General features: G+C 45.5%; 2 protein-coding genes across 7 annotated transcripts in view; both read right to left on the minus strand.

Annotated features, from left to right (window-relative positions):
• LOC141144050 (NACHT, LRR and PYD domains-containing protein 6-like) overlaps window positions 1-3045 on the minus strand; it is a 373857-nt gene extending 370812 nt beyond the window's left edge. For all 6 annotated transcript variants that reach the window (XR_012244340.1, XR_012244339.1, XR_012244338.1 and 3 more), the window contains exon 1: window positions 2916-3045. The gene's annotated coding sequence lies outside the window, so the exon portion shown is untranslated. The remainder of the gene's footprint in view (window positions 1-2915) is intronic.
• A 30362-nt stretch (window positions 3046-33407) lies between these two features.
• LOC141144051 (uncharacterized) lies at window positions 33408-116340 on the minus strand. Its single transcript, XM_073629404.1, has 6 exons — window positions 115677-116340; window positions 108252-108278; window positions 76115-76510; window positions 39808-40479; window positions 37464-37540; window positions 33408-35381 (listed from the first exon to the last, which is right to left on the minus strand). Exons 1-6 carry the CDS (start codon window positions 115738-115740, stop codon window positions 35295-35297), a joined length of 1323 nt encoding a protein of 440 aa, XP_073485505.1. The 5' UTR covers window positions 115741-116340; the 3' UTR covers window positions 33408-35294.
• Window positions 116341-133890: the final 17550 nt, after the last annotated feature.

Below are 133890 nucleotides of genomic sequence, written 5' to 3' on the forward strand. Positions count from 1 at the left end.
TATTTGCGTCATCGCTGGGGCTTCCTCCCCGGCCTCTGGGCCAGTAGGAGAGAGGAGCCTCTCGCATGCGCAGTAGGGTTCCCGGTGTGAAGCCGTAAGGCTGCTCTGTCGGGTTCCCTTACCTGCAATGGAGGTGGCAGCCACCCAACAGCTGATGGAAACATGAGCTGCGGTGCCGACATCGCTGGACTCCAGGACAAAGTAAGTGTCTGATTGCTAAAAGTCAGCAGCTGCAGTATGTGTATCTGTTGGCTTTTAATTCTTGCAGCGGTGGGCGGAGCTCCGCCTTAAATTTCATGTGTATGTAAAAGGCAGGCGTCTCAATACTTTTGGTAATAGAGTGTATACATCATGCTGATTTTGCCCACCAAACTCGACTAATGCCGCTCCCTGTGGTTGATATTGTAGTGTCCAAGAAACTGATTTGTGTTTGTAAATCATTTAACCATTTGATCTCCCAAAGGTTTTACCCCCTTCTTGACCAGAGAATTTTTTGCCAATTAGCACTGCTTTAACCACTTAAGGACCGAGCTTCTTTCTGAGATTTGTTGTTTACAAGTTAAAAACTGTTTTTTTTTTGCTAGAAAATTACTTAGAACCCCCCAAACATTATACATTTTTTTTTCTAACACCCTAGAGAATAAAATGGCGGTCGTTACAATACTTTCTGTCACACCGTATTTGTGCAGAGGTCTTACAAGCGCACTTTTTTTTTTGGAAAAAATACACTTATTTGAGATAAAAAATAAGACAACAATAAAGTTAGCCCAATTTTTTTTTTTTTATTGTGAAAGATGTTGTTACATCGAATAAATTGATACCCAACCTGTCACGCTTCAAAATTGAGCCCCCTCGTGGAATGGCGACAAACTTTTACCCTTAGAAATCTCCATGGGCGACAATTAAAAAATTCTACAGGTTGCATGTTTTGAGTTACAGAGGAGGTCTAGGGCTAGAATTATTGATCTCGCTCTACCGATCGCGGCGATACCTCACATGTGTGGTTTGAACACCGTTTTTAAATGCGGGCGCTTCTGCTCGGCGGGACGGGGGCGTTTAAAATTTTTTTTTTTTAATTCTTATTTATTTTACCTTTTTATTTTTACAGTGTTTTTTTAAAAAAAAATAATTGTGTCACTTTTATTCCTATTACAAGGAATGTAAAAATCCCTTGTAATAGAAAAAAAGAATGACAGGTCCTCTTATATATGAGATCTGGGGGTCAAAAAGACATCACATCTCATATTTACACTGAAATGCAATAAAAAAATAAAATAAAAAATTGTCATTTAAAAAAATAAAAATGGCCCTTTAAGAGCTTTGGGAGGAAGTGAAGTTTTGACGTCGCCTCCGCCCTGCAGTGATATGGAGACGGGTGGCGGCCATCTTCCCCTCAGTCGCCTCCATGCCCGGCCACGGCTCCGGTAAGCGGCGGAGGGCACCGGATCGCGGCGGGAGGAGGGGCACCTCTCCCGCCGCCGATAAAAGTCATCTTGCGGCGAATCCGCCACAGGGGCCACTTTTATCTTAAACCGGACCGCCCGCTGAGGAAGAGGATACCGGGGTTGTGGGAGCTGCTGCCATAACAACGATACTCTCCTTCAAAGTACCGCTGTATAACAACAGCGGGCGGTCCGACGCAGTGCCAAATCGCAAAAAAATAGCCTGTTCAGGAAGAGGGGGGGGGGTAAAATCTTCCGGGGCTGAAGTGGTTATCCGGTTCCCGACCGTGCGCACGCCTATGTACCTCGGCAGAATGGCACGGTTGGGCAAATGGACCTACAGGTACGTCCATTTGATTTCCCCGCTGTGCCATTGCGTGCGCGCCTCCGGACGGGAGCTCCGTGAGTCGGGTCGCGGGTCCCGCAGACTCGATCGCCACTGGGCATACCCGCGATCGCCTCACAGAGAGGACGAATGGGGAGATGCCGATGTAAACAGCATCTCCCCGTTCTGCCTAGTGACAGTGTCACTGATCTCTGCTCCCTGTCATCGGGAGCAGAGATCAGTGACGTGTCACACACAGCCCATCCCCCCTACAGTTAGAAGACGCCCCTAGTACTGACTTAACCCCTCCCCAACCCCTAGTGGTTAACCCCTTCCCTGCCAGTGTCATTTACACAGGAATCAGTGCATTTTTAATCGCACTGATCGCTGTATAAAATGCCAATGGTCCCAAAAATGTGTCAAAAGTGTCTGAGGTGTCCGCCATAATGTCGCAGTCACAATAAAAATCGCTGATCACCGCCATTATTAGTAAAAAAAAAAAATTATTAATAGAAATGCCATAAAACTGTAGGCGCTATAACTTTTGCGCAAACCAATCAATAAACGCTTATTGCAATTTTTTTTTAAACAAAAATATGTAGAAGAATACGGATCGGCCTAAACTGAGGAAATAAAATGTTGTTTTTTTTATATTTTTGGGGGAAATTTATTAAAGTAAAAAATAATGCGTTTTTTTTTTCAAAATTGTTGCTCTTATTTTGTTTATAGAGCAAAAAAATAAAAACTGCAGAGGTGATCAAATACCACCAAAAGAAAGTTTTATTACTGGGGAATAAAGGACGTCAATTTTGTTCGGGTGCAACGTCGCACGACCGCGCAATTGTCAGTTAAAGCGACGTAGTGCCGAATCACAAAAAATGGCCTGGTCAGGAAGGGGGGTAAAATCTTCCGGGACTGAAGCGGTTATAGAATATATGAACCCAGTGGTGGATGGAATAGAGACCCTGTCAGGTTTGTGTTGCTCTCTGTTCCCCTCCCCCTCTGTCTGTTTTATCATCGAAAGTGAAAGTAAATCGGGTAAAGTTCGGGTTGTCTCTCCACCAATCACAGTGAGGAGGAATGTCGGGTGGGGGATGTGCTGGACATATTAAAATGATCTCCCCCTCCCCTCCCCCCTCACTACTCACTCAGGAGGATCAAAGTCTTCCTTCAGGTCCGCCTGTCACGTCTCCGGGGTGAGGGACCAGAACGGGCGCTGTAAGGGGCGGAGTCTTCCCCGCTCAGAGGATTGGACAGTTCGGGGCGGAGGGCGGGACCGCCTTAGGCAGATCTGGGCGGGGCACTGTAAGCGCGGGCTAAATGTAAGGGGCGGAGATTCCTCTGTGACTTCCCTCAATGGAGCCAGAGGCGTGTCCACGGAGAAGATCCGCCCAGAAAGGCTTCTGTGAGGTGTGGGTGGGCGGGGTGTCAGGTGTGGGTGGGCGGAGACCTGCCGGGTGTTTCGTCAGATTAGGCGACCCGTTAGAATGTGTAACGAAAGTAACGTTCCGTCGCCGCCATCTTGCTACACCCCGCACCTCTCCATAATAAGGGTACACTGAGAAGGGGAAAGCGGACATATTGTTACACCCACCGGAGTTTTGGGTTTTACACTTATTTATTACAGTAAAGTGAGTTTATATAGTGAAATACAGAAACTTAGAACTCCATCTGACTGGTTAGATGTTGAATTTTATAAGCAGCGGTCTTCTGTCAGATTAGCAAACCTATCAGATCAGCAGGCTTGCCACTGCTTTTAAATTTCAACATCTAACCAGTCAGACAGAGTACTAAGTCCTGTATTTCACTATATAAACTTACTTTACTGTTTAAAATAAGTGTAAAATGCAAAACTCCGGTGGGTGTAACAAGATGTCCGCTTTCCCCTTCTCAGTGTATCCTTACTATGGAGGAGTTCGGGGTGTAGCAAGATGGCGACGACGGAACGTCACGGAATGAAACACCTGTTAGGTGAGCATATTGTGTCTGTGAAACTTGTCAGGACTAAAACTCCGCCTCTTTTTAGGCCCCGCCCCCAGACGTCGTGTAATATAAATGTGTTTCTGAGGTAAAGTTGAAGAGAAGTCGGTTTCTTCCTCACCTCAGTGATGTGTCCGGTAGTCACAGGGACGGGACGTGAGGTGAGTGGCTGGTGGGACACCGGTTAGTATCAGAACCAGATACACACAGGTTACGTACACATCGATCGTTAGAGCGAGAGCGATAATTCTATCACTAGATCTTCTCTGTAACTCTGAACATCTAACCTGTAAAAAATGTTAAAGTGTCTCCTATGGAGATTTATAAGTACTGAAGTTTGTCGCCATTCCACAAGTGTGCGCAATTTTGAAGTGTGACATGTTTGGTATCTATTTACTCGGCGTAACAACATCTTTCACATTATACAAAAAATCGGGCTAACTTTAGTGTTTTTTTATTATTTTTTTATTCATGGAACAATTTCCTTCCAAAAAAAATGCATTTGAAAAATTGCTGCGCAAATACCATGTGACATAAAAAGTTGCAACGACCGCCATTTTATTCTCTAGGGCGTCTGCTAAACCAATATATATCATGTTTGGGGGTTCTGATTAATTTTCTAGCCCAAAAAAATGATGATCTTTACATGTAGGAGAGAAGTGTCAGAATTGTCCTGGGTGGCGAGGGGTTAATTACCATAAATAATATAAAAATAATTATTATATTGTATAAACCACAAATATCGAGCCCTTCCCTCTATATCAAGTGCTTAGGGATAAGAGAATATCATATAATATCTTAGTGATTAATAATTAATATTCACCATTAGGGCTAAAGCAGCTACTGTACAAACCTACCAGAGGTAAGTATCTTTAACCTCTTCAGCCCCGGACCATTTGGCTGCCTAAAGAGCACTTTTTCCAATTTGGCACTGCGTCACTTTAAAGTGGTGTTCCGGCCGAAATGATACTTTTTAAAAAAAATCCCCCTATAATACACAAGCTTAATGTATTCTAGTAAAGTTAGTCTGTAAACGAAGGTCTGTTTTGTTAGTTTATAGCAGTAGTTTGTTATTTTATAAAATTACAGCAGGCCGTGGCCATCTTAAGTGTGGGCATCTGAAGCCAGACTGTATTTCTTCCTGGATCTCATCCTTGCAGATCTCGCACATGCTCAGTGCAGCACAAGCAGTGTAATAGGTTTCAGGTCAGGTTTCCATAGCAACGGCAGTTTCAGAGGAAGTTGCCGCCCCTTCCCAGAAGGCATTGCAAACAGGAAATGATGCGATGGGCCGCGGCTAGGGAGGAGGAAGTGAAGAATGAATACAGCAGATATACAGTAGGTGCTGAGAAAAAAAATAAAAAAATATTATTTGTTATAATACAATTTGTTTACAGGGCGCAGTTTAGTGAGGGATGCTGAAGAGTTGTAAAAGTGGGTGGAACTCCACTTTAACTGCTAATTGCGCAGTCATGCAATGCTGTACCCAAACAAAATTTGTGTCCTTTTCTTCCCACAAATAGAACTTTCTTTTGATGGTATTTAATCGCCTCTGCGATCTTATTTTTTTTTTTTTGCGATATAAATGGAAAAAGACCGAAAATTTTGAAAAAAAAATGATATTTTCTACTTTTTGTTATAAGAAAAATCCAATAAACTCAATTTTAGTCATACATTTAGGCCAAAATGTATTCGGCCACATGTCTTTGGTAAAAAAAATGTCAATAAGTGTATATTTATTGGTTTGCGCAAAAGTTATAGCGTCTACAAACTAGGGTACATTTTCTGGAATTTACACAGCTTTTAGTTTATGACTGCCTATGTCATTTCTTGAGGTGCTAAAATGGCAGGGCAGTACAAAACTCCCACAAATGACCCCATTTTGGAAAGTAGACACCCCAAGGAAATTGCTGAGAGGCATTTTGAGCCCATTGAATGTTTTATTTTTTTGGTCCCAAGTGATTAAAAAATGACAAAAAAAAAAAAAAAAATTGCACAAAGTTGTCACTAAATGATATATTGCTCACACAGGCCATGGGCATATGTGGAATTGCACCCCAAAATACATTCAGCTGCTTCTCCTGAGTACGGGGATACCACATGTGTGGCACTTTTTGGGAGCCTAGCCGCGTACGGGGCCCCGAAAACCAATCACCGCCTTCAGGATTTCTAAAGGCAAAAATTTTTGATTTCACTCTTCACTGCCTATCACAGTTTCGGAGGCCATGGAATGCCCAGGTGGCACAAACCCCCCCCCCCCCCAAATGACCCCATTTTGGAAAGTAGACACCCCAAGCTATTTGCTGAGAGGCATGGTGAGTATTTTGCAACTCTCATTTGTTTTTGAAAATGAAGAAAGAAAAGAAAAAAACGTATTTTCTTTTTTCAATTTTCAAAACTTTGTGACAAAAGGCGAGATCTGCAAAATACTCACTATACCTCTCATCAAATAGCTTGGGGTGTCTACTTTCCAAAATGGGGTCATTTGGGGGGGTTTTGTGCTAACTGGGGATTCCATGGCCTCAGAAACTGTGATAGGCAGTGAAGAGCGAAATCAAAAATTTACGCCCTTAGAAATCCTGAAGGCGGTGCTTGGTTTTCGGGGTCCCGTACGCGGCTAGGCTCCCAAAAAGTCCTACACATGTGGTATCCCCGTACTCAGGAGAAGCAACAGAATGTATTTTGGGGTGTAATTTCACATTCCCATGGCATGTTTGAGCAATATATCATTTAGTGACAACTTTGCGCAAAAAAAAATTGTCTTTTTCCCGCAGCTTGTGTCAAAATATAAAATATTCCATGGACTCGACATGCCTCTCAGCAAATAGCTTGGGGTGTCTACTTTCCAAAATGGGGTCATTTGGGGGGTTTTGAACTGTCCTGGCATTTTATGCACACCGGGGCGCTTTGCAGGCGCTACAGCGCTTAAAATAGCGCCTGCAAACCGACCTGAAAGTGCCGCTGCTTTGTCTCCAATGTGAAAGCCCCGAGGGCTTTCACACTGGAGCGGTGCGCTGGCAGGACGCTAAAAAAAGTCCTGCTAGCAGCATCTTTGGAGCGGTGTATACACTGCTCCTTCACCGCTCCTGGCCATTGAAATCAATGGGGCAGTGCGGCTATACTGCCAGCAAAGCGCTGCTGCAGCAGCGCTTTGTGGGCGGTTTAACCCTTTTTCGGCTGCTAGCGGGGGTTAAAACTGTCCCGCTAGCGGCCGAACAGCCCTGCTAAAACGACGGTAAAGCGCTGCTAAAAATAGCAGTGTTTTACCGCCGATGCCCCCACAGCCCCATTGTGAAAGGGGCCTAAAGCCGTGTACACACGGGCGGACTTTCTTGCAGAAAAAGTCTGATGGGAGCTTTTCATCGGACATTCCGACCGTGTGTATGCCCCATCGGACTTTTTCTGCCGGCATTTCCGATGAAATCAGATATAGAACATGTTCTAAATATTTCCGTTGGAAATGCCGACGGAGTTTAGCCCGTTCACAAGTCCGCTCGTGTGAATACGGCATTAGAAGCTTATGTCACACATCACCCACTCTTCTAACCACTTGAAGACAAAGCCCTTTCTGACACTTTTACATGAAAAAACATTTTTTTTTTTGCAAAAAAATTACTTTGAATCACCAAACATTATATATTTTTTTTAAAGCAAAGGCCCTACAGATTAAAATGGTGGGTGTTGCATTTTTTTTTTCACACAGTATTTGCACAGCGATTTTTTTTAAACGCATTTTTTTTGGAAAAAAACACACTTTTTTAATTTTGATGCACTAAAACGCACTATATTGCCCAAATGTTTGATGAAATAAAAAAGATGATCTTAGGCCGAGTACATGGATACCAAACACGACATGCTTTAAAATTGCGCACAAACGTGAAGCGGCGACAAACTATATACATTTTTAAAAGCCTTTACAGGTTACCACTTTAGATTTACAGAGGAGGTCTACTGCTAAAATTACTGCCCTCGATCTGATCTTCGCGGTGATAGCTCACATGCATAGTGCAATTGCTGTTTACATATGACGCCAGACCGACGCTTGCGTTCACCTTTGCGCAAGAGCAGGGGGGGGTGCTTTTTTAATTATTTATTCTGCTTTTTTACTTTATTTTTAAACTGTTCCTTTCATTTTTTTTTATCATTTTTATTGTTATCTCAGGGAGTGTAAATATCCCCTATGATAGCAATAGGTGGTGACAGGTACTCTTTTTTGAAAAAATTAGGGTCTATTAGACCCTAGATCTCTTCTCTGCCCTCAAAGCATCTGACCACACCAAGATCGGTGTGATAAAATGTTTTCCCAATGGCGCTGTTTACATCCGGCAAAATCTAAGTCATGAGATGCTCATAGCTTACGGTTTCTTATGCCATAGAGATTATTGGAGCCGTTCTGGTCTCCGATCAGCTCTATGGTCAGCTGGCGGAACCACCGGCTGCATTCTCAGGTTCCCTGTTGGGACAGGAGAGCCCGAGAAAACCATGGAAGACAGTGGGACGGGGGGGGGGGGGGGACGTTCCCTCCCACTGCTTGTAAAAGCAGTCTAGAGGCTAATTAGACGCTAGGATTGCTTTTACATGAAAGCCGGCCGCTGGCTGAAAAGAATGATATCAAGATGATACCTAAAAAGGAGAATATGGGACTTTAAATGAAGCACAGGGTAGTGCCTCCATCCCGGGTTCAGGAAATAAACGGGGAGGACATTGGGACTTTAAATGAGGCAGGGGTTGAGATAAAAAAAGTCAATTTTATTGCATAAGGCATCCAGAGGTACATCACATATAAAGGGTTGCACGCGCATACACGCAAAACAAAGCCTGCATAAATACGTGTATAAACAACAAACAGCATGACATCTGAGCAAAGAATCAAAATGACAAGTTTCATAAGGGGAATACATATACAAAACTGGGAGGTACATGCCAACATAATATAGAAGGTAAGTATAAATTCATAAAAACGTAAATCTGAGTAGAATACTATTGAAGCAAAGGTAGCTGCATCCATAATGCCCGACGCGTTTCTGTGAATACACTTCTTCAGGGTCAGATGCAATAGGATATCTGTAAATAACAAAGTATGAAAGCATCAAGCAATGAGCTAAGTGCAACCAGAAAGGACAATAAGTCGATTTCTGGATACTTACACTATGTACCTAGCTGTGGTGTAGGATAGGGTAGACACCGGGTGTCAGGTCTCTCACTTACCAGACCGGTGAGTCCGCTTGGGCAGAGGGTAGGCTCCCTTATGTATCCGACTCGCGGCCCCTGGTGGAGCAGACAGAAAGCACACGAGTACGGAGTGGTATGAGAGCCTGTGCAGGAGTCCGGATCCCGGAAGCAGGAAGTCTCCAAACAGCAGATGGTAATCAAAGGCACAGGCAATGGATGCTGAGCAGGAGCTATAGACTGGTCACACACAGGCAGGGTTCGGCAACAGGCAGGCAGCGGAGGTGCAGGAGGAGCAGGCAGAAGCGGGGTCAAACAAGCCGGGGTCAGATGCAGGCAGAAGTCAGGAGAGTCCAAAGTGCAAGCCGGGTCGTCAACAGATCAGAACACAGGAACAAATAACGGGAACTTAGGCACAGGAGCTTTCGATCAGGCAGCACCGAGCAGAGGGAGAGGGAAGCCTAAATAGGCTGATTGGCGCCAAACGTCGTGCACGTGTGCGCGCCGTTACGCACAGGCGCCCGCACGCGCCCGAGCGTGCCCCCAGACAGCGGTGCGCACACCAGCACCACCAGGCACACGCATAACAGCGCCCATAGGTGGACGCGTAAATGCGCCCGCGCGCCCGGGCACCACCGCGTACACCATGGCCAGCTGGAACGCCAACACCAGTGCCCATAGAGGCAGGCGCCCGAGCACCCACAGGAACGTGCGCACCAACGCGCCCCGGCGCACAACGACGCCCAACCAGGTAACCTCTCTGACAGTGCCTCCTCCTCAAGGGCAGACACCGGATGCCCAATTGGGCTAACTTGGAGGCATGCGAGTCTTTGAAAGCTTGCAAGAGTTCTTTGGCATGCAAATTGTTTTCTGGTTCCCATGAGTTGTCTTCAGGGCCATATCCTTTCCACTTTATGAGGTATTGGGTTTGATTACGCCTCCTTCTGCAGTCTAGGATTGCTTCCACTTCAAACTCCTCCTCTTTGTCCACAAGAATGGGTTTGGGTGGACCGACACTACGGCCAACAAAAGAATTGGGGGTAACCTGCTTCAAGAGAGACACGTGGAAGACCGGGTGCACCTTCAGAGAATTAGGCAGGTCAAGCTCGAAAGCGACATTGTTAATTTTCCTCCTTACCAGGAAGGGACCCAGGAACTTAGGGCCTAGTTTCCTAGACGGGCACGCCAACTTCAGATTGGCGGTAGATAACCATACTGGATTGCCGGTTCCAACACAAGTTCTCAACGCCTCTTTTTATCAAACATTTTCTCTTTTTTTTTTTATATTCTTTATTTATTCGAAAGGAGGCAGATAATTCAATATCATATCACTTTCCATATACACATTTGCTTTTAACTGCCATACATTTTGTACCAACTTAATAATCCATAATTATATAAGCATGTATATATACGTCTTCATTTACTTATACTTATATGTGTATATCCACTCAAAAGAAAAAAGGAATCCTCCCTTTCTTTTTATATTTTACCAAAAACAAAAACAAAAACCTACAAAAGTAAATAAATCAGTAAACCCACAAACCCAAAAAACAAATCAAAAACTAAAGAAGTAAAACAAGAAAAAAAAAAAGGGGGAAGGGGTCATCCTCCACTCCCCCGAGGAGACGGGTGTACAAAGTGAAAACACACCAACATAGGGCCCATCATTCCCCAGACGCACTCCCCATTAGTCTCCTCCCCTCTTCTGAGTATATGAATTGATCCCAGTCTGCCCATGTTCTAGTGTATTGCTTTTTTCTGTCTTGTGCGGACATTACAAGATCCTCCATAATCCCGATGTTCCTTACCCTATTTAGCCACTGAGCAATGGAAGGAGGTTTGGGATCCCTCCAGCTAAGAGTAATACAGGCTTTAGCTGCGTTGACCATGTGACATAACACAGATTTTTTATATGCCTGCCGGGGGATTTGTGAACAATGAAGCAGAAAAAATGCGGGGTCGTCTGATATTGGAAAAACTGTAAACTTTTGAGATATCCTCTGAACCTCCAGCCAGTATTGTCTAATCTTAGGACAGGACCAAAATATGTGAAATAGTGTCCCCCGATCCTCTCTACATCTCCAACAATGGTCTGAGGCCTCTGGAGAAAATTTACTTAGCCTTGCCGGGGTGTAGTACCATCGTGTCAGTAATTTATAAATAGATTCCTGAATCCGTGTGCATATTGATGAGTTCAACGAAAGATAATTAATATTCTGTCGTTGGGCTGGGCTAAAGGTCCTATCCAGATCTCTCTCCCATTTACCAAAGCCTGGCATCACAAAATCTTCTGAGGGCATGCTAAGCAAGGCATATAGCTTTGAAATCGTCCGCGGGAGGGGTTCGTTTCCATCGCAATATGACTCAAAGTTAATTGACGCTGATAATTTATCAGTGGTCCCAGAGACCTAAGGAAATGACGTAGCTGCAACGCCTGCCAAAGATTTATTTCGTACCGGCCCCCCTGGGTGCATCAATGTGGCCACCGTGGGCCAATTCTCGTGATCCAGAAAGTGCGATGCCTGAAAACAGACCCTGTCTATTAAATTCTTAAACGCCCCTAATTCCATACCTGGGGGGAAACTAGGGTTTCCCAGTATTGGGAACAAGGGTGATTGTGTCGTGCAAAATTTAGGGTTCCGACAGAGCCCAGATCCCATTCTCAGTGTAGGGCCTATAATAGGATGTGTTTTAAGAGGGACGGGTAGGACTGCATAGCACCACGGTGCTCTACCCAAAGGTATCGGGCTAGAATGTTGTTCTATGTCTATCCAAAGTTTGAATTCCCTATGTCTGCTCCAATCGATCATCCTGCCCAGATGGGCTGCTTGATAATATTTAAATGCGTCTGGGTCAGCTACACCGCCAAAGCACTTGGGTAGCATCATATTCTGGTTTCTCTTCAGATCGAATAAATCTTTCGCCTTTTATCAAACATTTTCTTGTAACCTTCTTGGGCCTTGGTCATGGTATCCTGTAATAGTCTGTTGTTTACTGAGAAGAAATTCAGGGTTTCAGCTACTGCAGGAACAGAACACTCAGGCATTGGCGGAACTACCGCCATAGCGACACACGCGGCCGCTATGGGGCCCGCAGCTGCTAGGGGCCCCGGACCCGGTGAGGACAGGCGGCTCCGCGGGTGAGAGCGGGCGGCTTTGCGGGCCCCGCGGGTGAGAGCGGGCGGCTTTGTGGGCCCCGCGGGTGAGAGCGGGCGGCTTTGTGGGCCCCGCGGGTGAGAGCGGGCGGCTCCGAGGGATGTCAGGCGGTGAGTCAGCTGGGCGGCTCGGCTCGTGTGTGAGCGGGCTGGCCAATCAGGGAGCTGGCAGCCGGGGGTACATAGAGATGACATCATCTCTCACCGCCCGGCGCCCTCCCTGCATCCCTGCAGTGCAGTTCCCCCCTCACTGTGCAGGCAGCCTCGGGAAGCAGAGAGATGACCTTATCTCTCTGCTGCCTGACTCTAGGACACAGTATTAAAGTGACACAGCAAGTGACAATCCGTAATGTGTGACAGGTGAAGTGGCAAGTGACAATCCGGGACGTGGCAGCAAGTGACGATCCGTAATGTGTGGCAAGTGACAATCCGGGACGTGGCAAGTGACAATCCGTAATGTGTGGCAGGTGAAGTGGCAAGTGACAATACGGGACGTGGCAGCAAGTGACGATCCGTAATGTGTGGCAAGCGACAATCCGGGACGTGGCAAGTGACAATCCGTAATGTGTGGCAGGTGACGTGGCAAGTGACTATCTGTAATGTGTGGCAGGTGACGTGGCAAGTGACTATCCGTAATGTGTGGCAGGTGACGTGGCAAGTGACAATCTGTAATGTATGGCAGGTGACGTGGCAAGTGACAATCCATAACATGTGGCAGGCGACGTGGCAAGTAACAATCCGTAATGTGTGGCAAGTGACAATCCAGAAAGTGGCAAGTGACAATCCGTAATGTGTGGCAAGTGACAATCTAATGTGTGGCAAGTGACAATCTGGGACGTGGCAAGTGGACAATCGGCAACATGCGGCAGGTGACATTCTGCAACGTGTGACAAGTGAAAATCTGCATCTGGTGGCAGGCGACGTGGCAAGTGGACAATCCGCAACGTGTGGCGGGTGATGTGGCAAGTGACATTCCGTGACAAGTTGCATCTGGTGGCAGGCGACGGTGGCAAGTGACACGCTCAGGGCTCCCACTGATTCTGCATTATGGTGAGTTGAACTATTTCATTTTATATAACAGAACAGAAATTGGTTAGAAGGCTGGAGGTCAGCAATGTGTGTCCTTTAGGGGCTGCATACAGTATACTGCATACTTTTGGTGTTCAAAATTAATATAAGCTGTTGCCTGGGTACTGTGCCACGTGGGTGTGATAATCTGTTGTTCAATGGCATTAGTTCTTTTTTTTGTGAAGGGGGCGGTTCGCAGGGGGGGGCGGTTTGCAGAGGGGGGGCCCATACAACATTTTGCTATGGGGCCCTGTGATTTCTAGTTACGCCCCTGCACTCAGGTATTGACCCAAGTAAACAGGACGGATGAAAGCCATAGTTGGCAGAGAATGGAGTCTGGTTGGTAGCTGAATGCAAGGAATTGTTGTAAGAAAACTCCACGATAGGGAGTAGGGAGGCCCAATCATCCTGGGAAAAGGCAGAAAAACAGCGGAGATATTTCTCCGGGGTTTGATTCGTCCTCTCAGTTTGCCCATTTGACCAGGGATAATAGGCTGAGGAGAACGCCAATTCAATTTCTAAGGAGCCACAGAGGGCCTTCCAGAATCTGGAGGTGAACTGGACACTACGGTCAGAAACTATATTCTTTGGAACTCCATGCAACCTGACAATTTCCTTAATGAAAATATTGGCTGTCCCTGTAGCCGATGGAGTATCCTTCATTGGAAGGAAATGGGCAATTTTAGACAATCTGTCTACCACGACAAAGATGGAGGAAAAGCCTTCTGATGGGGGGAGTTCAATGACAAAGTCCATTGAAATCATACTCCATGGTCTCTCTGGGACTGGGAGAGGTTTCAATAGTCCCCAGGCTCTAGCCCGGCTGTTCTTGCTTCTGGCGCAAGTATTGCAGGAATCAACAAACTTTTTACAATCCCTAATAAGGTAAGGCCACCAGAAGGTACGCTGTAGCAGATCACTTGTTTTTCGTGTGCCAAAATGTCCAGCCAGTCTATGATCATGACAAAGTTCCAATACCTGTACCCTTAGTTCTTCAGGGACCACAATCTTGTTTTCATGCCAAAACAGGCCATCCTTGGCACAGGCCCCAGCGGGTAGAGTCATCTCCATAGAAGCCTGTCTGATTTGAGAGACTAGATCTTCTTGTAGAAGCAAGAAATTCCCAGGGGGAAGGATGGTATCTGGAGGTAAGGTTTCTGCCGAGTCATGGAACATATGTGAAAGTGTGTCAGACTTAACATTTTTGCATCCGGATCTGAAGGTGATGTGGAACTGAAATCAAGAAAAAAAAAGTGCCCATCTGGCCTTCCGGGGTTTTAGCCTCTTAGCCGTTCTCAGGTATTCTAAGTTTTTATGGTCCGTGTAGACCAGGATGGGATAAGCAGCACCCTCCAGAAGGTAACGCCATTTCTCTAAAGCTGCTTTAATAGCCAGAAGTTCTCGATCTCCCACATCGTAATTTCTCTCAGAAGATGAAAGTTTACGTGAGAAAAACCCCACAGGGTACAAAAGAGCTTTGGTGCCTTGTCGTTGCGAGAGCACAGCTCCTACCGCAATTTCGGATGCGTCAACTTCTAACACGAACGGTAGAGCTGGGTTGGGATGCTTCAGAATGGTGGCTGAGGTAAACAGAGCTTTGAGTTCCTCGAAGGCCAACTGTGCGTTAGGAGTCCAGCAAAACCGGCTTCCTTGTCTGGTGAGTTCAGTAATGGGAGCGATTATCAAGGTGAATCCTTTTATGAATTTCCTATAGAAATTGTCAAAACCAATAAAGCGTTGTACCCCTTTCTTATCTACAGGTGCAGGCCAGTCCAGGATAGCTTTTGGGGATCCATCTTGATACCCTCAGGAGAGATGATCAGGCCCAGGAACTGAATACATTGAAGCTCAAACTCGCATTTTTCGAGTTTGGCATAGAGCCCATGTTGCCTAAGTCGGGTGAGAACATTTCGTTCATGCCTGCAGTGGTCGACCAAAGAAGCGGAAAAAATCAGGATATCGTCCAGATAGACTATGACATAGAGGTCCAGGAAGTCACGGAAGACGTCATTGACGAAGTGTTGGAAGGTTGCTGGCGCGTTACACAGGCCAAAGGGCATGACAAGGTACTCGAAGTGCCCAAATCGAGTACGAAAAGCCGTCTTCCACTCATCCCCTTCTCTTATGCAAATTAAGTTATACGCCCCGCGGAGATCCAACTTGGTGAAAACTTTTGCGGTTCCCAATCTTTGAAATAATTCAGGTACTAAGGGTAACGCGTATCTGTTCTTGATAGAGATTTTGTTTAATTCCCGGTAGTCGATACAGGGGCGTAGGGAGTGATCCTTCTTCTCCACGAAGAAGATGCCTGCACCCGCTGGAGATGTGGAGGGGCGAATGAACCCTTTCTTTAAGTTCTCATCAATATAATTTTTTAATGGGAAAATCCTCCCGAAGGGAACTTCGGTTCCAGGTAAGAGTTCTATTGGGCAATCATAAGGCCTGTGCACTGGAAGGGTCTCTGCCCCCTTCTTGCTGAAGACATCCTGGAAATCCCGGTAGGCCTCGGGAAGGGGTTGGCAAAGCTTGGTATCAGTATCCAAGCAAAGACACTGAGACGGTGTCACGGGTGTCCCATGTAAGCAGTGTTGCCTGCAGTAGTCAGATAGAAATTGGATCTTTCCCGTAGACCAGTCAATGCTGGGGTTGTGTGCCTGTAGCCAGGGCATTCCTAGGATGATTGGAAAGAGAGGAGAGGAGATGACATCAAAGCGCAAGAGTTCCTGGTGTTCCAGGCCAATGGTGGCCAGTAGTGGGACAGTCTCACAGGTGACTGGACCGGAACTGAGGGTAGAGCCATCTGCTAAGAATACTGCAAGTCCCTGGGCTTTAGGTTGAAGAGGGATGCCATGATTATTAACGAAGGTCTGGTCAATGAAACCGCTGCATGCTCCAGAGTCAATAATGACCGACACCGGGATGTTCTTTCCGGGAAGCTGTAACATAACAGAGAGTGTCAAATGGTTACCAGATTTGGGCAAAACAGGTGCACAAAAGGAAGAAGACATCAGACACTTACGTATCTTGTTGGCACAGGCCCTCACAAAATGTCCTTGTTCTCTGCAGTACAGGCATAAGTTGTGAGTACGTCTGCGCATCTTCTCTTCCGGGGTAAGGGATGGTCAGGGCAGACCAAGTTGCATGGGTTCGGGTGCTTCCATGACCGGAGTAGAGGAGACAGGAGGCAATTGGTTGGGGGAACTGGAAACCTTAGGGAGCATCCAAATGGGACGAGGATGACTAGAGGACCTCTCAGAACGTCTCTCTCTCTCAGACGACAGTCAATCTGAATGGACAGGTTGATGAGTTCATCCAGAGTCTGAGGTATCCCAACACGTGCCAGCTCATCTTTAAGGGGATCAGATAACCCCATCTGAAATTGATGACGCAGGGCCACGTCGTTCCACTCTGTATCAGGGCTCCAACGCCAGAACTCAACTGCGTAATCTTCAGCCGCTCTGCGACCTTGCTGCAGGGAGTGCAAGGCTGCCTCAGCAGTAGCAGTTAGTTGGGGGTCCTCGTATAACTGTGACATCGCTAGGAAAAAAGCATCCAGGGTATCCAAGGACCTAGATTTCTGCTCCAGTAGATGATGAGCCCAAGTCTGAGGCTCGCCGGACAGAAGTGCAATGACAAATCCCACCTTTGTGGCATCCAGAGAGAACATGCGAGGCTGTAAAGCAAAATAGAGCTCACAGGCATTACGGAAGGCCCGGTATTTTCAACGATCTCCAGTAAACTTTTCGGGTGTGGGTACCCTGGGCTCCGGAGGAAGCATTACTACGGAGGGTGCTGGGGATAGTCCGGCAGATGGTGCTCCCTGAGGGGGAGGAGCTGCTGAGAGGGCTTGGACCTGGCCCTCTAATCTGGTGTAGCCTTCTTGTATGCTTTTAACTGCTTGGGTAAGGCCCGCTAGGTGCCTACAAAGTTCATCCATGGGGGAGGCCCCCTGCCCGGACTCAGTCATGGCTGCCTGATACTGTCAGGTCTCTCATTTACCAGACCGGTGAGTCCGCTTGGGCAGAGGGTAGGCTCCCTTACGTATCCGACTCGTGGCCCCTGGTAGAGCAGACAGAAAGCACATGAGTACGGAGTGGTATGAGAGCCTGTGCAGGAGTCCGGATCCCGGAAGCAGGAAGTCTCCAAACAGCAGATGGTAATCAAAGGCACAGGCAACGGATGCTGAGCAGGAGCTATAGACTGGTCACACACAGGCAGGGTTCGGCAACAGGCGGGCAGCGGAGGTGCAGGAGGAGCAGGCAGAAGCGGGGTCAAACAAGCCGGGGTCAGATGCAGGCGGAAGTCAGGAGAGTCCAAAGAGCAAGCCGGGTCGTCAACAGATCAGAACACAGGAACAAGGAACAAGTAACGGGAACTTAGGCACAGGAGCTGTTGATCAGGCAGCACCGAGCAGAGGGAGAGGGAAGCCTAAATAGGCTGATTGACGCCAAACGCCGCGCACGTGTGCGCGGCATTACACACAGGCGCCCACACGCCCGAGCGCGCCCCCGGACAGCGGTGCGCACACCAGCACCACCAGGCACACGCATAACAGTGGCCATAGGCGGATGTGCGCCCGCGCGAACGCGTGCACGCGCCCGGGCACCACCGCGTACACCATAGCCAGCTGGAACGCCAACACCAGTGCCCATAGAGGCAGGCGCCCGAGCACCCACAGGAACACACGCGCCCCGGCGCACAACGATGCCCAACCAGGTAACCTCTCTGACACCGGGCTAAAAGGGTTGTTCTCTCCCGGAGCTGAGGTGGCAAAAGGTCCAACGCAGGACAGGCATACACGGGCATCATCCCCAGAGCACAGACCATCACTCCCGCAATATGGCAAAAACAGGTCAAAGTCATAGATGTGTATCTGAAATGGATAGAAAGTGCACTAAGATAGACCAATGTTGCTAACAATAGGAGTATAAAGAGTAGAGTACCTCAAAAGGGAACCACTAAGTGTTACCTTCATGTGCTTAGGACAGGAGCTTTCCAAAGCTGTGGCGTCTTGCACGTGTGCGGGAGCGAGGACTGCGTCCGAGGGAGAAAAACAGACGCCTTGATATGCGTGCCGCCTGCGTTGGCAATGACCACAAACGTCACGCAGAAGCCGACAGTGCGTGGGGCGGGGCCACAGCCTGGGCGGTGGAAACCCGCCCATGACTGACGTCACCACATCCAGCTGGGTCGGCTAGGTGGAAAGGGGGCGTACCTCCACCACAACTCCAGCTAGTGACGCCGATGCGTTGTGAGCCGCCGCCTGATCCCCCACGAGGGAGCGGGGGGCACGCAGAGCGCTTCGCAGCTTGGGGTCTCGAACAAAACATAGCCCAGGAGTGAACCCCCACACCCACCATGCCGGAATGTGTCCATTACCCCCAGAGTTCCAACAACAATATGTTGCAGAGAGCTATATGTTGCTGTCAACTGCCTCCATCCCTAATGTATAGCAATGAAGAAATTATTATGGGACTTTGAATGAGGCACAAGATAGTGCCTCCATCCCAGGTTAGGAAAGAAAAAAGGGAAAGGACATTGGGACTTTAAAAGAGGCAGTTGACAGAAAGGATACCTAAACCCACAGGCATCATTCTGGTATAACCACTCAAAGTCCAGCAACATACCAGTACGTTGCTGGTCCTTGTTGGGCATATATTGTAATCTTTTTTTCATGCAGCCTGTGGGCTGCATGAAAAAAAGAGATTGATCGATGGGTATGCCCACCATTAGAATACCTCCCTTCATCCACCCACTTCTAATGATGGGCATACATGCACCATTTTGTTTTTAACTGTGGTGGTGAAATCACCTCCTACAGTGCTGGAGTCATGGCTTTATGTATCGTGGGAGCAAACGCTGTTGCTGTCAAGATGAATAAATCCGCGCTGCAACTGAATGGCGTACCTGTTAAGCAAATGATGGTTAACAAGAAAACAAAGTAACATTACAGTAAGACATACAGTAGGTGACCGCAATATTGTGTCAATCTCGCCGCTGTTATCGGCGAGATTTGACACCTGCGAGCCCCATCGCGGGAGCCAGCGCCGAGCTGGCTCGCTCATAGGGGAAAGGAAAAATTTGTTTTTTTCTTTCCCGATGAGCGACAAGCAATACTGACAGGTGTTTGGTATGAATCATGAGTGGGAACTCCACGCCAAATTTTAAATAAAAAACCGGCATGGGTTCCCCTCCAAGGGCATACCAAGCTCTTAGGTCTGGTATGGATTTTAAGGGGAACCCCCTACGTCGAAAAAACAGCGTGGGGGTCCCCCAAAATCCATACCAGACCCTTATCCGAGCACGCAGCCCGGCCGGTCAGGAAAGGGGGTGGGGACGAGCGAGCGCCCCCCCCCCCACCTGAACCGTACCAGGCCGCATGCCCTCAACATGGGGGGTGGGTGCTTTGGGGAAGGGGGGCACCCTGCGGCCCCCCCACCCCAAAGCACCTTGTCCACATGTTGATGAGGACAAGGACCTCTTCCCGACAACCCTGGCTGTTGGTTGTCGGGGTCTGCGGGCAGGGGGCTTATCGGAATCTGGGAGCACCCTTTAATAAGGGAGCCCCAGATCCCGGCCCCCCACCCTATGTGAATGAGTATGGGGTACATCATACCCCTACCCACTCACCTGGGGAAAAAGTGTCAATAAAAAACACACTAGACCGGTTTTTGAAGTAATTTATTAGGCAGCTCCGGGGTTTTTCTTCCGACTTCAGGGGTCTCTTTCGACTTCTTCGCTCTCTCTGGCCTCTTCTCCCAGTGTCCAGTTCTTCTCTTGCTCTCCGGCCTCTTCTCCCGGTGTCCGGTTCTTCTCCCGCTCTCCGGCCTCTTCTCCAGGTCTCCGGTTCTTCTGCGAGGTGTGCGAGGTGCCCAATGACTTATATAGGCATGGGGCGTGGTCACCGGGTGATGTCACCTGGTGACCCCGCCCCTTATGACGTCACAGTCCCATCATGCCCTGGGACGGTGGCGTCATAAGGGGCGGCAGCACCCACCCCCCATGTTGAGGGCATGTGGCCTGGTACGGTTCAGGAGGGGGGACAGGGGGGGCGCTAGCTCGTCCCCACCCCCTTTCCTGACCTACCGGGATGCGTGCTTGGATAAGGGTCTGGTATTGATTTTGGGGGGGACCCCCACGCCATTTTTTCGGTGTTTTTCCTATTGCAGCCAGCGCGAGAATGTACAATACCCTGTCGCCGAGAACCGGTGCGATGGGATCGTGCTGGAAACACAATCTCGCGGGCAGGTACTGTACCATACCTGCAAAGCAAATACAAAAAAACATAGTAAAAAATAAAACATTTTTTAATGCAATCTGTGCCTAAAATATATATATATATATGCCGAACAAGCATGGGGGCATCCACCCCAAAAGTTAGGAGCAAATTGCTCCTCCACCCCTGCTGCCCCCACGCTTCGGCATATATGTTCTTTTTTTTTAACTGTGGTGGTGAAATCATCCCCAACAGCGCTGGAATCACAGCTTTATGTATCGTGGGAGCAAACGCTGTTGATGTCAAGATAAATAAATAAATCAGTGCTGTAGCTGAATGGCGTACCTGCTAAGCAAATGATGGTTAACAATAAAACAAACATTACAGTATAACATACCATACCTGCAAAGCAAATACAAAAAAACATAGTAAAAATAAAACAGAGAGAATGTACGAACATAAGAGAGAGAACAATAGAGAGAGAGAGAGAGAAGAAAAATACAACCACAACTATTTTTGGCTTTTTTATTTTTTTTGTGTTTTTGTGTGTGTTTTTTATTTTATTATTTTCACTTTTTTCAATTTTATAAAAACTGTAAAAAAACTATAAGCTGAACGTTGCAGATTAGGGTCTCTCAAAATGTGATGGCCATCACATTTTTGAGACCCTGTGTACGTGTGGTGCTGTACCCTACACTAATACTCAGCTAGTGTATGGTAGCGTTCGAAACACCAATGCAAAGACCAGGTTGGTCAGGACAGGAGGGACAATAAAAGCGGGTGTCACGCCTATATCCGCTCTTTCTACAGACACAAAATCTTCTTTGGGGGTTTCTTTGGGTAGGGGTACCAGAGAGAACTTGCGGAAAATGCCTCTCCCTCTGGCTTACTGCATTTGCGTTGGGAAGTTGGGTCAGAGCACCGTCTGGAAACAGAAGGGCTATGATGATCTCTTCCTGGAATTTAAGGAAGGATCCAGTCCGTCCTGAAGTTTTGTATAGCACAAAAGCAGTCAAAACCAATTGAAATAAATAAACAGACACTTTTTTGTACCAGAGTCTGGCCTTACAGGCAATTAGGTACGGCGCCAACAACTGGTCGTTGAGGTCTACCCCTCCCATATTAAGGTTATATTCGTGGACACAGAGGGGTTTCGCCACACCACCAGTCGCCGTAGGAATTTGGACCGTTGTGTCTGTGTGAAGGGAGGACAGAACGAAAACATTCTTTTTATCCCTCTACTTCACAGCGAGCAAATTATTACATCTTAAGCAGGCTCTCTCCCCCAGCCTAAGACGGGAATCTACAAGCGGCTGGGGGAATCCCCGGCGATTAGATCACACTGTGCCACATGCTCCAATTTGATGATCAAACAAGTGGCTAAAAAGTGGCACGCTCGTGTAATAATTGTCCACATACAAGTGGTACCCCTTTCCGAATAAGGGTGACACCAAGTCCCACACAATCTTACCAGCGCTCGCTATGTAGTCAGGGCAGTTCTCCTGCTCTACGTAACTATCTCTTCTCTCGTAAACCATAAAACTACATGTATAGCCTGTGGCCCTGTCACAGAGCTTATACATCTTGACCCCGTATCTGGGACGCTTGCTGGGAAGATACTGTTTGAAAGACAAGTGGCTAGAAAACTTAATCAGGGACTCATCAACACAGACAACTTGATGGGGAGTTAACAAGGCTGCAAAAACGTTGGTTGAAGTGGTTTACAAGGGGCCGAATTTTGTAGAGCCGATCAAATCTGAACGCTGCACTGGGTGACACAGTGACAGGTGGTGAAGGGGTTAACTGGGGGGTGAATTGTGTGCCTACATGACCTGGTGTCAGTGTAGTGTTGTGCAACTCACTCTGTGATGTCTTCTCTCCTCTCAGTCTGGAACGAAAAGACCGACACAAGGAGAGATGACATCACTACTCCTGTCAGTGTTTACACTTACACGACAGGGGAAGGATTTCATTCGTCAGGACCGATCACCAGGTCCAGGCCAGATTTCATTGGCCTGGGCCTGGGGATTGATCGGTTCCTGATCAAATCCGATCATCGCGGCCGGTGGGGGGCGCGGCCGCACGCCCGACGTAACATGACGGCGATTCGCCTGCCTGTGCCATTCTGCCGCAGTACAACTGCGGCGGATGGTCGGCAAGCGGTTAAGCTCAGAAAAAGTTGTCACCAGAACAGGAATAGAGAGGGCATCTTGTACCAGTGACAACTGTATGTGAGGGGGTTTCCTCTCAGTTCCTGTTGTGACTACAGGAGAAGGGGTTAAGGAAAATCTTCCCAATGGGGCGCATATGGCAAGAAAAATTATTCCCTGCTCTATCCAAAATAGAAAAAAAAATATTTTAGATATACTTTTACACATCGCCTCAAACTGAGAAAAATGTTGTCGTGAGATTTAATTTAAATATGTAAATTTTATGATTTTAGAGCAATAAGTGAAGACATAAAAAACATTCAAGAAATGAATACATGTAAATATTTCACATATTTATCATCTTTATTAAATCCAGTCTTCATTTACAATCAGGCATAAACGCGGTTTGCAATATATAATCTTATTGTATAAACATGTTTACTGGGATAAAAACAATACATATATAAAATCTCTGTAAATGTTCATGATTAACATAATGTACTAATAATATACAAATGTGTTTTATACAGTAAAAATAATAATCTTGTAGGAACATATTTTATTATTTACATTACCATTATAAAAAAGCTGCTCTGTCCCTAAGATAAATCTATACAATGAAGGGCTCCCTACAGAGAAGACATGGAATACCCCACTGATCTCTACAGAAACCTCCGGCTGAAGATCCTACAGAATCTGACACTTTCCTGGTCCCTGCTGTGTGATGTGGTTTCCTCCATCGGCCCCCACAGCACAACAGGATACAGTAATGATGGAGGGCCTGAGAGACTGAACCACTGAGAGCAATTGGGGGGGGGAAGGGGAGGGGCAGGAAACCAATGCACCCAGAAGTGTCAGAAAATCTATGGGATCTACAGTTGGCAGTTTCTCTTCACTACTGTAGAGATAGCAGTGCAGGCAGTGGGAAAGGTGAGTATTCTATTCCTTCTTTACTGGACAATTACAGTATTAACTAGAAAATGCATTTCCTGGAGAAAATGAGTGGGAATGCTGAATAGCTGAATTGCTAAAGCTAACTGGATGAATAACCTAAATCCGTAAGAAAAAGTTGAAGAAGTGAGAATAGTTGGAAAAGTAGGAATGGTTTTAAAATGAACATGAATTTCATGAAAAAAGTTTAACAAACAACCACTAATGTATGAAAGATGTGGAATATTTAAAGGTTTTTTGAAAAGCTTTCTCACCTAATAAGTGAGAGACAGTGTGAGAGAACTCTTCAAACAAGCCTTAATAAATCCACAACAGTACATGCTATGGAAACAGCGACTTCACCGTTAGAGACACACGGCCTTTGTGAACGTATCAGTATAAAATTTATGTTGATAAACTTAAAAATGTGAGTATGTCAGCGATTTAAAAAAAAGTTGGCCGTGCGTTTCGCTGGGAAATGTGAAGAATTTTATACAGGACAGTCAATGGAAGAAAGTGTAGCACTCTTGTCATTTGGAAGATCAACCAGCCAAAAGTAAAAGGCGTATTACAAAACTGAGCACATTGCCTGAAACTAGACAAAAATACCTATGTTTTGATGTATAAATTGTGTATGACAAGTAGATCTTGTGGGCGTGAGATCAGTTTATAGAGAAGGAAATAAGATCATTTTTTAAGGCTCTGTGCTCTAGCTATGACATCATCCACTCTCAGCAGCCCAATACACACTCTGTTTAATAGATAACATTTCCTGAAATGATCACTAAACTTAAACAGCTTTTTCACAAAAACTGTAAAAGATATCAAACTGAAAAGATATAGCCAGATAACTGAATATTTTGTGAACATTTTAAAGTTTGTTTGGTGTCTGTAGGTGAAAGTATGAAGGAGCTGAAACTTTTGGGAGCGGAAGAAGATTTTAAGGATTTGAAGCATGCTGAAGTGTTAAAAAGCTTAATATTTTAAAAAGTATAAATAGTAGAAAAAAAGTTGTCCCATCATTAGCTGAAAGAGCTGAACATTTTAAAAGTTGAATGGTTTTAATAGCTGAAAGTATGCAGAAGTTCCGCAGAGCCAAAAAACATACAGAATAATAAAAAACGGATAACAATAGTCGGACTGCTTCAGCAGTCCCACTAATTACACAGAGGTATAGACATATCACACAGATCTGTACATGACATATCAATGGGTGAAAAATATAAACAACAGATACAAGTCTAAAAACACAAAACAGGAATAAAAGAAGACCTTGTCTGAAGGAGCTTACAATCTAAGAGATTGGGTTGGTGAACTTTAGATACAACCACTAAGGGCTTGTATAGATGGCCAAAGGGGAATTCTTCCAATGGAGACACCTGTTCTGGTGACAACTGTCCAAGAGGAGAATTGCCCTCACTTTGCAGAGATTTCCTCTCACTTCCTATTGTATCTCCAGGACAGAAGATGAAGTAAAATCTCACCAATGGGACAGAAAACAATAAACTGTCAGGGGTTCTATTTACTCACTAAAACCTTTTGGCTATCCATACACAATAATAGCACAGTAGAGAAAAAGGAAGGAAGGTCTGGGGAGTACTGGTGGACGAGGTCAGAAATATAGAGGTATCATAAAAGAAAAAAAATTGTGCTGAACTAAATGTATAAGCAAGCAGCCAGCAAAGTTCGTTGATATCAAACAAAAAGTCACATAAAAAATATATATTGCGGCGCTAAAAACAGTCCAAAGAGGTCTGAAGAATGGGAAAAGTCAAATCACCAGATACAGTGTAGATGTAAAAACTCTCTGATGCGATTATTGGGAATTGTAGATTTGTGAAGGAAGTTACACGGAGGTTGCTGTCTGTGGTGACGAGGGGTTCCAGGGAGCTGGATTTGCTGGATGCTATTGAGAAATATCCGTACATGCTTAATTCGTATTACCTTCTGGTAAGCAGACTACATTATCACGTGGTGACGAGTGCCCTTTTTACGTCTACACTGTATCTGGTGATTTGACTTCTCCCATTCTTCAGACCGCTTTGGACTGTTTTTAGCGCCGCAATATATATTTTTTATGAGAAATATAGAGGTGGTGTGAGAACTGAAGTGGTTTTTAAGGCAAGGCATGGTGACTAAATTGCAAAAATTGAGACAAGGGGTTATAAGGGTATGGGGCTAGTTCTTCAGAGGTCTCTGGAGTTAGGAAAGAGTCTATGTTGTAAATCATAACAAAGTGGAGGCAGCAGGATTTTGAGATGTTCAAGATCAGGATGTTCAAGCCATAGGTCACACCAAGGCATCAAACTTGTGAGGCAGGCAGAATGACATTATTACCAATACACAAGTTTGTGTACACAGGCAAGTTTCGTCTGTAACATTTGGAGGATTTTTTTTTTATATACAGTGCATATATAAACACACACAGACCTCATTTGTATGTGAAAGTTCTCATTCATCCAGATCATGGTATATCTAGTAGTGGTTGGTCACATTCACCTGGACTTGTTCTGTAATGTTGAAGAGGATTCCTAACTTATTACAGCCACTTCTTAATTTCTATACTATACCATTTTCAATGTTACATTCAGCATTCCTTCAAATATCATTTGATATCCATAAAGGAAAGAGTTTATTGCTCATGTTAGGATAGCAGGTTGAATGTTGAGAAGTCTTTTTTCTTGCCATTGGGTCAATGGCACATTCACACATGGAGATAGCCTCTTTTTTTTAGAAACTCCTTATTATGCTTTGCACTGGTATATTGAGCGAAGTTTAGGTTCCTTTAGGTCCATCTCACCATAACCGGTCTGGTTGTTCCACAAGCAGTACTTCATAGAAGTCATGGTTTCCATGGACTGCACTGATGATGGCCAACAAACCTGAACCAGCTATATGCAGGTTGTAATAAATGGTTCTATAATCTTAAACTGTATCCCTGCTATAAGCCAGCTGATCTGGAGGCAGAGTTGTCTCATACTTTAAAATAAAATTATCTGTATGGTTCTGTCCACAATCCTAAAATTATATAAAATTCTGAAAATTTTCACAAATTCATTGTCCTTCTAAATCAGGGGTCCTCAAACTTTTTAAACAGGGGGTCAGACTGTTAGAGGGCCGGACTATAGTTCGGACGCGCTGTGATAAAAGTCCCGCCCTCCTCCTACCTAGACCAGCTTGTGGCTCATTCTATCTCAACACTCCAAATCAGTCCATCATATCTAAGGCACCCCAAAGTGGGATGGACAGGGGGAAAGTAGGATGGAGAGGGGGACTGTGGGATGGACAGGGGGACAGAGGGATGGACAGGGGGACTGTGGGATGGACAGGGGGACTGTGAGATGGACAGAGGGATGGACAGGGGGACTGTGAGATGGACAGGGGACTGTGAGATGGACAGGGGGACTGTTAGATGGACAGAGGGATGGACAGGGGGATTCTGGGATGAACAGGGGGATGGACAGGAGGACTCTGGGATGGACAGGGGGACTCTGGGATGGACAGGGGGGGCTGTGGGATGGACAGGGGGACAGAGGGATGGACAGGGGGATTGTGGGATGGACAGGGGGACTGAGGGATGGACAGGGGGACTGTGGGATGGACAGGGGGACAGATGGATGGAGAGAGGGATGGACAGGGAGACTGTGGGATGGACAGGGGGACAGAGGGATGGACAGGGGGACAGAGGGATGGACAGGGGGACAGAGGGGTGGACAGGGGGACAGTGGGATGGACAGAGGGGTGGACAGTGGGATGGACAGAGGGGTGGACAGGGGGACAAAGGGGTGGACAGGGGGACAGTGGGGTGGACAGGGGGACAGTGGGATGGACAGAGGGGTGGACAGGGGGACAGTGGGATGAACAGGGGGACAGTGGGATGGACAGAGGGGTGGACAGGGGGACAGAAGGGTGGACAGAGGGATAGATGGGGACAGAGGGGTGGACAGGGGGACGGAGGGGTGGACAGGGGGACGGAGGGATGGACAGGGGGACGGAGGGATGGACAGGGGGACGGAGGGATGGACAGGGGGACGGAGGGGTGGACAGGGGGACAGAGGGGTGGACAGAGGGGTGGACAGGGGGACAGAGGGGGGGACAGTGGGGTGGACAGGGGGACAGTGGGGTGGACAGGGGAACAGAGGGGGGGCATTGGGGTGGACAGGGGGACAGTGGGCTGGACAGGGGGACAGAGGGGTGGACAGGGGGGTGGACAGAGGGGGGGACAGTGGGATGGACAGGGGTCCTCACTTGTTAGTAGGCTGTTGCCTGAAGCCTCCGCTCTCTCTGTCACCCTCCGCGCCTCCTGTCTGCCAAGTGAGGAAGACGTGAATCCGCACGGGACTGTGCTGGAAACTACACTTCCCAGCATGCAGCGCGGCATACGGAGCCCTCCATCACTGACTGGGGTGGGGGAGGCGGCTTGAGCGGAGCGGATATGCTCCCTGCCGAAGCAGAGTGGACCTGCCCAAGCCTAGATCTATTGTGGACCAAAGCAATTTGTATGCTGGTCAATACATCGCCGCTAATCCCCAGTCCTCCCTTGCCAGAGATTGGAAACCAATTACGGTTTCCGAATTTAAGATCTTTCTGGGCCTATCCCTCCTCATGGGCATAACCAAAAAGAGTGAGTTGTAGTCATATTGGTCCACTGACCCAATTCACCATATGCCCGTGTTCTCTGCTTCCATGGCCAGGACACGATACGAGCAGATTTTGCGGTTCATGCACTTCAACAACAATGAACTCTCTCGTCCTCGTGGAGACCCTGGATACGATCGGCTCTACAAAGTTCGGCCCCTCGTAAACCACTTCAACCAATGTTTTGCAGACTTGTTTACTCCCTATCAAGTTGTCTGCATTGATGAGTCCCTGATTAAGTTTTCTGGCCACTTGTCATTCAAACAGTACCTTCCCAGCAAGCGTGCCAGACACGGGGTCAAGATGTATAAGCTCTGTGACAGGGCCACATGCTATACATGTAGTTTTATAGTTTACGAGGGAAAAGATAGCCACGTAGAGCCGACAAACTGCCCTGACCACATAGGAAGCACTGGCAAGATTGTGTGGGACTTGGTGTCACCCTTATTCGGAAAGCGGTACCACTTGTACGTGGACAATTATTACATGAGCGTGCCACTTTTTAGTCACTTGTTTGATCATCAGATTGGAGCATGTGGCACCGTGCAACGGTCCAAATTACTACGGCGACTGGTGTGGAGAAACCCCCCTGTGTCCACGAATATAACCAAAATATGGGAGGGATGGACCTCAACGACCAGTTGTTGGCGCCGTACCTAATTGCCCGTAAGGCCAGACGCTGGTACAAGAAAGTGTCTGTTTATTTCAATTGGCTTTGCTGAACGCTTATTTGCTATACAGAACTTCAGGACAGACTGGATCCTTCCTTAAATTCCAGGAAGAGATTGTCAGCGCCCTTCTGTTTCCAGCCGGTGCTCCACCTCACCCTTCCCAACCAAATGCAGTAAGCCGGCTGCACGAGAGGCATTTTCCTTATGTCCTCCCGAGTACCCCTACCCAACGAACCCCCAAAGAAAATTTTGTGTCTGTAGAAAGTGCGGATATAGGCGTGACACACGCTATTATTGTCCCTCGTGTCCTGACAATCCTGGTCTTTGCATTGGTGAATGTTTTTAGCGCTACCATTCACTAGTTGAGTTTTAGCGTAGGGTACAGCATTGCACAGACTAGGACACACTTTCACAGGGTCTCCCAAGATGCCATCGCATTTTGAGAAACCCGAACCTGGAACCGGTTACAAAAGTTACAGTTACAAAAAAAAAGTGTAAAAAAAAAAAATACAAAAAAAAAATATAAAATAAAAAAAAACAGAAATAGTTGTCGTTTTATTGTTCTCTCCCTCTCTATTCTCTCTATTGTTCTGCTCTTTTTTACTGTATTCTATTCTGCAATGTTTTATTGTTATTATGTTTTATCATGTTTGCTTTTCAGGTAATTTTTTTATACTTTACTGTTTACTGTGTTTTATTGTTAACCATTTTTTTTGTTTTCAGGTACGCCATTCAGTTGCAGCGCAGATTTATTTATCTTGACAGCAAAATCGATACATAAAGCCATGACTCCAGTGCTGTAGGAGGTGATTTCACCACCACAGTTAAAAAAAAAAGAGCATATATGCCGAAGCATGGGGGCAGCAGGGGTGGAGGAGCGATTTGCTTCTAAATTTTGGGGCGGATGCCCCAATGCTTTGGCATATATAAATGGTGTATATATGCCCATCATTAGAAGTGGGAGGATGAATGGAGGTATTCTAATGGTGGGCATACCCACCGATCAATCTCTTTTTTTTCATGCAGCCCATAGGCTGCATGAAAAAAAAAGATTACAATATATGCCCAACAAGGACCAGCAATGTACTGGTATGTTGTTGGACTTTGAGTGGTTATACCAGAATGATGCCTGCAGGTTTAGGTATCATCTTGGTATCATTTTTTTCAGCCAGCGGTCGGCTTACATGTAAAAGCAACCCTAGCAGCTAATTAGCCTCTAGACTGCTTTTACAAGCAGTAGGAGGGAATGTCCCCCCCCCCCCCACGGTCTTCCATGGTTTTCTCTGGCTCTCCTGTCCCAACAGGGAACCCGGTGATTCGGCCAGCTGACCATAGAGCTGATCAGAGACCAGAATGGCTCCAATCATCTCTATGGCCTAAGGAACCGGAAGCTACGAGCATTTTATGACTTAGATTTCGACGGAAGTAAACAGCGCCATTGGGAAAGCATTTTATCACACCGATCTTGGTGTGGTCAGATGCTTTGAGGGCAGAGGAGAGATCTAGGGTCTAATAGACCCCAATTTTTTCAAAAAAGAGTACCTGTCACTACCTATTGCTATCATAGGGGATATTTACATTCCCTGATATAACAAAAAAATGATTAAAAAAATGAAAGGAACAGTTTAAATATAAGATAAAAAAAGCAAAGAAAAAAAAAAGCACCCCTGTCCCCCTCTGCTCTTGCGCAAAGGCGAACGCAAGCGTCGGTCTGGCGTCAAATGTAAACAGCAATTGCACCATGCAAGTGAGGTATCACCGCGAAGGTCAGATCGAGTGCAGTAATTTTAGCAGTGGACCTCCTCTGTAAATCTAAAGTGGTAACCTGTAAAGGCTCTTAAAAATGTATATAGTTTGTCCCCGCTGCACGTTTGTGCGCAATTTTAAAGCATGTCCTGTTTGGTATCCATGTACTCGGCCTAAGATCATCTTTTTTATTTCATCAAACATTTGGGCAATATAGTGTGTTTTAGTGCATTAAAATTTACAAAGTGTGTTTTTTCCCAAAAAAATGCGTTTGAAAAATCGCTGCGCAAATACTGTGTGAAAAAAAAAAATGAAACACCCACCATTTTTACCTGTAGGGCATTTGCTTTAAAAAATGTATAATGTTTGGGGGTTCAAAGTAATTTTCTTGCAAAAAAAATATATTTTTTTCATGTAAACAAAAAGTGTCAGAAAGGGCTTTGTCTTCAAGTGATTAGAAGAGTGGGTGATGTGTGACATAAGCTTCTAAATGTTGTGCATAAAGTGCCAGGACCGTTCAAAACCCCCCCAAATGACCCCATTTTGGAAAGTAGACAGCCCAAGCTATTTGCTGAGAGGCAGGTCGAGTCCATGGAATATTTTATATTGTGACAGAAAATGCAGGAAAAAGATAATTTTTTTTTTTTACACAAAGTTGTCACTAAATGATATATTGCTCAAACATGCCATGGGAATATGTGAAATTACACCCCAAAATACATTCTGTTGCTTCTCCTGAGTACGGGGATACAACATGTGTGAGACTTTTTGGGAGCCTAGCCGCGTACGGGACCCCGAAATCCAAGTACCACCTTCAGGCTTTCTAAGGGCGTAAATTTTTGATTTCACTCTTCACTGCCTATCACAGTTTCATGGAATGCCCAGGTGGCACAACCCCCCCCCCCCAAATGACCCCATTTTGGAAAGTAGACATCCCAAGCTATTTGCTGAGAGGTATAGTGAGTATTTTGCAGACCTCACTTTTTGTCACAAAGGTTTGAAAATTGAAAAAAGAAAAAAAAAAATTCTTGTCTTTCTTCATTTTCAAAAACAAATGAGAGATGCAAACTGTCTTCAAAACTGTGATAGGTAGTGAGCAGTGAAATCAAAACTTTACGCCCTTAGAAATCCTGAAGGCGGTGCTTGGTTTTCGGGGCCCGTACGCGGCTAGGCTCCCAAAAAGTCCCACACATGTGGTATCATCGCACTCAGGAGAATCAGCAGAATGTATTTTGGGGTGCAATTTCACATATTCCCATGGCCTGTGTGAGCAATATATCATTTAGTGACAACTTTGTGCAAAAAAAAAAAAAGTTTGTCATTTTCCTGCAACTTGTGGCAAAATATCAAATATTCCATGGACTCAACATGCCTCTCAGCAAATAGCTTGGGGCATCTACTTTTCAAAATGGGGTCATTGGGGGGGAGGTTGTGCCATCTTGGCATTTTATGGCCTTCAAAACTGTGATAGGTAGTGAGGAGTGAAATCAAAAATTTACGCCCTTAGAAATCCTGAAGGTGGTGCTTGGTTTTCGGGGCCCCATACACGGCTAGGCTCCCAAAAAGTCCTAAACATGTGGTATCCCCATACTCAGGAGAAGCAGCAGAATGTATTTTGGGGTGTAATTCCACATATGCCCATGGCATGTTTGAGCAATATATCATTTAGTGACAACTTTGTGCAAAAAAAAAAAAAAAAAAAGTTTGTAATTTTCCCGCAACTTGTGTCAGAATATAAAATATTCCATGGTCTCAGCATGCCTCTCAGCAAATAGCTTGGGGTGTCTACTTTCCAAAATGGGGTCATTTGGGGGGGGGGGAGTTATGCCATCTTGGCATTTTATTGCCTTCAAAACTGTGATAGGTAATGGAGGAGTGAAATCAAAAATTTATGCCCTTAGAAATCCTGAAGGCGGTGCTTGGTTTTCGGGGCCCCGTACGCAGCTAGGCTCCCAAAAAGTCCCACACATGTGGTATCTTCATACTCAGGAGAAGCAGATAAATGTATTTTGGGGTGCAATTTCACATATAACCATGGCATGTGTGAGCAATATATCATTTAGTGACAACTTTTAGTAATTTTAATTTTTTTGTATCATTTTTCAATCACTTGGGACAAAAAAATGTATATTTAATGGGCTCAACATGCCTCTCAGCAATTTCCTTGGGGTGTCTACTTTCCAAAATGGGGTCATTTGGGGGGTTTTGTACTGCCCTGCCATTTTAGCACCTCAAGAAATGACAAAGGCCGTCATAAACTAAAAGCTGTGTAAATTCCAGAAAATGTACCCTAGTTTGTAGACGCTATAACTTTTGCGCAAATCAATAAATATATGCTTATTGACATGTTTTTTTACCAAAGACATGTGGCCGAATACATTTTGGCCTAAATGTATGACTAAAATTGAGTTTATTGGATTTTTTTAATAACAAAAAGTAGAAAATATCTTTTTTTTTCAAAATGTTCGTTTTTTTTCCGTTTATAGCGCAAAAATTAAAAACAGCAGAGGTGATCAAATACCATCAAAAGAAAGCTCTATTTGTGGGAAGAAAAGGATGCAAATTTCGTTTGGGTACAGCATTGCATGACCGCGCAATTAGCAGTTAAAGCAACGCAGTGCCAAATTGTAAAAAGTGCTCTGGTCAGGAAGGGGGTAAATCCTTCCGGGGCTGAAGTGGTTAAAGTAAAGTTATTTTTTTATTTCAAATTTACAGTAAACTAAAAAAAAAAATGTCAAATGCTGCTTCTTTGTAACCAAAAGACCGTTTCATGTCCTGCTTATCTGATTGGTTGTCTTCTTTTTCCCCTGCAGTTGTTCTTTTAGTATTAACAATTGGATGGATCATGTGATTATTAGCAGGTAGACCCTCCCACATAGGAAGTGATTGGAAATCATGTATCAGTATGCACAAAGTAGGAACATTCTTCCTTTATATTCGCAAAAATCTTTGCAACGGTCATAAAAAATGTCCCAGAGGTGAGGAAATATCCTTTGTAGCATCACTTAAAGTCCACGTTCCCCAATCCAAATCATTGACTTGCAGCCAGGATCTGTAAATGTATTGTCCATCAAATCCTTATGACGCCTTCACACAGCTCTTTAATATTGGTGACACCTTCATACTACAATTTAAATTGTTTGTTGAAAATCCAAGCCTATGGATTATTTCATGATTTGGACCAATTTTTATTTTAATGTCTTTCATAAAAAAAAAAATAAAAAAAAATAAAGTATTTTTATTATATAGATTTTATTTTTTAAGTTGGGAGTCCAACCCCTATTGATTGACTCACTTAGATCCTCAGGGGAGGGGACTTCCTGCTTTCAGTGCCACCTGATGGCCAATTGCAACAATGGCTGTGCTGGCCATTACATTGGCTCCTGGCCTATAGGGATTGGCAGTGAAAGTCTTACATTATTATTATACAGGATTTGTATAGCGCCAACAGTTTACGCAGCTCTTTTCATAATGAGGGCAGACAGTACAGTTACAATACAATTTAATACAGGAGGAATCAGAGGGCCCTGCACGTTTAAAAGCATCACATTTTTACAAATCATCTCTATGCATATTCTGTAAAATGTTTGGAATCCAGGTCCTTTTAAATGAAGCACTCAGATCCTCAGGGGAGGGAAATTCCAGATTTCAGTGCCACCTGGTGGCCAATGACAACAATGGCTGTGCTGGCCATTCTATTAACTTTGGGCCTGTAGGGATTGGCAGTGAAAGTCTTACAGTATAATATTTTTTTTTTAAATCATCTCTATGCATATTCTGTAAAAAGTTGGGAGCCCAACCCCCCCTGTTGAATGAAGCACTCAGATCCTCAGGGGAGGGGACTTCCTGCTTTCAGTGCCACCTGGTGGCCAATTGCAACAATGGCTGTGCTGGCCATTCCATTGACTCCTGGCCTGTAGGGATTCGCAGTGAAAGTCTTACAGTTATTATTATTATGATGCAGGATTTATATAGCGCCAACTGTATACGCAGCACATTGCAACATGAGGGCAGAAAGTACAGTTACATTACAATTTAATGCAGGAGGGATCGGAGGGCCCTGCACGTTAGACAGCATCACATTTTTCCAAATCATCTCAATGCATATTTTGTAAAAAGTTTGGAATCCAGGTCCTTTTAAATGCAGAACTCAGATCCTCAGAGGAGGGGACTTCCAGATTTCAGTTCCACCTGGTGGCCAATGGCAACAATGGCTGTGCTGGTCATTCTAATAACTTTTGGCCTGTAGGGATTGGCAGTGAAAGTCTTACAGTCAGTATCATATTTTTCTAATTCTCATATTTTGTAAAAAGTAAGGACTCCAGTCCCTTTTGATAGATACACTCAGATCCTCAGGGGAGAGGACTTCCAGATTTCAGTGCCATCTGGTGGCCAATGGCAACAATGGCTGTGCTGGTCATTCTATTAACTTTTGGCCTGTAGGGATTGGCAGTAAAAGTCTTACAGTATCACATTTTTCTAATTCTCATATTTTGTAAAAAGTAAGGACTCCAGTCCCTTTTGATAGATTCACTCAGATCCTCAGGGGAGGGGACTTTCAGATTTCAGTTCCACCTGGAGGCCAATTGAAACAATGGCTGTGCTGGCCATTCCATTGACTCCTGTCCTGTAGGGGAAAGTCTTGTAGTAATTTTTTTTTTTTAATGATCTCTATGCGTATTCTATAAAACCTACAAATGATTGAAGGAAAGTGAGATTCCATTTTTCACCAAGTGTTGTATTAGTATAGAACGTTGATTAGGATCCTCTGAAGGGTCAGACTAATAGATAATGGAAGGGACTTAAGAGCATTTCAAAGAGATTGTGTTCCCCCCATAGGTCACTATGATTTGTCCGGTGTGTACCACGGAGAAGACCATATTGCATGCCTGTAAAACACAAGAGTCCTGTGAATGGCGGAGACACGAGCGAGCTTTAATGGTTATATATAGTAACAGAAGGAAGGAAACAGAAAATTGAGCATCCAATAATAAAGCATCATTTTAAATACTGTATATTCCATAATAGCCCATAAAGGGTATAAATCCACTTTGTGTGCACCGAACACCTGTACAAACCAAGATATTACCTTGTGAAAGTAGCAGAGACATCATCACTGGGCTCATGTAGCCCGTGCAGAGAAAAGAGCCATGGGAGGGGCCCAGCAGGCTCCACCCTCTACAGGCTGCCTGCAGAAAACTACCAGGGGGGTGGAGACAAGACCAGTCACCTGCACAAGAAGAGAGAGAGCAAAGCTGTTGGAGGGGCCCAGTAGGCTCCACCCTCTATAGGTTTCCTGCAGAAAACTATGAGGGGGCAGAGACAAGACCAGACACCCTGCACAAGGAGAGAGAGGGCAGAGCTGTGGGAGGGGTCCAGCGGACTCCACCTACTACATTCTGCCTGTAGAAAAATACAGGAGGGGCGGAGATAAGACCAGACACCCTGCACAAGAAGAGAGAGCAGAGCTGTGGGAGGGGCCCAGCAGGCTCCACCCTCTATAAGTTTCCTGCAGAAAACGCTGGGAGGGGGCGGTTCAAACACCAGACACCCTGCACAAGGAGAGAGAGGGCAGGGCTGTGGGAGGGGCCCAGCAGGCTCCACCCTCTATAGGTTTACTTCTGAAAACTATGGGAGGGGCAGAGACAAGACCAGACACCCTGCACAAGGAGAGAGAGGGCGGGGCTGTGGGAGGGGCCCAGCAGGCTCCACCCTCTACAGGTTTCCTGCAGAAAATGCTGGGAGGGGGCGGAGACAAGACCAGTCACCCTGCACAAGGAGAGAGAGCAGAGCTGTGGGAGGGGCCCAGCGTGCTCCACCCTCTACAGGCTGCCAGCAGAAAACTAACGGAGGGGGCGGAGACAAGACCAGACACCCCGCACAAGGAGAGAGAGGGCAGAGATGTGGGAGGGGCCTAGCTGGCTCCACCCACTATAAGTTCCCCTATTCACATAAACCCCATGCTAATTGGCTGCAGCTGCTGATCTTCACTGCCTCTGAGCACCACAAACCAAAAACTATTTAATTAAGTTCTAATATTCAAAGCAACAATCTTACATCAGAGTCTCCATCAGAATGCCCCCTTACATCAGAGTCTCCATCAGAATGCCCCCTTACATCAGAGTCCTCCTTTATCAAATTGCACATCAGACTCTCACCTCACATGAGGGTCCTCATTATAGTCCCCCTTGAATCGGGGTCCCCTACATAGTGGAGACTGATCACATCAGCTGCAGGTCAGATAAAATCCTGTAGTGGGGCCACATTTGGCCCACCTGGTGTAGTCTGGAGATCCCTTTCAAGTCCATCTAATTCTGATTTCTGCTAGTCCATCTAACACTCCCCCCCCCCCCATGACTGACAATGCTGCTGTCCAAAGGTGTCTCCATTGCTCCTCCATCCAGAGTGAAGTCACCTTTAAGCTGGATACACACTATACAATTTTCTTTAGATTTTTCTTTCCTTCAGAATTACCAAAACCATATAATATATGAGGTCAAACCTAAACACTTTTAATTTGTATGCAATCAGGTGCAGACCCCTACACTACATGGTTTTGGTAAATCTAAAGGATATCAGACAAAAGTTGTATTGTGTGTGTCCAGCTTAAGACAGGAGGCGTGTTACTGGCAGGATCACTAGGCAAAAAAAGGGGAAATAAAAGGAAAAAAAAGAAAACAAACTCAGCCGCCACATCTAAGAATAGGAAATCTGCAATATATGGAAATGTTTTTTTGGGGGGTTTATTATGCAGTGAGGCCAAATATACTGATCACTAGATTTTGATTTGCATACATTTTAAATGACGGTTTGATTTCCACAAAGAGGCGCCTGCAGAGGGTTAGAATAACCAAACACTACAAATGTCAGTTGGTTGGAAACCAATGGATGAGCCACAAAGTCTGAGCAAAGAGACATGAGAGCTCATGCTTTTTACAAAGTGGCCACTGGGGGGCGGTGTGTGACATTACCTGTTGTGCGAAGGTGTTCAATACATTTGTATCTACGCCAATGGAACTTCTCATGGTGACCCTCAGCACAACGGAACCTGAAAATAAGAAATGTCATTGGTCATAAGACATACAGTATGCTACAGTACGTAATGCCTGGTGGCAGAGAAGTAGACGCAGTCGGGGCTTTTTTCCAGTGGGAATGCAGAGATCCGCAGATCTGGGGCACCTACAGCACAGAGTACTGTATATGTTCTGGCAGTGGGTGCCTTGGAGTGCTGGGGGATCTATTGTTACAGGTGGAGATGTAGTGTTGCCAGAGGGTCTATTGCTGCTGGTGCAGGGGTTATATTGTTGCTTGTGGGGCTATTGTTTCTGGCTGCTGAAAGATCTATTGATGCTGCCTGCTGCTGGGGACCGATTGCTGCTGATAGGGTTCTATTGTTGCTGGTGGGTGATCTATTGTTGCTGGGGGTGTCTCTTTTCTTGCTAGGTGGGTTTACTGTTGCTTGGGGTGACTATTGTTAGGAGTGCTGGGGATCTATTATTGCCGGGGGGGGGGGGGGGCAGTGTTGCTTGAGGGTATATTATTGCTGGTGGGGGATGTAGTGTTGCTGGTGGGGCTATTGTTTCTGAGGGGAATCTACTGTTGTGGGGGGATCTGTTGATGCTGCCTGCTGGGGGTCTATGGCTGCCAATAGGGGTCTATTGTTGCTGATAGGGGGCTGTTGTTGCTGGGGGGGGGATCTACTGTTGCTGGGGGTCTATTGTGGCTGGAGGGATCTATTGTTGCTGGGAGAATCTATTGTTGCTAGTGCGAGATCTATTGTTGCTAGTGGGAGATCTATTGTTGCTGGGGGTCTAATGTTGCTTGGGGAATTGATAATTTCTAGTGGGAGATCTATTGTTGCTGGAGGATCTATTATTGCTGGGGGTCTAATGTTGCTTGGGGAATCGATAATTTCTAGTGGGAGATCTATTGTTGCTGGAGGATCTATTATTGCTGGGGGTCTAATTTTGCTTGGAGAATCTATTGTTGGTGCTGGGATCTATTGTTGCTTGGGGTTTCTATTTTTGCTGGGGGGGTCTATTATTGCTGTGTCTGATTTTATTGTTGCTGCCTGCTGGAGATCTATTGTTGCCGATAGCAGTCTATTGTTGCTGGGGGGTCTACTGTTGCTGGGGAGTCTATTGTTGCTGGAGGGATCCATTGTTGCCGGAGAGATCTATTGTAGCTGGGGAGATCAATTGTTGCTTGGGGTGTTTATTGTTGCTAAGAGGATCTATTGTTGATAACTGATAAATTCTAGTGGGAGATCTATTGTTGCTGGGGGATCTATTATTGCTGGAGGTCTAATGTTGCTTGGAGAATCTATTGTTGATGAGCACTTTTATTGTTGCTTGGGGTTTCTATTTTTGCTGGGGGGTCTATTATTGCCGGGGGTCTAATGCTGCTTGGAGAATCTATTGTTGGTGCTTGGATCTATTGTTAATGGGTGGGTTTATTGTTGCTTGGTGTTTCTCTTTTTGCTGGGGGGTCTATTATTACTGAGGTGGATTTATTGTTGTTGGAGGGTGAAATATTGTTGCTGGGGGGTTCACCTGCTGCTAGTGGGGTGATCTAGCCTTGCTTGTGGGGATCTTTTGTTTCTGGGACAGTTCAATTGTTGCTGAGGGGGATCTACTGTTGTGGTGGGGGGTCAGTTTTTGCTGGGAAGGATCTATTGTTGCTGGCTGGATTTATTGTTGCTGGGGAATCTATTGTTGCTGGTGGGGATCTATGATTGCAGATTTGTATCTTAAAAACCTAAAAGTAAATGTTATAGCATAACCTGATATCCGATTTATATAATTCCCATAGACCACGCCCCTTCCTGGGAAACCTCACAAAGTGGCTCTTGACTTGTGATGTGTCTTAGATATTCGATCCCTGAGAGTTCCTGACCATATTTCCCTATCCTGAGAATTTTGGGTGTTACCGCCCACTATTACATGTTCTTGCTCCTCCCACATTTGTAATATTATTAAAAAAAAAAAAAAAAGTATAAAAAATTCATGTGGGAAAGTTGGAGCCCCTTGTGATGGCCCCAGGTGTTGTAGACCCGGATCTCCCGGACAGATCCTACCTAATGGAGTCATTACAGAGATCACAGATTGCCGGGTGATTTAACTCTCTCCGGCATTTACTAAAAAAATGAAATATCCGTTTTTTGGGAAGGTTACCAAAGTCCAGACATGTTTCTGCAAACATTACAATGCCGTCCAGTCCACCACAAAGAAACCAGCAACCTGCATACTGTATACTCCGAAATGTAATGAATAAACAAGCCGACATGTAAGGAGCCGGGAACTGGAAGCTACTTACCTCCTGCAACAGGGGAGTACTGTGTGCTGCTGAAGCTAGGTTTAGTTGTGGTCCAGTTTGCAGATGGAGTTGTGAAATTAAATGGAGATCGGCTTGTAGGTGGTGTTGTTGGTAGTGGAGCGGTAGGTGATGTTGTGTTTTGCACTGTTGGAGTAGTAGGTGACGTTGTGTTTTGCACTGTTGGAGTAGTAGGTGACGTTGTGTTTTGCACTGTTGGAGTGGTAGGTGACGTTGTGTTTTGCACTGTTGGAGTGGTAGGTGACGTTGTGTTTTGCACTGTTGGAGTGGTAGGTGACGTTGTGTTTTGCACTGTTGGAGTGGTAGGTGATGTTGTGTTTTGCACTGTTGGAGTGGTAGGTGACGTTGTGTTTTGCACTGTTGGAGTGGTAGGTGATGTTGTGTTTTGCACTGTTGGAGTGGTAGGTGATGTTGTGTTTTGCACTGTTGGAGTGGTAGGTGATGTTGTGTTTTGCACTGTTGGAGTGGTAGATTCAGTTGTAGTTTCAGTTGCTGGTGTAGATTCAGTTATAGTTGAAGTTGTGTTTTCAGTTGCTGGTGTAGATTGAGTTGTGGTTGAGTTTGTAGTTTCAGTTGCTGGTGTAGATTCAGTTGTGGTTGTAGTTTCAGTTGGATAGATTATTATTGAAGCTGTCGATGTAGTTGGTGCAAAATCTAAAAGAGCAGAAGATGAATAAAATATCAGTGTAAATTCACATCATACGATGAAAGAGAAGCAAGCACTAATATTGCTGGAGAGTGACTGTGAAGGCCATAAATATACAGTATTGTAAATATATCAGATTTGATTTCTGGCAATTCCCTAATTCTAGAGCTGCCCTAATTCCAGAGCATACATTTGTGAAAAACATCTGAACTTACAGATTTCGATTGTCTGCCCTATTTGAGGTTGATTTTGGGCTTTTGTCCCCATGTGACAGCTCTAGGTACCTGAGCAGCCAGTCGCCAAGCACCAGCAATGAGAAGTAGGGGAGTCGCATTGACCTCTATACTGGAGGCAAAGAGAATGTTACTTTGCTTTCCCCAGGATAGTGGGGGTAAGCTTGGAGGGGCATTAAAGTGAACCTCTTGCTCTGCCCTCCATGGTGGGCCAAACATGTTAATTTAAAAACACACATATTGTAATCTTACAGATCTATTTTTCTTTTCCAAAACAGCTAAAAAGCCTTGTAACGAGCCCCTGCTCGCTCGGTTCCACTCTCCCGACACTCCTCTGCAGCTATAGAATCAGACTGTTCGGTCATCCGATGCTCCGAGACTAGAACTACAGCTATGTGCCGGGACTAGAACTACAGCTAACTGTATCCAGTTGTGTAGCTCAGAACAAACACCAGGCAGGCTGTATGTAAGTTCAACCAGGAATCTCTCTTTATTGACAGGAATACAGTCTCTTTTATATAGTAAAAGAGGAGGTGCAAACCTCCTGCTCATATTACTCTAACAATACACCTGTAACCTAATTAACATGGGCTAATTAACTAATCCCTTTAGACAGCCTAGATGACTCAGACATGACCTTTAGGCCAGACTGGCCGTCTTGTAGCTCAGAAAACCCAACATTATCACAATAGCAGAGTTAATTAACACAAACAACAATGGGGATCTAATGACTCTTAGATCCCATACTAGAGACTTATTTACAATACACATTCTAGCAGGCAACAGACAGACAGGTGGCTGGAGTTTACATCAGCATCTCCTAACAGTATTTGTCCCAGCATTATGAATCAACCACTATTTCTAATATGGCAAATCCAGGGTCCCCAGAGTCTGTGTGTCCTGGGGGACCAGGACCCGAATCCACAGTAATACCCCCTCAAGGGTCCCCAAGCTTACAGCTCACAAAGAGCACCGTTCCCCCAAATGCCAGGGCCCACGATCGATCGACAAGAGGCTAGCATTCAGTCCCCTCCAAAAGTCTCTCTCCCGGCTAGGTCTGTCACATTTCTCCCCTTTCGGCAGGAGACTAACACAGGAGGAGACCCCAGATGGGTTGACTCCGAAGTTAGTCAGTAGTTCCAGTCCTCTAATGCCTGTACCCACACAGTACCCCAAACAAATTGTTCCAACAAAGCATTACTCACCCAGCCAACCTCTGCCTCTCTCAGAGAACATATCTGCCGCTGGGGAGAGGCCTGGACTGGCCCTTCTCCCTGGAGTCCTTTCTGCCACTGGAGAGAAGACAGGGTGTCTGGGCTCACTCCTTTATTCTGCTGGAGGCTCACCAGGTTGTTCTTCCTCAGCAGAAAAGTCTATCAAATCCCCTGTCTCTGCAACTGGTGTCTGGGGATAAAGGTTCACCATCTCCTCTCCGCGGAACCCAGAAGATGCCATCAGTGCTGGGCAGAGGTTAGCAGAGCTCTGCCCTGTTGTCAGCACTTCAGGTTTGGGGACAGCAATCTTCAAAGATTTTCCACTGCCGATTCTCTGGCATGCTGCTGGACAGGCACATTCCTCCATCCAAGATCATCCCATGCAGAAACAGGATCATCAAGGTCAGTCAGCACTTGCTGCATCCGCCATAAGACCTCCGCCTCCCTAGCTGTGGGGGCAGGTTTGCAAAGCACACTGTTACTCTGCCACATTGTCAACTCTTCAGCCAGGATTTCAGAGTTGTCAACTGGTATTTCCTGATAGTCCCAGGCAAAGGGAGCACCACCCTGCTGTTGAGCAGAGTCTAACAGCTGTCTGTAGGCGATCTCCAGCTCCCATTCCTGTACGGCCAGAAACTCCAAATCTTCCTGTGCCCAGTGCACTTCTGAGACATTCAGTCTTCTCTCTCTGTGCTCCATTATTTCCTCCAAATGCCACTCCCGATGACTCCCAAAGTCAGGGTCCTCAGACAGCCTCCAGTATAACAATCCCAGGCCATCGTAGTCAAAGCCTTCCGTGGGGCTGTAATCCACTGTCCACGGGCACACTTGGGCTACATACCACCGAAGGGCTCTGTAGCTCTCGTCCAACCGCATTTCTGCCCGGATCAGCCTGCTTAACTCGGCTGTCCACTCCTGGTTCGGCTGTTTCCCCAATAGCAGCATTCGCACTTTATACTGCGACCAGTACCTTACATGGATGGAGGGGAGAACTTTTTCCTGGTTTCGCTACTCACGGGCTAGCGCTTCCTTCCAGAGTTCGCAGCGGATAGAATCAAACCATCCTAGCAGGACCTGCTCTGATACTGGTCCTCTGTGCTGTATCTGCATCTCTCGCAACCTCCTTCTGAATTCCTCTTCCATGGTGGCTGGTATCTGTACCTCTCCTCTCCTGCTATCTGGACCTTGGATCCAGGTGATGGTTTGGATGTGTTCATGGCAAGGAAACACGATCCCACCATTCCCTACACGGCTCTCAAGTAAGTCTTTCAGTGTGGCTTTCCTGCAGGCTGGTTTGGAGTGTCCCAGTAACTGGAGAGCAAATCCCACGGCTGCCAACCAATGTAACGAGCCCCTGCTCTCTCGGTTCCACTCTCCTGACACTCCTCTGCAGCTATAGAATCAGACTGCAGGTCGCAACATCTGATGGTTCGGTCATCCGATGCTCCGGGTCTAGAACTACAGCTATGTGCCGTTCTAATCCAGTTGTGTAGCTCAGAACAAACACCAGGCAGGCTGTATGTTAGTTCAACCAGGAATCTCTCTTTATTGACAGGAATACAGTCTCTTTTATATAGTAAAAGAGAAGGTGCAGACCTCCTGCTCATATTACTCTAGCAATACACCTGTAACCTAATTAACCTAATTAACATGGGCTAATTAGCTAATTAACAGAAAACCCAATCAACATTATCACAATAGCAGAGTTAATTAACACAAACAACAATGGGGATCTAATGACTCTTAGATCCCATACTAGAGACTTATTTACAATACACATTCTAGCAGGCAACAGACAGACAGGTGGCTGGAATTTACATCAGCATCTCCTAACAGTATCTGTCCCAGCATTATGAAGCAGTCACTATTTCTAATATGGCAAATCCAGGGTCCCCAGAGTCTGTGTGTCCTGGGGGACCAGGACCCGAATCCACAGTAATACCACCTCAAGGGTCCCCAGGCATACAGCTCACAAAGAGCACAGTTCCCCCAAATGCCAGGGCCCACGATCGATCGGCAAGAGGCTAGCATTCAGTCCCCTCCAAAAGTCTCTCTCCCGGCTAGGTCTGTCACAATCCTACTTTAAGTTTTGTGACCTTCATTTAAACTAGATTGTACTTTTCTGTATTAATGTGTACCAAATGGGCTTTTAATATTTAACATTTCCTAATTTAGAGGCACACACGACCAAAGTCTCTTGTTACCTACAAGCCTAAGGCAGTGTTTCTCAACCTTTTTTCAGTCAAGGCACCCTTTAAAATGATGGACAATCTCGAGGCATCCTCCAAAATTATGGACAGTCTTGAGGCACCACATTCTAAAATGTAAAAACTATTCTGATAGTTTTGCGTAATTCAGCAACATTAATACACATAGGACACCCAACGTTAGAGGTTATGTATTCTTTCAGAACAAATGCACTTTTGAAAACTGGTACTAACTAGTATTCCAATGTTTCTCTTCTCCCTCACTTAGCTAATGAGACCCCAAAGCTAATGAAGAAAGGAAAGGGAGGGTGAAACTAGGATGATATGCAGGCAACTGACATCCTTCTGATCCAAACACCATCCCTTGTCTCCACCCCCTACCCATCTCTGAGCACCATCCCTTGTCTCCACCCCCTACCCACCTCCCAGCACCATCCCTTGTCTCCACCCTATACCTACCTCCATGCACTGTCCCTTGTTTATTCTCAGAGAGTAGGTAAAGGTACTCCCCTTCTGAGTCACCACTTGTTTCCACCCCCTACCCACTTCCGAGCACTGTCTCTTGTCTCCACCCCCTACCCACCTATGAGCACCGTCCCTCGTCTCCACCCCCTACCTACCTCCATGCATGTCCCTTGTCTCCACCCCCTACCCACCTCTAAGCACAATCTCTTGTCTCTACCCCCTACACTTTTGCAAACTGGTACTGACTAGTATTCCAATGTTTCTCTTTTCCCTCACTTAGCTAATTAGACCCCAAAGCTAATGAAGAAAGGAAAGGTAGGGTGAAACTAGGAGGATATGCAGGCAACTGACATCCTTCTGATCAACTGATGATGTCAGGTCGTTAGGAGGTTGGAAACTAAAAGATTGTAATGATGTACAATAAAAACCTGTGACTTTGTGTAACTAAAAGGCAGGTTTTATCCACCCACCGGCTTGTATACAATTTTGGGGCAATTTTTAGGCATTTTGACAAAGGAACCCCTGAAGAAACCTCAAGGCACCCCGGGGTGCTTGGGGACCCTGGTTGAAAAAGGCTAGTCTAAGGCAATCACTGAACATATGGGGAACAAGGGCTTTTTATTCTCAGAGAGTAGGTGCAGGTACTCGCCTTCTGAGTCACCACTTGTTTCCACCCCCTACCCACTTCTGAGCACTGTCTCTTGTCTCCACCCCCTACCCACCTCCAAACACCATCCCTTGTCTCCACCCCCTACCCATCTCTGAGCACCGTCCCTTGTCTCCACCCCCTACCCACCTCTGAGCACCGGCCCTCGTCTCCACCCACTATCCACCTCCCAGCACTGTCCCTTGTCTCCACCCCCTACCCACCTCTGAGCACTGTCCCTTGTCTCCACCCACTACCCACCTCCCAGCACTGTCCCTTGTCTCCACCCCCTACCCACCTCTGAGCACCGTCCCTTGTCTCCACCCCCTACCCACCTCTGAGCACCGTCCCTTGTCTCCACCCACTAGCCACTTCCCAGCACTGTCCCTTGTCTCCACCCCCTACCCACCTCTGAGCACTGTCCCTTGTCTCCACCCACTACCCACCTCCCAGCACTGTCCCTTGTCTCCACCCCCTACCCACCTCTGAGCACCGTCCCTTGTCTCCACCCCCTACCTACCTCCATGCACTGTCCTTTGTTTATTCTCAGAGAGTAGGTGCAGGTACTCCCCTTCTGTGTCACCACTTGTTTCCACCACCTACCCACTTCCGAGCACCGTCCCTTGTCTCCACCCCCTACCTACCTCCATGCACCGCCCCTTGTCTCCACCCCCTACCTACCTCCATGCACCGTCCCTTGTCTCCACCCCCTACCCACCTCTAAGCACCGTCTCTTGTCTCCACCCCCTACCCACTTCTGAGCACAATCTCTTGTCTCCACCCCCTATCCACCTCCGAGCACCGTCCCTTGTCTCCACCCCCTACTGCATCAATAGACTCTCCAGCACCCCTTGCTATTACATAAATTTGGTGCTAGAGGTGCCTGTGTTCCCCGTGTTCCTGCTAAAAAAAAAAAAAAGCCCTGCTTAGGTCTATGGGGATCGGACACACCAGTGACATGCTTCTTTATTGTGAAGATCAAATACTTACCGTAATTTGCCTTTCCTGATAGGCTCCATGGCAGCATACGTGTGGGTTGACTCCGCCTCCATAAATACCGAATAGGACCCCTCCCTATAAATTTCAGCTGTGAGCTCCTAGCCATGTTTCGTAATTAGCCTACTCCAAGCATTGGGAGGGACATGACAAGAAGCCGCCCAAGAGGTTGAGATACTCAGAGTTGAGTGTGCAGTCACTGCCTCTGGAGGAGCCAAGCCCTTTGCTTTATAAGCCCTTTGAATGATCTGTACTATCCAACCAGAAATGGATCTAATTGAAGCCCTTAATTTTTTCCATGTAGAAGAATGAAAAGAAAGTCTGTTTGTCTAAAAGATTTCGTAACTTCCAAATATTGACTCAAAGTATGTCCCACATCAAGGGGATGGACATCTTGACCCTCTGTTGTGCCAAAGGTAGGCAACACAATTTCTTGATTTTCATGGAAAATAGATGTTACTTTAGGGTTTGAGCCCAGCATGGGAATTAACACTGCTCCATCTGGAAAAAAGGTCAGGAAAGGCTCTTTAGAACCTAAGTTTCTGATTTCAGACACTCTTTTGGCTGAGGTTACTGCTACCAGGAAGATGGTCTTGAGTGTGAGGTCTTTGACTGATAGAGGTTTTTCAGGATCTGTTCCAAGCATGGAAAGAAAATCTAGAACAAGGGGAAGATCCCATTTAGGAAACCTCGGTTTTCTTTGTGGTCCTAACCTGATAGCACCCTTGAAAAATTGGCGAACCGGGGCGTGGTTAGCCCATGATATTCCTGTAAGTGCCGAGATGGCTGATATTTGTACACAAAGGGAACTCACTGCTAGAGGCAAATCCAACCCTGTTTGCAGAAAGCTGAGGATATCTTGGACTTCTGGAGAACCACAAGGTTTAGGTCTAGAGGACATGTGTTCTATGAACTTGGACCAGATACACTCATAATCTCTATTAGTGCTCTTCCGTCTGGCATTAAGAAGAGTCGAAATGGCTTCTTCTGGACAACCGAAGGCTTCAAGCCTTCCCCTCTCAAAACCACACCCTAAATTGTAGATAAGCAGGGCATGGATGCAGGATTGTGCCTTGGGACAGAAATCCGGCCTTAGAGGCAGAGGAATTGCATCCCGATAACTGAGGAGTGTTAAGAGGGGAAACCATGGCCTGTTGGGCCAAAACGGTATTACTGCTATGACTTCCACCTCCTCTGTTTTGAGCCTGCGGAGAAACTGGAGTATCACAGGTACTGGAGGGAAGGCATACGCCTTGTTGAACCTACACCGATCCATGAGGGCATCTATCCCATAGGCTTGGGGATCCCGGAACCTTGAATAATACTTGGTCAGCTTGTAATTGCATGGGGATGCAAAAAGATCCACTTCTGGAGACACTCCCAGTGTCAGGAGCCATTTGAACACCTCTTTGTGTAGGGACCACTCGTTGTTGTCCATTTGAACACGAGATAGAAAGTCCACTTGTACATTCTGAACCCCTGGAATGTAGACTGCCAAAATGTTGGACAGATTCTTCTGAGCCCAGATCATGATTAGCTCCACCTCTCGTAGGAGAGACCAGCTGCGAGTTCCACCTTGCTTCCTTATGTAGGCCACGCAGTTGTATTGTCCAACCGGAGCATCACTGAGGAGTTTTCTATCAGATGGTGGAAGGATCTGAGCACCTGAAAGGCTGCCCGCAGTTCCAGTATATTGGATACAATCCCCTGAGATGGTGAGTTCCATCTTCCCTGAGCCACTTCCGATAGGCAATGAGCGCCCCAGCCCCGATTGCTGGCATCTGAGGTTATTGTAACCCATGTGATGGGAAGAATCGAGTGGCAGTTGCGGAAATTTTTCTCTGGGAGCCACCAAAGGAGAGACTCTCTCATGGATGGAGAGAGGAGGATGCGCTGACTCTTGCTGAGGGAATCCCATTGTTGGAGAAACCCTTTCTGGAATGGGCGAGTGTGCCATTGTGCCCACTTCACCATGGGAATGGTGGCTGCCATTGTGCCAATCACCTTCAGACATTGAAGAGCGGACAGGTGAGATGAAGCAAGTGTTGAGTGGATCCTGTCCTGGATCACCACAATCTTCTCCTCGGGTAGCGAGATGGTGCCTTCTAGCGTGTTGAAATGAGCACCTAGAAATATGAGAGACTGAGATGGATTCAGGTGACTTCTCAAAATTCAGGAGCCACCCAAACTCTTTGAGAGTGGCGATTACTAGACTCCTGTGTTCTAGAAGTTGACCCTTGTACTGGGCTAGAAGGAGGAGGTCATCTAGATAGATGAACTCCTTTGACTCGGAGCAGAGCAGAGCAGAGCCAACAGAACCTTGGAGAACACCTGATGTCGTGAGACCAAATGGGAGGCAGGTAAACTGTAAGGGTCGATCGCCCACTGCAAAGCGAAGGAACTTTGGAAGTCTGGCGCCACTGGAACGTTGAAGTAGGCATCTTTCACGTCTATTGACACCAACCAATCCCCTAGATGAACCGACTGTTGAATCGTTAATAGTGATTCCATCTTGAATTTTCCCTTTCAGAAAAACCGGTTGAGATGAGTCAAGTCTATGACTGGCCTCCATGTGCCGTTCTTTTTCTGCACCAAGAATAGAGGGGAATGCATGCCTTCACCTCGTTCGCCATCTGGAACAGGAATGGCTGCGTCTTGAGCCAATAAAGAGCTTACGTAAGCTAAAAGAACTTGTTTCTTCTCCTCTGAACTTGGAAGATTTGTTGGCATAAATCTTAGTATGGGAGTGCTGTTGAAAACCCAGGTGTGACCTGAGGAGACCGGCTTGACGGTCCAGAAATCCCGAATTGAGGCCGCCCAAACATGCCGGAAGTGGAGAAGGCAAGCCCCCACCTGACATGTTTGAGCGGGCCCAATTTCAAAAGGACTTAGTGGAGTCCTGGTTACCAGAAGAAGCCCCTTTAGTGGGCTTTTAAAAAAGGACTGCCTGGATTTCCAAGATCTTGAAAAATCACAACCAGGCTTGTAGCTGCGTGCTTCCCTTGCACGGTCGGTGTTCTGCGTTCTTGAAAAGGTGCGCTTCTGGTTCTGTAAACGCCTATCTTGAGGGAAGAACCCTGACTTACCACCTGTAGCCCACGGTAATGGCACTATCAAGCTTGTTGCCGAAGAGAGACGAGCCCTCAAAGGAAATATGGCACCAAGCTTGCTTAGAAGCTAGATCCACCAACCAGGGTCGGAGCCACAAGGCCCGACGGGCGGTGACCGCTGACAACATCACCCGAGCCACTAGGCGAAAAACATCAATAGAGGCCTCCCCCAGAAAGGTGGAGGCTAGCCTGATTTCCTGAATAGGGGAGCTCTTGGCTGCTCCTTCAGAGATACCTCTAATGCCGCGTACACACGGTCGGACTTTCCGGCATACTTGGTCCGGCGGACCAGAGTGTGCCGGACAATCCGCCCGTGTGTAGGCACCGGCGGACTTTTCCGGCGGACTTTTTCCCAAAAGCCCGCCGGACCTAGATTTGAAGAAAGTTCTAAATCTTTCCGCCGGACTCAGTTTCGGGCGGAAAGTCCGCTCGTGTGTGTGCTGGTCCGACAGAAAGCCCGCTCGTGTGTAGGCTGGTCCGACGGACCAGATACAACACGAGGGCAGGGTATTGCATCTCACGCTCGCTACAATAGGAAAAACACATTTTCCTATTGCGGCGAGCGCGGGGCATACCAGGCCCTTAGGTCTGGTATGGATTATAAAGGGAAGCCCCTACACCGAAAAAAACGGCGTGGGGTCCCCCCTAAAATCCATACCAGACCCCGATCCGAGCACGCAGCCTGGCCGGTCAGGAAAGGGGGTGGGGACGAGCGAGCGCCCCCCCCCCTCCTGAACCGTACCAGGCCGCATGCCCTCAACATGGGGGTGGGTGCTTTGGGGGGGGGGGGGCGCCCTGCGCCCCCCCCCCCCCCAAAGCACCTTGTCCCCATGTTGATGAGGACAAGGGCCTCTTCCCGACAACCCTGGCCGTTGGTTGTCGGGGTCTGCGGGCGGGGGCTTATCGGAATCTGGGAGCCCCCTTTAATAAGGGGGCCCCCAGATCCCGGCCCCCCACCCTATGTAAATGAGTATGGGGTACATGGTACCCCTACCCATTTACCTAGGAAAAAAGTATAAGTAATAAAACACACTACACAGGTTTTTAAAATATTTTATTAAACAGCTCCGGGGGGGGGGGATCTTCCTCCGGCTTCGGGGGTCTTCTTCCGGCTTCGGGGGTCCCTCCGCTTCATCTTCTCCCGGCGTCCGGTTGGTTCTTCTCCGCTCTCTTCTCCCGGTGTTCCTGTTCTTCGGCCGGCTCCTCTGCTGTCTTCAATTAGCTCTCTTGCCAGCAGAGGTCCGGACTTCTGGGCTTCTGGGCTTCTGGGCTTCTCTTCCCCAGATGTTGACACGACGCTCTCTCCTGCTGGACTGCTCTCCGAGGGCTGCGTTGTGACTTATATAGGCGGAGACCCCGCCCCCTTTTGATGTCACAGTCCCTGGGCATGCTGGGACTGTGACGTTTTAGGGGGCGTGGTCACTGGGTGATGTTGACCACGCCCCCTAAAACGTCACAGTCCCAGCATGCCCAGGGACTGTGACATCAAAAGGGGGCGGGGTCTCCACCTATATAAGTCACAACGCAGCCCTCGGAGAGCAGTCCAGCAGGAGAGAGCGTCGTGTCAACATCTGGGGAAGAGAAGCCCAGAAGCCCAGAAGTCCGGACCTCTGCTGGCAAGAGAGCTAATTGAAGACAGCAGAGGAGCCGGCCGAAGAACAGGAACACCGGGAGAAGAGAGCGGAGAAGAACCAACCGGACGCCGGGAGAAGATGAAGCGGAGGGACCCCCGAAGCCGGAAGAAGACCCCCGAAGCCGGAGGAAGATCCCCCCCCCCCGGAGCTGTTTAATAAAATATTTTAAAAACCTGTGTAGTGTGTTTTATTACTTATACTTTTTTCCTAGGTAAATGGGTAGGGGTACCATGTACCCCATACTCATTTACATAGGGTGGGGGGCCGGGATCTGGGGGCCCCTTTATTAAAGGGGGCTCCCAGATTCCGATAAGCCCCCGCCCGCAGACCCCGACAACCAACGGCCAGGGTTGTCGGGAAGAGGCCCTTGTCCTCATCAACATGGGGACAAGGTGCTTTGGGGGGGGGGGGCGCAGGGCGCCCCCCTCCCCCAAAGCACCCACCCCCATGTTGAGGGCATGCGGCCTGGTACGGTTCAGGAGGGGGGGGGGCGCGCGCTCGTCCCCACCCCCTTTCCTGACCGGCCAGGCTGCGTGCTCGGATCGGGGTCTGGTATGGATTTTAGGGGGACCCCACGCCGTTTTTTCGGCGTAGCGGGGTTCCCCTTTATAATCCATACCAGACCTAAGGGCCTGGTATGCCCCGCGACGGGGCTAGTAAGGTGTCAATCTCGCCGATAAAAGCGGCAAGATTGACATCCTTTTCTAGTCCCGTCGCACCTGAGTCACGTTCAAAATGAACGGACTTGTCCGTGTGTGGGCAAGTCCGTTCATTCTGAAAGTCCGCCGGAACTCCGGCGAAAGTCCGTCGGAAAGACGGGCGGACTTAGCCCGCCGGAAAGTCCCGGCGTGTGTGGGCAAGTCCGTCCGTTTTAAAGTCCGGCGCACCTGGCGGACAAAGTCCGTCGGAAAGTGTGCCGGACCAAGTAGGATAGAAAGTCCGCTCGTGTGTACGCGGCATAAGAGATTCATTCACATTGTCTGACCATGCCTCTAAAGCTTTAGAGACTGCTGCTAAAGCCAGGACAGGTTTACACACTGTGCCTGCTGTCAAATAAATCCTTTTTAGGTCAGAATCAATCCGTCTCTCCAGAGGATCTTTAAATGAGACCGTATCTTCCAGAGGAAGAGTCACATACCTCACAAGTCTCATTAATGCAGCATCCACAAAGGGAGCTGACTCAAGATGTTTAACCTCTTCTTCCTTGAAAGGGTATAATTTTGAGATTTTAGACTGCATAGAACTTTTTCTATCCATCTTGCCCTATTCTTCAGATATTATGGCTCCTACTTCAGTGAGAAAGGAAAATATTGATGCTCCTTGCTGAGCTGTTTGAAAATTTTTCTCTGTTTAGGAGGAGAAATTACTGGGTCTTTCCAATTCAAAGCGTCTTTAACAGCTTTCACCAGAGAAGGAACCAGGGTGTATTCAAAGCCCATCCCAGGATCACCTGCTTCTGACCCGCAGTCTGAAGGGGGAGCTGACTGGTGACTAGGTTGAGAAGACTCCCATGTCTCATGTACTGGACCCTCTTCTGACAGGGGAATCAGTGGATCTGGAGGAGAATCACGGGGCTTTGCAGCATCTTTCTCCTGTAGCTACTCTGTCACGAGTCGCTTAATTAGTGTTTCCAGGTGTTGGTTGGTCTGCACCTTCTCTCTCATTAGCTGCTTTAGAGAAACAGCGGTCACAGAGAGACTTGCTGACAGGAACTGGGGCCCTGCATCCCCAACATGATTTCTCCGGTCCCCTACTATGAGATGAGGGGGGGTGAGGAGAGCCTCTACTATGGTCTTTAGACTTAGAGGATGAACCATGGTGTCTAAAGCCAGAGGAGGAATGCCGGTGATGTGATTTAGAAGACCCGCTCCTTCTGCGACCACCTACGATCGATTCGGCCAGGAGTGTCCATACACACAAACCGGGCTTTCAGGCAGATAATAGCCACCTGCATACTGCTAGGCAAACAAGCCTGTGCCCGCTTATCATTCCAATGATTACAGCTCTTCAGCGCTTACTCTGCAATACACTCCATACCCTGCTAACAGTCAAGGCTTATCGGAGGGACGTAACATCACATCGTTCGGCCGATACGATAGCAGGAAATCGTCTTCAGGTAAGAGAACCAAACATATGGTCCTACGGAGGAGGACAAAAAAGGAACACAGCTAGGAGCTCACAGCTGAAATTTATAGGGAGGGATCCTATTGGGTAATTATGGAGGCGGTGTCAACCCACACGTATGCTGCCATGGAGCCTGTCAGGAAACATAGTTTAACTCTGGCATCTCGCTGACAACAACCATAATGGCCTAAAATACTATGAGAAAAGTCTTATATCCTTCCATTAGATCACTTTTCACCCACCTGGGTTTAGAGTGAATACCTTCTAAAGTGGGTAGATGGGATTACACAGTTGTACGTTAACCATTTCAGCCCAAGAAAGGATTTGCCCCCTTAATGACCAGGCCATTTTTTGCGATACAGCACTGCGTCATTTTAACTGACAATTGCGACGCTGTACCCAAACAAAATTGACGTCCTTTTTTTCCGAAAAATAGAGCTTTCTTTTGGTGATATTTGATCACCTCTGCGGTTTTTATGCTTTGCGCTATAAACAAAAGAAGAGTCACAATTTTGAAAAAAAAAACTATATTTTTTACTATTTGCTATAATACATATCCAAAAAAAAATATATATATATATAAAAAAACAAATTTCTAAATCAGTTTAGGCCGATATGTATTCTTCTACATATTTTTGGTTAAAAAAAAAAATCGCGATAGGCGTTTATTGGTTGGTTTGGCGCAAAAGTTATAGCGTCTACAAAATAGGGGATAGATTTATGGCATTTTTATTTTATGTTTATTTTTTAATTAGGAATTGCGGCGATCTGCAATTTTTATCGGGACTGCGACATTGCGGCGGACAGATCGGACACTTTTGACACTTTTTTGGGACCAGTGACATTTATACAGCGATCAGTGCTATAAAAATGGACTGATTACTGTATAAATGTCACTGGCAGGGAAGGGGTTAACACTAGGGGACGATCAAGGGGTTAGGTGTGTTCCCTGGGTGTGCTCTAACTGTAGGGGGGTGGGGCTACCAGGGACATGACAGAGATCACTGTTCCCGATCACTGGGAACAGTAGATCTGTCATGTCCCAGGTCATAACGGGGAATCACCCTGTTTACAAAGGCAGGTCCCCTTTCTGCCTGTGTAAAAGGCGATCGTGGGCCGCCGGCGGACATAGAGTCAGCCCGCCCCGTGGGCACGCTCCCGCAGAACAATTTACAGAACGATGCACTGTGTCTGTGTCTCTCCCTCCAGTAGCTGAAAGCCGGTTCCTCCCCCTCCCTCCCTCCCTCTGGCTTTCAGCTGCTGGAGGGAGAGACACAGACACAGTGCATCTTTCTGTAACTGTCCTCCCGTCTCCCGATTTCTAACAGACCAGATCATTTGAAGGCCGGGGCGCAATGTTATGACATCACGCCCGGCCTCTGCATTCAAACAAACGGCGCCGCCTCGGCTGGGAAGCCAAGATCGTTTATTTTTTTTTATTTCATGCTTCCCAGCCTAGAGGTGAGATGTGGGGTCTTATTGACCCCAGATCTCACTGTAAAGAGCACCGATCATGCCATATTCCTATTACAAGGGAATTCCTTGTAATAGGAATAAAAGTGATCACATTTTTTTTTTCTACAAAGTGTCAAAAAAAAAAAAAAAAAGGAAAATTAACAATAAAAAAAGAATAAAAAAAATTTAAAGTGCCCCTGTCCCCATGTGCTTGCACGCAGAAGCAAAGGCATATGTAAGTCCCGCCCCCACATATGTTAACGGTGTTTAAACCGCACATGTGAGGTATCGCTGCAAATGTTAGAGCAAGAAATAATTCTAGCACTAGACCTCCTCTGTAACTCAAAACATGTAACCAGTAAAAAATGTTTAAGTGTCGCCTATGGGGATTGTCAAGTATCGAAGTTTGGCGCCATCTCTCTCTCTCCCTCCCCCCTCTCTCTCTCTCCCCCCTCTCTCTCTCCCCCACTTTCTCCCTCTCTCCCCCTCTCTCTCTTTCTTTCTCTCTCCCCATCTCTCTCTCTCCCCCCTCTCCCTCTCTCTCTTTCTTCCCTCCCCCCCTCTCTCTCTCTCTCTCTCTCTCTCTCTCTCTCTCTCTCTCTCTCTCTCTCTCTCTTTCTTTCTTCCCCCTCTCTCTCTATCTCTCTCCCCGCCCTCAATCTCTCTCTCTCTCTCCCTCTCCCTCCCTCTCCCTCTCCCTCTCTCTCACTCTCTTTCTCTCTTTCTCCCCCTCTCCCTCTCTCTCCCTCTTTCTCCCCCTCTCTCCCTCTTTCTCCCCCTCTCCCTCTTTCTCCCCCTCTCCCTGTCTCTCTCTCTCTCCCTCTTTCTCCCTCTCTTTCTCCCCCTCTCCCTCTCTTTCTCCCCCTCTCCCTCTCTTTCTCCCTCTCTCCCCCTCTCCCTCTCTTTCTCCCCCTCTCCCTCTCTTTCTCCCCCTCTTTCACCCCCTCTCCCTCTCTTTCTCCCCCTCTTTCACCCCCTCTCCCTCTCTCCCTCTCCCTCTCTTTCTCCCCCTCTCCCTCACCCTCTCTTTCTCTCCCTCTCTCTCCTCTCTCTCTTTCTCCCCTCTCCCTCTCTTTCCCCTCTCCCTCTCTTTCTCCCCTCTCCCTCCCCTCTCCCTCTCTTTCTCCCCCTCTCCCTCTTTCTCCCTCTCCCTCCCCCTCTCCCTCTCTCTTTCTCCCCCTCTCCCTCTCTTTCTCCCCCTCTCCCTCTTTCTCCCTCTCCCTCCCCCTCTCCCTCTCTCTTTCTCCCCCTCTCCCTCTCTTTCTCCCCCTCTTTCGCCCCCTCTCCCTCTTTCTCCCCCTCTCCCTCTATTTCTCCCCCTCTCCCTCTATTTCTCCCTCTCTCTCCCCCCCCCCTCTCTCTCTCTCTCCCCCTCTCCCTCTTTCTCTCTCTTTCTCCCCCTCTCCCTCTATTTCTCCCTCTCTCCCTCTATTTCTCCCTCTCTCTCCCCCCCTCTCTCTCTCTCTCTCGCTCTCTCCCCCCCTCTCCCTCTTTCTCTCTCTTTCTCCCCCTCTCCCTCTCTATCTCTTTCTTAATCTGGGTTTGGACCTCAGTCACAGCTCACAGCAAGGTACAGAGCAGCAGCAGCAGACACGCCCCCATCATGCACGTGTTTCATTACACAGGCTATCAATCAAAAGAGAAGGGGAGCGGAGTCACCATTTTATTCGCAGTGTCATAGTGTTTTTTGGTTTTTTTTTGTTTTAACCGCTTCAGCCCCGGAAGAATTTACCCCCTTCCTGACCAGAGCACTTTTTGCGATTCGGCACTGGGTCGCTTTAACTGATAATGGCGCGGTCGTGCAACGCTGCTTCCAAACAAAATTGATGTCCTTTTTTTTCTCCACAAATAGAGCTTTCTTTTGGTGGTATTTGATCACCTCTGTGGTTTTTATTTTTGAAAAAAAAAAGCATTATTTTTTACTTTTTGCTATAATAAATATCCCCAAAAAATAATTAAAAAAACTTTTTTTTCCGCAGTTTAAGCAGATACGTATTCTTCTACATATTTTTGGTAAAAAAAAAAAAAAAAAATTTCAATATGCGATTATTGATCGGTTTGCACAAAAGTTATAGCGTTTACAAAATAGGGGATAGTTTTTATGGCATTTTTATTAATAATTTTTTTTTTTCATCAGTAATGGCGGCAATCAGCGATTTTTATTGTGACTGCGACATTATGGCGGACACATCAGACATTTTTGACACATTTTTGGGACCATTGCCATTTATACAGCGATCAGTGCTATAAAAATGCACTGATTCCTGTGTAAATGACACTGGCAGTGAAGGGGTTAACACTAGGGGGCGGGGAGGGGTTAAGTCAGTACTAGGGAGTGATTTCTTACTGTAGGGGGGATGGGCTGTATGTGATACGTCACTGATCTCTGCTCCCGATGACAGGGAGCAGAGATCAGTGAGCCTGTCACTAGGCAGAACGGGGAGATGCTTGTTTACATCAGCATCTCCCCGTTCGTCCTCTCGGTAATGCGATCGCGGGTATGCCTGTGGCGATCGAGTTCGCGGTACCCGGGACCCGACTCATGGAATTCAAATGGGACTTACAGGTACGCCCATTTGCCCAGCCGTGCCATCGGCGTGCGCTGGTCGGGAAGTGGTTAATCAATATAGCGGAGAGTATGAGGAGCACCTTGACCTATAACCACCAGTCCTGATTACAGAAAACAGGCTGTTCTTCTTCTACCAGCCATGATCTGTGCCCTTGTCCTTCATTAGATTTAGTGTTCTGTTTGTATTTGACTCTCCAGGTCTACAACCACTTCACATCTTCAGAAGCGATTTTTGGTTTGATACATTGTGACACACCCAAAAGAGATCATCTTTTGATTGTATTTTTTATTTAATTTATGCTTTCCTTGGGCTGTGAACAGCTTTTCGGACCATATAAGATAATTGGTTGAAGACGACTCTTTTCTGTATTTTTTGTAAGAACAAAAACAAGAAGACAAACAAGTACAGAAAGATATTGACTTTGTGTGACCGTGGGGGGGGTTTCAAATTTTCAAATTTTTTCAATTTTCAAAATTTTACAATTTTCAAAATGTTCATTTGATTTTCTAATGGTTAATGGGGACGATTTAACAATTCTTTCTGATTAGTAATGATGAGAAAAATCAAAGGCAAAGAATGCAAAATTGTTCTCATTTATTATATGAATAAATTAAAATCTAAATGTAAATGTTGGTTTCCTTTCAGGAAAAATCATATTTTTGGTTTTAAGGAAAAGTTTCATTCAAAAGGTAGAATCATTTGTCCATCATGAACATTTTAGATTTGATATTTATAATGTGTGGAGGGCTCACAGGCGAAAACATTACATCGCACCCATTCATCTCCAAATTGAATGTTAACCGCTTCAGCCCCGGAAGGATTTACCACCCCTTCCTGACCAGAGCACTTTTTACAATTCGGCACTGCGTCGCTTTAACTGACAATTGCGTGGTCGTGCGACGTTGCACCCAAACAAAATTGATGTCCTTTTTCCCACACAAATAGAGCTTTCTTTTGGTGGCATTTGATCGACATGATGGTGGACACATCGGATACTTTTGACACTATTTTGGGACCATTGTCATTTATACAGCAATCAGTGCTATAAAAATGCCCTGATAACTGTGTAAATGACACTGGCAGGGAAGGGGTTAAACACTAGGGGGTGATCAAGGGGTTAAGTGTGTCCAAGGGAGTGATTCTAACTGTGGGGGGGTGGGGTACCACTGACATGACAGTGATCACTGCTTCCGATGACTGGGAGCAGTAGATCTCTGTCATGTCACTAGGCAGAACGGGGAAATGCCTTGTTTACATGGGCATCTCCCCGTTCTGCCGCTCCGGTCACAGAGTACGTGGGGCGCCCACAATGCCACAATTTAAAGGGGAAGTACCTGTATGCCCATATGCCCAGCCGTGCCATTGTGCCGACGTACATCGTCGTGCGCTGGTCGGCATGTGGTTAATCACTTCCAGCCCAAGGCCGTCATATGACATCCTGGTCTTTTAGTGGTGATGTTGGGATGATGGGTGCAGCTGCGGGCATCATTCGGATATCATTATTTTCTGCCGGTGATTTCCTGCAAAGTAAAAACAATCATAAAGGGCTGTTCAGCTGCTGGATCGTTTTTTTTACAGCCTGGTGCTTCTACCGGCTCGCTTGCGATCAGCGAGCCGGAGAACGAATCGCCCAGCGGTGGTCGTTTACCATAGAGCTCACCAGATGGTCCCTGGCCATCTCTATTGCCTTCGAAGGCTGGGGCACAACGTTATGACGTCACTTCTGGCCTCGGCAGGTGTAAACACTGCTGTGTTTTTATCTGGAAATCGTTTTTTTGGTTTTTTTTATCTCAGGCTTTCCAGTCTAGATGAGAGATGTGGGGTCTTATAGACCCCTCATCTCTCTGTAAACAGGACCTGTCATGCACTATTCCAATTACAAGGAATGTTTACATTCTTTGTAATAGGAATAAAAGTGATAAAAAAAAACAAAACAAAGAAAAAGTGTAAAAATAAAAAAATAAAAATCAAATAAACAATAAAAGCAAAAAATTTTTAACCCCCCCTGTCCCCGCACACTCAGAAGTGAACGCATACGTACGTCGCGCTCGCATATGTAGACGGCGTTTAAACCACACATGTGAGGTATCACCGCAAACGTTAGAGCAAGAGCTATAATTCTAGCACTAGACCTCCTCTGTAACTCTAAACAGGTAACCCATAAATATTTTTAAAATGTTGCCTATGGAGATTTTTAAGTACCAAAGTTTGGCGCCATTCCACGAGCGTGTGCAATTTTAAAGTGCGACATGTTAGGTATCTATTTACTCGGCGTAACATCCTCTTTCACATTATACAAAAAAGTGTGTTTTATTAATATTTTTAGTTCATAAAACCGTTTTGTTTTTTTAATGCATTTAAACGCAAATACTGTGTGACATAAAAAGCTGCAATGACCGCCATTTTATTCCCTAGGGTCTATATATCTATATATCTATCTATATCTATAGATATAGATATAGATATATAAATATAGAGATAGAGATAGAGATATTTAGATATAGATATCTATATCTATATTATATATATATTTGAGGGTTCTGAGTAATTTTCTAGCAAAAAAATTATGATTTTTACATGTAGGAGAGGGGTGCCAGAATAGGCCTGGGCTGGAAGTAGTTAAAACGAATAAAACAACATTTTAATGAGCTTTCTAAAGTCACTGATAATACTTTTTTGAATTTCCATGCGAAATGTTTAGGAGCTTTATAACAAAATTTGTTGTGTCACGGATGATACTTTTGCACGCTTTTTTCAGAATTTCCAGACAAGCATTCAGATAAAATTCTCCCCGTGTATGGCTAGACTTGGTTTTGGAGAGGCAGGGAATGAAGTTCAATCTTTATCAGGGTTACATATCTGTCCACGTCTCTACTTGGATGATTTTTCCCCACTTGTAGGAACAAGTGAATTCGATTTTGCTGCAAAATTACTGATTTAGGTATCGGCCGTTTTCACTGAAGCACAAAGTCTCAGTTTCATTTTTTTTTTTTTTTTTAATTATTATTATTTCAGAAGTGTGCTGTTTTGGGGGGAGGAGTTATATTTAGGGTATTTCCTTTTATTTAAACTACTTTTTTTTATATTTGTGTTGTTTGCCTTTTTTTGTGTATTTGATCATTACTTGATGCTGATGCTTGATTACTGCTTTAACTTTTTTTATTTTCCTTCTTTTGCTGCCTGTTTTTGCATTTCTGAATTAAACGCATAAATAAATAAAAATAATGAGGGGATTTTTTGGCACAAGAACTTGCCCGGGATGGTTAAGAGGAGCACCCCTTAAAAACCACTAAAGACCATCTTAAAGCGGAGTTCCACCCAAAAATGGAACTTCCGCTTATCTGGTTTCTCCCCCCCTCCGGTGTCACATTTGGCACCTTTCGGGGGGGAGCAGATATCTGTCTAATACAGGTACTTGCTCCCACTTCCAGGGATAGATCGCCGCAGAATCCGCAGTGATCTACGCCATGCCTGGCCCCTCCTCCGCCCCCCCCCGGCTGTCTTCTGGGAGCCACACAGGTCCCAGAAGACAGCAGGGACCAGTCAGGACGTGCAGCACAACTCGCACATGCGAAATAGGGAACCAGGCTGTGAAGCCGCTAGACTCCACTTCCTGATTCCCTTACCGAGGATGGCGGCGCCTCCACCCAGAGCTGAGGGACAGATCGGCTTCAGGTGAGGACATCGTGGGTGCCCTGGACAGGTAAGTGTCCGTATTTTAAAAGTCAGCAGCTGCACTATTTTTTTTTTGGTGGAACTCCGCTTTAAAAAGGAGCTTCAGCCTTTTTATTAAAAAAATTAAAAGTCAGCAGCTACAAATACTGTAACTGCTGACTGTAATGGATGTGATAAAGAGTATTATGATGAAATGCCTATTCCAATATATATATATATATGTATATGTTTCAGCATCTGCTTATCAACCTTAATCCCATACAATAGATGTTTGCTAGCACACCCCTCCCTTACTGTGCAACTGAACTGCAAGAGTTAAAAGAAGATCGCACCTGCTTCCGAGAATACACTCAAAAGATAACACCAATGATGTTTTAGAAGAAGCAAGAACATAGCTATGATCAGTTGCTACTTTCCTTATATGGACGACCCAGCTAAAACCTGTACTTTGTCACTATATATATATATATATATATATATATGTAGCGCTGGTAGATTTATGATCTACCCACTGATAGGTAAATTTAGTAACTTGTTCGTTAGGGAAGTTAGATTTGCCTCTGTTCCAGCTTGGCTGACGTTGCGTGTGTTTCCATACTGAGCCGGTGGGTGTCGTTGTTACCACTGGTTAGTGTTGGAAAGGCAACGTGTCTAAGCGTATGGGTGCTCCTCTGTCCCGGAGACAAGTCAGTGGAGGTGGTCCTCCGAGTTGCATTCTGGGAGAGGGTATTTATGGGACAGACACCATATTTTGGGGTTCGTTTTACAGCCACCTGCTGGCCCTCCTGGCCGACAAGTATGCATTAGTGCTACCTCGTGGTCCTCCGTTCCGGAGGCCCGCGTCGCTGCGGCGCATGGGTGGGCCCAGAAGCATATCTGGGGCCTACCACAGCAGCCGAGGAAAAGTTCTGAGCTGTCTATCCAGAGTGAAGAAGCTGGACAACCGAGGAGATCCCAGGGGAGGACCCATCATGGAAGGATCACGCAGAGTGCTGGTCTGGAGAGGGGCCTGGTGACTCGGTTGGAGGACGTATCCTCAAAGAGTTCCACAGCATAGTACTGCCGGGTTGGCTTAGAGGTCCAAGTACTGTGTCTGACATTTACCGCAAAGTTTAACATATCCTGTGGCAGAGGATTGTACGGATTTATTTCAAGCAAGTCTGTGACAGAGACTTTTGTTCGTGCTACGTACTGGCTGCTAGACAAGTGAGAGAGGCCTATCCAGGCGAGCAGAGATTGTGTCCCACAAGGGGATTGCATCGGATTACAATATTCAACTTTAAAGGACGTTCTCAAGAATCTTAAAGAAAGGTATTTGAGCTTCCCTGTAGCTTCCCTCCTGCCTCTTTCCTGCTACTTCCTTTGTTACTTGGTTCAATAAAGCATTGAAAATGCACTCAAGTGTTGGTGCTTTCATCATCCAGAGGTAAACTCAACGGAACCCTAGACCCGGTGTCGGTGAAACAGGGGTGTCGAGAGTGAAGGTAACAAGCCCGTTTAAATCAGCAGCTCCACCGAGAGTTAGTGCTACATATGTTTTGTGGTTGTTCTGTGCTTTGCATATGCCAGCCTTATCTGATAACGAAATGTCCGTCTGATAGTATATAAGCCACGATGACAGGAAACAATAAAAGGGAAGTAACTTTACACTGAGCTGTGTCTGAGTGGATTTTATTTCAGAAACGTGCACACTTCATATTGAAACAATTTGGACAGGGGCAAATATAAAAATATCTCGGATGGTTTGGTCCGATCCAAAACAAGTTGGCGCCCAACGTGGGGCTTTGGGCTCTGTCCAAAGGATAGCTGATCAAGAGAAGATCGAGAAAAACCAACACAGGCAGGACGGAGACTGATCACCTCTATTATTAAAAGGACACTTACCTATCCATGGATCGAGTGCTGCCCTCACCCGGTCTGGATCTTTGCCAGTCTTTGGGTCCCCAGTGCTGGCATGCTTAGTGTGGGAAGTCGGCTGTGACTCCTTGAGGCTTCACAGTTTCCTACTGCGCATGCGCAAGCCGTGCTGTGCTGTGTGAATAATCCCCCGGCCACCTGGGACCTGTGTTGTGTCCCCAGAGGTTGTGGGGGGGGGGTTGGGGGCCGAACTTCCGGGGGAAGCCTCTAGGTGATCTGACCAGAAGGGGGAGCGGGTACCTACCAAAGCTAGGTACCAACTAACTCACCCCAAACCAACCACAAAAAAATGGAGATGGGGACATAGAGCGGCACTTCCCTTTAAGACAAAGTTCCGCTTTGAGGATGAATTCCAGTTTTCCAAAGTTACATTGGTCCAATGTTTTCTAGAATTGTTACACTGTACACCATTACAGAGACGTATAGTTACATAGTTAGGGTGAGAAAAGACACAAGAAATAAGTAAATCTAGTTCAACCAATAGAAAAAAAAAAGCACACACAAGCATAGGTGTGCGCACAGGGTGTGCCAGATGTGCCTGAGCACACCCTTATCACCCCATGCGGTACCAGTTTCCCATGCTTCCCATCTCCCCTACTGCAGTGCTGCCAGCTTCCCTCCTCTCCTCTCAGGAATGGGGAAGGAGCTGGTAAATATTTCATTAACCAGCCCCTTCCTTTTCTGAATAAAACAGTGGGTGATCTGTACCGATCACTACTGTCTTCATTCCTAACTGAAACATAGTAAACTATGTTTACTGCAGGATGCAGAGAAAGTGAGTAGGGAATCTCTGTCCTCAGTTTCTTTCTCTGTCTCAAAAGTGAGACATCAGGGGTCTGTTTAGACCAGGGGGTCTCAGACTGATGGCCCTCCAGCTGTTGCGAAACTACAAGTCCCATGAGGCGCTGCAAGGCTGACAGTTACAAGCATGACTCCCACAGGCAAAGGCATGATGGGACTTGTAGTTTTGCAACAGCTGGAGGGGCCACCAGTTTGAGACCCCTGGTTTAGACCCTTGATATTTCACCAAAGCCCCATAAAGGGGCTCCAAAAAAATAGTAAAAAAAATAAAAATAATAATGTACTTTATGTTAAAAAATAAAATAAATATGTAGCACCCTGGAGTTTAGGCAGGGTTGCTCCTCAAATTTTACTTGCCAGGAATAGTCATCTTGGCTAATTGTTAGGGATCAATTGATTTATCCCTAAGTTTGGCCTTGTTGCACTTTTCTCTTCTACCACTAGGTGGCCGGGTACCTGGTGGCACGAGATACGAGAAGGGCAATGCAAGGTCAGATTATGAGTATATGGGGTAGCTCAGCCACTGGGCAGGGGTTTTCTTGAATCCCTGCTGGGAGAACATATATATTTGGGTGGATTCAGCTGATCTGTGTTCTGTGCCACCTAGACGGCTGTCTGGGTGGATGTGTGTTGTGCTGCCCGGGCTTCTAGGCCGAAGATTGGGCGTATTCTGGGCACATGGGTTGGGATTGCGGCTTGCAGTCCTACCCCGAAGTGACGGTTCTCCCGGTTGGAGAACCTGTTGTGGTCGGAGGTAGAGGGGAAGCTGTCGCCACTAAGGGACCATCCACCTTATTACCGGTGACCACTGTGAGTAACAGAAGCAAGTACCGGAGCAGCATTCTCGCCAACCGTGGACGGTGAAGAATCGGGAAACTTCAGTGGGTATCAAGCCAGGGACCCAACCAGCGGAGTTGACGCTTGCAGAGCAGCCTTGTGTGTCAAGCCAGGGACCGAGCAGACCAGTGGGGTGAATCTTGAGAAGTATCTTGAGTGCCAAGCCAGGAACCAAGCAGAGAAGCGGGGGTGACGCTTGAGGAAGATACTACATTGAAGATTGGAGGAGCTCAAGGGATTCGGTGGCAGTGAATTGTCTAGTCTAGTGAGAGAGACCGGGAGCTCAGTGGACTGAAGAACTACAAGAAGTGATTGTAGTGGAAGTGAAAGAACTGTTACAACTTGTGTTAGAAACTGTTAAAGACTGTTGCCATAAGAGACAACATTCCTACACATGCAGATGTGGCGTCTTGCTGGATGCCTTTCCCTGCACGTCTGTCCTCCTGTCTCGGAGTCTCAGAGTCTCTGGCCCTAACCCTCTCTCCCCCAAATAAGTTTGTTAGAGAAATAAACTCTTTTGCATCCAAGAAGTGTCTGGCGCCCAATAACTTTAGCTACCTTGCACGTACCATGCCTCACAACCCACCATATACAGAAGGATATCAGCTGTCTTTGGCCCTGGAAGTTCTCATTAGACTAAAGAAGGCCTGGGACCTTGCTACAAATATTGTAAAAGATAATTAAAAAAAAAATACAATTGTAAAAAATAAAAAACTATTGACAATAATCTTTGCTCTACTGACACCGTCCACTGCTCTGCTGATATACACGCATGTGTGTTTGTGATCTGGGGATGCAAACCTTACAGGCTGCACACATCAATGCACATGAGTAGAAACTGCCATATACACAATCCTATGCCCACAGTTGATCCAGAGGAAGGCAAAAAAAAAAAAAAAAGCATGTATTTCCTATGCTCCCAAGTGCCATAATGCAATGTTTTACTACTGCCAATAACGAAAGAACATTTGTTCAGAAGATAAAATAGCCTAAAGAACATTTAACAATTTCCCTTTAGTATTATTAAAGTTTTCTGAATCTGAATTGCACAGAATGAATGTACTTTCAGATTGACTGGACAAATAGCTTTGCAATTTTCTTTAGAAATAGACCCCGTAGTGTATTCCAATATCACTATTTTGTTAAAAACAAGTTTATACCAAACATATAAATAGAGAATCTTGTATCATAAGAATACAACCCACTTGTGTAGATAATGTCGTCACCCAGCCTTTCCCGCGTGCGCACTTTGCGTCACCTTACTCTGCCCTATACTTGTGTGTACCGGACTTCCTCAGGGGGAAAGGAGCCAATGGTGTGTACATTCCTCATATGCTCCGAGCCCTCTAATTGGATTATCATACCAACCTATTCTCTAGCACAATATTTGGAGTGTTACTATAGCAACCTATTCTCTAGCACAATATTTGGATTGTTATCATAGCAACCTATCATCTGGCACTGTAGTTGGATTATACACTGCTCAAAACATTAAAGGAACACTTTTTAATCAGAGTATAGCATTGAGTCAATGAAACTCCGGAGATATTGATCTGGTCAGGTAAGTAGCAGAGGGGGGTTGTTAATCAGTTTCAGCTGCTTTGGTGTTAATGAAATTGACAACAGGTGCACTAGATGGGCAACAATGAGACGACCTCCAAAACAGGAATGGTTTTACAGGTGGAGGCCCCAGACATTTTTTTCCCCCTACTCATCTTTTCTGATTGTTTTTCAATAGTTTTGCATCTGGCTAGGGTCACCGTCACTACTGGTAGCACGAGGCCATACCTGGACCCTATATAGGTTGCACAGGCAGTCCAACTTCTCCAGGATGGCACATAAACCACTTAAGGACCAAGCCTCTTTCTGAAAACTTTTTTTTGCTAGAAAATGACTTGGAACCCCCAAACATTATACATTTTTTTTCTAATACCCTAGAGAATAAAATGGCGGTCATTGCAATACTTTCTGTCACACCGTATTTGTGCAGCGGTCTTACAAGCGCGCTTTTTTTTTTAGAAAAAATACACTTTTTTGAATTAAAAAAATAAGACAACGGTAAAGTCAGCCCAATTTTTTTTATAATGTGAAAGATAATGTTACACAGAGTAAATTGATACCCAACATGTCACGCTTCAAAATGGTGCCCGCTCGTGGAATGGCGACAAACTTTTACCCTTAAAAATCTCCATAGGTGACGCTTAAAAAATTCTACAAGTTGCATGTTTTGCGTTACAGAGGAGGTCTAGGTCTAGAATTATTGCTCTCGCTCTACCGATTGCTGCGATACCTCACATGTTTGGTTTGAAAACAGTTTTCATATGCGGGCGCTACTCACGTATGCGTTCGCTTCTGCACATGAGCTCGGCGGGACGGGCCGTGTTTACATTTTTTTTTCTTATTTATTTTTACCTTTTTTTTAATTTTTACACTGTTCTTTAAAAAAAAAATTGTGTCACTTTTATTCCTATTACAATGAATGTACACATCCCTTGTAATAGAAAAAAAGCATGACAGGACCTCTTAAATATAAGATCTGGGGTCAAAAAGATCTCATATTTACACTAAAATGCAATAAAAAAAAATTGTCATTTAAAAAAAAAAAAAAAAAAAAAAATGGCCCTTTAAGACATATGGGCGGAAGTGACGTTTTGACGTGGCTTCTGCCCTGCAATGGTATGGAGACGGGTGGGGGCCATCTTCCCCTCACTCACCTCCATACCCAGGAAGGAGAAGGATCCGATCGCCTGTGCCGACAGCTCCGGTAAGTGGCAGAGGACACCGGAGAACGGTGGGAGGAGCCCTCTCCCGCCACCGATAAAAGTGATCTTGCGGCAAATCCGCCACAGAGACCACTATTATCGGAAACCGGACCGCCTGCAGAAGAAGAGGATACCGGGGTGATGGTACCTAGCTGCTGCCATAACAAAGATATCCCTCTTCAAAGTACCGATGTATATCGGTGTGCGGCGGCCCGAAAGTGGTTAATATCCGCCATGGTCAGAAGGTTTGCTGTGTCTCCCGCCACAGTCCTCATACAGCATATTTGATTGCTTAGAGTTAGATTTTTATTTATTTTGAAGTCCTTCTTCATCCATTGTAAAATGAACTCATCTCTGCTTGGCATGTTGGGGTTTTCATAGTATTTTTTTCCTGGTTGACCTAAATACCTTCAGCAGGAAGAAGAAGATGTTCTTTGAGATGTTGCTAAGTCTAGAACAATGGACACATAATCCTGTAATTGTCCTGTAACCAATCATAGTAGCTTATTCACACTGTGGCTATAGATAAGTATGTGCTGGGAATAAGTCTTGGAGCCGGAACCTCTGGAGTTCAGCCGCGTCTGGAGGACACAGTTGTCGAGTTCAACCTCACTGCCAGAAGCCTGGAAAACTCTATGAGAGGCTGACAGCTGCTGCGGCTGGACAGGGCTGGGCGGAGCACAGATCTATGTGTGGTGCTTGCAGTGCCAATCAGAGGCGTGTGCACAGGGTATGCCGGGTGTTCCTGGGCACACCCTAATCACCTCGTGCTCATTAGCATTATCCCTTTGTGTAGCAGCGGGCAGATGGAATGTTTTGGGGGGTTTTAAACAATCTTCAGGCCGAATTTTTTTTTTTTTTTTTTTAACACCCTGCAAAAATGGTTAAAGTAGAACAATTTTATATAAATTAAACTCAATGAAATTAATGAAAAATGACTGCTTTAGGCTGGCCATACATTGTCGAATTTTCCTTTAGATTTGCCAAAACCACAGAATATATGAGGTCAAACCTAAACCATTTCCATTTGTATGCAATCAGGCCGGCCCTGATAAATCTAAAGGAAATTGAATAAGAAAATTGTAGAATGTATGGCCAGCTTAAAGCTGGTCATACACCTATAGATTATCTGCAGATTTTCTATGATTAGATGGAAAAAGTGCAACAGATTTCTCCATGTTCGCTAAACTGTGTGGATGGAGGAATCTCCCACTTTTTTCCATCTAACCATAGAAAATCTGCAGATAATATATAGGTGTATGGCCAGCTTAAGCCTTAGCCTGGGTTCACACATGTGCAGTGCGAATTGAAGCTCAGGTTTCACTGGGAAGATAAAAATCAGTTGTTCAAAGGTTTCACTGCGTTGTAGCAGCGGATCAGTGAGCAGGGAGAGGGGGAGGGAGGGGGGGTGTAGTGAGGAGAAGGAGAAAATCCTTGTTCAGAACGCAATGCATCTGCGAATCAGATGCGTTCCCATAGGAGATAATGGGCTTGTAATTCGCACCGCAATGCCCAAAAAACGCACACGTTTTTTGTGCAATGCGCAGTGCGGAGGCAACGCACATATGTGAACCAGATACATTCAAATGAATGTATTTTTAAATGTCCTGCGAATTTGATGCGGTGTAAGCCGCATCTAATTCGCATAGGCGTAAACGGGGGCTTACTAAAAATCGCTGCTCCCATCCAAACAAAATATTTAACCACTTGCCGCCTGGCCCCCCATCAAATGACGGAGAGATGACGTTGCCCCAGGAGGGGCGCGCAGCGCGGCGATCGTGACTGTGCCGTGTTGCTAGGACACGGCGCGACCCCAAACTCTGTAAAAAGCCGCGGCTCTTTAACCATGTGATCGGCTGTGTCCAATCACAGCCAAGCACATGTAAACACGGAAACGTTGGTAATTGGCTCTTATCGCCTCACACTGACAGAATGTGTACGGTGAGGAGAGCAGATCAGCGGTATTTCCTTCCAGGGGACATCGAGACATCTAATCAGTGCCCTGATTACAATAAAGTGCCCGCAGTGCCACCAACCACTGCCCATTAGTGATGCCAGTCAGTGATGGCTATGAGTGCTGCCCATCATTGCTGTCCATCAATGCCCATTAGTGCCGCCTATCAGTGCCCATTAGTGCCACCTATCAATGCCACCTATCAGTACCCATAAGTGCGGCATATTAGTGCCTCCTCATCGGTGCCCATCAGTGCAGCCTCATCAGCGCACATCACTGAAGGAGAAAAATTACTTACAAAATTTACTGACAGAAACTAAGAAAAACTTTAATTTTTTTCAAAATTTTCGGTCTTTTTTTTTTTTGTAAAAAAAAAAAAAAACCAGCAGTGATTAAATACCACCAAAAGAAAGCTCTATTTGTGTGAAGAAAAATCTAAAAATGTCATCTGGGTACAGTGTAGCATGACCGCGTAATTGTCATTCAAAGTGTGAGAGGGCTGAAAGCTGAAAATTGGCCTGGGCAGGAGGGGGGGGGGGGTGTGCCCGGTAGGCAAATGGTTAATTTATTTTTTTTCTTTTTGCTATTTGCTTTGGTACATGTTTCTCAATGTGCCCAGCCCCCACCATGGTTTTTGTTTCACATTAGCTTATTAGCCAGTAAAATTGCCAGACCTGAGTTCAGCATTTGACTTTTTGATAATTTTCACCAAACTATCACTAGTACTTTAACTATTTCTTAGCAAAAAAATTTTGTTTTTTTATTTCCAAATTTTATGTCTTTTTTCATTTTATATCGCAAAATAAAAAAAAAACCCAATGGTGATCAAATACATATATATATTTTTGGATACAGTATTGCATGCCCGCGCAATTACCAGTTAAAATAGCGCAGTGCAAAATAGCAAAAAATTTCCTGGTCATGAAGGGGGGTAAAACCTTCCGGAGGTCAAGTGGTTAAAGACAATTCCCATTTTCGTGGAAAATTCTTATCACATATATAATTGATAAAACAAGATATTTTGTAATTTATTTACAGTGGGGACGGAAAGTATTCAGACCCCCTTAAATTTTTCACTCTTTGTTATATTGCAGCCATTTGCTAAAATCATTTAAGTTCATTTTTTTCCTCATTATTGTACACACAGCACCCCATATTGTACACACAGCACCCCATATTGTACACACAGCACCCCATATTGTACACACAGCTCCCCATATTGTACACACAGCACCCCATATTATACACACAGCACCCCATATTGTACACACAGCCCCCCATATTGTACACACAGCACCCCATATTGTACACACAGCCCCCCATATTGTACACGCAGCACCTCATATTGTACACACAGCACCCCATATTGTACACACAGCACCCCATATTGTACACACAGCACCCCATATTGTACACACAGCACCCCATATTGACAGAAAAACACAGAATTGTTGACATTTTTGCAGATTTATTAAAAAAGAAAAACTGAAATATCACATGCTCCTAAGTATTCAGACCCTTTGCTCAGTATTTAGTAGAAGCCCCTTTTGATGAGTCTTTTTGGGAAAGATACAACAAGTTTTTCACACCTGGATTTGGGGATCCTCTGCCACTCCTCCCTGCAGATCCTCTTCAGTTCTGTCAGGTTGGATGGTAAACGTTGGTTGACGGCCATTTTTAGGTCTCTCCAGAGATGCTCAATTGGGTTTAAGTCAGGGCTCTGGCTGGGCCATTCAAGAACAGTCACGGAGTTGTTGTAAAGCCACTCCTTCGTTATTTTAGCTGTGAGCTTAGGGTCATTGTCTTGTTGGAAGGTAAACCTTCGGCCCAGTCTGAGGTCCTGAGCACTCTGGAGAAGGTTTTTGTCCAGGATATTCCTGTACTTGGCCGCATTCATCTTTCCCTCGATTGCAACCAGTCGTCCTGTCCCTGCAGCTGAAAAACACCCCCACAGCATGATGCTGCCACCACCATGCTTCACTGTTGGGACTGTACTGGACAGGTGATGAGCAGTGCCTGGTTTTCTCCACACATACCACTTAGAATTAAGGGCAAAAAGTTCTATGTTGGTCTCATCAGACCAGAGAATCTTATTTCTCACCATCTTGGAGTCCTTCAGGTGCTTTTTAGCAAACTCCATGCGGGCTTTCATGTGTCTTGCACTGAGGAGAGGCTTCCGTCGGGCCACTCTGCCATAAAGCCCCGACTTGTGGAGGGCTGCAGTGATGGTTGACGTTCTACAACTTTCTCCCATCTCCCAACTTCATCTCTGGAGCTCAGCCACAGTGATCTTTGGTTTCTTCTTTCCCTCTCTCACCAAGGCTCTTCTCCCCTGATAGCTCATTTTGGCCAGACGGCCAGCTCTAGGAAGGGTTCTGGTCATCCCAAACGTCTTCCATTTAAGGATTATGGAGGCCAATGTCCTCTTAGGAACCTTAAGTGCAGCAGAAATTTTTTTAGACCTCATGATTCTCATTTGCTCTGACATGCACTGTGAACTGTAAGGTCTTATATAGACAGGTGTGTGGCTTTCCTAATCAAGTCCAATCAGTATAATCAAACACAGCTGGACTCAAATGAAGGTGTAGAACCATCTCAAGGATGATCAGAAGAAATGGACAGCACCTGAGTTAAATATATGAGTGTCACAGCAAAGGGTCTGAATACTTAGGACCATATGATATTTCAGTTTTTCTTTTTTTAAAAATTTGTGAAAATGTCAACAATTCTGTGTTTTTCTGTCAATATGGGGTGCTGTGTGTACAATATGGGGTGCTGTGTGTACAATATGGGGTGCTGTGTGTACAATATGGGGAGCTGTGTGTACAATATGGGGTGCTGTGTGTACAATATGGGGTGCTGTGTGTACATTAATGAGGAAAAAAATGAACTTAAATTATTTTAGCAAATGGCGGCAATATAACAAAGAGTGAAAAATGTAAGGGGGTCTGAATACTTTCCGTCCCCACTATATATACGGCGATTCGCGCAGGAGAGCCAACCTGCCGCCATATATGTATGTGAGCCGGTCGGGAAGTGGTTAAGGGGGCATAGCAGGGGGTGTGTCCTGTGCCTACATACTTTTGCTAGTGAGTGTCCCTCATTCCCATCTCAAAAAGTTGGGAAGTATACAAAACACACCGCCAAGGCAACAAGAAGAAGAAGCACATTAAAGTCATGGAGTGGCCTAGCCAGTCCCCAGACCTAATCCTATAGGAAATTTATGGAGGGAGCTGAAACTTTGAGTTACCAAGAGACCTTAAAAGGGTTGTAAACTCTCGTGCATTCTATGCATTAAGGTGAAAAAACACCTGGCAGTCACCGGCCCCCCATTTTACTTACCTGAGCCCCTTCATCTCTTCGGCAGGGACGCGCTCTCCCTCTCTCCACGGGGTCCCGGCTCTTGATTGGATAGATTGATAGCAGCGCAGCCATTGGCTCCCACTGCTGTCAATCAAATCCAATGATGCGGGCGCCGGGTGGGTGGGGCCAAGTCCAGCATTCGTGTCTGTGGATGCAAATTCTGTTGGGCACGGGAGCGCGCCCACAAAGGTAACCCCCCTTGGGAGAGCGCTTCTTCTAGGGGGTTATCTGACGTGGGGAGGAGCCGCGAGAGCCGCCGGGGACCCCAAAACAGGATGTTCGGGACCACTCTGTGTAAAATGATCCGCACAGTGGAGGTAAGTATGATATGTTTGTTATTTAAAAAAAAAAAGAAGATCCTTTACAATCATTTAAGGATTTAGAGAAGATCTGTAACGAAGATTGGACCAAAATCCCTCCTGAGATGTGTGCAAACCTGGTCACCAACTACAAGAAACGTCTGACCTCTGTGATCACCAACAAGGGTTTCTCCACCAACTACTAAGTCATGTTTTGCTGGGGGATCAAATACTTATTTTACTCCCTGAACTCCATTTATAACATTTGTATAAAAAACATTTTTTCTGGATTTTTGGTTGATATTCTGTCTCTATCATATAAAATACACCAATGATGAAAATTATAGACCCTTCATTTCTTTGTAAGTGGGCAAACTTACCAAATCTGCAGGGGATCCAATCATTATCCCCCCCCCTCTGTATAAAATGAGGTATCATAAAGCATTGTACTCTCCCTTTTAATCGGTGGTATCTCGTGTGTCCTGTGCTGTCGGTAATAACCGATTGTTCAGAATTTTCAGACTGAATTCTACAAATAGCGCTGTGTTGTCAGGGTGTCGGGAACGTGACTGGACTGGTGACTATGAATACAATAGCGCTGTGTTCGTAGACAACTGTTTTTTTTTCTTTTTTGTTCTGTAAACACTTCTTATGTTAAGGCGTCACCTAATCCCCAAAGCTCAACACAAGTTTCTGATCCAGCAATACATATAAAGCCTCACTTCTCAATTGTAATCCATATGCCGCGTACACACGAGCGGACTTTACGGCAGACTTTGTCCTGCAGACTTTTCGACAGACTTTACGACGGACTTTCCAAATGAACAGACTTGCCTACACACGATCAACCAAAGTCCGACAGATTTGTACGTGATGACGTACGACCGGACTAAAACAAGGAAGTTCATAGCCAGTAGCCAATAGCTGCCCTAGCGTTGTTTTTTGTCCGTCGGACTAGCATACAGACGAGCGGACTTTTCGACCGGACTCGAGTCCGTCGAAAAGATTTGAAACATGTTTCATTTCTAGGTCCGTCGAACTTTTGGGGAAAAAAGTCCGCTGGAGCCCACACACGATCAAATTGTCCGACGGACTCCGGTCCGCAGGACCAAGTATGCCCTAAAGTCCGGTCGTGCGTACGCGGCAATAGACAGCAAATTGTGTTTTCTGCCACCTGGACCGCGTCGTCCACGGAAGAGCTCTCCCTGCATATCTGCTTTTCAGGTATGAGCGGTGCTTAGGTAGACATGCGCGGTTCGTTTCGTTTCCGAATTGAAATTCGGACATTTTTAAAACGAATCCGAAATAACGGAACATTTCAGACAAAATTCGAATTTGCATAGCTTTTTTCGGATCAAATTCGAATTTCTGAAGAGAGTAAAATAGAATAGAAAATAATAGAAAATAATAGAATAATAGAAAAAATAGAATAGAATAAAATAGAAAGAATATAACCTTCTTCCAAAATTGGAATTTCGGATAGAATAAATTCAAGTTCGAATAGAAAAGAGAAGCATAGAATAAAAAAAGAATAGATTAGAAAATATAAGAATAGAATAAAATTTTAAAAAACAATATAATAGAAAGAATATAACCATTTCTACAAATTTTAATAGAATTATTAGTGTTACCCAGGAGCCTGCATTCACTATATCTGGTCTCCCCAGGAGCCTGCATTCACTATATCTGGTCTCCCCAGGAGCCTGCATTTACTATATCTGGTCTCCCCAGGAGCCTGCATTCACTATATCTGATCTCCCCAGTAACCTGCACTCACTATATCTGGTCTCCCCAGGAGCCTGCATTCACTATATCTGATTTATCACATTATTCGCTTTATCTACCACAGTACACTGAACATGGAAATGTAATTATTTTAGTCAATATAAACTGATAAATACCCTTTCTCATCAGCAGTATATAGCAGTCTTGTGACTTCTGTCAGTGTCTGGTTAAAGCTTGTAGGAGGAGTTTTCATTCACCTCTGACTGTCCTATGAGGATGCAGGACCCCTGACCCTCTGTCTGGACAGTGCTGATTGGCCCTGTGCTGATAAAATGCACCTTCCCAAAAAAAATTTTTAAAAACTCTCTCGCAATACACACCAAACTGAGCATGTGCAGAGTGACTCCAAAGGCTCTGCCTTATCAGGAGATCTATTAGGGACAGTGGAAGAAGGGGAGGATCAGAGAAGACAGGATCAAACTGCCTTTTTACACATTGCAGAGGATTAACCCTTTTGCTTTCACAGTAAGTATAACAAGCAATGCTTTACAACATATACAGACTGATTTTAGTGTTGTGGGTTTAGAAACACTTTAATGTATATTTGAAAAACAAAGACTGTATACAAATACCCTGTTTCCCCGAAAATAAGACCTAGCGTGACTGTCAGTGATGGCTGCAATATAAGCCCTACCCGACAAATAAGCCCTACTTAAAGTCCTTGTAGGTCTTATTTTCAGGGTAGGGCTTATTTTCGGGGAAACAAGGTAGGTCTTATTTGGGGGGTAGGGCTTATATTGCAGCCATCACTGACTAAACTGTGTTTAAAAAACACAAAAAAAATCAGCTTAATAAACGTAAAAATAAACATTAAAATTGACCCCAAACCATTCTCTTTATGCTGTACAAAATAAACTACAAAGTTATGAATACATTCAGGATATTACACACAGTATCTCACAAAAGTAAGTACACCCCTCACATTTGTGTAAATCTTTTCTTCTATCTTTTCATGTGACAACACTGAAGAAATGACACTTTGCTACAATATCAGTATCAGGTGGCGACTGATTACTGTGATCTGCTGGCTGTTGTGAGGCACCTGCTGGTGGACAACCAAACTGCAACCTTCTGGTGTGGGAAGCACAGTGCCACCAGCAGGGGATCCGGGTCCTGACAATGGGGGTTAAAAATAAATCCTCTGCCCAGGGTATCAGATACTCTAGTTATGCCACATTCACTTTTACTTTATTTAAAGATTTCTACAACTTATTAATTACGCTAATATATCAAGAGTTGTAGATTTATTCACTTTTAGCGGAGGGGGGGGGGGTTCTATGGCTTAAAATTGATTCAAGGGCTCCTCTGAGGTAAACAGGTTGAGAAATGCCGCCCTAAACCTTCCAGGTATAAAATCCTGACAGAACTCTTCCCGGGATCTATCCAGAAAGAAGTAAAATGCTGGGTATTAAGTGCAGTGATTTGTCTACATTTAGTTACACTAAAGCCAATAAAAACACAGAAAACTCCGTCTGCACATTCAGGTAATCTTGATTTGATACCCCCAGATATTCTGCAACCTGGAGGACTTCATAGGTATAATGACTCTTTTTTTTTTTTTTTTTTTAAACGAGGAAAAGGAAATGAGTCACTTACCTGTACAATAGGCAAATGGGCAACCTGGTCCTGGATTTCCGATTAAGTTGTACACATAGTATCCCAGGGGACAAGCCTTCACCTGGATGGTTAATGGCAGGTAGCAGCAGCTTCCATTCCAGTTAGCACAAACCGTGCGACTCACAATGCCGTCTGTAATAACCGGATGTGTTCCATTCATCCACAATGGAATGTCTGTATTACATGTATAATCGGGTACACAGTATTCTGATATACGATCACCTCCACTACTATTAAACTGATACCATCCAGTCATGGAATAATCACAGTTCAGGATGGAGGATTGTGTGTAGTTTACGCTTCTCCAGGACTCATTGAGCACAGTGCGATTCACACAAGGATCAGAGCAGCCAAGGGAATCGGTACATTCAGATCCTAAGTCACAAAAAAAAAAAAAAAAAAATCAATAAACAGACCGGAACCAATACCATCCATCCTAATACCTGCTCCTGACTCTGACTTCACAAATGCTGCTTCCCTGTCTATCCGCAACAACAAGAAGAAGCACATTAAAGTCATGGAGTGGCCTAGCCAGTCTCCAGACCTAATCCTATAGAAAATTTATGGAGGGAGCTGAAACTTCGAGTTACCAAGAGACCTTATAGGGGTTGTAAACCCTCGTACATTCTATGCATTAAGGTGAAAAAACACCTGGCAGTCACCGGCCCCCCATTTTACTTACCTGAGCCCCTTCATCTCTTTGGCAGGGACCCGCTCTCCCTCTCTCCACGGGGTCCCGGCTCTTGATTGGATAGATTGATAGCAGCGCAGCCATTGGCTCACACGGCTGTCAATCAAATCCAATGATGCGGGCGCCGGGTGGGCGGGGCCAAGTCCAGCATTCGTGTCTGTGAATGCAAATTCTGTTGGACACGGGAGCGCGCCCGCAAAGGTAACCCCCCTTGGGAGAGCGCTTCTTCTAGGGGGTTATCTGACGTGGGGATGAGCCGGGAGAGCCGCCGGGGACCCCAAAACAGGATGTTCGGGGCCACTCTGTGCAAAACGATCCGCACAGTGGAGGTAAGTATGATATGTTTGTTATTTAAGAAAAAAAAAGAAGATCCTTTACAATCACTTTAAGGATTTAGAGAAGATCTGTAAAGAAGAGTGGACCAAAATCCCTCCTGAGATGTGTGCAAACCTGGTCACCAACTACAAGAAACGTCTGACCTCTGTGATCACCAACAAGGGTTTCTCCACCAACCAGTCATGTTTTACTTGGGGATCAAATACTTATTTTACTCCCTGAACTCCATTTATAACATTTGTATCATGTGTTTTTTTTCTGGATTTTTGGTTGATATTCTGTCTCTATCATATAAAATACACCAATGATAAAATTTATAGACCCTTCATTTCTTTGTAAGTGGGCAAACCTACACAATCTGCAGGGGATCCAATCATTATCCCCCCCCCCCCCACTGTATAAAATGAGGTATCATAAAGCATTGTACTCTCCCTTTAATCGGTGGTATCTCGTGTGTCCTGTGCTGTCGGTAATAACTGATTGTTCAGAATTTTCAGACTGAATTCTACAAATAGCGCTGTGTTGTCAGCGTGTCGGGAACGTGACTGAACTGGTAACTATGAATACAATAGCGCTGTGTTCGTAGACAACTGTTTTTTTTTTCTTTTTTGTTCTGTAAACACTTCTTATGTTAAGGCGTCACCTAATCCCCAAAGCTCAACACAAGTTTCTGATCCAGCAATACATATAAAGCCTCACCTCTCAATTGTAATCTATAGACAGCAAATTGTGTTTTCTGCCACCTGGACCGCGTCGTTCACGGAAGAGCTCTCCCCGCATATCTGCTTTTCAGGTATGAGCGGTGCTTAGGTAGACATATGCGGTTCGTTTCCAAATCGAAATTCGGACAAAATTTTTAAAACGAATCCGAAATAACGGAACATTTCAGACAAAATTCAAGTTTGCATAGTTTTTTTCGGATCAAATTCGTATTTCTGAAGAGAATAAAATAGAATAGAAAAGAATAGAAAATAATAGAATAAAATAATAGAATTTAAAAAATAGAATAGAATAAAATAGAAAGAATATAACCTTCTTCCAAAATTGGAATTTCGAATTGAATAAATTCAAGTTCGAATAGAAAAGAGAAGCATAGAATAAAAAAAGAATAGATTAGAAAATATAAGAATAGAATAAAATTTAAAAAAAAACAATAGAATAGAAAGAATATAACCATTTCTACAAATTTTGATAGAATTTTTAGTGTTACCCAGGAGCCTGCATTCACTATATCTGATCTCCCCAGTAACCTGCATCCACTATATCTGATCTCCCCAGGAGCCTGCATTCACTATATCTAATCTCCCCAGGAGCCTGCATTCACTATATCTGATCCCCCCAGGATCCTGCAGTCACTATATCTGATCTCCCCAGGAGCCTGCATTCACTAAATCTGGTCTCCCCAGTAACCTGCATTCACTATATCTGATCTCCTCAGGAACCTGCATTCACTATATCTGATCTCCCCAGGAGCCTGCATTCTCTATATCTGGTCTCCCCAGGAGCCTGCACTCACTATATCTGATCTCCCCAGGAGCCTGCATTCACTATATCTGGTCTCCCCAGGAGCCTGCAGTCACTATATCTGGCCACCCCAGGAGCCTGCAGTCACTATATCTGATCTCCCCAGGAGCCTGCATTCACTATATCTGGTCACCCCAGGAGCCTGCAGTCACTATATCTGGTCACCCCAGGAGCCTGCAGTCACTATATCTGGTCCCCCCAGGAGCCTGCATTCACTATATCTGATCTCCCCAGGAGGCTGCATTGACTTTATCTGATCTCCCCAGGACCCTGCATTCACTATATCTGCTCTCCCCAGTATCCTGCAGTCACTGTATCTGATCTCCCCAGGAGCCTGCATTCACTATATCTGATCTCCCCAGGAGCCTGCATTCACTATATCTGTTCTCCCCAGGAGCCTGCAGTCACTATATCTGATCTCCCCAGGAGCCTGCAGTCACTATATCTGATCTCCTCAGGATCCTGCATTCACTATATCTGGTCTCCCCAGGACTCTGCATTCACTATATCTGGTCTCCCCAGTAACCTGCATTCACTATATCTGATCTCCTCAGGAACCTGCATTCACTATATCTGATCTCCCCAGGAGCCTGCATTCACTATATCTGGTCACCCCACGAGCCTGCAGTCACTATATCTGGTCCCCCAAGGAGCCTGCATTCACTATATCTGATCTCCCCAGGAGGCTGCATTCACTATATCTGGTCTCCCCAGTAACCTGCATTCACTATATCTGATCTCCTTAGGAACCTGCAGTCACTATATCTGATCTCCCCAGGAGCCTGCATTCACTATATCTGATCTCCCCAGGAGCCTGCATTCACTTTATCTGATCTCCCCAGGAGCCTGCAGTCACTATATCTGGTCCCCCAAGGAGCCTGCATTCACTATATCTGATCTCCCCAGGAGGCTGCATTCACTATATCTGATCTCCCCAGGAGCCTGCATTCACTATATCTGCTCTCCCCAGTATCCTGCAGTCACTGTATCTGATCTCCCCAGGAGCCTGCATTCACTATATCTGATCTCCCCAGGAGCCTGCACTCACTTTATCTGATCTCCCCAGGAGCCTGCATTCACTATATCTGATCTCCCCAGGAGCCTGCAGTCACTATATCTGATCTCCCCAGGAGCCTGCATTCACTATATCTGCTCTCCCCAGGAGCCTGCGGTCACTATATCTGCTCTCCCCAGGAGCCTGCAGTCACTATATCTGCTCTCCCCAGGAGCCTGCAGTCACTTTATCTGATCTCCCCAGGAGCCTGCAGTCACTATATCTGCTCTCCCCAGGAGCCTGCAGTCACTGTATCTGATCTCCCCAGGAGCCTGCAGTCACTATATCTGATCTCCCCAGGAGCCTGCAGTCACTATATCTGATCTCCTCAGGATCCTGACAAAGCATTTAAAGTACCATTCAGCTCCAGTTTGCTAATGTTGAAAACAGATCCTAATGGGAGTGCTGATTGCCACTTTAACCACTTCAGCCCCGGAAGGATTTACCCCCTTCCTGACCAGAGCACTTTTTACAATTTGGCACTGCGTCACTTTAACTGCTAATTGCGCGGTTATGCAATGCTGTACCCAAATGAAATTTGCGTCCTTTTCTTCCCACAAATAGAGCTTTCTTTTGATGGTATTTGATCACCTCTGCGATTTTTATTTTTTGCGCTATAAATGGAAAAAGACCGAAAATTTTGAAAAAAAATGATATTTTCTACTTTTTGTTATAAGAAAAATTCAATAAACTCAATTTTAGTCATACATTTAGGCCAAAATGTATTCGGCCACATGTCTTTGGTAAAAAAAATGTCAATAAGCGTATATTTATTGGTTTGCGCAAAAGTTATAGCGTCTACAAACTAGGGTACATTTTCTGGAATTTACACAGCTTTTAGTTTATGACTGTCATTTCTTGAGGTGCTAAAATGGCAGGGCAGTATAAACCCCCCCCCCCCCCAAATGACCCCATTTTGGAAAGTAGACACCCCAAGGAAATTGCTGAGAGGCATGTTGAGTCCATTGAATATTTATTTTTTTTGTCCCAAGTGATTGAATAATGACAAAAAAAAAAAATTACAAAAGTTGTCACTAAATGATATATTGCTCACACAGGCCATGGGCATATGTGGAATTGCACCCCAAAATACACTCAGCTGCTTCTCCTGAGTATGGGTATACCACATGTTTAGGACTTTTGGGGAGCCTAGCCGCGTACGGGGCCCCAAAACCAAGCACTTCAGGATTTCTAAGGGCGTAAATTTTGGATTTCACTCCTCACTACCTATCACAGTTTTGAAGGCCATAAAATGCCAAGATGGCACAACCCCCCCCCCCCAAATGAATTTTTGAAAGTAGACACCCCAAGCTATTTGCTGAGAGGCATGTTGAGTCCATGGAATATTTTATATTTTGATACAAGTTGCGGGAAAGTGACAATTTTTTTTTTTTTGCACAAAGTTGTCATTAAATGATATATTGCTCAAACATGCCATGGGCATATGTGGAATTACACCCTAAAATACATTCTGCTGCTTCTCCTGAGTACAGGGATACCACATGTGTGGGACTTTTTGGGATCCTAGCTGCGTACGGGGCCCCGAAACCAAGCACCGCCTTCAGGATTTCTAAGGGCGTAAATTTTTGATTTCACTTCTCACTACCTATCACAGTTTTGAAGGCCATGATAGCACAAACCCCCCCAAATGACCCCATTTTGGAAAGTAGACACCCCAAGCTATTTTCTGAGAGGCATGGTGAGTATTTTGCAGCTCTCATTTGTTTTTGAAAATGAAGAAAGACAAGAAAAAACTTTTTTTTTTTCTTTTTTCATCTTTCAAAACTTTGTGACAAAAAGTGAGGTCTGCAAAATACTCACTATACCTCTTAGCAAATAGCTTGGGGTGTCTACTTTCCAAAATAGGGTCATTGGGGGGGGGGTTGTGCCACCTGGGCATTTCATGGCCTCCAAAACTGTGATAGGCAGTGAAGAGTGAAATCAAAAATTTACGCCCTTAGAAAACCTGAAGGCGGTGCTTGGTTTTCGGGGTCCCGTACGCGGCTAGGCCCCCAAAAAGGCTCACACATGTGGTATCCCCGTACTCAGGAGAAGCAACAGAATGTATTTTGGGGGGAGCAGTATATCATTTAGTGACAACTTTGTTCAAAAAAAAAAATTTGTCTTTTTCACGCAACTTGTGCCACAATATAAAATATTCCATGGACTCGACATGCCTCTCAGCAAATAGCTTGGGGTGTCTACTTTCCAAAATTGGGGGGGGTTTGAACTGTCCTGGCATTTTATGCACAGCATTTAGAAGCTTATGTCACACATCACCCACTCTTCTATTCACTTGAAGACAAAGCCCTTTCTGACACTTTTTGTTTACATGAAAAAATAATTTTTTTTGCAAGAAAATTACTTTAAACCCCCAAACATTATATATTTTTTTAAAGCAAATGCCCTACAGATTAAAATGGTGGGTGTTTCATTTTTTTTTCCACACAGTATTTGCGCAGCGATTTTTTAAACACATTTTTTGGGGAAACAACAAACTTTTTTAAATTTTAATGCACTAAAACACACTATATTGCCCAAATGTTTGATGAAATAAAAAAGATGAGCTTAGGCCGAGTACATGGATACCAAACATGACATGCTTTAAAATTGCGCGCAGTGGCGACAAACTTAATACATTTTTAAAAGCCTTTAAAAGCCTTTATAGGTTACCACTTTAGATTTACAGAGGAGGTCTACTGCTAAAATTACTGCCCTCGATCTGACCTTCGTTGTGATACCTCACGTGCATGGTGCAATTGCTGTTTACATTTGACGCCAGACCAACACTTGTGTTCGCCTTTGCGTGAGAGCAGGGGGGGACAGGGGTGCTTTTTTTTTTTTTTTTTTTTATTATTATTTTTTTCTTTTTTATCTTAATTTTAAACTGTTCCCTTCATTTTTTTTATTTTTTTAATCATTTTTATTGTTATCTCAGGGAATGTAAATATCCCCTATGATAGCAATAGGTAGTGACAGGTACTCTTTTTTGAAAAAATTGGGGTCTATTAGAACCTAGATCTCTCCTCTGCCCTCAAAGCATCTGATCACACCAAGATCAGTGTGATAAAATGCTTTCCCAATTTCCCAATGGCGCTGTTTACATCCGGCGAAATCTAAGTCATGAAATGCTCGTAGCTTCCGGTTTCTTAGGCCATAGAGATGATTGGAGCCATTCTGGTCTCTGATCAGCTCTATGGTCAGCTGGCCGAATCACCGGCTGCATTCTCAGGTTCCCTGTTGGGACAGGAGAGCCAGAGAAAAACATCGAAGACGGTGGGGGGAGGCATTCCCTCCCACTGCTTGTAAAAGCAGTCTAGAGGCTAATTAGCCACTAGGATTGCTTTTACATGAAAGCCGACCGCTGGCTGAAAAGAATGATGCCAAGATGATACCTAAACCTGCAGGCATCATTCTGGTATAACCACTCAAAGTCCAGCAACATACCAGTACGTTGCTGGTCCTTGTTGGGCATATATTGTAAACTTTTTTTTCATGCAGCCTGTGGGCTGAACAAAAAAAAGAGATTGATCGGTGGGTATGCCCACCATTAGAATACCTCCCTTCATCCACCCACTTCTAATGATGGGCATACATGCACTGTTTCTATATGCCGAAGCATGGGGGCATCCTCCCACAAAAGGCAGGAGCAAATCGCTCCTCCACCCACTGCTGCCCCCACGCTTCGGCATATATGCTGAAAAATGTAACTGTGGTGGTGAAATCACCTCCGACAGCGCTGGAGTCGTGGCTTTATGTATCGTGGGAGCAAACGCTGTTGCTGTCAAGATAAATAAATCCGCTCTGCAGCTGAATGGCGTACCTGAAAACAAAAAAATGGTTACCAAACATGATAAAAACATAACAACAGTAAAACATTGCAGAATAGAATACAGTAAAAAAAGAGCAGAACAATAGAGAGAGAATAGAGAGAGAGAACAATAAAACGACAACTATTTTTGGTTTTTATTATTTTATATTTTTGTTTGTGTTTTTTTTTTTGTACTTTTTTTTGTAACTTTAACTTTTGTAACTGGTACCAGGTTTTGGTCTCTCAAAATGCGATGGCATCTTGGGAGACCCTGTGAAAGTGTGTCCTAGTCTGTGCAATGCTGTACCCTACGCTAATACTCAACTAGTGTATGGTAGTGTTCAAAACATTCACCAATGCAAAGACCAGGATTGTCAGGACAGGAGGGACAATAAGACCGGGTGTCACGCCTAAATCCGCGCTTGCTGCAGACACGACATCTTTTTTGGGGGGTTCGTTGGGTAGGGGTACTCGGGAGGGCATAAAGAAAATGCCTCTCATGCAGCCGGCTTACTGCATATGGTTGGGGAAGGTGAGGTGGAGCACCGTCTGGAAACAGAAGGGCTCTGACGATCTCTTCCTGGAATTTAAGGAAGGATCCAGTCCGTCCTGAAGCTCTGTATAGCACATGAGCGTTCAGCAAAGCCAAATGAAATAAATAAACAGACACTTTTTTGTACCAGCGCCTGGCCTTACGGGCAACTAGGTACGGCGTCAACAACTGATCGTTGAGGTCCACCCCTCCCATATTTTGGTTATATTCGTGGACACAGAGGGGTTTCTCCACAACACCAGTCGCCGTAGGAATTTGGACCGTCGTGTCTGCATGAAGGGAGGTAAGAACGAAAACATTCTTATTGTCCCTCCACTTCATAGCGAGCAAATTATTACACTGCAAGCAGGCTCTCTCCCCCAGCCTAAGACGGGAATCTACAAGCCGCTGGGGAAAGCCCCGGAGATTAGGTCGCACGGTGCCACATGCTCCAATCTGATGATCAAAAAGGTGACTAAAAAGTGGCACGCTCGTGTAATAATTGTCCACGTACAAGTGGTACCCCTTTCCGAATAAGGGTGACACCAAGTCCCACACTATTTTGCCAGCACTTCCTATGTAGTCAGGGCAGTTTGTCGGCTCTACGTGACTATCTTTTCCCTCGTAAACCATAAAACTACATGTATAGCCTGTGGCCCTGTCACAGAGCTTATACATCTTGACCCCGTATCTGGCACGCTTGCTGGGAAGGTACTGTTTGAATGACAAGCGGCCAGAAAATGTAATCAGGGACTCATCAACGCAGACAACTTGATGGGGAGTAAACAAGTCTGCAAAACATTGGTTGAAGTGGTTTAAGAGGGGCTGAATTTTGTAGAGCCGATCATATTCAGGGTCTCCACGAGGACGACAGAGTTCATTGTCATTGAAGTGCATGAACCGCAAAATCTGCTCGTATCATGCCCTGGTCATGGAGGCAGAGAACACGGGCATATGGTAAATTGGGTCAGTGGACCAATATGACTGCAACTCACTCTTTTTTTTATGCCAATATTGAGGGAAAGGCCCAGAAAGATCTTAAATTCGGAGACCGTAATTGGTCTCCAATCTCTGGCAAGGGAGGACTTGGGAATAGTGGCGATGTGTTGACCAGCGTATAAATTGCTTTGGTCCACAATAGATCTATAGAGATCTTCGGTGAAAAACAGCGAATAAAAATAAAAAAAAGTGGCGTAAAATCAACTGTTTCCACCTGAATTCCGGGTTGGCCAGTGAATGGGGGAAGTACGGGTGCTGCAGAAGTGGTGGGTACCCAATTCGGATTGGCGAATGCAGCAGGAAGGGCACTATGGGCATGATGGGCCTGTGTTCGTCTTCTTGGTGGCAGCGGGACACTACTTGTGCTTGCCACCTCGCCAGCTTGAACTGCACTTATGGGACTCGCCACGTCACCAAGTGTTACTGCAGTGCTGGATGTACGACCAGGGTGTACTAGGCCGCTGGTGCTTGCCAGTTCACCAGAAGGAATAGCGGCGCTAGTACTTCTCTGCTTCATACGAGGGACCTGTGGTTCTTGCACTTCAAGGACAGAAGAAGAAGATTGGGGTCTGGTACGCCTGACCTTAGCAGGGACCACAACTCCGTCGTCAGAGCTATCTGTCATGGAGCCGCTGCTGTCTAGGTTTGTATTCTGAGCCTAAATCTGACAGATGAGTGACTTCCTCTTCATTATCTGTCATGCTCAGAAACGTGTAGGCCTCTTCACTAGTGTACCTTCGATTTGCCATTTTGGGCTCTAAATTTAGGGGTACACTAGTGAGACTCACAGGCAAAAAAGCTCCTGACTGTCAGCGACTGTATTAAAAAGCTACCAAAAAACTGTTAGCGATCGCAGGGATCAGGCCTGACTCTGCGAACGCTGCAGTTAGTGTTTTGTAAGTGACAGTGATCGATTGATACAGCACTTGGGTGGGCTGGGCTGGGCTGGGCTGGGCCGAGGGGCAAAACGCAGGTGCTAGCAGGTATCTGGGCTGATCCCGCTAACACTGCATTTTTGGGAACCCTAAACTGCTGGGAACACTAGTATAGATCTGATCGGATCAGATATCGATCCGTTCAGATACTATAGCACTAATGCCCCGTACACACGGTCGGATTCTACGATGGAAAATGTCCGATCGGAGCGTGTTGTCGGAAATTCCGACCGTGTGTGGGCTCCATCGGACATTTTCTATCGGATTTTCGGACACACAAAGTTTGAGAGCAGGATATAAAATTTTCCGACAACAAAATCCGTTGTCGGAAATTCCGATCGTGTGTACACAAATCCGACGGACAAAGTGCCACGCATGCTCAGAATAAATAAAGAGATGAAAGCTATTGGCCACTGCCCCGTTTATAGTCCCGACGTACGTGTTTTACGTCACCGCGTTCAGAATGATCGGATTTCCCGACAACTTTGTGTGACCGTGTGTATGCAAGACAAGTTTGAGCCAACATCCGTCGGAAAAAATCCTAGGATTTTGTTGTCGGAATGTTCGAACAAAGTCCGACCGTGTGTACGGGGCATAAGGGAGGTGTATGCTGCGTGTGTGGGTGTTAGCGGTACTGGCACTAACCTGGCGCTGCCTGGGGCGACGCAGACCTTATCTGACCCTAAAACCGTAACTTTTATCACCGCCGGGCAATTAGGGGGTTAAACCTTTATAAGGTAATAAACGGCGGGTGCCCTAAAGCTATAATAAACTATAATAAACAATCTAACTGACCAGCGTCACCCGTAACACTTATACGGTGATCGCTGGTGAAAGGGTTAACTAGGGGGCAATCAGGGGGTTAAAACCTTTAGTAGGTAGTATATGGGGGTCCCTGTCACTGTAAAACACTGATGGCGAACGTATAACTAGCGTCACCTGTGTCACTAATACAGCGATCAAAAAAATGATTGCTTAGTGACACTGGCGAGGGCGGTGATCAAGGGGTTAACCTTTATTAGGGGGGGTTAGGGGGGTACCCTAGACCTAAAGGGGGGTACCCCAGACCTAAAGGGGGCTAACCCTAACTGCCCTAACACTTATAACTGTCACAAACTGACACCAATGCAAAAAAAAAAACCTGCTATTGGTGTCACTGTGACAGGGGGTACAGGGGGGTGATCAAGGGGTGACTGGGGGGTGAAAAGTGTGCCTGCGTGTTCTACTGTTAGTGTAGTGTTGTGCAAACTCTCATTGATGTCTTCCCTCCTTGGCGCCGGAACGAAAAGACCGGCTTGAGGAAAGATTACATCACTTCCTCTGCCTCTGTTTACATTACAGAGTCAAAGGGAGCGATCGCGAGGGGGTGACCACGAATGGATGGCCTCCCCCTCACCTCTGATCGCCCGCGAACAAATGCCGGCCGCCTCTGGCACGGGGGGGGTCCGATCGGACCCCCCGCCCGTGGGAGGCAGATCACGTACCAGGTACGTGATTTTGCCTGCCCGTGCCATTCTGCCGCAGTATATCTGCGTGAGGCGGTCGGCAAGTGGTTAAGCAAGCTGCTAGCAGGCTTCAGCACTTCTTGAAGCTTGGTAAAAGCCTGCTAACAGCTTGCTTAAAGCGGTGTTCCAGCTGAATTTTTTTTTTAAGTCAGCAGCTGCAAACACTGTAGCTGCTGACTTTTAATAAGCACACTTACCTTTCCAGGGTGCCCGCGATGTCGGCCACCCAAGGCCGATTTGTCCATCGGATCGGGTTCCGGCGCCGCCATTCGAACTAAGGCAGTGGCGTCACTGGGGTTGGTGTCACCCGGTGCGGAAAAAATTGGTGTCACCCCCCTCCACCAACTATAGTCCCCTTTCAGTACAGACTCCCCTCTCTCAGTATAGACCCCCCACTAAGCACAGATCTTCCTCCCGCAGTATAGATCCCTCTCCCTCAGTACAGATCCCCCACTAAGTACAGACCCCCCTCCATGAGTATAGACCTTCCCCCTCAGTACAGACCCCCCTCCCTCAATATAGACCTCCCCCTCAGTACAGACCCCCCTCTCTCAGTATAGACCCCCCCACTAAGCACAGATCTTCCTCCCGCAGTATAGATCCCCCTCCCTCAGTACAGACCCCCCACTAAGTACAGACCCCCCTCCATGAGTATAGACCACCCCCCTCAGTACAGATCCCCCTCCCTCAATATAGACCTCCCCCTCATTACAGACCCCCCTGTATTAGTATAGACCTCCCCCTTAGTACAGACCCCCTCCATCAGTATAGACCCCTCTGTCAGTATAGACCTCCCCCTCAGTACAGACCCCCTCCATCAGTATAGACCTCCCCCTCAGTACAGACCCCCCTCCATCAGTATAGACCTCCCCCCTCAGTACAGACCACCCCTCTATCAGTATAGACCCCCCTCAGTACAGACCCCCCTCCATAAGTATAGACCCACCCCTCAGTACAGATCCCCCTCACTAAGTATAGACCCACCCCTCAGTACAGATCCCCCTCACTAAGTACAGACCCCCTCATCAGTATAGACACCCCCCTCAGTGCAGACCCCCCCATCATATAGACACCCCCCTCAGTGCAGACCTCCCACCAGTATAGACCCCCTTAGTGCAGACCTCCCCCCATCAGTATATACACACCCCATCTCAGTGCAGACCTCCCCCCATCAGTATACACCCCCATCTCAGTTCAGACCCCCTCCATTAGTATAGGCACCCCCCCCACGGTGCAGACTCCCCCATTAGTATAGACCCCCTTAGTGCAGACCCCCCCAATTAGTATAAACACCCACCCTTAATGCAGACCCCCCCATCAGTATAAACACCCCCCCTCAATCAGTATAAACATCCCCCCTCAATGGAGACCCCCCATCAGTATAGACACCCGTTCCCCCTCAGTGCAGACCCCCCATCAGTATAGACACCCCCTCCCCCTCAGTGCAGAACCCCCCATCATTATAGACACCCCCTCTGCCCTCCCACAGCGCCCCCCCCATGTCCATCTAGACTACACATAGTAAAGTGTACAGACCTCAGAACAGTTCGGACGGATACACACAGCGGTGCCCCTCGGTCTCCTCCTCCTGTGTGGATGTGGGAGGAGGAGGTGGCTTCAGTCCGTTCTGCTGAGGGACACGAGAGATCTGAGAGGAACAGATTAGTCTAGGGCAGCGGGCAGTGTTAGCGGTGCCGCTACCCACGGGTGCATTGCTGATCCTGGCCTCCCTAGGGCCCTAAGCAAAATTCTGCTAAGGGGCCCTCTACCTGACTCGTGATGTCGTGATCCCCAGAGAGCCTCCCCTTACATCAGGGTCCACAGAGAGCCCCTCCTTACACCAGGGTCCCCAGAGAGTTTCCCCCTACATCAGGGTACTCAGAGAGCCCCTCCTTACATCAGGGTCCCCAGAGAGCCTTCCTACTTACATCAGGGTCCCCAGAGAGTCTCCCCTCACATCAGGGTCCCCAGAGAGCCCCTCCTTATACCAGGGTCCCCAGAGAGCCCCTCCTTACATCAGGGTCCCCAGAGAGCCTCCCTACTTACACCAGGGTCCCCAGAGAGTCTCCCCCTACATCAGGGTACTCAGAGAGCCCCCCTTATATCAGGGTCCCCAGAGAGTCTCCCCCTTACATCAGGGTCCCCAGAGAGCCTCCCTACTTACATCATGGTCCCCAGAGAGCCTCCCTACTTACATCAGGGTCCCCAGAGAGTCTCCCCTTACATCAGGGTCCCCAGAGAGCCTCCCCTTACATCAGGGTCCCCAGAGAGCCCCTCCTTACATTAGGGTCCCCAGAGAGCCTCACTACTTACACCAGGGTCCCCAGAGAGTCTCCCCCTACATCAGGGTACTCAGAGAGCCTCCCCTTACATCAGGGTCCCCAGAGAGCCCCCCTTACACCAGGGTCCGCAGAGAGCCCTTCCCCCTTACACCAAGGTCCCCAGAGAGCCTCTCCTTACATCAGGGTCCCCAGAGAGCCCTCCTCTTACATCAGTGTCCCCACGCAAGGCTGCCATTTATTCTTACTGGCACCCCCACGCCTCTGAAGATGCAGCACATTTTCAGATGTGGGAATTTCCCGTGGCTGTGTTTTCATGGAGGGGCAGGAACCCTTTTTCCTGTGTTTCCTGCAGGTACAGCAGCCCATTTAAATGAATGGGCTACTGTACCCACACAAATGCAAGTCACAGCAAACACATTGGTGTGAATGTAACATAATAGTCAGCTAAAAGGAAATACATATAGCACAGTGCCTCCAACATAATTCACCTAATAGCACAAAGTCACTTTACAAATATTTTCACTGAGTACTCTCCTATTTAGCAAACTTATCCACAGTGCTCAGCTGAAAAGTGCAGAACATAGTTGCTTTGTACCTGTAGTTCTTCTGTGTTCTTGGGTTTAGTCTCTGCATCTTCAGTCTGCTTCTGTCCCAGTCTGTCAGCCCGCCCACCACATGCATTGCTTTAGTATTCTTAGCTCTGTCAGGGATGCAGTCCCGACATTTTCTGCATCTTCAGCCGGCTTCTATCCCCGCCCACCACCTGTAGCACTTCCCTAGACTATATTCTACAGGTCTGATAGAAGCTGGGCGGGCCAGTGGGCGGGGACAGAAGATGCCGAAAATGCCGGTGTCTTACCGAGAAAGTTCTCCCGGCGGATAAGGACCCCCCCTGTACTGCGCAGGCGCAGCGCTTGCGCAGTACGAACGACTACGGAGCCGCCGAAAATAGCCGAAGCTGAAAACCTTCAATCAGCTGTACACGGCGCCTGCGCCCTGAATCCAGGTTCAAGCCCCACCATCCAAGTGGACCTAGAGGTAGAATAAAAAAGTGCAGAGCGAAGCAAGGCCGTGCCCAAAGCGTGGCGAGCGAAGCGAGCCCGCGAGGGGCACTGTTACAGGCGCCGTGTACAGCTGACTTACAGCTATTCAGCTTCGGCTATTTCCAGCGGCTCGTACTGCGCAAGCGCTGCGCCTGCGCAGTACAGGGAATCTTTATCTGCCGAGGGGAATTTTCTCGGCAGAACACCGGGACTCATACTAGACAGAGCTAAGTATTCTAAAGTAATGCAAATGGTGGGCGGGCTGACAGGTGGGGAGGAAAGCAAACAGAAGATGCAGAACTCAACCCGAGCAGGGCTAAGCCTTTCTGGTGGTGGGCGGGGACAGCAGCCCACAGTTTCGATCATGGCACTAAGATGCAGGAGGAATGGAAGCGGCCACTATGCCCGGGGGCCGGGGATAATTTGCGTAGTGTGCGTATAGGGCGGATCGGCTCTGCACGGGTGTCACCCCTCTGGCGGGTGTCACCCGGGTGCGGACCGCACTTCCTGCACCCCCCTAGCAACGCCTCTGAACTAAGGGAAACAGGCAGTGGAGCCTTGCGGCTTGACTGCCCATTTCCTACTGCGCATGCGCGAGTCGCACGGCGCTTTGTGAATGGCCGGCTGTGTTCTGGGACACACACAGGTCCCAGAAGACAGCGCGCCCCATTCCCCAGAAGACAACGTGAGGAGAAGAATGAAGACTACCGGGGAATAGGAAGTGGCAGATTAGGACGATCTGCCTAGCAACAGCCATTTCTGGTAAGCCTTTTTATGTAATTTTTTTTTTTTTTTAGGGTGGACCTTCCGCTTTAAATTGGCAACCAACACTCCCAATAGGATAAGATATTTTTATAATTTTTTTGTTTCACACAAATAGAGCTTTCTTTTGGTGGTATTTAAAGAGGTTGTAAACCTCCCTTCACACGTTATACCTATAGGTGAACCTAGAATAAGGCTTACCTATAGGTACTGTAAATATCTCCTAAACGTGTGCCGTTTAGGATATATTTACAGTATACTGCGCCGATGATGTCATCGGTGCATGCGCTCTGAAAAAACGGGCACCGTGCTGTTTTTTCAGTAGCGAGTGCCGTGACCAGTGGCTCCCGCACAGCGACTCCGACCAGTCACAGAGGCGGAGTCCGCGGCCCCAGAAAGAAGACAGATAAAGATGGATGCGGCCTGCATCGTGGACGGCGTGGGCTTTGTTTGCAGGTAAGTATCATCGCATACTAGCACATTATGTCTTTACTTTTCAGGGGAGGGAGAAGAAATACATTTTATCGAGGGTTTACTTCCTCTTTAACCACCACTGGGTTTTTGTAATCTTTGCTAAATAAACAAAAAAAAAAAAAAAAAAAAGACCAAAAATGTGGAAAAACATGTTTTTCATCGTTTCTATTGTAAAATTTAGCAATCTAATAATCTTTCTTCATACATTTAGGTCAAAATTTATTCTGCTACATTTTTTTTTTTTGAAAATAATCCAAATCAGTGCATATTATTTAATCTGTAGGAAAGTTATAGAGTCCATAAACTATGGGATATACAGGAGCATTTCATAAAATTAGAAGATCATCAAAATGTTAATTTCTAGGGCCCTAGAATGCACTGCGTGCCTCCCTGCGAATTCGGGTGTTCGCCAAATTGCAAAAGGTCTAAAGAGCCTGGTATTGATTTGATTGTTTTTTTTTTAACAGGTTTCTATTGCCAGCAATTTAAATGTCATTTTTCTTTCTTTCTAGATGTCAGTTTTGCTGCAGAAGGTTCCATACATGGCACAGATGTGTCACTGTACAGGCAGACTAAGGGGACCCCCCAGGCACGATATTTAAAGGAATTTTTCATTTTTTATTGTTTCCCTTTAAGCATTATTAAAATCACTGCTCCTGGAAAAATGTTGCATTGATACATGTTCCCCAGGGCAGCACCCAGGCCATCAAACGCTATTTATAGCCAATTACTTGCATATAAGCCTTCAAAATGGGCACTTTTGATTTTTTAAGTTCCGGTCCCAAAGACTGTAATAGGGTCCACAATTTAGGTCCAAGCTTTTGTGATGTTGGAGAGTTCTGGCACGAACCAAACATAGTGGTGTATAGCCCATCTCTAATCACAGTCCCGTTCTAAGTCGCTGATCACCATCATTATTCGTATAAACAAAACATTCCAATCTATTCCACAGTTTGTAGCAGTGGCGGTCCATCAATAAGGTGCACCCGGGCCCCGCCCCCCCAAAGCTAGACATATAAAAAAAAGTGGTCCTTTAAGAGTGTCTGGTCAGCTGTCTATTAGAAGCTTGACTTCAGGTGATTGCAGCTAAAAAGCTTCATTGGGAGGTCTTTCGAATGTAAACAGGGTGCAGGCCATGCTTGGGGAAGAGACAGATCGGAGGACATGCCAGGACACACCAGACATTTAACTCCTCATCTTTATCTCTTTATCATCTTCCCACTGACCATCAGACAATGAAGAGGAAGAAAGGTAGGTTGCGGGCTGTGTACAGGGGATGGAGGGTGTCTGGACTGACAGACATGGGAGCGGGTTGTGTTGTTTGTGTGGACATTTGCTTCCCATGCTGCTGTCAAAGTGAATGCTCTGCCTCTGTCACTGTGTATTGCGGGATTGCCCAATTATCAGGACCCTTCCACCCATAGTCATACCTCCCAACTTTCTGAAATGGGAATGAGGGACACCTATTAGCAAAAGTATGTAGGCATAGGACACACCCCCTGCCACGCCCCCTTAAAGGAGAATTGTAAAAAAAAAAATGATTGGTTAAACCCACAAGTGCTTTTTTACCACTACTATTCCTTTAAATTGGCTTGTAATATTTACAAATGCAGCCATTTAGAAATTGGATGAAAGGTTTAGCACTGGGAAACACTTTTTGATAGATAAATAGTGCATATTATATACAACTATATAGATCAGATCAAAATGAGGGACAAATGGGGAGCAATGAGGGACAGAGGGACTTTGTTCCAAATCAGGGACAGTCCCTCCAAATCAGGGACAGTTGGAAGCTATGCATAGTTCTGCTCAGACTTTAGCCCCCTCTGATCTGAATACTACTTCCAGAGTCCTGTGTAGCCTGCAAAGTGATTTGTGACACTTTTAAGGCCTTTGTGTGTGATGGCCGATCTGTTCTTTGTGTCTGATGATGATCTATTCCTATAATAAAAAGTGTGTTGTGAGCACGCCACGTAAGGTTGCCACCTGTCCGTTGACACATTTCAGCCTATAAGTGCTGGGTTTCAGAGCCCATCAGTGCTGCCCATCAGTGCCACCCATCAATGCCCATCAGTGCTTGTATCTGTGCCCACCAATGCCACCCATCAGTGCCATTTATCAGTACTCATCAGTGCCATATATCAGTGCCACCTCTCAGTGCCCATAAGTGCGGCATATTAGTGCCTCCTCATCAGTGCCACCTCATCAGTGCCCATCAGTGAAGGAGGAAAATTACTTATTTAAAAAATTTAATGACAGAAACTAAGAAAAACTTTTTTTTTTTAATTTTCGGTCTTTTTTTTTTGCAAAAAATTAAAAACCCAGCAGTGATTAAATACCACCAAAAGAAAGCTCTGTTTGTGTGAAGAAAATGATAAAAAAAGTCACATGGTTACAGTGTTGCATGACCGCGTAATTGTCATTTAAAATGTGACAGTGCTACAAGCTGAAAAATGGCCTGGGCAGGAAGCGTTTGAAAGTGCCCAGTATTGAGGTGGATAAGGAGATGTTGATCTATGATGATGAGATGATGGCAAAATTATTGGACAGAGGAACCAACTTTGAAAAAATCTGGACTTCCAGGCTCAATGATCTCCATCTGAACTTTCAGGGTCAAAGATCTCCATCTGGACTTCCAGGGTCAAAGATCTCCATCTTGGACTTCCTAAGTCAAGCATTTTAACCAATCTACATTTCATAAATGTCTACTGAAATTTTACTTTGCCAGATGCTGTGTGGGGAATGTCTCCAGTGCGTTACAGGTACTCCATAACTCACTAACCTCCCACCTCTTCTTTCTATATATTCTTTCATCTCTCTCTGTCTTTTCATGAGAACGGGTCAGTGAGCTCTATATCAAACTGTAACGACACCCCGAGTATGAAAGGGGTTAAAGTCGTTTAGGACATTACATACCCAAACACAAAGGCAGAACACTTAAATCAGCAGAACCAGGAACCCGCACAAACAATTCTCCCCCAAACACGAGACACAATGCTCTGTCTTGAGGGTCAAGCAGGAATCAACTCATTTATTTTCACACATGGACACAACAGATAAAATAACTCAGAGACTCTTTCTCCCCACCCTTGGAAAACCGGGCGGGCCAAACTGTCCAATGACAACGGACACACAGGTCAGGTGTGTCCAACGTCTCATCAGCACACAGTCTTATCAGCAAGGAGAGCTGCTGGAGGAATCCCCCCTCCCTCTGTAGAAATACACATCCTGTGATATCCAAGGCAGACAGACACAATAGAACATTGGAATACAGCCACATCCCAAACTAGCACAGCAAATAGTATACAACACAATGAGACAGCACACATTATATATACATATATATACAGCATTGAGTCTGACTAGCACAGATCATAATGGGGTTCTCATTCACCTTGTGTCCCTATTGGTGACTCCCGTCACAATGGCATATCCAGAGTCCCCAGAGTCTGTGTGTCTTGGGGGACATGGACCTGAATCTAACGTAATGCCACCTCAAGGGTCCCCAGGCATACAGCTCACAAAGAGCACCCTTCCCCCAAATGCCAGGGCCCATAATCGGTTGGCAAGAGGCTGGCATTCAGTCCCCTCCAAAAGCCTCTGTCCCGGCTAGGTCTGCCAAATTTCTCCCCTTTCAGCAGAGACTAACACAGGAGGAGACCCCAGACGCGTTGACTCCGAAGTTAGTCAGTAGTTCCAGTCCTCTAATGCTGGTATCCACACAGTACCCCAAACAAATTGTTCCAAACAGAGTATTACTCACCCGGTCAACCTCTGCCTCTCTCAGAGAACACGCCAGCCCCTGGGAGAGGCCTGGACTGGCCCTTCTTCCTGGAGTCTTTTCAGTCGCTGGAGAGAAGACAGGGTGACTGGGCTCACTCCGTCATGCTTTTGGGGATCTGGGCCGACCGCCCAGCATCCCTGGGGCATACAAGTTGAGACTGAAGTCCCATCCACTTTTGGTAGGTGAAAATCCCCCAGTGCTTGCAAAGCATGGCTGCCATCCTCCTGTCCCTGTGCCGCACAAAATTTTGGGGTTGTGTCAGTGAAGACCAAAGTCCCCTCCACTACCACAAGAACTCCCTCTTCTGTTAGGTGAGAGCAGAGGCTAGTAGCACTCTGCTCTGTTGCCAGCTTTTCTGCTGGGTTGCTGTGAGTGGAGACTGCAGTCCCATTCACAGATATCAGCTCAAGCTGCAGTTGTGAGGTGCAGATTGCATTCTCTCCTTGGGTCCTGATCTGCTGCTCGGGAGTGACCACCACTTCCTCACCCTGGGCCTCCAGAACTGCCAGAGGTGTGGGGCAGAGGTCTTGGACCCTCTGTCCGGTGACCACTGCTTCAGCTGGGGAAGTCTCTGCTATCTCCACAGATGCTGCTGTTGGTGCTGGGCAGAGCTCAGTGAAGTTTGGTCCTAATACCAGCTCTTCTGCTGGAGGCTCACCAGGTTGTTCTTCTTCAGCAGAACAGTCTATCAAATCCCTAATCTCTATAACTAGTGTCTGGGGATAGAAGTTCACAATCTCATGTCCATGGAACCCAGAAGATGCTATCAGTGCTGAGCAGAGGTTAGCAGAACTCTGCCCTGTTGTCAGCACTTAAGCTTTGGGGATGGCAATCTCCAGATTTTCCACTGCCGATTCTTCAGCCAGGATTTCAGAGTTGTCAACTGGTATTTCCTGATAGTCCCAGGCAAAGGGAGCCCCACCCTGCTGCTGAGCAGAGTCCAGCAGCTGTCTGTAGGCGATCTCCAGCTCCCATTCCTGAATGGCCAGAAACTCCAAATCTTCCTGTGCCCAGTGCCCTTCTGAGGCATTCAGTCTTCGCTCTCTGTGCTCCATTATTTCCTCCAAACGCCACTCCTGATCATTCCCAAAGTCAGGGTCCCTGGACAGCCTCCAATACAACAATCCCAGGCCATCATAGTCAAAGCCTTCCGTGGGGCTGTCATCCGCTGACCATGGGCACTCTTGGGCTACATACCACTGGATGGCTCTGTAGCTCTCGTCCAACCGCATCTCTGCCCGGATCAGGCTGCTTAACTCAGCTGTCCACTCCTGCTTCGGTTGTTCCCCCAATAACAACATTCGTACTTCATACTGTGACCAGTACCTTATATGGATGGAGGTGAGAACTTTTCTCTGGTGTCGCTGCTCACGGGCTAGCGCTTCCTTCCAGAGTTGGCAGCGGATAGAATCAGACCATCCCAGCAGGACCTGCTCTGATACTGGTCCTCTATGCTGTATCTGCATCTCTCGCAACCTCCTTCTGAATTCCTCTTCCATGGCGGCTGGTATCTGTACCTCTCCTCTCCTTTCAGTTGGTGCTGCTGTGACTTCTGCTGCTGCAGCACCTCTTTGCTGTAGCCAAGTTGTATCCACAGCCGCTATAACTAGGTCTATGATCTCCGCTGTAGGGTTAGGACCATAATGTGCCAGTCTTATTTTAACAACCCGATCAAACTATGCCTCTTCGGGTGTCCTGTCTGTTATGCTGGGCCTTTCAGTTATGTTGGGTCTTTCAGCTCTATCCATTTAGACTAGTTCTGCGATAATGTCCCTCTTCTTACGGTTGTTAGCCAGTCGGCCCCGGTTCTCCAGTAAGTCCTTGAGGAAAGAGAGCTTTAGCCGTTCATACTGTGCTTCCATTGTCCTGTGTCCTCTTGTAGCTGTCCTTCTGGGCTGTGGTAATGATCCCCCTGCTGCCACCAGTTGTAACGACACCCCGAGTATGAAAGAGGTTAAAGTCGTTTAGGACATTCCATACCCAAACACAATGGCAGCTACCAAACACTTCAATCAGCTGAACCAGGAACCCACACAAACAATTCTCCCCCAAACACGAGACACAATGCTCTGTCTTGAGGGTCAAGCAGAAATCAACTCATTTATTTTCACACATGGACACAACAGATAAAATAACTCAGAGACTCTTTCTCCCCACCCTTGGAAAACCGGGCAGGCCAAACTGTCCAATGACAATGGACACACAGGTCAGGTGTGTCCAATGTCTCATCAGCACACAGTCTTATCAGCAAGGAGAGCTGCTGGCGTAATCCACCCTCCCTCCATAGAGTTACACATCCTGTGATATCCAAGGCAGACAGATACAATATAACAGTGGAATACAGCCACACCCCAAACTAGCACAGCAAATAGTACACAACACAATAAGACAGCACACATTATATATATATATATATATATATACAGCATTGAGTCTGACTAGCACAGATTATAATGAGGTTCTCATTCACCTTGTGCCCCTATTAGTGACTCCCGTCACAATGGCATATTCAGGGTCCCCAGAGTCTGTGTGCCTTGGGAGACATGGACCTGAATCTAAAGTAATGCCACCTCAAGGGTCCCCAGGCATACAGCTCACAAAGAGCACCGTTCCCCCAAATGCCAGGGCCCATAATCGGTTGGCAAGAGGCTGGCATTCAGTCCCCTCCAAAAGCCTCTGTCCCGGCTAGGTCTGTCACACTCACCATACTATCCTTATACTAATACCCTCTAGGACCCATTACTGTGTTTATATGAGAGAGAATTCCTGACTCATCCTGTGCTTAGTCTATTCAGTCCTCTATATCTCACTGTGGTATGACCTTCTTATACAACATTTGTCCTTCCATTATTTATTTATTTATCCTGTAAGATTGTAAAACAATTTATTGACAAAAAAATACTTGATTGGCAATTCTGTAAACAAAAACATGCATGAACTCTTCTTTCTTCAGTATTGCAATGGCTATAAGGTAGTAAATCTAAAAATTAGCTGTGGCACGGGATAAAGGACATGTTATGCTTTTTATCTGCTTCCGGACTGCCCCATGTAGATGTACAGGGCAGCCCTTCAGCGCGAAATCACGTACCTGTACGTCATTTTCATTCCCGGGTCTGGGGCACACATGCGCGCCACAGGTGACCCGCTCCCGCTGTGATTGGACACAGCAGGAGCCAATCAGCAGGTCCAGTGGACCCAATGTTCGCCAGCAGCCGGCGAGCATTCCCGAGAGAGGCAGAACGGAGGTCTGCCTATGTAAACAAGACAGATCGCCATTCTGTGAAAGGGGAAGATGGAGATCTTGTGTTTCTGCTAAGCAGGAACATGGATCTCTGTCTTTCCCCATACACAGCAAGCACTCCCAGGGAACACATTTAACCCTTTGATCACCCCTGATGTTACCCCTTCCCTGCCAGTGTCATTAGTACACTGACAGTGCATATTTTTTAGCACTGATCACTGTATTAGTGTCACTGTGTCAGGGCTGGGCTTAGCCCTTCCTTCTCTGAGCTGGCCACTCAGCTGTCAGCTAATTGCCACCTCTCATCTCTCTCCACAGTTACCGAGCTGTTGTTGATTCTGCTCATCAGTCCTGCCTACTTAAAGTCATCCAGCTCACTTGATCTCTGCCTTCACCTTTGTCAACATCACAGAGACTTTCTCCTGCGTTCCTGTTGAAGACTTGCTCGTCTGACGTTCCTTCTGGCTCCTGATCCTGCTTGCTGTACTGCTACGTTTATCTCTGGCTCTCTGACATTTGCTTGGCTGACTACCCCATCCAGTTACTGAACTCTGGCTTGTTTTGAATATGTTTACTCTGTTTACCTTATTATTATTATTATTATTATTATTAAACAAGTGTGATTTAACTATACTTCTGTCTTGGTCTGATTCATGGTTCCTGATGGTAGGCGAAGGCCATGAATTCCGAAGATACAGTCAATCCACTTTTTGGTAATATTTTTTCCAGATTGGATGAGCAAGATCACTGCATGGATTAGTTTGCCTTAGCGTTATAAATGCTCCTGAGTCACACGGCTCACCTGGAAACTCCCACTGAGTTGCAGGCCGTCCCTGCTGCTGCGCCAGTGTCTGTGTAGGCACCCACCTAGAGTATTACCTCTATAAGAGGTATGTCTGGTTCCGCTTCCCCAGTGATTTGGGGGCGATCCAGTTCAATGCAGAGGGTTTCTCAACCAGGTTGAGATTTACTTTGAGATGCTGCCCCAGGCGTTTCCCACGGACAGAAGCAAAGTAGGTTTCATGATATATTTGCTTTCTGAGAGAGCCTTGGCCTGGGCAAACCCTCTATGGGAGACGCAAAAACCTGTTGTCTTGAGTTACCCTGACTTTGTGGCCTCCTTTAAAAGGGTATTTGACGTTCCCGCATGCTCCGCTTCTGCTGCCAAGTGCCTCATGTCCATCAAACAGAGTACGAGAACTGTTGCCGACTACGCCATTGAATTCTGTACTCTGGCAGCAGAGGTTGCTTGGAACAATGAGGACCTCGTGGCTGCTTTTTCTCATGGTCTCTCGGATTCCATCAAGAATGAGATAGCAGCCTGAGATATACCCACTGAGCTGGAGAGGTTGATCACGTTTGTCATCCTCATTGACTCCAGACTCAGAGAAAGACTCTCTTTTAAGGAGCGCTTGTGGAAACCTTCTGTACGTTTGCCTCCGAACTTGGCAGTCCCACCTGTGCCTCCCTCACCTCCCATGCCTCCTGGTATCGAGTCGGTCAGTGAGGATGAACCCATGCACTTGGGCTTCACGTGTCTCTCTGCGGATGAGAGAACCTTTAGGAGGAGGGAGAGATTGTGCCTTTATTGTGGCCAGGCAGGTCACTTTTTGAAGTCTTGTCCTAGCCATCCAGGGAATGCCTGAACCTTGAGGTCCTGTCATGGACAGACCTTAGGTGGCGTTGTATCGTCCCCAGTTATCCAGAAGGGTAAGCCCCTGGTTTTGGTCACCCTTTCTTGGGCTGAGTCGTCCATCGAGATACAGGCTCTAATGGACTCTGGGGCTGCAGGCCTGTTCATTGATGCTGCCTTTGTATCACAGCCCTCGATTCTGCTGCAGCTGCGTGACACTCCACTTGCCATTGAGGCTCTTGACGGGAGACCTCTACAGCCTGCCCATGTGACTCATGAGATGGTTCTGTTGTCCATGGCCATAGGGGCTCTTCACCATGAGATAATCCAATTCCAAGTTATTTCCTCACCTAGGTTTCCACTGGTTATTGGTTATCCTTGGTTACAGAGGCACAACCCCTCTTTTGATTGGCTCCGTGCTGAGGTCTCCTGGTCACCACAATGCAGTGAGACATGCTTCCAGAAGGTAGCCAAGGTCCTGTGCACCTCTTCTTTCTCCTCCCTGCCAGAGGAGCACCGCGATTTTAGCAATGTCTTTGACAAAGGTCAAGCCGGTAGTTTACCTCCACACCGGCCTTATGATTGTGCAATTGACATTCAACCTGGTGCCATACCCCCTCGTGGCCGGGTTTACCCTTTGTTGGTCTTAGAGGATAAGGCCATGGAGGAGTATGTTGCAGATGCACTTTCTTGAGGTTTCATCCGCAAATCCTCATCTCCTGCTGGTGCTGGTTTCTTCTTTGTGAAGAAGAAGAGCGGCGGTGAACTGAGACCTTGTATTGATTATAGGGGTCTCAATTGTTTCACGATTAAGAATGCCTACACGATTCCGTTGATTACAGAGTTATTCGACCGCCTCAAGGGAGCAACAGTTTTCACGAAGCTTGATTTGAGAGGGGCATACAATCTCATGCGGATTAAGGAGGGCGACGAGTGGAAAACTGCGTTTAATACAGGCCATTATGAGTACCTCGTAATGCCTTTTGGCCTTTATAACGTCCTGGCAGTTTTCCAGGAATTTATTAACAATGTCCTCTGAGATTTGTTGCAGTTATGTGTGGTTGTTTATCTCGATGATATCCTCATATTTTCCAAGTCCCTGGAGAGCCACCACACAGATCTCTGTCGTGTGCTTCAGAAACTGAGAGAAAACAATCTCTATTGTAAACTGGAGAAGTGCGAGTTCCATCATGAACTGATTAAATTCCTGGGCTATGTCATTTCCACTGCTGGTTTTTTGATGGACCCAGAGAAACTTTCGGCAGTCCTACAGTTGCCCGTGGATTTACGTCCTCTGCAGCGTTTCCTGGGCTTTGCCAACTATTATCGGAGGTTTATTCGTAACTTCTCGTCTCTGGTCAAGCCCCTGACTGATATGACCAGAAAGGACGGTAACCCACAGAGTTGGTCTCCGGAGTCCATTAAGGCCTTTGAGAGTCTCAAGGCTGCCTTTGTTTCTGCTCCTGTGTTGGCACATCCTGATCCTATGTTGCCTTTTATCCTAGAAGTTGATGCTTCTGAGACTGGAGTTGGCGCCCTTCTGTCTCAATGTCCTAACTCTGAGAGCGCTATGCATCCGTGTGGCTACTTTTCCAAGAAATTGTCACCTGCAGAGTGCAATTATGAGATTGGTGACAGAGAGCTGTTGGCAATCATTTTAGCCCTGAAAGAATGGAGACATCTCCTTGAAGGTACCACTGTGTCGGTTCTCATTCTTACTGACCATAAGAATCTCACATTCTTGTCTGAGGCTAAGCTCCTCTCTCCCAGAAGGGTGCGATGGGCTCTTTTCTTGTCGAGTTTTAATTACATTGTCTCATTCTTACCCGGTACTAAGAATGTAAGGGCTGACGCCTTGTCACAACAATTTTCCTCCACTTCCAAGTTGGAGTCGGTTCCGGTTCCTGTGATTCCTTCTGATCGTATCCTGGCTACGGTTTGCACCAGTTTCACTTCTCCTTTGGGTGGAGTCGGTTCCGGTTCCTGTGATTCCTCCTGATCGTATCCTGGCTACGGTTTGCACCAGTTTCACTTCTCCTTTGGGTGACAAAATTCTTAATTTTGTCACCCAAAGGGAGAAGTAAGACTGGTAAAACATTAATAGCAGCCGCTATAAATAGAAACAAACAATCAAACATATGCTTCAGTCAAACTATAACTTTGGCAGTGCTTTGTGTATTTCACAATTAGAAAATAAAGTGCATATTCAATTGTCCAAAATTGGTCAGATTGAAGTCAATCTATCTCGTTCATGAAGGGTATTATCCAAACAAGGATCCTGTCACCACACCGCGGGAGTAATCTTCCCTATGATCATGAACTCACCAGACAGATCTGGTACTAAGAATGTAAGGGCTGACGCCTTGTCACGACAATTTTCCTCCACTTCCAAGTTGGAGTCGGTTCCGGTTCCTGTGATTCCTCCTGATCGTATCCTGGCTTCGGTTTGCACTAGTCTTACTTCTCCTTTGGGTGACAAAATTCTTGCTGCTCAGGTCCATGCTCCTCCTGAGAAACCTTGTGACCGCTGCTTTGTCCCAGAGAGTCTCCGTACTGCCGTGCTCCAGACTTACCATTCTCCCAAGGCAGCTGGCCACCCTGGGAAGAATCAACTCGTTTGGGCCATTTCCCAACAATTCTGGTGGTCTAGTCTACGGGCTGATGTAACTGCCGTTGTAGCTGCCTGTTCAGTGTATGCTCAGAGTAAGACTCCACGACACCTTCCAGTGGGCCTCCTACAACCCATACCGGATGGAGAGATGCCCTGGACCTACCTGTCTTTGGATTTCATTGTGGAGTTACCCAACCCCCAAGGCAACACTGTTATCCTTATGGTGGTTGACCAGTTCAAAAAGATGTGTCATTGTATTCCACTAAAGAAGCTGCCCACTTCTAAGGAACTGGCTTCCATTTTTGCTCCGGAGATCTTTCGCTTACATGGACTACCCAATGTGATTGTCTCGGACAGGGGTAGTCAGTTTGTCTCCCGGTCCTGGCGAGCCTTTTGTGTACAGTTGGAAATTCAGCTTGCTTTCTCCTCTGCGTATCACCCGCAGTCTAATGGAGCTGCAGAACGAGCCAATCAGTCCTTGGAGCAATTCTTACGTTGCTATATTTATGACCATCATAACAACTGGTCAGACCTATTACCGTGGGCAGAGTTTGCTCACAACTATGCCTTGAATTCTGCCTCCCGATTGTCCCTGTTTATGGCAAATTATAGCTTCCAACCTTCCATGTTGCCTGACTCGTTTTGTTCCGCAGAGTAGTCCTGCGTTAGAGGAGCATCTCCGTGGTCTTTGTTCCACTTGGGCACAAGTTCAGAAGGCTTTACAACATGCTAACGATAGGTACAGACTCCATGCTAACCGCAGACGCCTGCCTGCACCTTCCTACCAGGTTGGGGACAGAGTCTGGCTGTCGTCTCGCAACCTCCGACTTCGTGTTCCTTCTTTGCAGTTCACACCTCGTTTTATTGGGCCTTTCCGTATCCTTTGCAGGATTACCTAAGTGGCTTACGCCTTGGACCTTCCTCCTAGTATGCGCATCTCAAATTTGTTTCATGTCTCCTTATTGAAACCTTTGGTCTGCAATCGCTTTACCACCTCGGTGCCACGTCCTCACCCTATACAGGTTGAGAACCATGAGGAGTATGAAGTACAATCCATTGTTGACTTCCGTAGGTTCCGTGGGCGCATACAGTACCTGGTTTATTGGAAGGGGTATGGTCCGGAGGAATGCTCTTGGGTCTCAACCTCAGACGTACATGCCCCTGTCCTCCTCCGTGATTTCCATAGATGTTTTCCCCTCAAGCCCGGTGGTCCTCTGAGGGGGAGGGGTCATTGAGGAGGAGGTACTGTCAGGACTGGGCTCAGCCCTTCCTTCTCTGAGCTGGCCGCTCAGCTATCGGCTAATTGCCAGCTCCCATCTCTCTCCACAGTTACCCAGCTGTTGTTGATTCTGCTCGTCATTCCTGCCTACTTAAAGTCGTCAAGCTCACTTGATCTCTGCCTTTGTCTTTGTCAACATCACAGAGACTTTCTCTTGCGTTCCTGTTAAAGACTTGCTTGGCTGATATTCCTTCTGGCTCCTGATCCTGCTTGCTGTACTACCACGTTTATCTCTGGCTCTCTGACATTTGCTTGGCTGACTACCCGATCCGTTTACTGAACTCTGGCTTGTTTTGACTACGCTTACTCTGTTTACATATTATTATTATTATTAATAAACAAGTGTGATTTAACTATACTTCTGTCTCGGTCTGATTCATGGTTCCTGATACACTGGTCCCCAAAAAGTGTCAAAAGTGTCACTTACAAACAAATGAAAGTGATCAATCAACATAAGTTAAATAATCTCTCTCTTTCGCAGTGCTCATAGACCCCTAATTACATATATTAACCAGTTAGCAACCGGCCCATAGCCGAATGACGGCAGCAGGGCGGTTGGATAACTCTGGGATCACGTACTATGACGTGATCCCGGAAAACCGCTTCCGCGCGCCCCCCGCGGCGTGCACATGGGAACATCCGTGTTCGCCGGGTCCACGGGATCCAGGGGTCCAGGGGTCTCACATATGTGAGGGGTTCCAGAAATGTTTTTCTGGATGAAGAAAACACATTTTTTAGTTTTCTCATTCCCAGATTTAGGGTCTGGACTGTATAAGGACAGTATCCCTGCCTGTACTGACTATGGACAATATTCTTGCCTGCTGCCTGGACAATTCCATTCACTGTCGCTGACCATGTCCCTGCCTGCTGCCTGGATCAGGGCTCTCCTCCTGTGGACAACTGCACTACTAAAACCACAGGTAATCTTTTGTGTACCCTTTGCTCAGCGGAATGTATTTTAGAGTGTAATTCTTGGTATGTTCATGCAATGTGTTAGAAATATGAAGGGCCTTCAAAAATGTGATAGATTGTAAGGAAATTAGATGTGTAATTTATGCTCCTAGAACGCCTGAATGTGCTACTTCAATGTTGGGCCTCTGTATGTGGCCAGGCTGTGTAAAAGTCTCAAACATGTGGTATCGCCATACACAGGAGGAGTAGCAGAATGTATTTTGGGCTGTAATTTTTGCTATATACATGCTATGTGTTGGAAATATCTTAGAAATGGACAACTTTGTGTAAAAAAAATGCATTTTCATTTTTTTCCCACATTTTCCAAAAACTTCTGGAAAAAAATAAACCGTTCAAAAGACTCATTATGCCTCATAGATTATACGTTGGGGTGTTTTCTTTCCAAAATGGGGTCACTTTGTGGGTGTTTCCATTGTCCTGGTGCTCCAGGGCCTTCAAAAGTGTAATAGGTAGTTGAGAGGTTAGATGTGTAATTTATGCTCCTAGAACGCCTGAATGTGCTACTTCAATGTTGGGCCTTTGTATGTGGCCAGGCTGTGTAAAAGTCTCACACATGTGGTATCATCATACTAAGGAGGAGTAGCAGAATATATTTTGGGGTGTAATTTTTGCTATCTACATGCTATGTGTTGGAAATATCTTAGAAATGGACAATTGTGTAAAAAAAATGTGTTTTAATTTTTTTTCCATATTTTCCAAAAACTTCTGGAAAAAAATGAACCATTCAAAAGACTCATTATGCCTCATAGATTATACATTGGGGTGTTTGCTTTCCAAAATGGGGTCACTTTGTGGGCGTTTCCATTGTCCTGGTGCTCCAGGGCCTTGAGAGATTAGATGTGTAATTTATGCTCCTAGAACGCCTGAATGTGCTACTTCAACGTTGCGCCTATGTGGCCAGGCTGTGTAAAAGTCTCACACATGTGGTATCGCCATACTCAGGAGGAGTAGCAGAATATATTTTGGGGTGTCATTTGTGTAATGCACATGCCATGTGAGAGAAATAACCTGTTATAATGACAATTTGAAGTGAAAAAAATAAAATAAAAAAAAATCTTAATTTTGCAAAGAATTGTGGGAAAAAATAACAACTTCAAAAAACTCACCATGCCTCTTACTAAATACCTTGGAATGTCTACTTTCCAAAAAGGGTCATTTTGTGGGTATTTGTACTTTCCTGGCTTGTTAGGGTCTCAAGAAATGAGATAGGGCTCAGTACATCAGGTGTGATCAGATGTGATCAATTTTCAGTGATTGGCACCATAGCTTGTAGACTCTATAACTTTCACACAGACTAAATAATATCCACTAATTTAGGTTATTTTTACCAAAGATATGTAGCAGTATAAATTTTGGCCCAAATTTATGAAGAAAAATTACTTATTTGCAAAAAGTTATAATAGAAATGAAGAAAAATTCATTGTTTTACACAATTTTCGGTCTTTTTTTTTTTATTTATAGCACAAAAAAATAAAAAACCTAGAGGTGATCAAATACCACCAAAAGAAAGCTCTATTTGTGTGAAAAAAAGGACAAAAATTTCATATGGGTACAGTGTTGCATGAGTAATTGTCATTCAAAATGTGAGAGCACCGAAAGCTGAAAATTGGTCTGGTTAGGAAGGGGGTTTAAGTGCCCAGTGGTCAAGTGGTTAATTGGTATAAACATTAATAGCAGCCGCTATTAATAGAAACAAACAATCAAACATATGCTTCAGTCAAACTATAACATTGGCAGTGTTTTGTGTATTCCACAATTAGAAAATAAAGTGCATATTCAATTGTCCAAAATCGGTCAGATTGAAGTCAATCTCTCTCGTTCATAAAAGGTATTATCCAAACAAGGATCCTGTCACCACACCGCGGGAGTAATCTTCCTTATGGTCATGAACTCACCAGACAGATCCAGAACATGCGCCTGTAATACTCTGTGGCTTTACATCAGGGAATACTTCCATCAATATAGATGTCTCTCACAACAAAAAGATGTGCACACATAGTGTAATTCCATGATAAAATGTATCACCCTTCGATCCAACCTCCCTTACAATTGTACAAAACTTTAAAGCATGTTCAAATTGCAATACTGTCTTTGTCGCTTGTCTATCTCTCACCACTCCACGGAACTTTACAAAGAGCGATGTACCTGGGTTGAGATGACCGCTGACAGACAGTGTAGGTAACTGCGTGGCCACGCATAGACGCGTTTCGTCATCACTTCCTCAGAGGGCGTCCTCTGATGAAGTGATCAAATACCACCAAAAGAAAGCTCTATTTGTGGGAAAAAAGGACATCAATTTTATTTGGGTACAGTGTCGCATGATTGTGCAATTGTCAGGCAAAGTAACGCAGTGTCGTATCGGAAAAAATGGCCTGGTCATTAAAGGGGTGTAACCTTCTGAAGCTGAAGTAGTTAAAGTCAAATAATTCACAATTATGGATTGTGGTAACATGTGATAAAACCACAACATGCAATAACACATGAACAGCTTATATTCCTCCCTGTGCTCATATTACCCTATGGGTGTTATCACCACATTTGGCTCTTAATAAATGACATCACGCCACATTAAAAAATTAGATGGTAAAGTCACCTGACACATTCCTTAATTTTCCTATAACACAAGATAGTAATAATTAAACACTTACCGATAGTTGTAGAGCTGCTGGTGGTCTCTGAAAAAGAAAAGATGGGATCAGTCATTATATTGTATTCTATTTCTTTATATTATATTGTATTTTATATTCTCCAGCATTGTTTGATAGGGATCTTTCACACGGACATTGATAACAGGCGATTGTGTTGCCTTTTGCTTCCCAGCTGCCTGTCAACACCACTCAAATCTGATAAAACAGGGAGTGGATGGAGGAGTACACACTGCACTATTATGCCCTGTACACGCGGTCGGATTTTCCGACGGAAAATGTGTGATAGGCCTTCCGACCATGTGTAGGCTCCATCACACATTTTCCATAGGAATTTCCGACACACAAAGTTTGAGAGCAGGCTATATAATTTTCCGACAACAAAATCCGATCAGTTAAATTCTGAACGTGAGTACAAAAATCCGGCGCACAAAGTGCCACGCATGCTCAGAATAAATTAAGAGACGAAAGCTATTGGCTGCTGCCCCGTTTATAGTTCCGGCGTACGTGTTTTACGTCACCGCATTCAGAACGTTCGGATTTTCCGACAACTTTGTGTGACTGTGTGTATTCAAGACAAGTTTGAGCCAACATCCGTCTGAAAAAATCCATGGATTTTGTTGTCGGAATGTCCGATCAATGTCCGACCGTGTGTACAGGGCATTAGTGTTGCTTCGCGTCATGGCGACCAGAAATAACGCTTCCTGCAGAGTTCATCAGGCGTTGACATTTTGCAACCACCTCCATTCCGTGCTATGTCATTTACATCATATTTAAGCTGCAGTTGCAAAGTGTCAGAGTAATCACTTCCCATTTTAGCCGTGTAAAAGAAATGAAAAAGAATCTCACAGAATTTTAAGAGCATCAACTGCCATGACTTGAATGCTCATTAATGCTATAGGTGCATTAATGCCCGTTAAACAGTGCTTTAAAATGCAGTGCCTGTGTGAAAGAGCCCTAATATCTTCCGGAACATTTCTACTGCTATAGTGTCTTATTATAAAACATGTAACCAGGGCCAGGACTAGAGGTGGGCAGGAGGGGTGGCTGCCCTGGGTGCTGGTGGTATCATTTGAGGTGGGGGGAACCACGTGGAGTCTCCCTGTTGCTACAATCTGACAGAAGCATTACTACCACTGTCAGCATTGAGCTGGAGAGGAGGAGAGACCTGGGAGGAGGTTGGGGCTGTGTTCTCCCTCCCCTACAGGTTCTTGTGGTGGAAGGAAAAATGTGGGGAGATTTGTTCTGGAGGGGGAATCTGGGGGGTGGCTGAGGTAAGATATGTTCTAGGAAAGGAATTTTGTGTGGGGGGGGGATTAGTCCTGGCACTGCATGTAACACTAAAATTAGTTATGTTATCACATTTGCAACTGGGGCTCTTTCTCAAAGTGAGGCTATTTCTATAAGTGGGAGCACTTCTGACTCTGCACTCATCATTATTTGATTGTCTCATCTGAAAATCTATTCTCTGATTCCACAGGTATGTGCTAACTGAAACATCTCGACCCAAAAACTGAAACACTGCTATCTGCTTTTCTTATGTCTATTTAATAATTGATGGTATGTTATTTTTGCTCCCTTGTCTTACCCAAAATTATGGCCATTAACTTTAGTGCCCTCTTGCTAGTCTGTTTCTGAAGTAAGAATTTTGCCCTGTTAACCTTTATTACCCCCTGATTGATAATTGAAATCCACCCACACCCCACCCCTATCAGTATAATTATAAGCTTCTTTTCGGGGAAGCATTTGCAGGGGACACATTTGCAACTGGGGCCCTTTCTCAAAGTGGGGCTATTTCTATAAGTGGGAGCACTTCTGACTCTGCACTTCAGCAAATGCACAAAGCGAAGGGACACAAGAAAATACTTTGAAAAACACCGCACAGACATCAGGTGACCTTGTTTACCCCTTCAGCTCTTTCTCCTTGTAACATGCACTCTTTACCACTCCTTTTGACAGCTCTGTCCTCTATCCTTAAACTATCTCTCCTTCACCCATCTTCTCCCCCCCCATAGTATATATATATATATATATATATATATATATATATCACCCTCACTTCTGTCCTCTCCTTATTACTGAACCCATCAACTCCTGTTAATTCTAAATCCACACACACTAAAAATCTCCAAGACCCTGGGGCATGTCCCTTCATATAAATCCCACTCCCATATTATCTCCCTAACCCTCCTGCTTCTCCTAACCTCTGGAGATAGATCCCCAAACCCCGGGCTTCCATCATTTAACTGTATCCCATGCACCCATCACCCTGCACCCTCTGGCAGCAGCCACAATCAACACAATTTAGTTCCCTTTTCTATACTTCCCAAGACCTTGCCTCTCTCCATGACCTCTTTATCGCCAACTCATTTAACCTACTCGCCATTACCAAAACCTGGCTCCACGATTCCGACTCTGCGTCTTCTGCTGCCCTATCTCATGGTAGTCTTCTCTGGACTCACTCCCCCAGATCCAGTGGACGTAAGGGAGGAGGTGTTGGAATCCTTCTAGCCCCACATAGCACCTTTCAGGTACTTCAGCCACCTCCCTCTCTGTCACTCCTCCTCTTTCAAAGCACACTGCATTCGTATTTTCACTCCAGTTTCTCTGGAATAGCTGTGATAGCTGTGATCTACAGGCCCCCTGGACCAATATAAACCTTTCTTGATGACTTCTCTGCCTGGCTACCCTACTTTCTTTCTTCTAAAATCCCCACAATCATTCTCGGGGACTTCAACATCCCTATTAATACTAACACTCCTGCCACTTCCAAACTTCTCAGCCTAACCTCCTCCTTTGACCTGAAGCAGTGGATACACGCTCCTACTCACTCCAAAGGCAATACCCTTGACCTCGTTTTCTCTCACCTTTGCACTCTACCTTCAACTCTCTACTTCATCCTCCACTGCCTCCACCCACCAACTCACACACTGCCCAGGAGATCGTCAATCACTTCAAACAGAAGATTGATAGAATTTGCGAGGAGATCTCTACTGTTCTGATACCCTCCACACTTTACACTTCATGCCCACAGGCACAATCATTACTTCCCTCTTTCAACCCCACCACTAAGGACGAGGTTGCTAAACTACTTGCTAATGTCCACCTTACCACCTGCCCTCTGGATCCTGTTCCATCACAAATGCTACGTTCACCCTCTGGCTCTATGCTACACTCTCTAACCCACATCTTTAATCTCTCCCTCTCTTCTGCCATCTTCCCCAACTCTCTAAAACATGCACTTGTCAGACCCATACTTAAAAAGCCCTCACTAGACCCATCCAATCTTAACAACCTACGCCCCATCTCCTTGCTCCCCTTCTTATCCAAACTCCTCGAACGTCTGGTCTACAACCGACTGAGCGTCCACCTCGCTGATAATAGCCTTCTTGATCCCCTTCAGTCTAGATTTCATCCTCAACACTCCACAGAAACTGCTCTCCTAAAACTAACAAACAATCTACTAAAGGCCAAAACCAATCGACACTATTCTGTACTCCTATTCCTGGACCTCTCTGCTGCCTTTGATATGGTTGGCCACCCCCTCCTCCTCAAAAAACTCCACGCCTTTGGTCTCCGTGACTGTACTCTTCGCTGGTTCTCTTCCTACTTATCCAACCGCACCTTTAGCGTTTCTTGCAACTCTACTTCCTCCTCTCCTCTTCCTTTCTCAGTTGAGAAGGTTCTGTTCTTGGACCTCTCCTATTTTCAATCTACACCACCTCCCTGGGTCAGCTGATGGCTTCCAATACCACCTCTACGCTGACAACACCCAAATCTATTTCTCTACTCCTCAGCTCACTCCCTCTGTCTCCTCACGTATCACTAATTTACTATAAGATATATCAGTCTGGATGTCACATCACTTCCTCAAACTCAATCTATCCAAAACCGAACTTATAATTTTTCCTCCCCCATATGCCCCTTACCCTGATCTCTCTGTCAAAATCAATGGAACAACTATAAGCCCATCCCCACATGCCGAGGTTCTAGGTGTAGTCCTGGACTCTGAATTCTCCTTTAACCTCCCTGGCGGTATGATTATTTCAGATTTTTGATGCTGAAAGCGGTACAATTATTTTGCATGGAAATTTGGCGTTTTATATTGTAGGCCTATAATTCTTAGGAATAACACAATTAAATCTGTCCAAACCAGAGTCTAGTAGACATCCCGGGTATGATAAAGTTTGAAAAATCATAAATTATAATATAATAAATAACTATAAATAAATTATAACAAATAATAATAAAAAATATTCAATAATCTAATCAAATCAAAAACACTGAAATCAGTTGCAGAATTGTCGCTGTCATTACTTTCAATGTTTGATGACAGATTTCCCCACAAATCACTATCGCTCAATTCTGCAAGTGATTCTAATTTATTATCGCTGTTTTATAGCTGGTCTAAAACCCCATTTGATGTAAAGGGACACTTTTTGGTTGCTATGGACAATCTCCAGTTTCCAGGCAGAAAGAACAGTATTTAAAATATAAAACTGCATGCAGGGCACTGGACAAACCACTAGGGACAAAAGGGATGTGAAATAAATTGATACAGTAATGTAATCTGTAGGATTGAGGTATACTGTATATGTATTGTGTGTGTTTTACTTTTTGAATTTGACGCCGTTCTCCGTCCTCGTGCATCGCAACACTCGCAGAGAACGGAGCTCGGCTCCGTAATAGATCGAGCGGAGGACAGCTCGCACACACAGCGGGGAGACATTGCAGGATCCTGGGGACAAGGTAAGTAAGCTGTACCTGGATCCTGTGATGCAATCCCGAGTGTGGCTCGGGGTTACCGCTTTTGGTGCTGAAAATCCACCCCGAGCCAGACTCGGGAATACTGTCAGGGGGGTTAAGCAACACGATCAATCACTGTCCAAATCCTGCCGCCTCAACCTCCGCAACATCTCCAAAATACGCCCCTTTCTAACCAATGACACAACAAAGCTCTTAATTCACTCGCTGGTCATCTCTCGCCTCGATTACTGCAACTCCCTTCCCATTGGCTTACCCTTACATAGTCTATCACCTCTGCAATCCATTATGAATGCTGCTGCCAGACTCATCCACCTTACCATTCGCTCTGTCTCTGCTACTCCTCTCTGTCAATCCCTCCACTGGCTTCCGCTCAGCCAAAGAATTTAATTCAAAATACTAACAACTACGTACAAAGCCATCCACAATTTAGCCCCCAGCTACATCACTAGTCTAGTCTCTAAATACCAACCTACTCGTCCTCTTCCTTCCTCTCAAGACCTCCTGCTCTCTAGCTCCCTCGTCACCTCCTCCCATGCTCGACTTTTCCAAAGCCTCTCCAATCTTATGGAATGCCCTACCCCAATCTGTCCGCTTATCTCCAACTCTATTAGCTTTTAGACGATCCCTGAAAACCCTTCTCTTCAGAGAAGCCTACCCTACCAACACCTAACAACTGTATTTTCATTTTCTCCATCAGCTCACCCCCCACAGTTATTACCTTTTGTTTCCACTTGACCCTCCCTTCTAGATTGTAAGCTCTAACGAGCAGGGCCCTCTGATCCCTCCTGTATGGATTTGTATTGTAAGTGTACTGTCTGCCCTCATGTTGTAAAGCGCTGCGCAAACTGTTGGCGCTATATAAATCCTGTATAATAATACACCATTACTCTCTGAAATAAAAGTGAAACATACATACACTCTGAAAGGTGTTGACATGCATAGGAGGATGCATGTCAAACCCATCATGCTTTAATAGTACTATTGTTGCCCTGAGTGCAGAAATTCAAGGGTTTAAGAGGAAGTCATGAAATGGAAAGGTTTCCCCATGCTGTTTTACTGCCAGCAAAAATGTATTCAAAAAAGTTTTCTTTCTTTGAGTATATAGATTTTATTAGGTAAAATTACAAAAAGAGGACATCAAGGTATGAAAACATTATGAACATGAAGCTAAAACATGTACATTAAAATACAGCCGTGTGGGTACACATAGAAAAACATGGCATGATATAAAGGTTATGATCATACTATGAACCCCAACACCGACGTGTTTCGACTTTATCAATAGAGGTCTTCTTCTGGGGGGAAAAAAGAGGGAGGAACTCTAAAAAGAGAGGCATTGTAACAGTGAGATTATTTAGAAAAACAATACTAAGAGGAAATCATTGGAGATGGAATAGTCTATATTGTATCTTTCAATTAAAAAAAAAAATTATATATATATATATATATGCACCAATCCTTGGGAGCTCTCCCACAAAATTATGCAAAGATGGTATTTTATAGAATTGCCAAGCTTAACCCTTCCATACCTCCACTGTGCTGGAGGAACTGTTCCCAAGCGGGCACTATTTTCCATATTTTCCATATACTATGGTCATGTGGCAAGCTAGAAAAATTCTGGTCTAAGTCTTTTTCAATTTAACGCCAAGTAACAGGCCTATCTATACAACTTTCTCCATCATTGGCCCTCTTAAACGTAGGCATTGAAGAATTACCACCCTCTCTGAGACAAATTTACTACTCATCTATTCCTAGCAGCTAAGCTAGTAATACTTGGAGATCTCCAGATCCACCAAAGGTAACTCATGCTGTACGCACCCTCTCTACACATTATACATATGAGTGTATGTTAGCATCAGTAAACGTGAAAAATATAGAGTTTCTTAAAAACTTGGTCAGATTGGTAAAAAATCCAACAAGTCACTATAAGAGCATAAATAAAACAATCTCTTCTAAAGCGATGAATCCTGTCCTCAAAGAAGTTATATACACCTTTTCAGATAATGTTCCTGAGTAGTTGAACCCTTCAAAGGGCTTTCTTCCCTTTCCTTGTTTCCCTTCCCTCGTGTTTCATTATGTTTCATCTCTTTCATTTATTACTACCTTATAAAATATGTTTTATATGTTCTTAGTGAATTGCTGTCCATAACATTCAGTTTCGTATAGCCTAGCAAACAGTAAGATGGTATTGGTCATAATTTATGGAAAGTAAGGGATGATGGTGTTGTCCTTCCCTCGGGGCACAGTTTGTTTCCCAGATGGGGTGTCCCGGGGAGTCGGACAATTCCCTTCACCCAATGTTTAGTGCGTAAAACTTGCTTACGGTTCATTTATATTAGTCATGGATGTACAGTATATGCATTTATACATGTAATACTATTTACTATGTCTTGTTATATGGCAGTCAATGGACATTCTTCGTGTATCATTGAAAATTTAGAATGAAAATTATTGAACTAAAAAAATATATATATTTAAACAGGCCAGCATGTTTCAGAGGACATTGTGACCCCCTACTTCAGAACTAAAGTCAAGCAATTAAAGTTTGATAGACATACTTAAGAATGGGAGTTGTATGTGATATACAAGACAGAGTACATTGAGTTGTATGGAGGTTTTTAAGAAAAAAGTCTTAGTTAAGATATTTTTGAATCTACTCACGTGTCATTCCACGGGAGGCACACATGAGGACCAGGAGGACGAGGAGAGACATTCGGTCTCTCATCCTGGAATCTACGTTGCCTATCGCTCCTTTCTGAACACAGGTTGCTCCCAACGCCGTCTGTTCACAAAATGATTTTCAGCTTTACTAAAGAGGTGAAAATTGCTACATTGCCTTTTTTATCACTTGATGGTATTTTTGGTTTTTGCTTCCTCATTCTTTGTATGTACAAGCAAAACAAAATCATATAGCGTGGATCATCCCGTATTTTCACTCAGAAATACTTGAACGTGGGAAAGTTACTTATGATCTGCAATTTTTCTTTATCATTTTTTTAACCACTGGACCTCCAGATGTTTTTACCCTCTTCATGACCAGGCCACTTTTTGATATTCAGCACTGCGCTACTTTAATTGTCAATTGCTCGGTCAGGCAACACTGCACCCACATGAAATTTGAATCTTTTTTTTTTTCACCCGACTAAAGATTTCTTTTGGTGGTATTTGATCACCACTGGGTTTTTTATTTTGTATTATATAAAGGAATATTTGGAGAAAAAAAGATATTTTCTACCTTCTGTTATAAAACATATCCAATAAAATCAAATGTCTTCATAAATTTAGACAAAAATGTATTCTGCTACGTGTCTTTGGTAAAAAAAAGAAAAAAAAAACCCCAATAAGTGTATATTAATTGTTTTTTGTGAAAATTTTAACATCTACAAACTATGCTATATACAGTATCTCACAAAAGTAAGTACACCCCTCACATTTTTGTAAATATTGTCTTCTATCCTTTCATGTGACAACACTGAAGAAATGACACTTTGCTACAATGTGAAGTAGTGAGTGTACAGCTTGTATAACAGTGTAAATTTGCTGTCCCCTCAAAATAACTCAACACACAGCCATTAATGTCTAAACCGCTGGCAACAAAAGTGAGTACACTCCTAACTGAAAATGTCCAAATTGGGTCCAATTAGCCATTTTCCCTCCCCGGTGTCATGTGGCTCGTTAGTGTTACAAGGTCTCAGGTGTGAATGGGGAGCAGGTGTGTTAAATTTGGTGTTATCGCTCTCACTCTCTCATACTGGTCACTGGAAGTTCAACATGGCACCTCATGGCAAAGAACTCTCTGAGGATCTGAAAAAAACAATTTGTTGCTCTACATAAAGATGGCCTAGGCTATAAGAAGATTGCCAAGACCCTGAAACTGAGCTGCAGCACGGTGGCCAAGACCATGCAGCAGTTTAACAGGACAGGTTCCAATCAGAGCAGGCCCCGCCATGGTCCACCAAAGAAGCCGAGGTCACGTGCTCAGCGTCATATCCAGAGGTTGTCTTTGGGAAATAGACGTATGAGTGCTGCCAGCATTGCTGCAGAGGTTGTAGGGGTGGGGGGTCAGCCTGTCAGCGCTCAGACCATACGCCGCACACTGCATCAAATTGGTCTACATGGCTGTCATCCCAGAAGGAAGCCTCTTCTAAAGATGATGCACAAGAAATCCCACAAACAGTTTGCTGAAGACAAGCAGACTAAGGACATGGGCAAATTAAGAAAATGGGGTGGGGCGTGGCCAAGATGGCAACTTAGGAGGACGTGTTTGTCGGAGCTCTGCTGAAGGACTTCCTAAATATCCTGTTTCCTGGCTGCTTTTCCATGAGATAAACTATCTAAAGTAGCCTGAATGCCATACAAAACACGGTGGCGGGTAAAATCCCGCAAATCCTGGAGGATACAGCCCCGACAGCGAACCCACACGTGGCAGAATCTCCCCGGCGGCTCTCAAACATGGCGTCGCAGACGGAGGCTGACGGCCGAGACGTCACAGCTCGGATTCCCGGAGGTGATGGCTGTGATTGCCTCTTGCCAGGCTGCCCTGACTAGTAAGATTGAGTTGGTGCAGCTTGATGTGAGCCTGATCCGGCAGGACCAGGACAAGCTCCGATCGAGGGTGTCTGAGGTGGAGGAGCGAGTGGGGCTGACAGAGGATACGGTCACAGACCATGCTGCATCCATCCGCACGTTGCAGACTAAAGTCCGGGCTCTAGAATACAAAGTGGATGACGCAGAGAACCGGAACCGAAGAAACAATCTTCGGATCGTGGGCATGCCAGAAGGAGCTGAGGGGAAAAACCCTACGGTCTTTGTGGAAGAGTTGCTGAAAACACTGCTGCCAGCTGCTCAGTTCTCTCCCTTCTACAATGTGGAACGCGCGCATCGGATCCCTCCTGTCCCCGGTCCACCTGGCTCAAATCCCCGTACTCTGATCTTCCGTATGCTTAATTTCAGAGACCGGGATGCAGTCCTGAGAGAAGCGCGCAGGGTTGGAGAAATAAAGTTCCAAAATGTAAATCTACTTTTCTTCCCGGACTATTCTGTGGAAACACAGAAACTACGCAGGTCATTTGATCAAGTTAAAGCATTGCTGCGGGCGTGGAACATCAAGTATAGCATACTTTTTCTGGCCAGATTGAGGGTGCAGGATGGTGAGACAGTGAAATTTTTTACATCTCCCCGTGATGCTGCCATGCCACCTGGCTTGAGGCTCTGCCACAGCACCGTTAAATGGAATGATATTCTCATTCTCTCCAGACCGTTTTGGAAACCATACTATTGTTTAGAAGTCTTTTTGTTTTATTAGCTGCCACCTACTACTATCAGGGACATGATGGAGACCCTGGCGCATGCCTTTGACGTCATGAAACTCTACTGCACTGGACGACTCGGCTGAGAAATTTCTACTGTGCTCCTAGGACAGAGGAAGCTTAACCCACTGGTAAGGTTGTTAGTGCTGATCGATTGGCCCTGGATGTACTGTCGGGCGTCGACCAAGATTGCACGGACCTGCATGCCTCTTTACTTTTTGGATTCTATTATTTTTATTTTTTCAAAAATATGGGACTTCTTTTATTTGAAGAAATACTTCTGCAGTTTTTGATTTGTTCCAGATGCGGAGAGTACTGTTAGCCACACGAGATAATGATGTCTGTCAGACGAGTGTGCAACACTCCGCCTTAGTGGTAATACATACAGTGAACTATTGAACTTTTGGTACTGACACCTGTCATTGCCCTACAAATGCCACGGGCATGCGCAGGGAAATAATTCTTTCACAGGTGGTTGCTGAGTTTTTTGTTTCATCTTGCATAGGCCTTTACGCTGGTCTCTGAGTAAAGAGAGAGTGAGCCTAGTGTCTCAGATTTGTAACTAAGATATGTGCCCCTGCAATAGCCCAGGAGAAATGTTTTCTATAATTTATGTCTTTCCAACATCTCTGTTGTCTGACTAGACAACACCATCTAATATAAGTACACGCCCCTACTACGTTAGTAATAGTTGGGATTTATGGGTACTTACACATCACCAGTTTAAAAGGGGGCGTGGGGGAGGGGGGGGGGGGTTCTGCCGTTGCAGACATTGGGGAATTATATGTATTTTGCTTAAACTTGGAGTTGCTTTTAACACAACTGGGTTCTTTTGCCCTTCATTACTGTACTTTCTACTTACAGATATGCAGTTAGATCTGCCTTTTTACATAGTACATAATTTCAAGATGGTGGACAGAATAGAGGTATTGTCCTTGCAGCAATGTAGGGGGATGGGTGGGACTTGCGGATCCGGCACACTTTGCCTTTGTGATTTGTCAGATGGCTGACACCTCTATTATTTCGTGGAATGTCAGGGGATTAAACTCAGCCGTTAAGAGGTCTCTTGTTTTTAAATATCTACAAAAATACATACCACACATATGTATTTTACAAGAGACGCATCTGATCGGCTCCAAAATTCTTGGGTTAAAAAAGGCCTGGGTGGGGGCACATTACCACTCCACCTACTCCAATTACGCCAGGGGAGTGAGCGTTTTGATCCGAAGGTCCCTCCCATTTCAGATTTTTGATGTTAAAACAGACACTGGGGGAAGCTATGTGATTACCCGTATGACTGTACTCTCTAGACGACTGGTGCTGGTGGGTCTTTATCTCCCTCCTCCTGCGAGGGCTCAACTTCTTTATGATATTATGCAAAAGGTCATGGGGTACCATACTCAAGAAGTTTTTATCTTTGGAGATTTCAATCTGGTGCCCTCTCGGGAGGTGGATAAGCTCAACCCCGGGGCCCACATCTCGTCGGAGTTACAGAATTGGGCGAGTACTTTTGCACTGACGGATGCATGGCGACATTTTCATCCTAAAGACAGAGAATAAACTTGCCATTCAGCCTCCTACAGAGCTCTATCCCGTATAGATCTGGGATATGTGTCCAGGGGTGCGCTCTGTTGGACAAGGGAGGTTAAACACCTCCCATGGGCAATATCAGACCATGCTCCCCTTAGTCTTGTCATCTCCTTGGACAGACCTCCTAGTCCAAGTCTGTGGCGTCTTTCCAGGTTTTGGGCACTGGATGACAGGATTCAGGAGGCAATATCGGAAGCTATATGTAATTTTTGGCTGAGAAACAGAGAGTCTGCAGATCCACTGATCCTTTGGGATACATTTAAGGCCTGGGTTAGGGGTAAATATATATCCCACATATCTTCACTGCAGAGGGAGGCTGCTCGGTCCCTGGAGCTGTTGGAGGGGGAGGCGGGGGAGAGTGAGGCTGTATATGTAAGATCCCCAACGGAACCTAATTATCAAACATGGCAGAGGGCTTTGAGGGAACTCTCCTTATTTAATGTAGAACAAACTAAGAAGTCTATGATGCATTCTGCGCAAAGGATATTTGAATATGGCAATAAAAATGGGAGATTGTTGGCCTGGCTAGCACGTGGCCAATTAGGAACCACACACATTGCGGGAGTATGCAGTGCTCGAGGGCAGTTGCTGACCTCACCAGAAGACATTAATGATAGATTCTCCTCTTTTTTCCATGATCTATATGCTTCCAGAACCAGTGGCAGCCCATTGGCATTGCAGGAATATTTGAACAATATCCCATTCCCTACATTATCTGATGAGCATAAGGCAATGTTGGATATGGATATCTCCCTAGAGGAGGTCCAGACTGCTATTGGGGATCTGCAGATAGGAAAGACCCATGGGGTGGATGGACTCCGTACGGAGTTCTATTCTCAGAATATGGAGCTTCTTGCACCTAAACTCACGTCCCTTTTCTCTAAACTTGCTGGTGGTGATGATCTGCCGGAGTCTATGGAGGAGGCGATCATTGTATTGATCCATAAGCCGGGTAAGGATCCTCAGGATTGCGCGTCATACAGGCCCATTTCACTACTTAATGTGGATACTAAAGTGTTGGCCAAGATCCTTGCCACCCGTTTGTCATCAATTATATCGACATTCACGTTGATCAGACTGGCTTTATGCCAGGCAAGGGGACAGATATTAATATCAGACGCCTCTTCCTCAACCTGTTCATTGCCCATGATAACTGTGGAGGAAGGGTGATCGCCTCCTTGGATGCTGAAAAGGCGTTTGACTCTGTGGAGTGGGAATATCTTTGGGGAGTGCTAAAGCGATTTGGTTTTGGCCCTGGTTTTCTCCGATGGCTACAGTTGTTATACCATGCACCGAGGGCTAGGGTGCGCACCAATGATAGGATCTCTGATCCCTTCCCACTCCACAGAGGCACTCGCCAGGGGTGCCCACTGTCGCCTAGTTTGTTTGCCCTTGCTTTGGAGCTTCTGGCGATTTTAGTTAGAGAGTCTTCGGAGGTCAGGGGGCTGCAGATTGGTAGAATTGAAGAGAAAATATCCTTATACACGGACGATGCATTGCTTTATTTGAATGATGCGGGGCCGTCTCTTTTGGCTGCCCTGGCTATTTTTGACAAATTTGGTAATGCATCAGGGATCCAAATAAATTGGTCTAAATCGGTTCTCTTTCCTTTGGATAGTGGGGCCCCTGTTGCGGCTGGCAGTACATCTCTTCAGTGGGTATCGGAGTTCAAGTACCTCGGGGTTCGGGTGTCCAGGGATGTTACCCAATATTATAATTTAAATATGCTTCCTTTGCTCCGTCTCCTTAAAGAAAGGTGCCATGCATGGTCCGGACTTCCTCTTAACTTACTGGGACGTATAAACATTTTAAAAATGATGCTCCTACCCAAGTTTACTTACCTTTTCAGAAACAGTCCGATCTGGCTCCCAGCGTCCTTTTTTCGGGAATTAGACACTTTTTCATAAAATTCAGTGACATATCACATAAAATACCACTTTTCTCAACATGTTTCGCTCTTTGGAGCTTCTTCAGGAGACTTGTCATGTGGCATCATATTAAACCAATTTGGTAATCAAAATCTGTATCACTAGGGATTGAAATCAATGAAATGTATATCCTATGGGTTGTTTCCCTCCAAGGGTGGGTCTCCAAGAATGTCTGCAAAGATATGCAAAAATGATCAGTAGGTGGAGTCTTTTCTAAAGATATTGATCAGTAGACTCAATATTATCCAGCAATCGCATCCACGGTGATAATTGGAAAGATTCACTCAAAAGCGGGATGTACAGAATGTAGAAGTTACAAAGTGCTAGGTGCATATAGGGCTTGCAGAGCAAGCTGGGTCCTGGAGTATGTATCAGGTAGAAAAACCTGATAACGACTGAAAAACAATTTAAAGGTTGACGGGGGAGGGAGGTATGCCTCCCGTCTGACTCGTTATGTAGTCGGCAGGGAGTGAGAGAGAGAGTCACTCTCTGCTGGTTAAATAACGAGTTATTTAAGAGATACCCCGCCCACACGCGGGGCGTAATATTGTTATGATAATGGGAGGATTTGGTTTTCTGCAGCCACGGCTCTTTGTCTGATATCCCACCGGGGATCTGGAATGTGGTCAACCTAAATGCAAATAAGCAGATCTGTTCAGACGGCTGCTCTGCGGCTTATAATGAAGCGCCCAGGAAGGTGTCACAGTTAGTTGAAGTTCTCTGCGGTCCCCAGGTCACTGTTGCGTGTTTAACTGACAGATCCTGGATGAGCCTGGAACATATCTGTGGAACAAGGACAACAAAAAAATACATCAATGGGAAAATCAAAAATAAAGAGCATCACCAATGCTCACAGTTGGAGTAAAAACCTCATTTCTCCCAATAAAAATAGGTCAACACTGGGAAAAGGAAAATGCCCCTCTTCTGTTCTTCAAGACCCTGTTAGATGTGTCCAAGTCTATTCTAATCCCAAAGTATGATCATCTTTCTTAAGTGACCCCTCTTCGAGGGAAGATGTACCAGATTAGACAAGACAAACTCAACCAAAATCTAGAGATGGGCACGATGGAAAAATGTTTTTCTGTTTAGTTTTGGATATTGTTTTGTCATATTCGTTATACAGTGGAATCTTGGATTACGAGCATAATCCGTTCCAGGAGAATGCTTGGGATCCAAAGCACTCGCATATCAAAGCGAGTTTCCCCATAGAAGTCAATGGAAACGAAGATAATTAGTTCCGCACTGACTTCTATTACATGCAATACCGCATGTGGCCAGAGGTGGGTGGCGCCGGAGAGCCTCGGAAATACTCTGGGACAGCTCGGCTGAACTCGGAGAGGCTCGAAACACTCGGGAATGGAGTATTTCCGAGTGTTTTAGAGTATTTCCGAGTCATTCTGAGTATTTCTGAACGGCTCTGAACCATTCTGAGTGTCCTCCGGGCCCCCGCACCTCTGGCCAAATGCGGTACTGCACCACCCATTAGCTTGAATTCTGCTCGTTTTGCGAGACAACACTCGCAAACCGATTTTAGAATTAAAAAAAAAAGTTGCTCGTCTTTCAAACCGATTTTAGAATAAAAAAAAAAAGTTGCTCGTCTTTCAAAACGCTCGTTAACCGTGTTACTCGTAAACCAAGGTTCCACTGTATTAGAATGATTATTGAATTAATTTGTTTCGTATATTGGGATTTGTTTCATACAGTATATTCAATTGTTTTCAAATCGATTCAAAGTAACTATGTAACTATTCTATTTTATTCTGGTCTATTTTATTCTATTCTATTTTTACCTATAAAGCAGCCTAGGTAGGAATCATCATCTTATTTAACTTTTATACCTTACTGTGTTTATTGCAATATGTTTCCATTTCAAATTCAAATACATTTTCTAATTCAAATTCATTTTTTAATTCAATTACAAATACATTTTTGAATGCGAAGATGACTTTCAAATTCAGATAATTTTTTTCATTAGAATTTATTTTGGATTAGTTGAAATTCGTTACTATTGTGATTTGGAAATTTGTATACATCCGAATCCCCAAGCAAAGAAAATTTCATCTGAATTTCGTTTTGGGACAGCTCGGCTGAACTCGGAGAGGCTCGAAACACTCGGGAATGGAGTATTTCCGAGTGTTTTAGAGTATTTCCGAGTCATTCTGAGTATTTCTGAACGGCTCTGAACCATTCTGAGTGTCCTCAGGGCCCCCGCACCTCTGGCCAAATGCGGTACTGCACCACCCATTAGCTTGAATTCTGCTCGTTTTGCGAGACAACACTCGCAAACCGATTTTAGAATTAAAAAAAAAAGTTGCTCGTCTTTCAAACCGATTTTAGAATAAAAAAAAAAAGTTGCTCGTCTTTCAAAACGCTCGTTAACCGTGTTTCTCGTAAACCAAGGTTCCACTGTATTAGAATGATTATTGAATTATATTGTTTCGTATATTGGGATTTGTTTCATACAGTATATTCAATTGTTTTCAAATCGATTCAAAGTAACTATGTAACTATTCTATTTTACTCTGGTCTATTTTATTCTATTCTATTTTTACCAATAAAGCAGCCTAGGTAGGAATCATCATCTTATTTAACTTTTATACCTTACTGTGTTTATTGCAATATGTTTCCATTTCAAATTCAAATACATTTTCTAATTCAAATTCATTTTTTAATTCAATTACAAATACATTTTTGAATGCGAAGATGACTTTCAAATTCAGATAATTTTTTTCATTAGAATTTATTTTGGATTAGTTGAAATTCGTTACTATTGTGATTTGGAAATTTTTATACATCCGAATCCCCAAGCAAAGAAAATTTCATCTGAATTTCGTTTTGCAACAAAAAAACCCCAAAAAACGCACGTGTCTAGGAAATACTGAAAGATCGGAGATTCTTCAGAGAACAACTACTAGATGTACAAAAGACTGCTGAATGTCTGAGAGTCATTCACACTACATCCCTTGATTTGTAAATTTGTATAAAGAAGAAAAGTATGGGATTTTTGAGGTGCCAAGTGCAACACAAATATATAAAATATATCAAAAATGTATTATAAACATTTAAAGATCATATATACCTGGTATATACGGTATATGGAAAAATGAAATATATTCCAATTCGCGACATGTTTCGCCAAACGATGGCTTCATCAGGAGATTTTTATCAAGGACTGCGTATATGATGCCTGAATACTGATGAATATCTTAAAATCCAATAGAAATTTGGCTCCAAAATCACAGGTGTAGATAGAAATAGACATATTGTAAAACCACAGAGGAAGGTATACTGACACCCAAAAATGGCCTACCAGTATTGCCAACAAACGTGGAATTCCTGGAGGTTTGATTAAAGAATCCCCAACTTTCTACATCTACATTATTATAAGGACTGTTGCCGGTTTATTCTGACAACTTGTCCTGATGAAAACTGGTCCCATTTGCTAAGCTTGGGGAAAAGTTCCAGTTGGGGATTCTTTAATCAAACCTCCAGCAATGAGGATTCCACGTTTGTTGGCAATACTGGTAGGCCATTTTTGGGCATCCTTTGTGGTTTTACCATATGTCCATTTCTATCTATCCCTGTGTTTTTTAAGCCAAATTTCTATTGGATTTTAACATATACATCAGTATTCCGTGATCATGTATGCAGTCCTTGATAAAAAAAAGTCTCCTGATGAAGCCATAGTTTGGCGAAACATGTAGAGAATTGGAATCTACTGCATTTTTCCTTTTACCGTATGGATATATGTGATGACATTATGCGGATTTTTAAATTTTTATAATAAAATTTTGATATATTTTATATATTTGTGTTGAGTTTTGGCATCTCAAAAATCCCATACTTTTCTTCTTGATGCAAAACTACTAGATGTATCTACAAATGCTCCCATGTTTATATGAGGCCTAAAATACAAGTAAACCCAATCGCTAAAATCTCATATAAGCAGTATTCTGTTATAAAGCCATTTTTCATACTTTTCAACCTTCAGCCTTCATCATACCAATTGATGGTGATCCTGCCAACGATAGCCATTGTTCAGGCACTTCCTATTTTAGGGTAACAACACTTTGTTCCTATCTATGTTGTCACTAGGGGCATGATTATGAATCATGGTGCCCATTACCCATAGCACCCCGCCCCCCCCCCCCTCCCCCACCACCACCGAGTACAGCCCACCTTGGACAATATTTACCTTCCCCCCAGATCCAATGACCTTTCCTTGGACAAGACCTCGAACAGCCCTATTTTATAATGTGCCCGCACATTGCAGCCCCATTCTTTCCTATGGGTAAGCCATACTCATGGTGACCTTCAGAGGGCCTTCGGCGAGTATGGCTTATCCATGGGAGCAGGAGCTGCCTGGGGCTGCGTTGGAGGAAATCAAGTCACAATATAAAGTGAGTTTGCGCTAAAAGATGAAAGATAAGGTACTGCAAACTTATTGAAAGGTACAAATAAAATTGATAAAACTAGTCAAATAATATATAATTGATAGGCCATTCAAATTGATAGTTGATCTCCACTGTGCAGATATCACACAAAACACCCAAGAATGGTGATAAAAGAAAAAGGTCTCCCTTCCACCTCCACACACACTGCTGTTCACCGGCTCCTGTGGATCTCTTAGTTATAGGAGATCACACACACCTGTGGCTTGATACCCAGCCGGGGCCTTTGATTACACACAGCCAAGATCCCAGCATCTTCACAGGAGTTGCAACTCATACAGGAAGGTTTTAGAAGATGTTTCCAAAAAGAGGGCAATAGAGGGCTTCCATAGTGTAAAACCATATGATATTTATTTCATAAAAAGTAAAAGAAGGTATTACCCTTACATTTATAAAAAGCATCACATGCAAAGTAAATACCGAGCCGGCCGGCTCTCAATGGCAGCCCGTGGTTCCGGGACTTTTTGTGTATCGCGTTGACATCAGCACATCGCTCCTCCCTACGTGTTTCGTCACACCTGCCCCAAGACAACGTCAGGTGTGACTTTGCATGTGATGTGACATTGCATGTGATGCTTTTTATAAATGTAAGTGTAATACCTTCTTTTACTTTTTATGAAATAAATATCCTATGGTTTTACGCTATGGAAGCCCTCTATTACTCTCTTTTTGGAAACATCTGCTAAAACCTTCCTGTATGAGTTGCAACTCCTGTGAAGACGCTGGGATCTTGGCTGTGTGTAATCAAAGGCCCGGGCTGGGTATCAAGCCACAGGCGTGTGTGATCTCCTATAACTAATGCCACGTACACACGGGTGGACTTTTCGACCGGACTGGTCCGACGGACTTTCGAATGAACGGACTTGGCTACACACGATCACACCAAAGTCCGACGGATTCGTACGTGATGACGTACGACCGGAGTAAAATAAGGAAGTTGATAGCCAGTAGCCAATAGCTGCCCTAGCGTCGGTTTTCGTCCGTCGGACTAGCATACAGACGAGCGGACTTTTCGGCCGGACCCGAGTCCGTTGGAAAGATTTGAAACATGTTCCAAATCTAAAGTCTGTCAGATTTTCGACCGCAAAAGTCCGCCGCAGGTCCGATGGAGCCCACACACGGTCGGATTGTCTGCCGGACTCGGTCCATCGGACCAGTCCGGTCGAAAAGTCTGCCCGTGTGTACAGGGCATAAGAGATCCACAGGAGCTGGTAAACGGCAGTGTGTGTGGAGGTGGAAGGCAGACCTTTTTCTTTTATCACCATTCTTGGGTGTTTTGTGAGATATCTGCACAGTGGAGATCAACTATCAATTTGAATAGACTATCAATTATATATTATTTGACTAGTTTTATCAATTTTATCTTTCATCTTTTAGCACAAACTCACTTTATAGCGCGACTTTATATTTGGAAAACTTTTTATACTATGTATGCAAATTGCAACCCCATTTATTCCTGTGGGTAAGCCATACACTGAGATGAGGGCCTTCGGAGAGTATGTTTACTTATAGGAATGAATGGGGTTGCAGCACACATGGGGAGGGTGAGCAGGAGCTGCCCGGAGCTGTGTTGGAGGAGAGATCACTGAAGGAAGGCAAATATTATCACAGGCTGCCCCTATTTATACTGCGCATGCAAATTGCAACCCCATTTATTGCTATGGGTAAGCCATACTCATGGCGGCCTCCAGTGGGCCCTTGGAAGAGGGCTTACCCATAGGAATGAATGGGGGTTGCAACTCACATATACAGTGTGAGGGGAAGCTTCTGGGGGCTTGTTGGAGGAAAGATTTCTGGATCTGGGAGAAAGGCAAATATTATGGTGGGCAAATATTAGAGTGGGCAAATATTAGGGTGGGGTATTTAATAAAGTGCATGTAAACACTATCAATGAATTTCTCTTATTTGCTCCTTTTTGGTCATTTAAATATACCATTGAAATTGTTTTGTTCTATCTGTTCAATAAGTACAAAAGAATACCTGTTGATCCTGCCAGAAATGCAGAGCTGTCCCGTGTGCTCTGCACACTTACTGTGTTATCTCAAGGAATCTAATTAGCCCTCCCAACTTCTGTCCTGGACTTCACAACAATTATCCCCTATGCTGTGTAGATGTGGACAGTGGGAGAGATTTAATAGTTTAGCAAAGGGCATCAGGCAGGGCTGACACCATTCAGTCCATTAAGATGGTGTGTGCTGTCAACCCACAACAAGTAATAAGGTGCTGGTCACATCTCTGGAAAACCAACAGGCATGTTCTGTACTTACACGGTCTTTAGAGAGATTAACATGAGGAAACATGCATTTATGATGAATGGGAGAGATGTACTTGTAGGCAGGTGCAGTCTACTATCTCACTGCAGGTGGCGCTCTTCCACGGCGGCACTGCAGTATGAGAGGAACTCAAGAGAAACAAGGTTCCTCTATAGTTTCCTGGGTCACTATGGACGCATCTAATTGGATGCTGCTGCTCCATGTGACTCTGGCAGCCGACTTTGGTCAGGCAGAGCCTATTTAAGGCCATGGCTCCCAGGTTTGGCACACGTTTGTGAGTTGGTAGTGTAGGGTCAGGTACCCCACCTGGTAGGGACAAAACTAGCAGCAGTAAAAGGTTCTCGACGAGGAGGGGAAGTGTAGGGCTTGCAACGTCTCAAGACAGTTGCCTGCCAGGCTGCATTCTTCCCCTCTCTACAGACACTGACAGTTCAGCTGCACTCTGCTCTCTACACGCTGTTGACAGGCAGGTGGCTGGGAAGCGATACGTCACCTCACCTGAAAACTCGGCACCACTGCGCTGCAATGTGTAGTAAAGGTGGTTGTGGCTCAGCCCCACTCACTTTAATGGGATGTGTTTGGTGGCGGTACTGTCCATCGAACACGATATGGGGTATAATTTTTTGCTGTACTGCCCCATTTCGTTGCCATTGTAGCTTAGGGTGGGCAGTTGGGAGGCAGTAAGACTACAGCTCAATTGCTTATTTTTACCCCAGCCCGAGTTCTAAAGATAAACTTCACATAAGCAGCCCATAGATACGTCTTTATTTTGTTGAACCAGGGAGACTTCCTCATTGTCAAAATACTCAAAGGCTTCCAGCTATGGACAGCGATACAGATTGAGTGGGGAAATTCCATCAGGCTGGTTGTACGTGGATTTCTGTACAACCAGCCTGCCCATACATGAATCAAAAGTTGACCGATCCCTGCTGAATCGGCCAAATTGTGGTCCTTGAATGGCCACCCTAAGCTGGCCATAGATGGGTAGAACTTTGAATGAACATTAGGGGAAAAAGAAGGTTCTAAGGAGGTTTCTTCATTTTTCCAATCAATAGTGGGTCAAATTGACGTTCCAGAAAATTTGAAGGAGCAGAGATGGTTAGAAAACTTTTCTGGAACAAATTTCTAACAGTGTATGTGGTTTTTCGTTTGGTACAGTCCATTCATTCCATAATCAAATGTTACAAGCGGGCAAAATCGTTTGAATGACAAACAATTGTTCTGAGAATTTTCATATAAATTTTCCTAAGATTTCCCCCCACCAAAATTATGTAAAATTCCATCCATCTCTGGCCAGGTTAAAGGGCGAAACTGTCCTTTAACTGTCCCAGAGGCCTCTCTATGGAGGTCTCTATGGATGTCTCTATGGAGGTCTCTATGGAGGTCTCTATGGAGGTCTCTATGGAGGTCTCTATGTAGGCCTTTATGGAGGTCTCTATGGAGGTCTCTTTGGAAGTCTCTATGGAGGTCTCTATGTAGGCCTTTATGGAGGTCTCTATGGAGGTCTCTATGGAGGTCTCTATGGAGGTCTCTATGGATGTACAGACACGGTATTCAGTATGGAGGAAGTGATGAGTACATACAAGGGGTGCGTTCTACAAAAAATAAAAGCTCTATTGCTGTGTGTATTAGTATTGCTATTGTGATGCCCTGAGCTCACACATTCCAGGATGTTTACAGATCAGTCTTATCTTCTGAGATCTGGAATGGAGAGCAGGGGAATAGGTTCTACAGCTCTTATGGGGAAAGTCCTGTACAGCCAACTATAGGAACACCAACTATAGAACACCTACAGGACTCCAAGAGAGACCTGTCTGCAAATTTACCGTCCATCATTCTTATCAGCAAGAGCTTACAAAGGGTCATGGCTGTCTTCAAGCTGGCCAAGATTTAAATGGTCTATGGCTGGCTTTACAAAGCAGAAGGAGCAGAGTCATCCAGCAGTGCAGAGTATTTCAGGAGAGGAGAGTTATAGAGGAAGGAGCAGAGTCCTCCAGCAGTGCAGAGTATTTCAAAAGAGGAGAGTTATAGAGGAAGGAGCAGAGTCCTCCAGCAGTGCAGAGTATTTCAGGAGAGGAGAGTTATAGAGGAAGGAGCAGAGTCCTCCAGCAGTGCAGAGTATTTCAGGAGAGGAGAGTTATAGAGGAGAGGAGCAGAGTCCTCCAGCATTGCAGAGTATTTCAAAAGAGGAGAGTTATAGAAGAAGGAGCAGAGTCCTCCAGCAGAGCAGAGTATTTCAGGAGAGGAGAGTTATAGAGGAAGGAGCAGAGTCCTCCAGCAGAGCAGAGTATTTCAGGAGAGGAGAGTTGTAGAGGAAGGAGCAGAGTCCTCCAGCAGTGCAGAGTATTTCAAAAGAGGAGAGTTATACAGGAAGGAGCAGAGTCCTCCAGCAGAGCAGAGTATTTCAGGAGAGGAGAGTTATAGAGGAAGGAGCAGAGTCCTCCAGCAGTGCAGAGTATTTCAGGAGAGGAGAGTTGTAGAGGAAGGAGCAGAGTTCTCCAGCAGTGCAGAGTATTGCAGGAGAGGAGAGTTATAGAGGAAGGAGCAGAGTCCTCCAGCGGTGCAGAGTATTTCGGGAGAGGAGAGTTATAGAGGAAGGAGCAGAGTCCTCCAGCAGTGCAGAGTATTTCAGGAGAGGAGAGTTATAGAGGAAGGAGCAGAGTCCTCCAGCAGTGCAGAGTATTTCAAAAGAGGAGAGTTATAGAGGAAGGAGCAGAGTCCTCCAGCAGTGCAGAGTATTTCAGGAGAGGAGAGTTATAGAGGAGAGGAGCAGAGTCCTCCAGCATTGCAGAGTATTTCAAAAGAGGAGAGTTATAGAGGAAGGAGCAGAGTCCTCCAGCAGTGCAGAGTATTTCAGGAGAGGAGAGTTCTAGAAGAAGGAGCAGAGTCCTCCAGCAGTGCAGAGTATTTCAAAAGAGGAGAGTTATAGAGGAAGGAGCAGAGTCCTCCAGCAGTGCAGAGTATTTCAGGAGAGGAGAGTTATAGAGGAGAGGAGCAGAGTCCTCCAGCATTGCAGAGTATTTCAAAAGAGGAGAGTTATAGAAGAAGGAGCAGAGTCCTCCAGCAGAGCAGAGTATTTCAGGAGAGGAGAGTTATAGAGGAAGGAGCAGAGTCCTCCAGCAGAGCAGAGTATTTCAGGAGAGGAGAGTTGTAGAGGAAGGAGCAGAGTCCTCCAGCAGTGCAGAGTATTTCAAAAGAGGAGAGTTATACAGGAAGGAGCAGAGTCCTCCAGCAGAGCAGAGTATTTCAGGAGAGGAGAGTTATAGAGGAAGGAGCAGAGTCCTCCAGCAGTGCAGAGTATTTCAGGAGAGGAGAGTTATAGAGGAAGGAGCAGAGTCCTCCAGCGGTGCAGAGTATTTCGGGAGAGGAGAGTTATAGAGGAAGGAGCAGAGTCCTCCAGCAGTGCAGAGTATTTCAGGAGAGGAGAGTTATAGAGCAAGGAGCAGAGTCCTCCAGCAGAGTATTTCAGGAGAGGAGAGTTATAGAGGAAGGAGCAGAGTCCTCCAGCAGTGCAAAGTATTTCAAAAGAGGAGAGTTATAGAGGAAGGAGCAGAGCCCTCCAGCAGAGCAGAGTATTTCAGGAGAGGAGAGTTATAGAGGAAGGAGCAGAGTCCTCCAGCAGAGCAGAGTATTTCAGGAGAGGAGAGTTATAGAGGAAGAAGCAGAGTTCTCCAGCAGTGCAGAGTATTTCAGGAGAGGAGAGTTATAGAGGAAGGAGCAGAGTCCTCCAGCAGTGCAGAGTATTTCAGGAGAGGAGAGTTATAGAGGAAGGAGCAGAGTCCTCCAGCAGTGCAGAGTATTTCAGGAGAGGAGAGTTATAGAGGAAGGAGCAGAGTCCTCCAGCGGTGCAAAGTATTTCAGGAGAGGAGAGTTATAGAAGAAGGAGCAGAGTCCTCCAGCAGAGCAGAGTATTTCAGGAGAGGAGAGTTAGAGGCAGGAGCAGAGTCCTCCAGCAGTGCAGATTACTTCAGGAGAGGAGAGTCATAGAGGGAGGAGCAGAGTCCTCCAGCAGTGCAAAATATTTCAGGAGAGGAGAGTTAGAGGCAGGAGCAGATCCTCCAGCAGTGCAGAGTATTTCAGGAGAGGAGAGTTATAGAGGATGGAGCAGAGAGGATGGCTCTGTCTCCTTCTCATTTCTTATAATTGTGAGGACAGCATTATTTAATTCCTAAATATCATGACTTGCTTATTGGTTAGTTGCACTGAATAGTGACTTTACTCCTCGCAGTTTCAACTGCAAATCCAGCAGCTGCTGAAGACATAAGACATAGTAAGCTGCTAAATGATGTCATCTCATACAGTATTCTGTGGTTTGCTACTACTGTGTACTGCTTAGTACACAAATAACCACTAGAGGGAGACTCTATAGAGCTCTGTACACAATCATGAAAATTTGGAACAATGACCCATTAAAAATGTAGAAGTTTAATAGCAAAGTCATTTTATGGGTTTGGGTATCCTCCCTTATACCCTAATAGATTGTAAGCTCTTCTACCTTCTATATCCCCCTTAAACCCTAATAGATTGTAGGCTCTTCTACCTTCTATATCCCCCTTATACCCTAATAGATTGTAAGCTCTTCCGCCTTCTGTGTCCTCCCTTATACTCTAATAGAATGTAAGCTCTTCTACTTTGGGTATCCCCCCTTATACTATAATAGATTGTAAGCTCTTCTATCTTCTGTATCCTCCCTTATACCCTAATAGATTGTAAGCTCTTCTACCTTCTGTATCCTGACTTATACCCTAATATATTGTAATATATTACGCCTTCTGTATCCTCCCTTATTCTCTAATAGAGTGTAAGCTCTTCTGCCTTCTATATCCTTCCTTATAACTTAATAGATTGTAAGCTCTTCTACCTTTTGTATCCTCTCTTTTACCCTAATAGATTGTTAGCTCTTCTACCTTCTGTATACTCACTTATACTATAATAAATTGTAAGCTCTTCTACCTTCTATATCCTCCCTTATACGCTAATAGATTGTAAGCTCTTCTACCTTCTGTATCCTCCCTTATACCCTAATAGATTGTAAGCTCTTCTGCCTTCTGTATCCCCCCTTATACCCTAATAGATTGTAAGCTCTTCTCCCATTGTTCGCTGCTCTGTATAATTTCCTCAGAGGAACATTTTTCCCTCTTACAGCTTCTTAACCAGACCGGACCTCTTTGAGGTCAACAAAATGCCTGGACCTCCTGGAGCAGAGGGTGGGACCATAAGACCCAACATAAAGGTCAGACAGGTCTCTCCTCCATATACCTCACACTGTAAGTAGACCCCGCCCCTGTCTTGTGTGACCAGAACCTCCTAATTAGAACACTTTA

Source organism: Aquarana catesbeiana, linkage group LG05, assembly GCF_042186555.1.
Source record: "Aquarana catesbeiana isolate 2022-GZ linkage group LG05, ASM4218655v1, whole genome shotgun sequence".
NCBI lineage: Eukaryota > Metazoa > Chordata > Amphibia > Anura > Ranidae > Aquarana > Aquarana catesbeiana.

Excerpts from the sequence above, each read along its gene's own strand:
- LOC141144051 (XM_073629404.1), bottom strand. The coding sequence starts at position 115,740 with ATGAGAGACCGAATGTCTCTCCTCGTCCTCCTGGTCCTCATGTGTGCC. Across the intron at positions 108,279-115,676 it reads TGCCTCCCGTGGAATGACAC|AGACCACCAGCAGCTCTACA; the intron begins GTGAGTAGATTC and ends TTTCTTTTTCAG. Across the intron at positions 37,541-39,807 it reads GTACTCCCCTGTTGCAGGAG|GTTCCGTTGTGCTGAGGGTC; the intron begins GTAAGTAGCTTC and ends TCTTATTTTCAG.